Source organism: Abramis brama (genome assembly GCF_963993115.1).
Source record: "Abramis brama genome assembly, chromosome: 3".
Lineage (NCBI taxonomy): Eukaryota > Metazoa > Chordata > Actinopteri > Cypriniformes > Leuciscidae > Abramis > Abramis brama.
Window position 1 is genome coordinate 20,855,963 of NC_139965.1, and position 102,386 is coordinate 20,958,348.

At 37.9% G+C, this 102,386-nt stretch overlaps 6 protein-coding genes and 1 long non-coding RNA gene across 10 annotated transcripts; 3 read left to right on the plus strand and 4 right to left on the minus strand.

Annotated features, from left to right (window-relative positions):
* Positions 1 to 368: 368 nt before the first annotated feature.
* LOC311078808 (cysteine and histidine-rich domain-containing protein 1) lies at positions 369 to 10,658 on the minus strand. Its single transcript, XM_084107810.1, has 11 exons — positions 10,361 to 10,658; positions 9,686 to 9,735; positions 9,448 to 9,504; positions 6,686 to 6,840; positions 6,399 to 6,502; positions 5,272 to 5,324; positions 3,391 to 3,461; positions 3,026 to 3,128; positions 2,769 to 2,888; positions 2,607 to 2,669; positions 369 to 996 (listed from the first exon to the last, which is right to left on the minus strand). The coding sequence occupies exons 1-11, from the start codon at positions 10,422 to 10,424 to the stop codon at positions 649 to 651; spliced, it is 1,188 nt and encodes a 395-aa protein (XP_083963936.1). The 5' UTR covers positions 10,425 to 10,658; the 3' UTR covers positions 369 to 648.
* A 2,776-nt stretch (positions 10,659 to 13,434) lies between these two features.
* On the minus strand, positions 13,435 to 67,926 carry LOC311078807 (phosphatidylinositol-binding clathrin assembly protein). Of its 2 annotated transcripts, XM_084107808.1 has the most exons (19): positions 66,557 to 67,926; positions 50,397 to 50,539; positions 40,718 to 40,793; positions 40,531 to 40,633; positions 40,245 to 40,338; positions 39,291 to 39,402; positions 38,205 to 38,311; positions 35,388 to 35,429; positions 32,223 to 32,308; positions 31,097 to 31,232; positions 28,771 to 28,904; positions 26,630 to 26,727; positions 23,334 to 23,447; positions 21,150 to 21,281; positions 20,828 to 20,858; positions 20,570 to 20,720; positions 17,656 to 17,712; positions 17,459 to 17,575; positions 13,435 to 17,276 (listed from the first exon to the last, which is right to left on the minus strand). In XM_084107808.1, the coding sequence occupies exons 1-19, from the start codon at positions 66,684 to 66,686 to the stop codon at positions 17,262 to 17,264; spliced, it is 1,878 nt and encodes a 625-aa protein (XP_083963934.1). In that variant the 5' UTR covers positions 66,687 to 67,926; the 3' UTR covers positions 13,435 to 17,261. The 2 variants fall into 2 exon arrangements, with proteins under 2 accessions (XP_083963934.1, XP_083963935.1); XM_084107809.1 differs by lacking the exon at positions 23,334 to 23,447.
* A 1,996-nt stretch (positions 67,927 to 69,922) lies between these two features.
* Positions 69,923 to 73,060, plus strand: LOC311079466. Its single transcript, XR_014605409.1, has 3 exons — positions 69,923 to 70,310; positions 70,526 to 70,578; positions 71,286 to 73,060. It is a non-coding gene; the product is annotated as an uncharacterized lncRNA (long non-coding RNA).
* An 837-nt stretch (positions 73,061 to 73,897) lies between these two features.
* Positions 73,898 to 79,017, minus strand: LOC311079465 (ras-related protein Rab-32). The gene is made up of 3 exons (XM_084108914.1): positions 78,312 to 79,017; positions 75,503 to 75,783; positions 73,898 to 75,388 (listed from the first exon to the last, which is right to left on the minus strand). Exons 1-3 carry the CDS (start codon positions 78,502 to 78,504, stop codon positions 75,209 to 75,211), a joined length of 654 nt encoding a protein of 217 aa, XP_083965040.1. The 5' UTR covers positions 78,505 to 79,017; the 3' UTR covers positions 73,898 to 75,208.
* Positions 79,018 to 79,684: 667 nt separating this feature from the next.
* rab39bb (RAB39B, member RAS oncogene family b) lies at positions 79,685 to 86,444 on the plus strand. Of its 3 annotated transcripts, XR_014605501.1 has the most exons (4): positions 79,788 to 79,926; positions 80,950 to 81,176; positions 83,942 to 84,445; positions 84,863 to 84,997. XR_014605501.1 is itself a non-coding variant. In XM_084109791.1 (3 exons), exons 2-3 carry the CDS (start codon positions 80,962 to 80,964, stop codon positions 84,366 to 84,368), a joined length of 642 nt encoding a protein of 213 aa, XP_083965917.1. In that variant the 5' UTR covers positions 79,685 to 79,926; positions 80,950 to 80,961; the 3' UTR covers positions 84,369 to 86,444. The 3 variants fall into 3 exon arrangements, 2 of the variants coding, with proteins under 2 accessions (XP_083965917.1, XP_083965918.1); XM_084109791.1 differs by having other exon boundaries at positions 79,685 to 79,926; positions 83,942 to 86,444; XM_084109792.1 differs by having other exon boundaries at positions 79,690 to 80,102; positions 83,942 to 85,694.
* On the minus strand, positions 85,835 to 92,377 carry vbp1 (von Hippel-Lindau binding protein 1). Its single transcript, XM_084109793.1, has 6 exons — positions 92,235 to 92,377; positions 91,830 to 91,954; positions 91,532 to 91,598; positions 89,277 to 89,375; positions 88,734 to 88,872; positions 85,835 to 86,872 (listed from the first exon to the last, which is right to left on the minus strand). The coding sequence occupies exons 1-6, from the start codon at positions 92,313 to 92,315 to the stop codon at positions 86,796 to 86,798; spliced, it is 588 nt and encodes a 195-aa protein (XP_083965919.1). The 5' UTR covers positions 92,316 to 92,377; the 3' UTR covers positions 85,835 to 86,795.
* Positions 92,378 to 95,411: 3,034 nt separating this feature from the next.
* syt4 (synaptotagmin IV) lies at positions 95,412 to 100,439 on the plus strand. The gene is made up of 4 exons (XM_084110399.1): positions 95,412 to 95,726; positions 96,431 to 97,281; positions 98,370 to 98,490; positions 99,333 to 100,439. The coding sequence occupies exons 1-4, from the start codon at positions 95,693 to 95,695 to the stop codon at positions 99,641 to 99,643; spliced, it is 1,317 nt and encodes a 438-aa protein (XP_083966525.1). The 5' UTR covers positions 95,412 to 95,692; the 3' UTR covers positions 99,644 to 100,439.
* The last annotated feature ends 1,947 nt before the right edge of the window (positions 100,440 to 102,386 follow it).

Consider the following 102,386-nt stretch of genomic DNA (forward strand, 5'->3'; position numbering starts at 1 on the left):
GTGATGAGAATTGGGTTGTAGCTCGTTGTCTAGGTTACTGTGATTGTAAATAGGTGTCGTTTGAGTTTTAACAACGTTTAGCTCAAGAATATTGATCCGGGAAGTTCGAATAGCCTATGTGAATACGGCCAATTTCACTGAACTCCTTGAGTTAAGCACTGACCGCATTTCTTTATATTTGAGTCCAAGTTCAAACACTATGAAACGCTCCTGCCCAATTTAACCTCTGCATGTGACACTGAAGACTGGAGTAATGATGCTACAAATTCAGATTTGACATCACATGAATAAATTACATTTTAAAATCAATTGTATTAAAGTACAAAACAGCTATTTTAAATTCAAATGTTTCACAATATAATTTTTTTGTGTGTGTGTGTATGGATCAAATAAATGCAGCCTTGGGGACTGGGGAGCATAAAATACTTATTTCAAAACAGAAAAATAATCTTACCAACCCCAAACATTTGAACAGTAGTGTGCATTTTCAAACTCTCTATGAAACTGTGCGCACAACTGGAGGATACGAGTATTAAGACTTCTCTTATTTATTTTAGCAGACAAAAACAATGAAAAACTACATTCACTTAAAAAAATGGCTAAATGCACGAAAGAAGCAACATAACCATTGCACCGCAGAATAAATGTTCATTTTACTGGAGGGACATCAGCAGGCTCTTCTAGCTCAGGGGGTCCATCTTCCTGTTGTTCTTCTTTCTCCTCACTCTCTTTCTTGTCCTTCTCCTCACTCTCTTTCTTGTCCTTCTCCTCATCATCATCATCCTCCCAGTCAGACTCACTGATGTCATCATCCGAGATGTACCAGTCGGGTTTGACGTTTTCCTGATCTGTGTTGTTTATGTCATTGGTGACCTCTGGCTCTGGTTTGTGTTTGGGGTCCTCAAGTTTTCCCCAGGCGACAGCATGAGCCTTCCGCATGGTCACCTCCACTTTAGAGGGCACCATGTTCACAAAACTGCTCTTCTCGTCAATCACCTAAGAAACCAGCAGTGGACACACACGTCAGATTGACTGCATTCAGGGATTAAAAAATACATGAAAAATACGTATACCTGTGTTGTTATTGTTAATATTTTGAAATGGAAAATGTTTTTTTTTTTCCATAGTCAAATTTCCAAACCTCTCTTTAGATTTTTCAGACCATATTTAACATGAATGATTCATACAGCATTATATTTATACAGTACAATCATCTGTAAATATTTTCTCAGGGTTTTTTTCCCCACTGATTTACTCAAAGTGATAAGAAGAAACCTTAACGCTTTATAACCTGCATAAAGTCAAACCAAAAATTATTCAGACACCAGATATAATTTTTTATATATTTTTTTACTAGTGGGTGCAGGACACTATAGTTCATTTATGTAAGTGAGGATAGCAAAGTAAACTGTGACATATACCCAAAAATCCTTCATACAGTGGACTACCAGTAAAATGTATAAAAATTTGGGACCAAACATTATTCAGACACTTTGACCTGACCATGTTTTGCTTAAGTGTTTTTTCTTTAATTGCTAACGCAAGCTTTTTTCATCTCAGACTGAACAAAATTAAGCATTGCTTGGTAATTAGTTGACCTAAATTGATAGTATCTAATTGTGTACTTAAATTTAACAGCTGACAGCGATTCAACCTAATTCATTTTGTGAGACAGACTAACAGAAGGATGGCCAAAACCAGTGAAATATCAACTGATTTGATAACTCTGAGTTCTTGTCATATTTTATGACCATTTTCTAAACTAAAAATAGCGAATAAACTGTGATAATGTGAGAAATGTCGAATGAGTCTGAATGAATTTTGGTTTGACTGTATATTCACCTTTGACACGTCAGTTTGATACCAACAGCAAAGTACAGTCTGATTTAGATGATCATTTGCTCCTTTATCTGTTGCTGGTTTGAGTGGCATTTGAGTTCAAATCCTTTATTGACATTTAAAAGAAACTCACTTATGGTAAAAGACAAACAGTTTTGCATATTGAGGATATGCACCTTCAATTTATTCAGTCGTGTCCGACAATCACTAAAGGATCACTAAACTTTTGCCATGAAATCACTCTGCTTGAATTATCACTTTATTTTTTGAAATTCTTAATTTTATATTTTAAAAAACTAAATATGGGAATAGTCTGGAAACAGAAATATTTTTCCATGCTCTGTTTTCTTTTTTCCACACTTTTCCAGACCTGGAAATTAAACTTACATAGGAACCCTGTAAAACTAAAACTAAAACATACAGGCTACATAAAATTATGATGAGAACATTATAATTGTGTGCTTGGGACATTGAGAGACTTTTGTTTTTTGTAAATCAGGCTCTCAAAAATTATATAAAAATTTGGATTTAGATTTATCAAATATAAAGAATTATCAGTTATCGGTATCTGCCAAAAAAGTAAAATTAAAATTTTAAATATAAAAATAAAAGCTAATTCAAAATATAAATATAAACTTTAAAAGTAATTTTAACTACTTTTGTAAAATTGTTTGCATTCATTTATTTTTGCATTTAATATGATTATATTGCTAAATGAAATTGTCATTGCTAAATCATAACAGACTGTGAATGTAGAGCAATCTTACCCCCCATAAGTGGATGTCCTTGTGAAACACTTTGTCACCCTCAAACTGAATGTGGCATGTTAACTGCAGATACACAAAACAAAGAGACATGTATTGATGGACAAAAACACAGATTTGTTCGTGTTTTTTAAGGGATGAGGTGACGGGTTCATTTGAACTCACCACTGTGCGGTTTGCCTCCACATAGGAATGCTCTGGACTGGAGTTCTTGGCGTAGATTGTGACCACGACCTGGTTTCCTGTTTGGTGCCAATCATGCCGGCAAGCCACTTTCTTTTTGTCCTTCATACCAAACACAAACAAAACATACAGATAGTAAATACATGTTTCCAGAGAGGGTTAGTCAGTTGTTTCCTGATTATACAATGTGTGTCCATGTAAACAACTATCAAGTGATCATAAAAAGTCTAAGCTCTTACATGTTTGGGGATCCAGCAGTGTTTTCCTGCTGTGCAGCCCTTCTGATCCAGGAAGGCGTTGAAGTCCGTGGTTTTTATGCAGCAGCAGTTCCAGTATTTGTATCTAGACAATGAACAGCAGATGTGAATTATAATGCATTTCCCCTCTCATCTCATAAGTACTGATAGCAAGAGCACGTTTGTGCGATCGCATCATGATCTCTTGTTGAAATGGACTGCACATGTGGATCTGAATCCAGAATGGTTCCCTGAGAAAAGCTTTACAAAAACAGGCCATACTTGTACTGTAGGATTTTTAACAGATACAGGAACTGTTTGTCTGTACCTGTTTCCAAATAAAGACTCAGATTCTGCAGCTTTCTTACCCTTCATGAAAGACAGGGGCCCCAGGATGATGTAAGCAGATGTCTGCATCAGTCTCTGGACCCTGGTAAATCTGAACACACACACAAGCGTTTGAACAGCTACTCAAAGTAAACACACAGATGATGTACCTCACACCACCACACACTTAAGAAAGACATTTCTCATCGCTCCAGAGAAACACTCATAGTCAGTAACTCAGCATATTTACAAAAGCAAATCTTTAAAGTGCTGATGCTCCTAAACTCAGCACAAGCTCTGTGTCATCCGTTTACTGCCTTCACGCCTGAAAATACACTCATTTTTCTACTCTTCCAAATAGATAAATGAGCAGGAAGCTTTAATAAAGCTATACGTGTCTGTTTCAGTGGATAAAGGAAAAAACACCATTAACTAGTCTGAGAGAACCAGCAATATGTCATTAAAGGTAGGCTACACTAGTATGTAACTTTTTTTTTCTTTTTTTAATTAACTAAATTGAATGAGTCGATACATCATCAATCTTTCTTCCAAAACGTGTTTTTGTCATACGTTGATTCACTATGCGCCTATTCTAAGTGTTTATATTTTAGACAAAGCGGGATGGTTTTCGCGGGAAATTGCGTACATCCGTCATTTGCCCGTGTGCGTCTCGTCATATTCATAAATAGATAAGTAAATTGATTCGGCTACTTTGACAAGTTTATGGTGTGGAAGTGGCTTGGGCTAGTTGTCACAACGAGCGAGAAAGATTGACATGGAGCAGCTAAATCTCCAACCTTCAGGGAATATAGTTTTAAAAAAATACCTGAACAGAGGAGAGTCTGCAGGCGAACAAAGATCGTGAAAAATCAACCTTGGCTTTTCGGAGATGGCGAGAACTGAGGGATTTGAAATGTTGTAAAAGCGATGCATAGATTATGTTTTTATTACTCAACAGGTGAGTAAGGTATTTTATTGAACAGATGTAACTCTCTAACAGAGTTCATTATAAATATGGCTGTTGTAGAGCTGAGCTGGAGTTTATTTTTAAGGAAGTAGCTTTACCATGTCTATACACAACCGCTAGAGGGCCATAGTGTACCTTCAATTCTGAACGGCTCTGCTCGTCAGGTTTAAGAATTGGCTCCTTTTCAATTCAAGAGATGAAATTTCTATTTAATTTGTCATGACCGACAGGGTACTAAAATGGAATGACAGGAAGAGGAATTTATTAAATTTGCAATTTAATGTCTGTGCTTATGTTGTCTGGGATGGATCCATTTCAAAGACTGTTCTTCTACCATGGTGCATAAAATGACATTCAGTGCAATATATGAAATATCCTAAATTGAATTCCTATTGGTGACATTTCAAACAATATATGATAATATGCTTTCTGCTTATTCATAGTAAAATATTAACAATTATTTAAAACTACACACTACCACACTTACATTTAAAAAAAATGAAATGTAGGCTAAATCATTCAATTCTGAATAGCACACGTCCCTGCTGATACAGGTTTAGTTTTCACCTGGACTAAAGAACAGCTCTGCTGAGTAATTAACATGATAAACTTCTGGGATTTCAGCAAACTAATCCATTAAAGATGATCCTTTCCCAGAGAAGGGAAGCTTTAAAAGAAGGCATTAGGGTCAAATCCCAGTAAGGGATATTAAGTCATTAATTCTTTCTCATCTGCTGCTCTGTCTCCATTCAACATTCAAATGCTGATCTAGAAGCTAGTTGTAAGGAGCAAAGTTACACTAAAACACTCGAGATTATTAATGATTTTCTTCAGTCTGTACATGAAGCGCTGCAGTGTCATTCTTTAGTAGAACCACTAGATGGCATTAAACTGTATATATTGTTAAGCAAGCTGATTTGTTTCATTGTGATTTGCATATTACATGAGCACCTACTGTTTTGCATCCTGTGTTTTTGCACTTAACACCAACCACGACGATTTGGCTCTCTGTGGGACAGAAGAGGTGACAGTAGGAAGAGAAGACAACAAAGTCAGATAGTTGAACAATAAGAAAAACTGTAAAAGACGACAAAATCGCAAAATTTGCAATAGTCACACTACGTCTTAAGGTGACAGGACAACACAGCAGACCTGAGAGACAGCAGTGTTTCTGTGCGTGTTTTAACAGGGTCCTATAAAAGTGACAGAGTATGGACAAGACAGGTGGAGCTCATATCTACAGCTATTGCCAAGGACTGAAATGACCTTCTGCATAAACACTTCACTAGAGCAGTGCGGCTGACTGCCAACAAAAAGCAATGATAAAGCAAATAATATGATTAAAATCATATCGTTGTGCATGAGTAGAATCAATAAATATGCTTATTAATGTATAAAAGGTTTGAGAAAATTGCTTCACATATATTTGGACTCGAGACCAGTGTTATTTTAGTATCACTGGTATTCAATTATAATTTTTGTTCATATTTTGAATTAGATTTTATTTGCAACGTCATGATTTATGCCAAAAATAGTATTTTTCGTGTATTTTCGGCTGCAAAGATCAATATAAATGTATTTATATATTTTTTTAATCTTCATTCATAGAAAAGTATGATGTTAATATAAATTCAATAAAGAATTAATTATTTTTTGTTGTTGTTGGACTGCAGCATGGATAAACATTATTTCTGATGACCCCATTGTGAGTTTTTGACTTCAAAGATTAAAGTTATGTTATGACTTTTTTTGTGTGTATCATTAATATTAAATGATTTTATTAATATGAATACATCTTTAAAACTAATGAATTTCATTTGATCATTTTAAGGACATTTTTGTTTACTTTAGTGTTGGGTTTTCAATTAATGCCCAATTTAAAATCTGGGTTCTGGAGCAAAAAACAGTAAAGAACCACTGCATGAGTATCAATCTGCAGTGAAAAACTATTTACTAATTTACTATTTTAACGACCGACCTTGTAAAACACACTCTAATAACCTTTGTTTTGTTTTATGTGGTGTACTTGTGTTGCAGGTGATCCTGAGCATGATGACCAATAGGAATAATGGGATTGCTCACCTAGCTTCTCTCTCTTCTCCCGCTCAGTGATCTCCATTTTCTCCAGGATCTGAGCCAGAGAGGGAGAGACCTTCACCTGCAGCTTTGCCTTGGGCTCTTCTGAGCTGAGGAGGAGGGAATCGAAAAACATGTCACTGTCTGTATTCAACAGTCAGAAGGAGCATGACTTCTCTTTTTAAAAGAGAGACAAAGAAAGGGCTTCAGAGAAGGAAAACAAATGAATTTGTATTCAGAACAATGTGTTGGTGGGTGAGAGCACGATGTGCGTGTGTGAGTTGCAAATTTACCTGGGTCTCTCTTTCTCCAGGGCTTCAGCAGATTTGGGTCCCTGGTAGATAATCTCTTCTCCAGTGCGCTGCTTCACGTCTCCCTTCTCAGACGTCACCTCCGGCCGCAGAGGCTCCTGAGGCTTCTCATTACTGTGACGCCCGCGGGTGCAACCCTGAGAGGACAAGCACAAGACAGGACTCGCCAATCAACATGTGACTGGAAAAAAATAATTAGCAGACCCAGAGCAGATAAATGACATGTTTGAGATTGAATGAATGTGAATGACAAAAGCGTTCAGTAATGTTTGATTTTTAGTACTGTTAATACTTGTTTCTGAGATTTTGTAGCACTAGCTCTTAACATTCAGTAATGCTAATTTTGGCTGCTATATGACAATTTGGTATTTGATAAGTCACTTTTAATAAAAGTATCTGATAAATGAATGTAAAACGTCCAAGGGTGCCTCAAGATGACAAAATTATTTAAATGTACGGTTATTTTTAAAGTGTGATTTCTAGACATGGCAAAAGTCTGGTAAAATACCATAAACATTGTTATGTTTAATATAGGCCTATATTTATACAGTGAGGAAAATAAGTATTTGAACACCCTGCTATTTTGCAAGTTCTCCCACTTGGAAATCATGGAGGGGTCTGAAATTGTCATCGTAGGTGCATGTCCACTGTGAGAGACATAATCTAAAAAAAAAAAAATCCAGAAATCACAATATATGATTTTTTAACTATTTATTTGTATGATACAGCTGCAAATAAGTATTTGAACACCTGTCTATCAGCTAGAATTCTGACCCTCAAAGACCTGTTTGTCTGCCTTTAAAATGTCCACCTCCACTCCATTTATTATCCTAAATTAGATGCACCTGTTTGAGGTCGCTAGCTGCATAAAGACACCTGTCCACCCCATACAATCAGTAAGAATCCAACTACTAACATGGCCAAGACCAAAGAGCTGTCCAAAGACACTAGAGACAAAATTGTACACCTCCACAAGGCTGGAAAGGGCTACGGGGAAATTGCCAAGCAGCTTGGTGAAAAAAGGTCCACTGTTGGAGCAATCATTAGAAAATGGAAGAAGCTAAACATGACTGTCAATCTCCCTCGGACTGGGGCTCCATGCAAGATCTCACCTCGTGGGGTCTCAATGATCCTAAGAAAGGTGAGAAATCAGCCCAGAACTACACGGGAGGAGCTGGTCAATGACCTGGAAAGAGCTGGGACCACCGTTTCCAAGGTTACTGTTGGTAATACACTAAGACGTCATGGTTTGAAATCATGCATGGCACGGAAGGTTCCCCTGCTTAAACCAGCACATGTCAAGGCCCGTCTTAAGTTTGCCAATGACCATTTGGATGATCCAGAGGAGTCATGGGAGAAAGTCATGTGGTCAGATGAGACCAAAATATAACTTTTTGGTCATAATTCCACTAAACGTGTTTGGAGGAAGAAGAATGATGAGTACCATCCCAAGAACACCATCCCTACTGTGAAGCATGGGGGTGGTAGCATCATGCTTTGGGGGTGTTTTTCTGCACATGGGACAGGGCGACTGCACTGTATTAAGGAGAGGATGACCGGGGCCATGTATTGCGAGATTTTGGGGAACAACCTCCTTCCCTCAGTTAGAGCATTGAAGATGGGTCGAGGCTGGGTCTTCCAACATGACAATGACCCGAAGCACACAGCCAGGATAACCAAGGAGTGGCTCTGCAAGAAGCATATCAAGGTTCTGGCGTGGCCTAGCCAGTCTCCAGACCTAAACCCAATAGAGAATCTTTGGAGGGAGCTCAAACTCCGTGTTTCTCAGCGACAGCCCAGAAACCTGACTGATCTAGAGAAGATCTGTGTGGAGGAGTGGGCCAAAATCCCTCCTGCAGTGTGTGCAAACCTGGTGAAAAACTACAGGAAACGTTTGACCTCTGTAATTGCAAACAAAGGCTACTGTACCAAATATTAACATTGATTTTCTCAGGTGTTCAAATACTTATTTGCAGCTGTATCATACAAATAAATAGTTAAAAAATCATACATTGTGATTTCTGGATTTTTTTTTTTTTAGATTATGTCTCTCACAGTGGACATGCACCTACGATGACAATTTCAGACCCCTCCGTGATTTCTAAGTGGGAGAACTTGCAAAATAGCAGGGTGTTCAAATACTTATTTTCCTCACTGTAGTTATGCCAAGCACTACCTTCTATGCCAGGTAGAAATTATTTAAATTAAATAAAAAATCCTTTACTTCCGCATTCAAATTTTTGTTGTGGACAATTGGGCTTTTGAGTCACTGTATTAAATTAGCATATTTGAAGACATTTTTACAATATGATTCAGGTGTCATCATAAAATCAAATTTTACATAATTTATTAATCTACAGTAATGTTACTTTATAAATAAACAATTGTTAATTGATTTCCCTGCTGAAAAAAAAAAAAGAAAGCTAAAACCAGCATAAGCTAGTCGGCTGGTCTTAGCTGGTTTAAGCTGGTCTCCTAGCATGACCAAAACCCCTCATGACTCAACCAGCTTTGTCTTTGTCTCTCTCTTTCTCTCTCTCAATGCCCATATTAATACAATAATGTTCGTTTATACTATATATAAAGTGTATTTAATTGAGCTTTATTGTTAAGTGTTACCAAAGGCTTTTTGTGTGGCTGTCTCAGACATTTCTGTCACTTTGTTCCAGTCTGTAGTTACTGCGAGTGCAGGGCATGGAAAGCAGCGCGAGATGAAACCGTCACGATTATCATTATTAGCATACCTTGATTGACAGGAACTCTGAGAAATCTGTCGTCTTCTTTCTACAGCAGGACCAGCCCTGAGGAGAATAACCCAAACAAAGAACCACATCAGACAGCCAAGAATAAAATAAAACAAAAACGCATGAATATTAGGCTCCCTAAGCAGCAGGCAAACGCGAAAATGTGCTTATCAGGTTATGCCAGCGCTAGAACGAGCAGCCGGCGGTCTGTGCACACAAAGATACAGTCTGAGCTCACCTTTAAGGCATCGTGGAAGATTGGCACTCCGGGGTGAAACTGACAGGCATCTTCAGGTGGCGAGAGAGAAAATGGGTTAGCAGGAGACATTTATCTACAGAAGTCCATCCTCATTACCTTTTTTTTTTAATGAGCTCGACTCAACAGGACTCACGCCTTGCTTACTGGCATATATACATAGACAAACACATGGACAGCTTGGAGATGAGCCATTTATAGAAGTAACATTTAATTAGAACACCTCAAAACGTGCTGGGGACTTTCTATCAATATTATAAATAAAACAAAGAAAACATGTTATAAATGGTAGTTAGCTGGAGGCCTAAATGAAATCAAAGTTAAGTTGTGGCCCCCGAAACCAGCAGCTCTCATTCTCACTGCCATCAGCTGTCGGCTCAGTTCTATTTATATATTTCAATTTCCAAAACAGCTTCACAGCAGGTCTAGCACAGAAAGTTATAAAACACTTCGTCTCTCTCGTCGATCTCCTGCAGTTATGTCACTCTTAAAAGTTGTTGGTATGTAACATCAGGCCTGTAATATCAACCATGAGCTTCACTTAGACAGTTAAATTATTCAGTTTACTTAAAAAAGTAGGCTATATGATTATACTTTTCTTTTTTACAATATAGATTGATAAATAGTTAAAAAAAAAAATTAAATAATAATAATTACCATCTGAGTTTTTGTCAGCATCAAATCGATCCCCGCAGCCTCTGTTGTAACACAGTAGAGCCATGTTGGCCTGTTTGATATTCTGGTTGATTTGACTATATCACTGGACTCTTCCTTGTTGATATGCTCTGTCCTGCGTTCGTCTCGGGTACTTATGAACTTGCCCGGCCCCTGAGAAGCCTGTCCAGAACTTTCAGCTGAGGAGAGATCCAGAAGGAACAACCACGTCCAGGGAGAGATATGGAGAGAGATGTTTGAATGAGTTGACTGAATGAACTCTTAAAATAGCCAGTGTCATGTGCTCTCTCTCTCCTTACAGCTGTTGGGGTCAGTCGGAGAGGGTGTCACATTCCTGAGGGAGAGGGGGTGGGGGGCACAGCAAAACCATCTACAAATGCCACAGAATAAACTGAAACCTGTCTTTTTAAAAGCTAATTTCAAGGTGGGTTAAGGTTTTTTTTTTTTACTTAACTTGATTTTTTTTTTTTTTTTTTTCTCAAATGAATACATGCATGCATATTAAAATGTAATATTTAAACAATTCATAAAATGTTCTATTCTGCAATTTCTCGTGAACAGCTGTGTACTATTCTGGTCTCCTATTAAAATTCAGTGTGGCATATTGTGGCTTCTTTAATTTGATAGTTTTCTAAGTTAAATAAATGTATCTGCAGTATCTGATTACATTATGATCAACCAATGTTGCTGTTTTACGATCAATAATAAAGATTTTGACGTTCAAGTGTTCCCATAACTGATAGATAACTGATTATTATTTTTGTATAATTTATTTTATAACTTAAAAATGGTGCCATTTATTGAACGACTTGAAAATGACATATTATTGATTTTAAAGAAAATAATTTTATTCAGCAAGGATGCATTAAATTGATTTAAAAAAACCCCTCAAATTACGTTCTTTTGAACTTCATCAAAGGATGTTTCTTGAGCAGAAAATCAGCCTATTAGAATGATCTCTGAAGCATCATGTGACTCTGAAGACATGGAGTAATGATGTTGGAAATTCAGCTTTGCATCACAGGAATAAAATATAAAATTGTAAAATATATTAAAATAGAAAATTATTTTAAAATCTAATAATATTTCGCAATATTACTGTTTTACTGTATTTTTGATCAAATAAATGCAGTTGAGGTGGGCAGAAGAGACTTCTTTAAATAAAAAAAAAATCTGAATAACACCAAATTTTTTGAAGTGTATACATAGGACAAACCAATTATCGAAAGCTTTTTTTGCAAATACGGTCAGTTTGAGTCATGAAAGTCGAAAGGTAGCACTCACAGCTTGGATGCTGTTTTAAAAGGTCGTGTTCTGAGCTATAAGGATGGGATTCGGGTTAGAGAAACAGATCCACAGCCACAGTGGAAGCACAAACTTTTCATCGAGCAAAAAATTGATTTCAAACTAGCCTATATCTTAGAAACAGCTGACAGGCACAAACTACAAAAGTAAGGATTCTCGATGTAATTAATAAACAAGCTGCAGAAGAGAAACCTTGAGGAATGGAGTCAGATACAAGTCCTGACTGTGAGATGAATATTAATAGATGTTCAGAATAAGCAGCCGAGGTGAAATCTGTTAAAAATGTCCTTTATTAAGAAACCGGTGAGCGCGAGCGTTAATTCCATTTATTCACCAGGCATTCACTCGTGGTTCAGGTTAGAGGCTTGCAAGTTGCAACCATACATTTTCTTCACAAATACAGACAACAAAACAGTCAGAGACTGAGACAGAAAGTAAGAATAAAAGAACTTACAAAAACTGACTCAAGCAAAAATCGCAAGGAGGAATATAACATACCAGATCAGCACAACCAACCACTGATAAATCATAAAAGTAACAAATATACACAGAACCCGTCCATCACTACGACATCGACTGCTTACTAAAAAACAGCACCATATTTAATAGAACTTCGCAAACGTTACATGGAACTGTGAAACTTTCCCAGGCATGTCAGATACAAAAACATGCAAGAAAACAGGTACAAATTATAAAGCGATCAAAAGAAAATGGAGTAAAAGCCATCACATCTCTTGGTCCTGGGTTGAGCATCGCAATGCAAGCGTACAAAAGACAGTTCAGGAGAGGACTGGCATCATAAGATCATCGGCTTCAACCAGTGCTGTGTGGTTCATGAAGCTCACGGGGAAACCAAAGGCAGTTGCAGATGAAACGTCAATGATGAGGGGGTTTGACTCGGGTTTAGCTACAGATTAAAGGTTTCACTGACAACCGATACAAGCATTCTAGCAGACTTGAGAGAGTTGGTGTACAAGCACAACCAGACATGTCTGATTCTGTTCCCCAACGATACATATTCAAAGAAACATTGACTGCACTAAGGCTGAGCTCAAGTTACTGCTTCAAATCAAGAGCGAAGGGTTAAATAATCTAAACTACATTTAGTTACTTAGTAACTAATGAAACCGAATTGAATGTCTGGCCATATATTACAAGAATCACATTAAATGTCGTGATGTGAATAGCAAATACTAATTTGACCTCTCACAGAACCATTTTATCATGTAGATGGACTGTAAAGTTGGGGAAAAGGACCACAAGATGGGAGGTATTGCTGTACATCCTTTTCCACACATTATATCCAGCTCCAAGTTGGTCTTAAAACAGAAGATTCACAAAGAAACATTGGTTGAATTTGCAGTTTCCGAGTCCACTGTCAAAAAGTGCTACAAAGAAATAAACAGGTGGTTCCTGTTGCAGTGAAACTCGTGCAATAGATTCAACAGAAATCACATTGACAGACGCGAAAACAACACAACACGGCACTATACAAATTCGACCAGGTATTTAAAACGTGCGTTCATTAAAAACCCTGCATTATGGGCCATGAGGCAGGCATGAAGTGCAATTTCAAGAAGAAATTCAAGAAGAGCAAACAAAAAGAACCGGACATCAGGTCATCCAAAAAGAACTCGGGAGCAATGATATAAATCCCTGCTTGGGATTTAACAGGGCTTCAGTCTGATCAGATGAACAAAATGGCAGAGGAAGAAAAAAAAAATGAAACAAAACAAAAAATAAACAACAACTCAGGAATGAAAAGGAACTTTATTTATGTCAATGAAAGACAAACAAAACAAAAAATTAAACACAATCCCACAATTTCTGCTTTTCATTTTCACCATGCTGAATAAACTCCTTATGGTCTGCATCAATAAATTACAAAACATACAGTGAGGAAATCAGCATAAATGGAGGTTCTCCTTTTTTTTTGGCATTTTATGATAAATATAGATTAGAAAATGTTGCTGCATTGCTCCCCTGGGCGGATACACGGGGATGATGGCGCTTCTACTGATTACATATTTCTAAATATATACTGCATATATCTCTGTAACAGAAAAATAAGGATAAAACGATGCTTATATGAATGTAGCAGACATATAGCCCACTAAAAAAGCCATTAAAGCCAGGACAGCTCCATGACAAGACAACGCAAAGGTGAAGAGGATCCTGAACACCAAGCATCCCCACTAGAGGTCTAAGACGTGTGGCACACGCTGACACATCGTTTCTGAAAGGCCGCTGCTGAGCTGAGTTTCCCAGGCCAGATAATGAGACGAGCCAAGGCGTATGAAATCAGGCTAAGTAGTTCAGAAGTACTCTGGATTTGGCTGCTCTTCAGTCTGGCTGAGTGCTCAAGCTAAAAGAGGTGAGTCTAATACACTCAGACATTTGCTTTGTGTGCACAACCGCCCCATAAACACCAAACAAAAGACTCGGGTCAAAGTCTACCAGCTGTTCATATGAAACATGGCACACAGTGACCACACGGGGGAGCTGTGAGAACAAGAACGTAGGAAACGTCTCTCTGCATAGCAGTGGTGGTGCTAAATATACATGAAAGTTTATTTCTTTAACTTGGTTTAACTTAGCTAAACCAAGTATTTTATTTTTTAAAAAGGGCCTTTGGTGTAGGCTAATCCAAAAGCGATACTCTCATAGGTTGCCAAATAAACGTGCATTTTAAGACACATTCTTCACCACAGGCAGGGCTGCTAATGCATGCTGAGCTTTTAATTATAGTTTTAAAAAGACAAAATATGGCTGAAAGAAAAAAAAAATGTGGAAAAGCTGTGCTCAACGGCATGTGCCAAGGACCAGAAACTGAAGATTACCATGGAAACCCCGGCTCGTGATAGAACCCTTGCACATCTTGAGATCTTTCACCCTCCCTGAAGCTCACAATCATATATTCACTCTCTCGCTCACGCACACACACAGCCTCCGGTGACGGGATAATAGAATAGTAATAGACCCTAATTAAACAACATCGCTCCTCAGTGCCCCGTTACCTTGCAAACCCAGCGAGAGTATCATCATTGAGCCTGCATATAAAAAGCATTCGGTCTGAAGCAGCTGGACCCTGACAGCGCTCAAAGGAGAATAAACTCACAAGCTTGTTAAGAGTCACTCAACAAGGAATTAGTAACCCACTCACACAGAAATAAGCAAGCAGAGAAACACGATGCACATTGTTTCTTCAGAAGGGAGCACACAGCACGTATTACAGCAACGGTGTGGAACTTGTGCTGATGATTTTTAGCAACACACACACACAAGCAAGCGATGACCACACTTGACCTGCTGGAAGGTCAAACTCAGACTTAAAGGTATAGTTCACCCAAAAAAGAAAAATCTGTCATCATGTACTCAACCTCATATCATTCCAACCAAACCTTATAACTTTCTATCTCACAAAAGATGATATTTTGAAGAATGTTGGTTACTAAACAGTTTTGACTATCATTGTATAAAAAAATAAGAACAAAAACAATCGAAGTCAATGGGAACCGAAACGGTTTGGTATCAACAATCTTTAAAATATATATTTTTTTTGTGTTCGGCACAAGAAATGAACGCATACAGGTTTGAAACGACATGAGGGCGAGTAAATGATGACAGAATTAACATTTTTGGGTGGACTACCCAAAAATGGGCTGAACCTGGTGCAAATAAATGCGAAAGGATGCATGTCTTAAGCTTACAAATCCCAAAAACCATTCTGATAACAATGTGCACATGACTGACTGTTATAAACATGTCGTAACAGCTCTATAACATGCCCTACAGGTGTAAAGAGGAGGGTTTTTTTTCTTATAAAAAAGGCTTATCACAGGTGGAACTAAGAACTGCATTGCTTGGCAGAAGGATTATTTGATATACCAATAAATTAAATGTCTGAATCGTTTCTATCCTGTTTTATAAAAAACATGTGAATCCATGGTTTACAGTGATTTTAGAACAGCCAAGCGGCGTTGTTAAACACAACCCAGAGTGGAGATTCTAAAATCACTCTAAATTCACTGTAAGATTCTAAAATCACTGTAAACCACGGCTTCACAGGGCTTATTGCTTTAATTTACTATGGCACAACCGCAACCACACTGTATCTCCACTGCCATTCCATCAATCCATGAAGAATAAAAACTAAACATAGCATGAAGAAACAAAGCAGGAATTATGGGATGATGTAAAGGCTGGAGTGGAAACCTGCTCTATAAAGGGTTAAAGGGATTTCAGGATAGAAAATGCTTTGGCTGCAAAAGCAAAAATAAAGATACCCTGTTAACAGTGCCCCGCATTTGAGGAACTGAACGAAAACAGACTAAAAGTAGATTTTATCTATTGATTTTGGTTCCAAAGTTGGCAAACTCCAAACACGAGAAAGAATCGTGATGTCAGGCGCTGGGTACAGGAGCTAGCTTATGGCATTTTTCGAATTACAAATGTACATAATTTGGCAACATAAAACAGACCAAGATTAATGTCACTCTCCGAAATAATCATGAAAAAAATATATCTATATATCTATATATAACATGCTTTCTAGGGAAAAAAAAGATAAAAAACAAAGGATTGAACAAAACCCTTATTAGAAACAGATTTTTCTCCAATGCTTCCGGTCACCTGCTCCCAAGGTGGGCGGTACATGTGGGAGTGGTCTCAAAGTGTGAGATGTAGTCGTAAATACATGCATGTTTGGATAACACACAGAAGAGCAGGAGCAGATATGTTTATCAGTGTCCTGGAAGTGACAAAACAAGGTGGGAGGCCAGTAAGAGGGGGCTCTTCATGAGGCTCATGTAACAACAGTTAATGTGCGTGCGTGCAAGACCACCATCGTGTCTGAAACGACAACCCCTAAACCAGTATAAACAAAGAAGCAGCACAGACGCCATCAGTAACAGTAAGACATGTTAATTGTTAACATTAGACTACTAAAGTTCTAGATATAAGAGACAGTCTCAATGTTGTATATTATGTTACACATAAATGCATGTGTAAAGTGCTTGGGGGTGCAGAGCACCTTAAATAATGGGTCAAATTCTTTCCTTTTCTGTTCTGAAATGAGAAGCCAGGGCATTGTGTTAATGAACCATTTAAACATGTTTATGATCTAGTAACCTGCATTTTCCTGAACTCAGCACAGGCACCTTCATAAGACAGCAAAAGATGAAAGTACCAGAAAGTCCACTGTAATGGGCTTCAGATTTAATTAATATTAATTGTGAAGAAAAAAAGAGTGCTTGGTGCCTGGTAATTTAATACTGGCAATAAAATCCACGATTTCCATGATGTATCACACCTGCCAGTAGACACAGTGCCCCAGGAAAGAAATAAACCTCAAGAGATGAGAAATGAAACGCTGTGTGCACTCTCATTTGGTGTGTGTGTGTGTTGGGTGAGTCGTTTCAGACAGTGAGGTAAGCATTCTTGACACAAACACATTTCTCTCTATATGCACTCTTTCTTTTTGTCTCGCCCTCCTTTTATCCGGTGGTATTCGGATCCTCCTCTCACTTGCTTGGTGTTCCTTTCAGACGTCTTGTTTGGCGCTCTGCTGAAGTGCTGCTTACATGAACTGCATCTGTAAAAAGACACACAAAGAGTTATAAATGAAGAAAACGGCATCAAATCGCTCAGTAATAGTGTGAATGCAGCAGTACTAAATGTCTGTCAATGGAGCATCTGTGTACTTGCCACAGTCATGGAGCTGTGTGTGTGTGTGTGTGTGTGTGTGTGTGTGTGTGTGTGTGTGTGTGTGTGTACCTGGGCTCCGGGGATGGGGGTAAAAGGGTTAGTGGGTCTGAGAACAGGCTGGCTGTACAGCATGGGTTGTTGGGTCATCACTGGAACCCCTCCCATCTGTCCCAGCTGAGGAGGGACCTAAATCCACACAAACATAACATCCAGTGTTCATTTCTTTTCAGCCACTGACCATTTAATTGTAAGGTCGCAGTGCTCACCATTCCATACACAGGCACTTGAGGTGTTGTCATGGGAAACGCCATGGGAGCAGGAGCCTGTGGGTAAAAAAAAGTCACAAATCAACCATCAATGCGATGACAGATCAAACAATGCTGCACTGATTAAGCGAACAACGACATACTGATCAAACACTACTGTATGCTCATTCAACACCATTGTGCTCACTAATCAGGTTCATTTAAAGATCTGCTTTAATTGCACTCTTTTGTACCCGCGACAGGTCAGGGGTATGTCAACTTTCCTGCATCGATTTCCTGGTCCACTCAACACATGCAACACTGGAGCAAAAACATATGACTCAAGGATTTGACACATTCCTATTACTAAAAGTTTCACTGAACAATGACCCTTCAAAAGTTTGGAGTCAGTGTCATTAAAAAAAAAAAAGAGAGAGAAGTAGTTCATACTTTTATTCCGCAAGGATGCATTAAATTGATCAAAAGTGAGAGTGAAGACAATGCTTTCCTTTTGAACTTTCAATTAATCAAATCAATCATGGTTTTCACAAAATGATTAAGCAGCAAAACTCTTTTCAACATTGATAATAATAAGAAATGCTTTTTAAGCAGAAAATCTGCATATCAGAATGATTTCTGAAAGATCATGTGACACTGAAGACTGGAGTAAAGATACTGAAAATTCAGCTTTGCATAAATGGAAACGGTTACATTTTAAAATGTTTATCAAAATAGAAAAGTTATTTTAAATAGTAATTTTTGATTTTTGATCAAATAAATGCAGCCTTTCCAAAACATTAAAAAACAACTTACCAACCCCAAACTTTTGGATGGTAGTGTATGCCTGAAAGAGTTTTCCCTAAAACACTTACTTACCCGAATAACTGTCATGCACTTAAAAGCCTAACACCTCATTTGACACCTTATTCTGAACATGACAAGCATTGATTTTTACTCAATGGCAAATAGCATGTATTCATCAGTTTTGAATTGTAAGCAAGTTACGTAAAATGCAGTCCCTAAACACACATTTGCACAGGTCTGGTTTGCAAGTCAAAAGATGAATGCATCAAATGCTACAGAAAGGGCACGAAAGACCGAACAAACATCTATATGTCACAGGGAAATCAACATATGACATTTTCTGTGTTTATCAGGCATGAAGTGGAAAAAGAGGGTGTTGGAAGTCAGAGTAAAGGCCTATTCACACAGAGTATCCATTTTCAGCCTCTTCACACAAAATGTAAAAAATGCCTTTAGGTCATAAGGTCTGGAACCAGAGACTCAAAGAGACATCAAACTATTGTTTTTTAATTAGTCTCAAGATGAAACAAACAGTCACTGTGGTAAACAAGCTCAAGCTAAAAAAAAGTCACATAAAAAAAACAATGCACCATTTTATTAACAGCTTTGCCATAATTATTACTATTAGTTAAGGATTCGCCAATATTAAAAATCTGTCTAATGCTGTGATGTTTTGTTACGCTTTTGTTTTAATCTATAAACTTTTTTTTTTTACTATTTTGTCTAAATACATTAAAAACGGTAAAAACTAAAATCAATCATTTTAAATTATACAAGTGAACATTATAATTTGACAGGGGTTTGTATGTTGCTTCAAAGTACATGAACATTCATTTTCGTTCATATACGCAAGCTTTTCTAAACAACTAACCATTTTCAACCATGATTCATATCACTTTACTGAAAACCTATTTCATTAGACTGAATAGGTGTAGATAAAAAAAAAAAAAATTGGTGTGGAGAAGGAGAGTGTAAAAGAGAGAGAAAAGTGAGGGAATAAGAGTCGATCCCTCTCAAATGATACTCAAGATAATAGAATTTTCAGTTATAGGAGGTACTTACATAACTAGTATAGAACATTCCAGTCTGCTGGGTTAAGCACAAGAAAGAAGATAGAGAGAAAGACAGAAACATACAGAGTGAGGAAAGATGAAGACGTTAGACGCGGGGAGAAACAGGCCAGAAAGATGCAGACCAAAGAAAAGGTGGAAGGAGACAGAAAGAAAGACATTGAAGGTTAGTCATTCACAGACATCTGCTCTCTCTCAACTCATGCAGTTCAGAGCTCAATCTACACTGAACGCCCTGAGTGAGACAGAAGAGGCGCCAAAAACACATATAAACAGCTAAATCATCTCATCTCCTTCCTGTCTCAGAACACACTAACATCTCACCTGCCCGACTGGATCAATACACACAGCTTGAGAACAGAAAGTTAACACACTCACACTCATATTTCCTGAAAATACACATTATAGTACAATAGCAAATAAGAGTAGAACTTGCCATCACAACACTACTGACATCTAAATGAAATCTGGATATTTGCTGTGAATTGAGCTTCCCAGCAGATGGATTCCTTTATGTTTATAAGTTTAAGAGTAGTTGAAATTATGTGTGTGTGAGAATAAGTCTGTTTACATCTGCAAGAATGTCTGTATATATTAAGTAGTGGTTAAATGTCCAGTCATCCGGTCACAGGGTGATCAGGACAATTTTGTTATGACCCTACTTACATGGCTACAGTACTAATAAATAAATGGACATGAAATATTGAGTGGAAATTATTGTTATGTGAGAAGAAATAGACTGCAGAGTGATATGAGAGACAATAAAAACTGCACAGAGATGTAGGAAATTATTTGCCTCGTAAATTATAGAGTTTAGTGTCCTTTGTCCAAAACTAATATTTTTATATATTTTTATAATTATATAATTATAAAAATATATTAATATAATTAATATTTGACAATGTTACTATGTTTTTCATCAAATAAATGCAACTTCTTTCAAAAATCTTACTGACCTCAAACTTTTGAACAGTAGTGCAAGTATGTTTAGATGGCTGTATATTAGTGTGTGAGTGAGTGTTTGTGTGTTGGTGTATATGCATGCATGTGTGTGTTCTCACCATGTGTGGCATGGGCATGGCGGCAGGTGGCATGGCAGCGGGTGGCAGGGGGGTGGGGCTCCAGGCAGTGGTGCTGCTCATTGTCTTTGACTGCCAGTTAGTACCACCAGTCAACTTCTTCTCTCCAGGCTGAGTCCAATGCATGTCAGATCTGCATGCAAACACACAAAGAGAGTCAGAGAAGCTAGACACTGCCTCGTATAACAGGTTGAAGCACACAACCAGAAATGATTCAGATAATTAAATGTAAATCCTCACTTTTTGACTAGTGTCCCCCCAAACTGCAGGTCTAAAAAGAGAGTGCGAGAAAGAAGAGACCGTTAAAACAGCCTCACATCAGCGTAATGTTGGAAGACTTACAGCAGTGGAGGCATCAGAGACTTATTCATTTCCCATAAGCTGGGTTTAATTCATCTCTGTCCCACAAGCACACACACATAGCATCTAGCACCATATGGCTGCTGACTCTCTGTTCAGTAGAGTAGCACAAATGCAATTTGAAGGTCAGGGACTTATGACCAAGTAAATAAAACAAAGCCACACAAACAGACAAATAATGCTGCGAGGGAAAGGGACTCACTGCCTACGAGGTGAGCCAGAGACGAGTCCAGGTCATTGGCCAGCAGTTTACTGTCTGTGTGATGGGACATGACCGGAACTTGACTGTGAACCGTCACCGTGGGCTTCAACAAGTCTCCTAACGCATCATAACCTGAAAAAAAAAAAGACTGATTATTCCATTGATGAATCCATTAAAAGCAGCATGATAATGACAAACCACTTATTTTTGCTGCAGACTGGCACCTAACCAGAAGCGACACATCAAGCGACCAGCAATAAAAGCTATTAAGGACGTTTCATCATACGTTTGGTTACCAATTCTGCGGTGTTGAGTTTTTTTAATGAATTAGGTATCAGTTAGAATTGACCAAACCAAATTCGCTACTGTGTGTTAGTCGTGATTGTTACGATTAAAGATTGTTAAGGATCAAATTTAATTTGTACAGATGAACAGCAGTATCAGATCAGTGTTCTGTGTTCTACTGGTCTTGGGAAAGAAAAAACAGGATCAGCGCAATCAACTCAATATAACTGTCCATGAAATATCATACACTCTCAATGGAGGTGAAAGTGTCACACTGAGTAGCTGTAACACTTTCAGCATGGACACATAAATTGCTAGTTGCTGGAAACTTAATCGCATTGGGCTGGTTAGATCATAAGTGTTATAGAGCAGACAAACAGGAGTAGGAAGAGAGAAAGCGTGCTGAAGTCCTGCTGATCTTTATAATGATGTGAGCAGCGGGGATGAGCCCCTGTGAGCCCACTCATGGCATGACAAAAGACCCACAGAGATGCAGAGTAGAGCATGAGGTCAGGATGGGAGGAACCACACTGAGATCTAAGAGGAAATAACATGGCAGGGGACCTTAAAGAAACTGGAAATTTATGACATCCCCTTTTTCTTCTTATTGAGGCATTAAATTCAACAGGAAAACAAAATACTGGCCTCATTTACCTTCTTAATACATGTTTCAGGTCTTATTGTGCATGATTAAAAATGTAATAAATCTTAAATGATTTTCCCTTTTTGGCTGACATCACATAGGCAACACAGGATATTGATTAAATGTTAACCAATAGGTATTTAATCTTCGTTTTGGACATCTATGGTAGGTAATGCAGCCTGAACTTTAGCATGCACACATTTTTTTTACCCTTTCTACAATTGACTGCAAGCTATCAGCTCTGTCTACATTTTTTTACTATATAGATTTTTTACTACAATTCAATTCATATCAAAAGTCTTATACGGAATATAAAAATAAAAGCCAATGCAAAATATGAACAAATATTCTACTATATTTGTATATAAACAATACTAAAATAGCACTGTTGTGAATGTCATTTCATGTTGACTCAAACAGTTCCATTAATTGAAGAGGCCTTTGATGGTTTTCGAATGGTAAATAGCACAGGGCCTTTTGCTAATTCTTTTAGTAAATGAGAGAAAGCGAGAGAGGCAGTCTGCTGACACATGCCATATTTATACAGTTCTACTTCCTGCTTCGCCAGCAGGAACAAGGAGGCCAAAAAAAAAAAAAAAAAAGTACACTCACCACATCAGATCAGCCATCACAACCCAGGAAAGAGAGCAAAAAAAAGGAAAAAGGGTTGGTTGGAGACAAACAAAAAGAGCAAAAGGTAAGAAAAAAGAGGCCAAGGAAATTAAAAAGAGGAAGGAAAAGGGGCAGAGAGAGAAAGAGTATATTGGTGAGTGGAAATGTGTGTGCGTCTGTGTTCAGATAAGGAGTGTAACAAGCGATTAACAGATGGAGAAAAATGCCAGTCAGCACCACTAACACACACACACACACACACACACACACACACACACACACACACACACACACACACACATAGTGGATGGATGAAGGGATGATAACAGACTGTCCACAGCCACAGAGCAGCGAAGTGAGCGAGTAAGTGGGGGGAAAAAAAAGCATGAGCGTTTCCCCAAAGAACATTCCCAATCTCTCCAGAACCGAGTCGGGCGGGCAGGTGCTGCAGCCGGCTGCAAAATTCGTTTCAGCTTTCCAGCAGCAAAGCTCCACAAACTCACCATACAGCAAAACCAGCAGAAGAGATTTATTTTGGGTGAAGGTTACTAAGTTTTGCAGATTTTAAGCGCCACAGCAAGGATCAAACTTTTAAAGATTAATAAGCGCAGTTATGAATAGATCACACTTGTGAGATATTTTACCAGCTGATGGCTTCACATCACTATTGGAAGCTTTAGTCCCAAATACAGCATCAAAATCTACATTCATGGTGGGAATGGAAGATGGGATGGGATGAAGAGTGCTGCTCTCTAGACCTGAGAGTAACACACACACAAAACATGGAAAGATGTCACACAACACATTAGGACTGTTGCTCGGCAAAATACCTACGATACGATACTGTTCCCAAATCTTTAGACTACTAAACTCCCATGACTTTTCCAGGCATTTGAGATTATTGGATAAGGATTGAAAAAGTTGCTTAGCAATTCACTATCAAAATTCCTTGATATTCTATTGATTTTCATGGAAAAACATTTTTTCAACCTGGAGGGGAGAATAAATCAATCAATCAATCACAATTGCACCAAAATTAAAATTGGTTAAAATTAAAGTTCAAATTCTCATTTGTGTATACTATCGTTGAAAAGTTTAGGGTCACTGAGAATTGTATTCAGCAACAGTGAATTAATATCAATACAGATATTACAGACATTTATAGTTACAAAAGTAAATGCTTACTTTCTATTCATTAAAGAATCATGAAAATATATATATTTTACGGTTTCTGCCAAAAAATTAAGCAGGACAACAAAAAAGTAAGAGATTTATTACTGTCCCCAAGCTTTTAAACGGTAGTGTACATGACCTCTTTTCTGGCAATATACCACAGATGAGCCACGATTCATCAAAATAAAATCTGAGTAATGATATGGCCTATTAAATCGCTGGCTTGTTAATCTAAAATTGCCTATTATTAATCTTGTTATTTTGTAGTTTTTGCACATGCTATTTTAAACGTGATTTTATGTATTTTTCTAAATAACAGCAATAAAAAAAAAATGTTAAATGTTCATCATATCACAATTTAAATCTCAATGCATGTCTTAGCAAATCGCAATATACATTTTTTGGGGCCAAATTGTGCAGCCCAGTTAAACTTGGACCATTTTACATGCATACTGTATCCTGTATATTAAAGTTTCCAATAACAGTTTCCATCCATCCAAGAATGCCATTAAATGCCGATTTTGTCTGAAAATGTTACTAAATACCATTTTCAGCCCAAGTGCTTCAGACAGCCGAAAATTCTGTGGATTCCTATAGTTATTGCACAATTTCTAACGTAAAATAACAATATACAGCTTAAATCTGTGCCTGTGGCTCTTTCTCACTCCTCTGCTCATTACTCAGCAGTCCTTCCCTTTTTTTAAAACACCTCATTCCTCCATCTGTCTACATTGGTGTGTGTTTGCGCTGTTAGTAGTATATGTGGGTCTCTAGAGGCCTGAATCTCATTGTGCGTCTGGCTAGCCCTCGGCGCACCTGCCCACTAGCTGTAAAGCGTACGTTCCAAGTGCATGCTGTGACCTACAAATCCTGGCATAGTTAAGAGTCTGGCAGTGTGTCTACACTCTGTACCTTGTGTCCTCAATTCACACTATCCCAGCAGATGTGCTGAACTGCTGAAAATGAACTTCTGACACTAAGCAAGGCTCCCAACCACAGAGATACTTGGTACTAATACTAATGGTACGCAAACCGGTCACGCTTCAGAATATCTAGAAAACGTTGTTCTAAACCGACACAATAGGATGGATGGGTACGAGAAATAAAAAAAAAAACACAAAAACATTGGTTAAAAACATTAGCATCTAAACAACACTTCAGGACATCACTGGGCCTACGATGCTCTAAAATGATTCCTTACAGCACTGCCCTAAATGACGCACTTGACGCACAAAATTGTAGGGTGTCTCATTTGTGATCTCGTAACCTGAGAGCCCAACTCAAGCATTGCCCATTCATTTATCAATTCAAATCAAAGTATAAACAAGTCATACTGTCTAAGTATAGGATGGAAGAATGTCCTTAAGTGTGGAAATGGAATTAGTTGCGGAGCAATCTATTTATGTTGTTTTTTTGTGACTGGTAAACTAAAAAGATAATATAAGATAATAAAGATGATATAATTCAACTATTTATAATTATAAATAATTGTGGCCATTAAATGCATTGAATTAATAACAACAAGGAACAAAAGATCAAATTAAAAGATTGGTGATTAGTCTAGTTGTTACTGGCAATGATGGGTTTTTGTACTTATTGAGGAGTCTTCTTTCCTTGTCTTGGAATCAGCAGAATGGTTGTGAGTTAATATTGTTGATTGTATAGTTACTGGAATAGGACAACATAAATGTGTGTCAATTGTCTTCTTGATTATAGTAAATGTATCTACTGCTTAAATGTATAAAAAGGGGTAGGCGTCAATAAGCTTAAGCTTCTGCCTACTCCTTTTGAGCATCATATCCACATTTTTTATTTATTTACTTACTTATTCATTTGCGCATGTATCTTTCTTTAGTTTTGCCTACTGTGCTGAACCTTGTTTCAAAAGAAGAATCTCACTCACCAAGTCTGCACTTATTGGATCAAAAATACAGTAAAAACAAAAATATTGTGAAATATTATTAACATTTAAAGAACTGATTTCAAATGATTTTAAAGTCATTTATTATTGGCACTGATTTTAAAATGTCATTTATTATTTAAAAAATATTGTTCATTGATCTTTCTTCTAAAAGAATCCTGAAAAAAAAAGCATCACGGTTTCCACAAAAATATTAAGCAGCCGAGTCAGAGTTAAGATTGATAATAATAAGAGCCATTATTAAAAACTGAGCGCCAACAATTATTGATAATAACTGAGCAGAAATCAGCATATTAGAATGATATCTGAAGGATCATGTGGCACTGAAAACTGGAGTAAAGGCTGCTGAAAATTCAGCTTTGCCATCACAGAAATAAATTTAAAAAAAAAAGTTATTTAAATGGTAATATTTCACAATATTACTGTTTTACTGTAAATGCAGCCTTGGTGAGTATAAGAGACTTCTTTCAAAAACATTAAAAAAGTATTTATTCCACATTTTAGTGTACAAAGTGTGAACTTGGAGGACACCCAGGGCTCATGGCAGCATTTGGGGAGACAAGTACAATTTGTAAGGATTTGAAACGGGTACATAAATGTACATAGGAATGAACTAGCAAGTGAACAAATAAATAATTAAATGAACATTTACTGCAAGTTAACAAAGGATTGATCTGTTCTAATGAATTTTCTGGGACTATATTAAAGGTCAGCGATCTAAAGTGGTAAAGCAACAGAGGCGGCATTAGTGATGGGGTGTGTGTGTGTGTGTGTGTGTGTGTGTGTGTGTGTGTGTGTGTGTGTGTGTGTGTGTGTGGGTGGGTGGGTGGGTGGAGTGGGCCGCACCTCCCCAGGCACTGCTGCTGTTGGAGATAGGAGCGCTCTGCACAGCAGGAACGAAGGCAGGCTGGAGGTCAAACAAGTCACTGGTGAGGTTTGGCATGCTGTGGGAAAAAAGGACATTAGTTCAAGAGTAATATATTCAAATACTACCACAGAGATTGTGTATATTTTGTAAATATATTGCAGTATTTTATGCTATTTTATAGAAAATGTAGTGTTGTGTGTGAAAATATTTGAAGGTTTTCCATTAACTAGATCAGAGGTTCTCAACTTACAAGACAACTTATAAGCAACATTAAGACACACTGCCTTTAAAAAATAAAATAAAAACTTACTCCCTCCCCAATTTTTTGAAAGAAATTAATACTTTCATTCAGCAAGCATACATTTAACTTTTACATTGTAGATTTGCATTTCAAATAAAAACAATTCGTTTGAAGTTTCTATTCATCAAAGAATCCTGATATAAGGTATTCCGATATCCACAAATATATTAATAAGAACCATTAATATTAAGAACCATTATAAATATTTGATCACCAAATATGCATATTAGAATAATTTATGAAGGATCATGTGACGAGACTGGAAAACTGGCTGATGCAAATTCAGTGCCTTCACGATAAATTAAATTTTAACAAAATATTAAAATAGAGAGATCAGAGAACAGTTATTTTAAATTGTAATAACATTTGACAATTTTTACTGCATTTTTGATCAAATAAATGCAGCCTTGGTGAGTGAGACTTCTTTCCAAAAAAGAAAAAAGAAACTTGCTCCAAACTTTTGAACGATAGTATATGTATACAGCGCTCCCCCAGTTTGAGAAATTATCGATTTACTGAGTTCGAGCGAGTGCCAAAATACGCACGGGGACAGCAAGTATCAGCTTTCCGTGACAAAAACGCATGTCAAACTGAAAAATATCAGGCTTTTTCAAAGCCCTCATCTCTATCGAGCAACAATGCTGACGGCTGTGTCAGCATGAGAGAAAACAATGGAGACGTGTCAATGAATGAATATGCAAGTAATCTGAAAGTGCAGGAAGGCAGCATCTATTTCGAGCGCACAACGTGGATAAACTACAACAGATAAACGTTAGCTGTGTGGACGAGATTGTCCACAATTCTCATTTTTAATTGATACTGATATGAATTCTTGTCCTTTAAGTAATATCTTTTAATCTTTGCTGTTTTCTGTTACGGCCTGAACTTCACATTATTTGTAGCGCAGCCATCCAAAATCGCAGAAAGATTTGTACTTAACTGTTACCTTCAATATGTCACTTTTAATGTTTGTTAAGTTTAGTAAACAAATAAACTTTCAGCTTTCAAATTCTGTCAATTTCATCTCAAAATACAAGCAATAAATGTAGTTTTGGTGCTTTTTAATGTCCTGACAGCTCAGACAATCAGCATTTCGACCTTGCAAAGAGCTTGTATAAAACAACTTGAGAACTTTTTACCTCAAAAAGGCCATGCTCAAACTCGTTAGTCAGCTAGAAAAATAACTATAGAAAGGGGCATTTTGCTAAATATATGCACTATATATCACATAATCCTTATATTTGAAACATGAGAAAGAATGGAATGGGCTAAAAAATTTATTCAATGCCACCAATATAATTGCATGTGAAGAAAAGCCTATTTTTTTTCCCTTCTAGGAGGCAATGGCTCCTTAATAGATTTTTTTTTGTCTGGAGCACTGTACAAGGCTTTTTCATTCTCACCAATGGCACATTTGGATTATATCACTGAGCACCTTTGAGTCCAGAGCCAAAAATCAGCAAACACCTTCAAAAAGCATTAAAAGTCAGACTGGGTGAAAAGATTAGGTTGTGACCACCTGTCCACATCTTACGACAACCAACTTGCATCATCGGCGAGGCTGACTCACACAACAATCACAAGCTTCATGATGCCAACAGGAGTTTAAAACCAGCAATCAACCCAAAAAGAGCCAAATGCAGTGTATAAATTCAACCAGACATCTTTTATATTTTTCAAAATCTCAAACTTTTGGACAATGTGTACATGTCTTTTTTATGCGTTTATGCTGTGTGTCATACATATTGTAAACGTATTGTGTTTTGTATTATCGTCTGGTATAATATCTACTGCAGTCATGTACAGTATGTCAATGACCTGTTTGTTGAGGGTGGGCTTGTGGTGTTGGTGAACAGGTCCATGCCCGCACTGTGGTTGTTGACACCGCCCATAGACTGTGTGCTGGGGGAGGCGGAGGGGGTGTGTATGCCGATCTCCTTCAGACGCTGGTTCTATACAAACACACAAAACACAGGAAAAAACATTCACAGAGAATGTAAAATATGTAAAGAATGGGCTGTTTGGCTGAATACTTTTGCAATGGTCACTGTAGAGCAGGACAGCACAGAGCATTTCCTTATCTGAGCTCTGTGAAATCAGACAGATTACAGCAAGTCAGGCAGATGAAGTGGGTCTGTATTGTGGCTGTATCCACCGTTTTCCTGACGAGCATGTTGCGTTTTGAATTATGGGAGGAACTTCTGGATTGGTGAACTTCCACTCAAAAAGACTGAAACAAATTATGATGTTGCGCCAAAAAATAATCCTTATCAGTCATTTTGACTAAATGAGCTGTCAATTTACCTTCATGTTTTATTATAGACGTCAGAAGAATAACGTAACGCTTGGTATTTTAATGTGATATGGTATCAGAAAAATATCTGTGACGAGCTCTTTACAGTCTGCCGTGTTCTTTTCCTTCTGATTATTTTCTTTTTTTCTTTGTATTCTGCTGTAACAGTATGAAAAAGATAAACTATACTACGCATTTGTGGTCTGCTCTCCCGATTTAATTTAGGATACATCCCATGAATGATTCTTTGGAATGCACTAAGAATCCCCCCAACAAATCCCCCGTTTGTTTTCAACTGATGCTTTAAAATGTAATTGTCTCTTTTGCACTTTTTATCCCTATTAGCAGTATGTTCTGGAACGTTGCTAAAGCAAGTAAATACAATATTTGCTATCTGTCAAAACGATGGGAAGAACTTTGAAAATATTATCACTCTGTGCTAACATTACATAATATACAGTAGATAGACAAATATTACTATAGTTGTTTCACTCGTCTGTAATATTGCTGCAGAAATAATCAAGATTTTAGGGTTATTCATGGTCTGTTTTAGTAATCTGTTAATGCTTTTACACTTTTAAAGTTTCCTTTTAATGTTCGATGGTTGAAGGGCGAGTAGAAAAATGTTACTTCATTGTACCCAGCTATTTAAAAAAAAGGGTTTATTGAGCTGTTAGAGCGATAGAGCGAGCCTTTCACTGATTGTTTACAGTTTAAAGGAAGTTACTCCCATAATTCGCGGAAAGCATCATGGGGCGTGGGAAAAGGTGGAGAAGAGATGGCTGAAATCAAAGATCTCCCAAGTTACTTCCCTTGGCAGAAACTAGAACAGCCAAAACCAACCATATGAAAAGAACAAGAAAAGTCATAAATCAGTAATATGTTGGACCATTTCGAGCCAAGCAAGCAACTAGAGTAAAATGAGTTGCCTTTAGATCAACCAAAACCCAGAGTCATGTCTGGTCTAAAGTCTGTCCATGCTGCCCAGAACAACATTAAACCAGGAGTGGCTTAAAAATGCAACAACAACAATAATAATAGTTATTATTATTAATTATAGTCATATCGACACAAAATATTTGGCCAAATGCAGCCCTACAAACAATCACAGCAAACCTGGAGCTTTTTTATTTATTTAAAATCTCATTTTAAATTGCCAGCTTTAATAAGAAAAACAGAATTTTTTTCCAGCCCTAGATTTTCTAAAGAGAGAGGAAGTAGGTTGCGACATGTTGAGGTTTTATGCCTTTCGATATGCCCTTTACAACACTGAGAAAATGTGGAAAGAAAATAAAACACAGAAAGAGAAAGCGGTAGCTAGAAAACTTGCCCCTCCAGGAGTGTTGAGAAAACAATGAATCAAAAAGAAACACCAGTTCAATTTCACACAAACTTATTCGAACATGGGCTGTGTAAATATTTTGATGTTGGACTTTGAAATTGCTCTGAATGTTTGCACTATTCAGATACGGAGCCACGGTGCATCTGGGGATACATTGTACATTGTGTGAGTCTGTGTGTGTATTTGTCTCCCACAAGGTATGACAGTACCTCCTGATGGGGACAAAGAAGTTTGATTAACCTTGCTCACCACTTACTGCTGGAGGCTAATCATTGAAGGTACAAGGGCGTATTGTATAAACAATCACGTATGTGTAGGACACAATGTTTCCAGAACACCAGCTCCAATCCAGCCAAATCTCGGTTGCAACAGCCTTCTCTAGGAGGAGTTGGGATATGCCTATATTGTATACTCTTTATATTCTTTCTCTCTATATATTTTTATTATATAAATATAATCAAGAAGAGAACGTTCATTCACAGATCATAATGGGAGAGATCATGGCCTACCTTGAGTGCTTGCAGACGGGCTTGCTCCTCCTCCAGGGCTTGTTGCTTCTCCTTCTCGTCCATTCTGCTGGATGAGAAGGAGAAGGACATCCCGGTGTTGGACAGGGTCGACACTGCATTGGACAGAGTGTTGGCTCTGCAGACAAAAACACAGATCCACACAGAAGTGAGATTTCCCTTTCATTTCTTTAAGCCCTGATCAATTTAACACTGTTCACAACCCCAAAAGAAGTCAGTATGTCGCTATATATAAATCTCTTGCTAATGGTTGTTGTTGCAGTATCAAGTGCTGTTAAGAGGTGGCATGAATTTGACTACATAATTTTGTTTTTCGGTTTTAAAATGTTGAGATAATTGAGATGCCATTAGCCTAATTCAAATTTAAAAATTATTGCCTAATAAAAGCTGTTTTATTTTACACAAAATGGGGTGCTTATTGTGCCCCCCATATGTTATTGTATGACCAGCCTGCTACTCAATTAATCTTATTCAATCAAGTGACTTTAATTCGCTATATTTATGATCAATAGCAGTGCAAAGTAATGGCAGTGAAAACCAAACACATGGTACCACCAAGAAAACATTTTTACAGTTTTTAAAAATATATATATATAAATGTCAGTGAATGTTAGATTTGGTAGGTTCTGTAAAAAGGCTTTCTGGGACCTGTTATGGATCAAATCCAATGATCAACGCTTTTCTTGTTATCTCTGTTCATTACCATTAATTCATGGTGATGCAATCCTTTTTTCCCCATCTATTGATAAATATGGTAAACATGGTCAAACAGGTCAACCGTGCTTGCTTCATGCGCAAGAACGAACCTCATTGGTTCTCGCGCATCATGTCAGCGCAGTTAAGTGTCCGTGTTTACCATATTTGATTAGCTCTAAGTGAGTTGTGTGAATCAAAGCCTAAATTAAACCTGTTCAACATGTAAAGCAGTCGTGTTTGTTCAGAAAACATGGATTAACAGCTCAATTCATATGGATTTATTCTACGAAGTCTTTATGAACCTTTCAAATGCATGAAAGTTTTATTTGGTTGACAATTACTTCACAGACAAATGCCCAAATAGGGCTTTACAATGTGATTCTGGATTGTTTGGATCTGTAAAGTTTCAAACCTGTTGTCAGCGGAGAGCTCCTTGGTTTTCTTTCCCTCCAGAGAGGCCAGGTGCTGCTCAAGAGCCTCCAGGAGACTGCTGGGAGCCTGCAGGAGAAAAAAGACGAGTCAAGAACTCAACAAAAACATACAGCAACCGGTTTAAAGAGTACCACAGTCACACAGTCAAACACACTTAACACACACACACACCCACTCGATCAACCCAAGTTTCAGCAAATAATAACAGGAGCATGCTTTAAGCTTTTGTGAAGAGGAGTACAGGCAAAGGATAAACAAGCTCAGAAAACAAGAGAGAGGAAGAGTACAAATATAAAAAGAGAGGAAGTGGCATGCACACTTGAAAATTCAAACCAGACCCATGAGGTCACCAATATAAAAATCCATGACATTAAACTCTTTACACTGGCTTTTGGAACTAGCACTTCAGGATTTCTGCGAGACATTCTTGTGTTTTGAGTCGCAAATCTAACTAAAACCTTCCTCTGAGCCTTTTATACCGATCTAGGATTCGTTTCCTTCGAAAATAATTATCTTAACGACATGAGGAATCATTAAACGATCCAGATCAGCAAACACGGTATGTGTATGTTAGCACCTAAGAGCAGAGCACACACACCTCGTGCTGCTTCATTCAAATGAGAGCAAATGTTAGCACAAGCTCAGAGCTCATGGTTGGTGAAAAGAGCAGGTGCTTTGAGCCAAGTTTCCAGAACAGACAAATCGTGTATAAACTGCTCTTACGAACTAAGGGGAAGGTAAGCTCTTTGACTGGGCCTAGCTGGCAGCGCTGGCCAACATGTCTGGATCTGATCTAGGTTGGCTTTTTCTCCACATCGCTGAGAGGGCAGTTTGGGTTTAATCCATCCCACAGAAAACAGAAGCCAAAAGAGAGGAAAAATACATGTGCAGCAGTCTACAATTCAAATAGAAGTAGAAAACGAACATTTTAACTAAGCGGGAAATGTATTACTTCCACAGAAGTGAGATAAAAAAACAGAGATGAAAGGGTAACAGCTTTTAATTTGCTTCTTTCCTGTCTGATTTCATTTCCTCGGAGAAGAGACGACAAGAACAGGCTTTTGATTAAATGGCTACATTATAGATGTGCGTGCCGGCAACGCAAAGGACAAAGTGAGGTTACATGAATACTTCATAACAATCCTACAAACGAAGGGCCGTTGGGGCAGATTTCTCATGTAAAGGCGAAACCAGGCATCGGGTAAAAAACATACAGTATAGCTCTCGTTCTGTGCTAGAGAGCTCCACCTTCTCCAACTTTGATGGCCAGGGGGTTTACAAGCATGAAGCCGCCATGCAACCCAGCAGGGGATTTGCTTTTATGCTGATCTGAGCCAACGATTTGATCAAACCATAAAGAGACAACTGCACGTCTGGTCTCAGATCAGCAGAAAAAGCGATGTACAGCCATGCCTGCAAAGTGACAGGGCAGAAGATGGCATTTTGAGACACATTTAATCAGTTAGCCTGGTTTTAAAGGGATGAATCTGCTGATGCAGTCAGGAACAAACTAGGGCTGGGAGATATAGCTAAAAAAGTTAACTCAATATTTACCATTTGATGATCTTTGATATCTCAATATATACCGTATGTATTTGCTCTAGTCTTAAATGAGTGACTTTTCATTTAAGAAATAATTATTTCGACCAGACCATTCAGATTTAAGATTCAGACTCAAAATAAATAACATTTTGTTAAGAAATTAATTACAAATAATAATAAAAAAGTATGTATTTTTATTATATATATATATATATAATATATATACAGTATATATTTATATATATATATATATATTTAACAGCCCAACAATACATAGTAATAAACAAAAATAATTACCTAAATATTATCAGTTTTATTTTTTCTATGCCCCTGGTTTCATTCAAAAGATGGTATTATAATATTTTTTGTTCAAATATGAACATATTTATGTACCTATGATGAGTGCAAAACTGCCACAGGTTTCTTATAAATATTATGGCTTGGCATAAACACAAATTTCACAATTCAATTTTAATTCACAAGCTTGCGATTGGTTCCATTTAGATTAGATTCAGAATCGATTAATTGGGGTCTATCAGGTACAGTACATGACAAATTTTCTCCAATGCTGTAAACTATACAGGGAACCCCCATTGGTACATCACTATAATATTAAAGGTTAAAATTAACTGATTTGTAGGCTACATTTAATTCATACATAAGGAAGTTTTTATAGTAATAACGTTATAATAATATTTTTTTTCCATGACATATGTATGTTTCTACAAAAAAATTTATAAACATTTAAATGGTGGTTGTCATAAAAACATGATGTATTTATTCAATATTAAATATTAAAAACAGGTTAAGTAAAAATACAATGAATATGCAACAGTGCATATATTTGGCAAAATGCTCCTTTCAAGACAAGAAACGGATTTCGGTAAGTTGTACTTTATCTTTCAAAATACCTTTTCATGTTCTTTCATTTTTACCTTGTGCTACAAAGTTTTGTTCATTCACCAACTGAAAACAGCACAGACTAAAAGATCGATTCTTGGGATTACCTAGATTAACCTAGCACTAATATATATTAACGATGCTGGTTAACAACATTTTTAATATGTGGTAAATATTTGATTTATCACCCAGCACTAGTATTAGCCCAGATTATGTCAAATACAAGCAGTGCAAATAACCCACCACCTACAAGGTAAGATCCTCTAGTTGTCTGAAAGGAACAATAAACAATGTGTTACCACACAAGGAAATAACCTTTCATTCAGTGTGTTAACCCCACTCTGAAATGTCAACACATTCAAACACAGATATCAAATTTGCAAAGTGTAGATCCTTAAAGCTATACTGAAATAGTGTGATCATCACTAAACACACAATTGAAAGAGAACTAAACAGAAAGGGATTGTTTGATATTTGATCGAACTTTTTAAAACCAAACACAAGAGAGAACATCTAAATAACAGTGAGCATGGGTACAAAAACAGCACATCAGACAACAAGAGATAGGACGAAGACAGGTGGAACACAGAGAGAAAAGAAAAAAGGGAGAGCGGTGGTGTGATGGACGACAGAGCAGCAGCATAGTGAAGAAGAAGAAGAAGAAGAGGGAAAAACAGAAAGTGGAGATGAAATGTACACTGACCTGAGTGAGATCTGGGATGTCACCCTGATCAATCCCAACTTGCTGTGTCATAAACAAAACAACAAAAAAGGTAAACAAACAAATAAACGAGGGGGAGGGGGGAAAATATGAAAAAGAACAAACATAACGGATCAATACCTCATGCAGTGACTTCAAAATGAAAGAAATAAAAGTAACCGTGGTGTGGCATGCCGAGAGCCACGGAGGACCAATGAGAACGGACACAGACATTGATAAGATCTCACACAGCTGAATGTGCCGTGCGGAGTGGTTAACATTCAAAACACAATTTTGACAAATGATGACTTTTAAATGAGACCCAATGGGGGTAAAACAGCAAATTAGACGAGCATCTTACATTGTGACGGACACTGACTCGTTTTCAAATCAAATCCCTGAGATATTTGACGCATCAGAAGAACAGCCAGTCTGAAAATAAACCAGACAGTCTAACGGCTGGCTGAATGGACGGAGCGGGGAATTGTGGGAAAAAAGGCAGCAGCATGGAAATTCATCAGTGTCAGAGAGAGAGAAGAGGGAGTGAGAGTCCTATTAGCACCAAACACAGATCTTCTTCTGGGCCAGAAGGAGAGAGAGACAGGACTCTGAAACTTTAAGGGTCTCAACTTAAGCCACGTGAATCCACAGTACGAATGACATCAATCAACGACCACAGTATGAATGGCAGGAGACAAATGACAAATGTTTCCACACTGTATACAGCAGACTTAGTGGGGTACAATCCATGTGCAGTGTTCCCGCACTTTTGGACCAATAACTTTCAAAGATAGCTTTTACAGTCGTTCATGATTACTGGATTAGGATTGTAGAGATTGCTGGGGGTGAATTTACATGTGCACTACCTTTATAGGGTTGGTAAGATTTTTATTTAATGTTTTTGAAAGTCTTTTATGCTCACCAAATCTGCATTTATTTGATAAAAAAAAATAATTGTGAAATATTACAATATATAATAATCGTTTTCCATTTTAATTTTAATGTTTTAAAAAGTCATTTGGTTCCTGTGATGGTAGTGTTGTCACGGTACCAAAATTTCAGTATTCGGTACCAATACCAGTGAAAATCCACGGTTCTCGGTACCAATTTCGGCACCAAAGCTTAATTTAGATTAAATTTACATAATTATATTAAAGTGTATATCACAGTTACAAAGATGGAAACTGTAGTATTAAAAACACTTTACAATAAGATTCCATTTGTTAGATAACATTAGATAAAATGACCTAACAATAAACAATAGTTATATACTGTCGCAATTATTCTCCTTTAGGGGTTAATTGAAAAATACATTTATAAATCAAAAGTTAACATTATTTCTGTTAACATTATTTAATGCACAATGAATGAAGTGAACAAACATGACCAATCAAGTGTTTGTATTAAATAACATTCACAAACATTAATTAATGTTGTAAAAATATATTGTTCACTCAATGTGTTATGTTAGATAACGCATTAAGTGATGTTAATGAATGGTATCTTATTGTAGTGTTACCAAACTATACAGGAGATAAAACGTGTTTTATTTGACTTGACTGTACTTTTATTTAATCCAAAACTGCATTCATATTTAATTTTAAAAGGGCTTTTTAAACCTGCTAGGAGAATAAGACTAGAACTGCTTTTCTGACGGACTGATATTAATGACGGCTTTTTATTTCTCATCTCCATAAATATATCTATATAGTTCCTCTCCTCTATATATAAATAGGCTATATATAGTAGTAAAGCTAATGCAAGGGCTAGAAATCAATTAATTATTTGCCAATACTTCCTCGTCATCATGGAGAGCGCAGTTCGCACCGCTTTCTCCTTTCTACAAGCGCTTGTTCTCCCGTGGCGTCTGTTGTTGCTATGCATCCATGAACATAGGCGCGCATGGAAAAACAAGCGCGCTGCTTCTATTATGAGCGCGCTTGCCGCGCGCCATTTGAAATAACGTATCTGCACGCGCAAAAACATCAGCACCACATCAGCAGCACCGCCGGTCGCCATGTCTCAGCGCTTTTATGAAGAGGACGCAAATGCACGCGCTTCGGGCATGCACGCGCATCAAGTACCGGGTTTGAGAAAACCTGGTACCGTGACGTTTAAAAAACGAAGTTTAAAAAACCGAAGTACCGGGTCTTTTGACAACACTATGTGATGGCAAGCTGAATTTTACTCTTCAGTGTCACATGATCCTTTAATTAGCTGATTTGGTGCTCAAGAAACATTTTTTATTATTGTCAATGTTGAAAACAGTTGTGGTGCTTAATATTTTAGTGGAAACCAATTTATATGTAGAATGTTGTTTTTTTTTACAATTTATAACTTTGGATATAAATATTTTGCAAATTGAAATCTTTTTTAACATTATAAATCTTTACATTTTTCGTTATATCAAATATATAACAATATCAAATCAAGGTGAATATCAAATGAGACGTCAAATGCAGTGACAAACAAATCACTTTTGGCAGAGAAGGCACATGTATGTGTTTATGGGCACAGGATTGTGCAAGGCAATGTAATGCAGTGCCGCAACACTAAATATGGTCTCTGTGCATGCAACTATCCAGAGAATATGAATGCCAGAGCATTGTGGGATAGAGATATCAGAGAGGGAGAGGGAGGGAGAGAGAATAGTGGGAGCAGAGGGGTCTAGACAGCCTGTCTAATCTCAGAGCTGTCATATCAAAATACCCTTGATTGTGTGTGTGTGTGTGTGTGTGTGTGTGTGTGTGTGTGTGTGTGTGTGTGTGTGTGTGTGTGTGTGTGTGTGTGTGTGTGTGTGTGTGTCTCTCTCATTGGTACCTCAGCCACTTTAAGGAACTCTGACAGCTTGGTCATCCTGTACAGAAACTTTTTATAGATGTCCAAAGCATCTTTACACTGGTTTTTCTTCATATCAAAGTATTTCTCTGAAATGGGAAGAGAGAGAGAGAGAGAACAGAGAGAACGATTAGCAGAGTGACTCAAATAGATAAAGACTGCAATTACCCATCAGAGGACTGTCAAAACACTCTGGGCTGACGGAGCCAGGGGCATATAAAAGCTGCTGTAATGGTTCGCTCAAGGACAGCTAGCACTCTAATGTCTTTTCAAATCATCAACCTAAACGCGTATGTTACGACATAAAACAAAATAATTAAAATCACAGAAAAATGACCGGCTTAACGGCTGAATAATAGAGCTTAAACAAAGAGCTTAAAAAAAATCTGAAAACTAAATCTGACCTCACTTCATTAAAGGGCCATGAAACCCTAAAACACCTTTTTACACATTCAGATATGTACAGGTTGCACATCAATGCAAACAACAACACTCATTATGTTTATTATTGAATATGTTAGCCTTAAAGTTATCTACTGTTCTCCAAAACAATGACAAAATTTGCATTTAGAAGATTTAAGCATTCGAAACTTACAGTCTCTCACTTCCGCCAATACGGATCAACGATTTTGATGACATTGCCCTGCACTTCAGCTTCTCATCAGATTTTTTGTCCAATCAAATGCTCTCTAGAATCTACAGCATCCCGCCCCAAATAGACGCCGAAGCTGTGGCTGAAATCAGTCACTTGTTCACACTATTACTATTTTATATAGAAGATAGAAAACAATTCATAGTGTAAATATGCTTTCCATTGGGGCGAATGTAGTCTAGTTTCGCATTAGTCATGCGAACCGCCGGAGCGTGCCCAGTCTGCTCCGGTCCACAGACACAATAGCTAAAAGTGGTTATTTTTTCTTTTTCTGAGCCATTTCGTTCTTCCGGTTTAAAAAGCAAAGTTGAACCAATGTCACGAAAAGTGAGGTTCAACATCAACTGTACGGTTGTACCGTACAGAGCATGAGAGAAGAACGCTCTCTAGAGTAAGAGGGAGTAGATTACTCTTACCCAACAGGTTGATGACGCCCTCATTATAGGCAGCAAACAGACGGATGGAGTCTTTGAAAAGCAGCATGAAGGCAGCGTTGATCACTCCGTTAGTCAGCTCATTAGGGTTAGCCTACAGACACACACCCACACATCCACACGAGAGAGTACATATCATACCAAATAGATTGGACTGAATCAACATCAATGTTGTTCTGTTAAAGTAGGGTTTTGCAACCTGGGGCTTAAGGGTTGCCAAGCCTACTTGAATTTATCACTTCAATCACAAGAGTAATCAAATAATCTGCAATGTAAACATTGACCCATCTTTCCAGAGTGAAAAATCGCTTTCATTAAAATAATAGAATAAGAAGCTTTTCACACTGTACATACTCATGCATTCTGTCTGCACAGATTTTAATTGTTTACATGCACTAATGTAAAAAATGTGAGGGTCAGTAAAAAAAATTAATACTTCAGCAAGGATGCATTAAACGGATCAAAAAAGACAGTAAAATGTGTCAAAAGATTTCTATTTTAAATAAATGCAAAAATAGGAGGAAAAAAGAACTATTTTCACAATTGATAATAATAATAAAATGTTTCTTGAGCACCAAATCAGCATATTAGAATGATTTCTGAAGGATCATGTGACACTGAAGACTGGAGTAATGGCGGCTGAAAATTCAGCGTTGTCTTCACGATAATAAATTAAACTTTACCATTTATTAAAATAGAAAGTATGTCAATTAAATTGTAATAATATTATTTCACAATATAACAGCTTTTACAGTATTTTTAACAAATAAATGCAGCCTTAATGAGCATAAAAGACTTTAAAAATGCCCAATATTTTGAATGGTACTGCATGCATTTTTTAAATAGTGGTTATGAAGCATATAACTAGTAAAACAAAGACAAGAGAAAAATCATTGTGAAGTTTTAAAGCATTTATGCATGTTCTCCATCACAAACCTGGAAATCCAGCAGCGCGTCCAGCTGGTTTTGAATGATAGGCAACGTTTTGATCAGCTTCTCTGTGTTCATGGTGCGCATGACTCCATCAATACTGCTCCATAAACAGATAAACAAACAATCAGTACTCGCCACTTACTCGCAATCTTAATTAGCACTTAAAAAAAATAAACTTTAAAAACAACTTAATTATCGGAGTAATGAGCTAGCATGATTAGATTGTGTCCTGCGGAGTCAATATGTTTGAACACAATCTTGACTCCAGGCAGAAGTGAGGTTTACCCACCCTCTTTTCATCTTGGTGAAGTCCACAGCCACCAGCCTATAGGAAAGAGCTTTCTCGTTGAGATATCTGCTGTACCGCCTGATGAATGTGGACATGTCATAACCTGAGGGACAGAACGAGGGGTTTATCATCAGTGTGTGTGTATGCATACAATGCTTTAGAGACAGTAAAGGTGTTTCTTACATACCTTGCAATGCACCTTTGTCAAGGAAATTGTTTAGATTGAAGAGCGTGTTTCTTGAGGCCAGATACTGAATGAAACGCTGCGGGTACAGAGAAGAGATGACACAAAAGTGTAAAGTTATATACTAGACTTAATTCTGCAGCTCTTAATCTGTCACTATGCGGGAGCGACTTCATCCCTGACATGCGGAAACTCCCCTCTGCTGAATTTGCCGTACACTGTGTGAAATCTAGACCTGTGTACAAGACCAGACTCCTCTGAGCTTTCTTTGAGCTGCCAAGTATGTCTGCTGCTGCTCCTCTCCTCCGTACAGCCCCATCCCACCAGCTCACACAGCTGTGGGCTGAAGAAGAGAGCAAAGAGAAGCACACAGCATTCTGAGTGCTGTTGTGAACAGACATGATGGGAGTTTTGGGAATGCAGGAGATTTACACTAAGATATGATGCATTCCGACCTCATTCATGCATGTAGTGGACATGACGGGCAAACAGACTCTAGACCTGTGTACAGGCCCGGGGTGGGTAATCGGGAGAATCGGGAGAATCCCCGATGGGCCGCTTCACTTTTGGGCCGGTCGAGGATTTTTTTTTTTTCACATTTCAATGTCACGTTAGTTACATTATAGGCTACACACGTTCCGCATTCTGACACCGCAGCGCGCAGCCTCTGCATGGGTTGTACCATGTGAGGGAGTTCTCCCCTACCCTCCCATAGAGTTGGTTGGGTCCATAGCCCGTCTATTCCAAAACGTGTTCTCAGGTAAGCTACCACGGCACCGCCGGCGCCTACCGATAGCTGGGCCAGCCCTACCGTAACGGTACGCGTCAGGGAGGATGGATGGGAGGAAGAGGCCAGGAGGTATGGAAGCTTGTTTCCGCCACAGAATAAAACATTTTAAAAGATAATTGCGACTTTTTATCTCACAATTTCGAGTTTACATCTCGCAATTCTGACTTTATTTCTCAGAATTGCGAGATATAAAGTCAGAATTGCGTGAAATAAAGTCGCAATTGCGTGTTATAAAGTCAGAATTGCGAGATATAGAGTCAGAATTTGCGTGATATAAAGTTGCAATTGGGTGTTATAAAGTCAAAATTGCGAGATATAAAGTCATAATTATGTGAAATAAGTCGTAATTGCTTCTTATAAAGTCAGAATTGCAAGATATAAAGTCAGAACTGCGTGAAATAAAGTTGCAATTGCTTATAAAGTCAGAACTGCAAGATATAGAGTCAGAATTGCGAAATATAAACTCAGAATTGTGTGAAATAAAGTCGCAATTGCTTCTTATAAAGTCTAAGTGAATTATTATTTAACCTTTATATTATTTGTTAACCCATGGTATTAATATAAACTACACAATAGTACGAGCTGAACTGTTGCTTCATTTATCCAATTTAGAAAAAGTGCTAATTTGGAATTCCACCATGGAAAAAGTGGGCCGGTCTTGGGCCTGAAACTCCCGGGCTGAAAAGTGGCCCCACTCCACTTTTTTTCAGCAGAAACCGAAAACCGATTAACGTTACAATTACTTTAAACGTTAAAACGCTACTTTAAATGTATAAAAAACACACTTTCAATGAATTTTAATTTAAGTTACCTGTATTTTTTTTGTTATTATTACTTAATCAAAACAACCCAGCTGCAGTTTGATTGATATTACTTGGAATGCACAATAAAAAAAAACATGATTTATGAAAATGAGCAAGACCGGAGTTATCTGTTTTTGCAAATTAACTCTTCTGTTGTAAATGTCCCAATTGGGAGAGGGTGTGCAATTTTCAGAGTTTTCAGGCAATGTGCAGAGTTTAATTAAATGTTCATGTTATATATTTTGGTTGCATTTGTGAGTTAATAATTGTAACTGGTTGTGTAAACTTGGCACATAATATCTAAATATCGATAAATCAATCGATATAGCCCTGAATCAAATCATATCATATTGCAGAATTTTTTGAGGTATCGGCAAATATCGTATTGCTGGCTGAGAGAATTGATATCGAATCGTGATGAACTGTCCGATTTACACCTCTACATTGTACCCTTACGCAGACCTCAAAACCATCTGGTATAAATATTGTTTAGTAGTAGTTGAAGTAGTTAGTGATGAATAAAGGAATAATCATGTTCTAAAATATTTTGTGGTCTGATCACGTTTATCATATTGTAATATAGCTAAAAACGCAAGAGATCTTTTACTAAAACAAAGGTTTAAAGTCATGATGTGACGGAAGGAGCAACAGATATTTTCTGCCGTATTGTGACGTACATCCGAGTGAAACAGATTACGAAAAAGATAAAAGTGTAGGGCGAGGACTTAGATGGAGGCATATCTGAAGTTGATTGTAAGAAAGAGTTTAAGCAGAGAATTCCAACACAAGTCATCAGAGAGAAACATGTAGTTTCACAGGAATATTAAGTTATAATATTTGAATGAATAATTACAAGATTAAAAAAAAAAAAATTAAACGTATGCCTGGATAATTATTCACAATAAGAGCAATAATATGCATTCAAAAAATGGATAGGGTGATTTTTAAAAAAGAAAAAAATCTAGAAAAGACTAGAATGCTTTACATAAGCAGATTTAATTTAAGCTCAACCGAACCTGCTTATCACGTGACAACAAACGTCTTGCAGAAGCTCAAACGTGCTGCGTAACACACAAGAAGGAACCTCATTGGTTCTTGTATATCAAGCGAACATGTTTGAGCTTCTGTTTACCATAACTGATGTGTGAGTTGATGAATTTTTATATGTGAATAAAAGCCTAAACTCAATCTGTTCATCATATAAAGCGATTCGATATCTTCAGAAAATGTGGACTAAACCGCTCAATTAATATGGATTAGTTTTACGATCTCTTAAAGAACTTTATGAAGCGTCAAAGTAGTAGTTGCGTAGCTGTCAATCGAGGAAAGGTCTTATTTGTGTTCCGAAGATGAACAAAAGACTTGAACTGTTGGGGAACGACATGAGCGTGAGTAATTACGGTAATGACAAAAAATTATTTCTGGGTGAACTATCCCTTTAATAACAGGTGCAAACAGCCTTCAACTGCCTGAAACACACTATAAGCTGGTACATCAACAAATAATTAGTAAGAAATTCTGAATAAAACTAATTGCGTTTCCTGGAACTGTATTCGTCAATGTGATTTATGGGACACTACAAAGTTATCAGCCACCAGAATGCAGTAGGTGTAACCTTGATCTTATTTTGTAAATCAGTGCACCAGAGAAAGAGTCAGCAGGAAATGTACTAGTTTTTACGTACTGGGATGGAGCCTTAGGCTTGTTTCACCTCAGGGGAGAACCAGCATGAGGACCCGGTGACAGGCCCAGCGGTCAGGCAAAATCTGCTTGGCGCAGAGGAATAAAATAGACCTGGCAGTGGCCATTTCTGCCCGTGGCAAAAGTATTCAAAGGTCTAGAGTCACTGAAATCACAGAAGGTTCCTAAAATGCATCTGAAGGAACGAGAGTTTAAAAAAAAACTGCATTCCTAGAGCTTTGCTTAAGTTGGAGGATCAAGAGTGGCGATCCACAGAACAGTGGGCTGATAGTCTTGCGTGTAAATAGAGGGAAAGAGGCCACCCACCCTTTGAAAAAAACAATCATCTCTGATCTCAAAGGAGCTCCTGGTGCCTAGGGTGGCCCTGGCCATGTGATGGCTTTGAGTGAGTTTCCTCAATCTCTTTTACAATTTGTGCAGCTCCATTTTACCATCATTCTAATATTAAAAAACAGAAAATGGGGGAAATGGTGATGAGCATGAGGGGGTAATGGGGGTACATGGAAAATATCAGCAAAAAAAGGTTAAAAAAAAAAAAAATTATGACTTCATCCACAGTCAGTTATTATTGACATCAGCCATAGCTTTAACAGCAGAAAATGAATAGAAATCTGCAATGAATAGGAATCCATTTAATTTTGCAAATAAAATGTCAAAAATCACACTTGCTATTTTTTTTTACACGGTATAAAAGAAAACATACAGTGTAGCTGTCTTAATATTTTTGGGAGTCCCTCGCAAGGTTATCAAATTTGGGGGGCATTAGCATCAAACATTTTGAAAATCCCTGATCTAGCAGTGTGTTCCCAATCATTCTCAAAGAAAATACTGGCGATACTTCTGCTTTGCACCCGACCCGTGCCTCAAATGCTGGTCTAAAATCTTTCGGAATCAGATGAGAAGCGGAGTGAGGCAGACCGCATTCAGACCATGAAGAAAATCCCCAGGAAAGCAGCTGTGCGGAGAATGAGCAAGCTCTCTCTCTGGCACCGTGGCTTAACCTTGGAGAGAAACCTCTCGGAAAATGCATGGCCGAGCCAGTGAGCACCAAAATGCTGAGAATTTTGCTCCATTCCGGAGCGTAGATCAATATGGATTACTAATTCAGTGGAGTCTGCAAATCCACGCTCGCTCACCTGCTACTCTGCATGAATGCCTCGATCTTACATTGTTTAGGTTATTCAAAATGGATGTCAGAAGTAAGGACGATAAATACAGATTGATAGGCCAGGAAGGGTCCCGCATTCTCTGCTCAGCAAATAATTAATGTGAGAACAAACCTCAAGTAGTGTCAGAGTGAAGCGTCATTTATTATTAAGGCAGGAGGCGCTTCGGCAGGGAGCTTTCTCTCCCATACAGAGGAGCTTCTATTAAAACAGCAGCTCAGGCTGAGGGAAGATATCAGCAATCTGGGAACAGGGATTGCTCATGTTTTAGCCGCTGATTTTGCACGTGCAGTCGGGAACTGATCCAGAAGCAACGCTCGAACTGCGTGTGAAAACTGTATGTGTGCGTGTTTGTGCGCGAGAGCACTAACCCTGCAGGGAACATGTGTAAATATGCTGCATGATGATGCCCTGATAAAGTGCCGGCTTGCTGGTCTTCGCTCTCTCGATCCATACATGTTCTGAGGTTTCTATGGATACGGCCTGAGCAATTACTACGGTTAGAAAAAAAAGAAAAGCTTAAAGAAAAATGGCGAGCACAAAAAGATAATGACAGGATGTGAAAGGAGGCGACTTGTTCGATAGCGATTATTTTCAAACACTAAACCCATTTTGTTTGTAAAGTTAAGAGCTTGAATTGCATCTGATTTAAAATGAATGCCTGAACTAGAAAACAAAGTGAAAATGGGTCACTAAATTGAAAAAAAGTACCAAACTTACACACCATGCAAAGGGTGAAGTAGTTTCACGCTCACAAAATCTCACCAGCATAAAAATTACCCTAAATCACACACCAGTGTGGGCAACAGTTTTTTATAGCAATGAAGAAAAGTGACAAAGCATCATGGATAACTCTGCCTCCATGTCATTGCCACTACGTCGACCACCACAGAAAACAAATGGTCAATGTTTCGATCCAACAAGGTGAGTTCACCAATTCCCACATGTAGTTTGTCCATACTCTCTACTTAAGCATTACTGATTACTGAGAAGCAGGTGTTTGTTTTCTGCCAAGATTTGCCATTCCTGCCTGCAGGGTAGAGAGGGAAAAAGACATCAGGGGAGTGAGAGAATGTTTCATAAAGGTAATAATTACCTTACCTAGCGCACATCACTCACAAACAGCATCCATTATGCAAACAGACCCACACAGGGACCTGAACTCAAGAGTCAGCACATGGCCAGAATGCTAAACAGCCCAATTCACAGCTATGTCAGAAAAGCCTTCGAAGTCATAGTGCATTTGCAGTCCATTCCTTTAGCATGTTACTTCAATAATGTGACGCATTTCCAAATTTGACTGGATAAACCAATAAATGTTTGTATGTATTTGTATGTACGAGTGTGTGCGTGTAATGTATGTATGTGTATATAAAAATCGTTTTTTAGCATGTTACTTGACAGATTTGGTCAGATCTCTCAAACAGACAGAATTAAAAGCCCAGAAAACAGAAGTAATTTCTTACACCCAATTACATGCACTGTTGAATTATGAAGGGAAGCAAGATCTTGCAACTTCCACGACTCCATAGATTATACATTGCATAGCATTAAATACAGCAGCAACAAATTAATCTAGAGACCGTTCTCTGCAGCTCTTCAGAAAAATGCACCAGATGTCAGACGCAGAATCCCAGAGCACGCGCTGAGCACCTGTGTTCACACTCGCAGAGCATATTCAAGCCTGACATTTACACGGACCTAATAAAATTAGATCTTTAAATGCTGAAACTCTGTGGTCTTGTGTTGACATTAATCTTCTGTGCTAACTATCAGCGAGATTTCAGAAAGGCTGCATTAATTACAGCAATAGCTTTAAACAATGCCTACAGCTATTTGGCTATTGATTAACATTATCCAGCAGCCCATGCGACATACGTGACATCAGCTGCGCAAGAAAGACGTTTCAGATGTGGAAGTTAATTAAATTTCGATGAAAGATAAGACAACAATTTTTTTCCTTCTCTGGATTAATATGCACTGCATAATGAGACCAGGAGTAAATAAAGTAAATAGAGTGAATTTTGATTTTCTGTAGACACAGCTGCAAGTCCAGTGATGAGACAACAGTGAATAGACTTTTTTTTTTTTTTGCTGAAGCAAAATTATTAATTGTAAGGGACAAATGTTTGACACAATGTTTATACCACATTCATTAATTCCATTCAATCTTCTGGTCAATATTTGTGTATTTCCAATTATTAACAAGTGTTTGTTTTGTCTATGGGAAAATTTGTCTATTCAACTCAAATAGTAGGGCCTTATGATTTCAGCAATGAGGAAAGCGTGGACAGAATTCAAGGAATCCAATCCATAAAAATGGAATTCACAGTATAATGTGGAATGTCATGAAATTTGGCAAATAAAAAGTGGGAATGCACACTTAAATCGCAATATTAACCAGTGTCTGTGAGTATTCAAACGCAAAAAGGATGCTATGTACTTCTGAAGTCTGCATGTTTTACATGTCTATCTGTGAATGAGTGGCGCGGTTTCGTAAAGCACACACATACTGAAACACGTGTGACGCTCGTGGTGTTTTCAGCATCTGCGGTCTCACTATAGGTAGACACTTCCCAGGGCTGAATCTCCAGAGTAAAAAAATAAATTAATAAAAAAAATTTTTTAAGTTAGTCAGGATTAGTCCATTAAAACGTGATTCAGAATATATATATATATATATATATATATATATATATATATATATATATATATATATATATAAAATAAATAAAAAAGGATTTGGGGGGGGGGGGGGGGGGGCATTTTATCATTTCAGTTAACTAGACATGGATTTTGATCACTAAAATTAAATTTAACCACAAGAATCCAGTTAAATTTAAATGGAAAAAAGGTAACCAGACAAATCAAAACTGAAAAAGAATAAAATAAAACTTTTACAGGGCCCAAAAAAAGTATTGACAGAGAAGTTAATGATGAAACCAAAAGGACAATACTCTCTTTATTAAACCAACCTTTATTTGAGCCTCCAGCTTCTAATAGAACCACTGTACTTCCCTCACACACAACCTCTCTCAATCTTAAGTATTAGCTCACTCGCACACGGTCTTCCTTCGGTACCCGAAACGAACCATTCTAGATGGACAGCATCTTGCTTAACATACAAGGTTAAGCAATTTGTCTACTGTGTGACCCCGCATGAACCAGTTGATTAAAATTCCACCCGCTTCTCTTGCTGTCCTTTGCAATTTCTCTCTTTCTCCTCTTTCTGCAAGTCCCTAAAGTTATCCTACCTAGATGTTTTTTTCAAACCCCCCCTTCTTCTCCTATCTCTACCCTAGACAACATACAATCCCAGTGACGTCGTCACTATAGCAAATTGTACGTTCAGTATCTGGGCCATCGTTGAGTGACATCGCCCTTTTTCTGTCCTATTCGCACAAACGCATGGGCAAACGCCCTTATCAACAATACCTTATCTGTGGCCTTTCCTGTGCCCTCTCACAGGACTACTGCTGACAAGACAAATGTCCTCCAAATGTCTCTGCTCCTCGACAGACAGTGATAACCAAACGTGTGTTTTTGAAACCATAATGGGGTAAAGGATTAAGACCAGTCCTGACCTGGGCCAGACGTTCAGCTCCGATAACAAAATCCACCCTTGGCTGATTAGTGCCCCGTCATGCCATAGAACAGGGTGTGCTGAAGGACAGTCCTCCATGCTCACTATCTCGAGCACAAGACGTATAGTGAAGGACTTTTTATTTTATAGTCCAAGGGAATGAACAAGGACACATGTGAGAGTCACTAGCACTGCCATTGTTTTTGTGTGTGCGTGTGCCATTGTTTCCTGCAGAATCTATAGTGCCAGAAAAAGTAATTATATCCATCCCGAGTTGTGAGCTTGCAGTCTAAATTGAATGTGATGAGATAAAAAGGACAGTTCACTGCGCAATAATGCCAGGACAATACAACAGATGTGTTTTCTTCACTGGCTCCCCTTAAAAAAAAACAAAAAAAACAGTGCGACTAGTGTAGTACTGTACATTTCACAAAGTAATGACTCAACTCTTTTAATGAATCGTGCAAACTTCTGACTCACTGAATCCCACAAGTTATCTAACTGACAAACCGCCTCTTTCAGGACATGCTAAAAAAGTAACGGTCAAAATGAGTCAAAAACGTGTTCTTTTAATTCTAAAAATGCCAACAATTTGCATTTCGAAGTAGTGTAGTGTAGTGGTAGTAAGAAATTGTCATTATTTACTCACCCTCATGTTGTTCCAAACCAGTATGCCTTTCTTTCTTTTGTGGAAAATAAAAGAAGATATTTTAAGAAATGTTTTGCTGTTTTTTGTTGTTTTTTTTCAGTACAATGGAAGTCCATGGTCAACTTCCATTAACATATCTTATTTTGTGTTCCACAAAAGAGAGAAATTCATACACATTTGGAAAGACGTGTGGGAGGGAAAATGATGAAAGAATTTTCATTTTTAGGCTAACTATACCTTTAAGGTCTGTAATAATTACAATTAGCTTTAGATAAAAAGAGAATAAGTATATTAGAGTATATGGTATATTTAGATATTGTAGCTAGGTAAACGTGTGTGCATTTCTAGAAGAGCTTATGTAGTAACAATGCATTAAGCAGACCATGTGCACATCTAGGTCACGTCCTACTGTATATATCATTAATGTGTGTGTGTGTGTGTGTGTGTGTGTGTGTGTGTGTGTGTGTGTGTGTGTGTCATGTTCTCACCTACCTGCTGTTTATCATTAGTGGACTACATGTTTGTACTTGTATATAAGTATCTATTTCTATCTAACTCTTGTTGCTGCGCATAAACTGTACACACTTTTCGGGTCCTGCTACAGGACTGCAGATGTGGCCAGAGCAATAAACTGCAATGTCCGTAATGTAAGACGCCTAAGACCGTGCTACAGGGAGACAGGAAGGACAGCGAATCATCCTTGCAGTGCCAAACCACGTGTAACCAAATGTCCCTCCATTATTCCTTTTCTGTTCATCAGATGTCTCGTTTAGTCTTTCCAAGATGTTGCCTGTCACCATGTCTCACACACTCAGTCACAAACAGAACATTGTGACTGCTGAGCTGTGATTTGTCATGTAGGGTCAATTTGACTGAGCTATGCTGGATCTTCAATGGTAACTGCACAGAAGGTTGTCTGATGTGAACCACAAAAAATAAATAAATAAATAAATAAATAAAAAAGTATGAAGTTCAAGAGCAGAATCTCACCTCATTTCCATACATCATTAGGTGGTGTGTGGTGATGAGCGCTTTGAAGACCACAACCCAGCTGCTGTTGGTTGTTCTCTCAAACAGTGTGTCAGCCAGCTGGGGAACGTTCACATTCATCTCATTGGTGCAGTGGATCAAGTCTGAAAACAAACATGACGTACACGTTAGAGCAACACACATCACTGATTCACATCTCGAATGGTTCTAAGACCTTGCACAAGATGTTCCAATAAACACAGAACATAGCAGGATCCTCACATTGCGTGAAACATATGAATGTATCTGCAGCGGGTGCTAATGGAAGCAGATCTCAGCGGACTCTCATAATATCTCTCAGTATTCTACACAGAGGGTTAGACGGGCTTCTAACCAGTCGTTCTGTTATGCAACTCACAGACAAGCAGAGAAGATCCATAAAGAGAGTCGCATCTTTAAATATGCAGGAGCACCCCAGTTTTGCTTTGCGTACTCGCATACGAAAGCAGCATCTTTTGAACGCCATCAGATGCTCGAAAACTCGTTTCTGTTCTGTCCTGTTTGCATAATGAAGACATTCCTCCTTCAACCCAGTGTTCTTTTTAGTTCTTCAAAGGCAAAACTCTTTTCTCCCTTCCCTTGAGAGAAACATTCTTTTCACACACAGAGCAGGTAATGAGGGAGACGACTCCTCCGTATCTGTCGGATTTTGGCCCTGTGGGCCTGTCTGTTGTTCTAATAGGGAGTTCTAGTAGTAAGTAGTGCAGCTCCCAATTGGAGTCTGATGATGAATCACAAGGATCTGGTATAAGAGACGGCACACTAGTATGTGCTATACATCTACAAAACACACTTACAGGATGCCAGCAAGGCACAAATGTTCTATAAATTGAGGATGTAATGCACTACAGTGTGGAAGCTAGAGTGCGTGTTGATAAGCCTCAGCCATGTTTTGTATACACAGTGGATCATTATAATGAATGCCATAATTGTTATAATTCTGTAAAGAAATGCAATTTAATGTTTACTTTAGTTGGCATCAACAGCAGTTATTTGTCGAGATGATTATTATGTCCGTTAAATAAATAGAAATTAAATAAATAGCAGCACTAAGTTCATGGGTTTGATTCCCAGGGAATGCATGTAAAATGCATACCTTGGTAAATTGGTGTATGTACTAATATAGCAATACATACGAATTTGAGATTGTTTGATTTTGCTCATTTGGTAATATTGTATTTAAAGAAAGGCAATAAACAGATTACTGTGCAGACAATAAAAATATATATAAAGGATAAATGTGTTAAATAATGTTTTAGTCTTTCCTTCCTGTTACAATAGCCCAAAAGCCTTTTGAAGTGGAAAGAGATAGTTCACCCAAAAATGAAAATTTTGTCATCATTTACTCCCCCTCATGTTGTTCCAACCCTATGTTGAACACAATAGATGAAATTTTTCAGAAATGTTGGTAATCAAACATTTCCATAGAAGGAAAAAAAATACTAGTCAATGGTCAATGGCTATGGTCAACTGTCTGGCTACCAACATTCTTCAAACTATCTTCCTTTGTGTTCAACAGAAGAAAGAAACATGAGGGTGAGTAAATGATGACAGAATTTTCATTTTTGGGTGAACTATCCCTTTAATAGTCACATTAGGCAGGATCGTGAAATTAAGACCTCTTAAAATGATAACTAAGACTGTAAATTTATTTTTAATAATATAAGATATAAGATTTAGACATGACTTTCAATGGCCTTAAAATTGTTCAAACTGAGTTTAAGACATTTTAAGACTTTTTGAGGAGCTGCAGGGACCCTGTAACAGTATCTGCCAAATGCATACATGTATTAACAGCACAGTTTGAGGTGTGCGACTTTCTTTTCTTTTGTGGAACAGATAGATAAGATATTTTGAAGAACGTATGGAACAGTTGAAATAACTGTCGAAAAAACTTTGGACCCCATACTGACTTTTACTGAATAATAAAAATAAAATAAAAACACTGAGGCATTTTTCAAAATATCATCTTTTGTGTTTCTCAAAAGACAGGTTTGGAATAAAAGGAGGGCAAGTACATGACAGAATTTTTATTCTTGGGTGAATTATGCCTTTAACTGAGAGAGATTTTCTTTCATACATTCAAAATGACTAATAAATGTAATAGTGAATAATTGAATTGAGAGTTTTGAATAGGAATCAAATCTGGAGATCTGGGTAATTCTAGGTGGGTGTTTACTGGCCCAAATGCAAATGATATTTTGATCTCTAAAGCGCTCAGGGTCCCTCTTTAGTCATGTCTGTGGTATCACCCACCAGTGAGAAAAACCTGATCACTTAGAAAAGTAATAGCACACAGAGGCACGCTTTGAGGTATCATTCATACCCATAGCACAAACGAGTTACGTGCCAACGTTTAGTACTTAGGCTGAGCAACAGTAATTGTATTGCAAGCAGCATTAATAAATCTGTGCGATCCTGAAGATTCAAGTCAACTCCACTGAGCTATTCAGCATCTCTTCCCAAGAGGAATGCATATTCACGTACTATGACTACTATTAAAAACACACTGCAGCCTGTTGGGGGATGAGTTACGAGATTGCTGCCTATTCAACAGTGTTTTTACCCATTTCTCTCTCTCGCTCTCTTTCCAGTACTGAACTGCACCATGGCTTTTGCTTCAGAGCTCGGTCTCCTTCTGTCTTGCTTGTTTTCTATGATGGTCAGAAGGAGAGCCTACGAGCTGATTGGCTCCTTTGGCAGGGAGGGGGAGGGAAAAAGAATGAGAGTGAAAAACTCTGTGCTGATTTAATCAGATAAAACAGGGCACATTTGGTGGCATTGATCAAAAATGTCATTGTCTTAAATGGAGAAAGACTAAGAGAGGCACAAATAACAGTTAATGCGAGCAAGAAACTCCCCACTCTGACCGTCTGAAGCACTGGGAATGTATGTGGTTGTATGGCTGATTACACCCTGGATCAGAGCTTTCAGACATTGCATATCAGGGCTGTTTTCTTGCAATATTGTAATAATACTTTAAATCCATGTATCAAATGTATATTTACTAAACCAAAAAAGCAGGTTGCCTACATAAGCACAAGCTATTAAACAGGCATTTCCCAGTCCAGTTAGAGATAGTTTTTTTGGTCAGGTTACCATCCACATATTTTTGTCTCGGTTCCCTTCAGAGATACATTCACATAATTATTTAATTCTTATAATTTCCCTCAGCATTCGACTGTAAAGGTTGTAGAGGTTGTTAAACGTTTTACTGCCTTGTGCCATGTTTTCACACAAAACAAAACTAATGTTCCCCCTGCGTGAGACTGTTGCTGGTTTTGCTTAATGCGGGACAGTAAATCTCGTAATGAAACAGTAATACAAACCATCAGGGATTTTTATCATGGTTTATCGTCAAACCGGTAACAATTTCATCCCTACTTCAATTCCGATCAAATTAAATTGTGCAAAGCAATGTATTGAATGACATATTGATACGTGTATCGCATCATGAGGTAGTTAGCGATAACACATGATACTAGTCTCCAATTATCTCCTTTACAATGCTTTTGAGTGTCACACTAAGTTCACAAAAATAGATTCCCAGAGTGACAGAGAACAGGCAGCGTTTCACACCGCAGCCTTTAAATAGAGTTTCTGACAGTGTTTCACTAAAACATACAATCACACTTCCATGTTATTTCTAACAAACACACACACACACCTGCATGGTTCCATGCTGAGATGTGTGCACCAGAGCATGAAATGATGTGCAGTGGCGAGAATCGAATCCGAGAAAGGCGGTGAAAGGAAGCTGTGGCCCAATGATGTCACTGCAATGCAGCAAATGAAGAGTCTTTGAGCGATGAGGTCACACACTTTCAGTCTGCCTGTGTCAAAGTCTTATTGTTAGCCTGAAAGACAACGAAACTCTTTGGAAACGTTCCTACCGGGCTGAGCCTGCCACCAGTCAGAGTTGACAGAGGCTCAAAAAATCCTTGAGTTTCAAACGCACGCGTCGCTGCCATAATTGGCCGGTGGAGACTGGTTTGGAATTAAAACCAGCTCTATGCAAGAGTGAAAAATGAACAAAATTACAAATTAAAGCACTTTTGATTCAAAGCATGATTATTCTCGGCTTACAAATTAATCTGGATTGAGCCTTGATGAGGCACAGGAAGTTTGGCAGGAAGCCTCTCGTGTGTGTGTGTGTGTGTGTGTGTATGTACACAAGGAAGTAAATTGACCAGGTGGCCTAACAGTCTGTCCAGCTGTCAGCCAGAAGACCGTGGCTGGTGCTCACCTCTGAACCGCCACAGCTGCCATGCAAATTACTTGATCCAAGTGTACTAATCACTGACTCCAGGTCAGTTCTCCATGGCCCTCTGCTTCTGGAATAATGCACTAGAGGTGGAGTGGGAATTGACATTTCAAAGTATTGCAATATGTTATTGCACAATATTCTCAGACAAAACCAGATCCCCAAACCAGTCTCATTCACTAAGCATGCATGCGCACTAATTTGCGCATGAAATCTGCGTACAAACATTTTCACAAACAAATCATGATTCACTGTAATCAGCAATCAGAGAGCACCTACTTTAGCAACGAAAGCTGTGAAGTAAAGGTTCTGCGGAAAGCCCTTATATGGAGATGGTTTGGGCGTGACTAACCTTGTGCACGTGGCGCTCATTTAGAATATTCCAAATTCACAAACATTAGAACGAGATTAAGAACAAATTCATGTGCGTATTAGGCTTGCTGCAATAGTCTGTGTTACCAGTGTTACACGGTGTTCAGCCGCAACACCAGTTACATCACATACCCACCGCGGGCACCGCCCACCACGAAGTTCTCCTGTGCGTACGAATAGGAAATAATCCATGCAATTATTAGTGAATGAGAGACACAATATTTCTAGTTACATAAGTATTTTTGGGCTGACCACCAGTCAGGACTGCTAAGTCTGCTAAGTTTTCGTGCTACAATAAACATGGTACTATCACGGTACACGTCATTATTGTTTTTTTCTGACGATGGCATGCCAACTATCTATGCTAGTTTTATGGCTCTCCAATGAAATAAAAGTAGAAAGCTCAGTACTTCTTGTGCAAAGCAGTGAAGTCCAATGAAGATGAATGGGAAATTAAATGGTTCAAAGTTAAACGCTCGCAATTTCACAGTTCTAATCATAATATACTAAACACAAAATGAAAATACTACTGTATCATGACACCGACGTTAATATAATATTTGTATCGCCGATAATATCGTCAATATAATATTTGTGTAGTGTGCAGACATGTTTACTGACTATATGGACCTCCAAAGCAAGAGCATGAAACGATTTTTTAAAACAATAATTTCACTAAATAAAAAAATTATATCAAAAAGACTGATTTCCTTTGTGGAAAAGCTAATCACTAAGATTAGAGGAACTCCAGACCTGTGGAGATTTTACTCTATGCTCAAAACAAATGCTAATCTCTCTAACCTGTAGATAAGAACAGCAAACAGTTTTGGATTTAATGAGCGCAGAGAGTCTTTTATCGGCTAACCGCTTCAGCTAGCTTGAAGGAGAACAGCAAGGAGAATTCTTCTCCAAATAAACAACTGTGCTCCCTCTGTCTGGGGAACCTGGGACCTCTATTAAATATAGCTGGGATTCTTTTTGAGAGCTCGTTTGTATCTCTGCCTCCATTTCCTTCAAGATGTGTGTTGATGGCCTTGTTGCTGTGATTGCGAAGTGCTGGAAAAGGAAATTATGCTTATCTGGTAGATGGTCTCAAATGTGGTGAGACGAGGTCGGTATTTGATCAGCGTTCTGGGAACATAAATGTGATGATGGTGACATTTTTGTAAAAGGCCTATATGGGATTCCTGAACAGTGAGTTCAGTGACACAGTTCTGTGGAATACCGCAGCTATTCCTCACATGTCATTCCCATATTTCTCCCTCTCTCCCTCTCTTTTCTTTTTCACCACAGCTTTGCAACTAATCAGTAACCTGGGAGCACAGCTTGTAGAATTCTATAAAGCTCCAGTCTATAATAAAAAGGACAAAGGAAAGCCACACAATCATATATAACATCAGCCGCCCTTTATTTCTCACAAAGCCCAAGAAATGTAATTTAAGGCAAGGAATACCAGAAAGTAGAAAAATCAAACGCAAGTCTTTAAGCATGAATGCTGACGCATTAATGTCTAATGTCCAAAATAGCATGATCAAATTAGGAAAGGTTAGGAAATTAGGAAACTAGAATAAAGATCATTTATATTTGTAGCCTATATATTTTACATATGCTTTAAAAAGGATAAATGAGAGGTTTAAGCTTACTGGAAGTCTATAGTTTTATGTGAATGTGCGCCTCTATATTCGCAAACACCAAAGAAGGGTCATTCCGTGTCAACTCAACCAGACCTCCCAAGCTAAAAATTTGGATTTCTTTTTTCTGCTGAAAGAAATACATAATTGAAGAATAAAGCTGAAATCTTAAATTTAATGAATGTATATTGACCAAGTAATCCACTATTTTGTAGAGGAGGGTCAAAATGACAATTTTAACCTGAGATTTGGAGCCAAATTTAAAATGGGGTAAAAATGACTTTAGAAAGACGGCAGCATCAATCATTTTATTTTTCCACAGAGATTGGGAGGTCTGTTAGTAAAATCTGTTGACTTTAACAATCTCTGTTGCATTATATGCCAACAGTGACAGTTCAAAAATGGGGAAAGCACTTCTTGTGTTTTGTTTTTTTTTACCCCAAGTTTGCATGCCTCCATTTGGCTCCAAATCTCAGGTGAAAATTGTCATTATGACCCCCTCTACAAAATAGTGGATTACCCAGTTAATATAATTTATTACATTTAATATTTTGGCTTTCATCACTATTTTTGTTTGTCTCTCCTCAAAAAATTTACAAAATCAAACAAAATTTGAGCCTGGGAAGTTTCTGAAATTTGGTTGATTTGACATGGAATGACCTAAAACAGTTTTTTTTTTTTTTTTTTTACTGTCTTCAACATTACATTTCAAGGTTTACTCTCAGACTTCAAACTTCCAATTATTATGCTTCTTTAGGACTGTCTGGCTTTTTGTGAGGACAAGGATAGTTTTGTGCAATAAAAGGTTATAGTTTTGTAGTATCCGAAACTGAAAATATGTAGTTTCGCACATATGGGCATGAGTGAGAAAAAAGAGCTTTGAGAATTCTCTCCTCTGAGATGCATCATAAATAAAGTCCCAGGTTTTGCAGAGGAGATGTCAGAAGACGAGCCAAGGGCTCTTATAAGGTACAAAACAAGCTATCAAACAGAGCCAAAGGCCCTCAGCAGCTATAAATAGGCCACATCAGCACTATGAGCGTGAAGGGAACAGAAGCAATGTGTCATGCAGCATGTGGAAGCTCTCTTAAAGTGGTGCAGTTGTGTCCTCACACTGAATGAAGCTCAACAAACATTGATCAACTGCTTCTCTACCTAAAAAAAACACTGAATCTGTGCTTCAAAGACATCCTCTTTGATCAGTCAACGGTAGCTCCTGGTTTTATTTCTGCTTGCTTGCTTCTAATACAACATGCTTCGGTGCTTAATAAATACAAATACAAACATCCATCATCCACAAAATTACAATGAGTTCATAAGTAAAAGCTACTTATCTGTGAAGCAGTTTGCTCTTGCAGAGGACAAACTGTTGACAAAGCATCCTGAAGGGTAATCTGTATTCTGAAAGGCTGGGTGGTATTTCCCAAGACATGTTTGAGAATGGCTGTTTTGTCTTTATTGCACAGCATCATTTCAGCTGTCTAGTTCTAAATCAGAAGCACTTCACCTTTAACCCTGACACACTCCAGATTCAGACTGCTGCTAGTTGGATAGTCTCAGGATTATTGACTATGGGCGTAAAAGTCTGCTTTAGGCATGTGTAGAACCACACACATTCAAAATCAATTAGTCTGGTGGGTTAATTGAATGGCTAGTCAAATGATCAATCTTATGAATGGTATCTGCATCAAATGAAATGCTTTTTAAGACCTGCACAAATAAAATTAATACTATATGGGCACATTGGGCAGGGAAAAGCAATGTCTATGGTAACATCGTAAACCATAAAATGACAGTAAAAAAACAAAACAATTTTCAATTCAAATACAGGTTTGATAAAAGTAATTATTTTCACTATCGACTATTGTTTAAAAATAACCAATGATCAGGGACGATTACATCCTGTCAATCAAAATCCGCAACTCACACTGTGTGAAGAAAATGTCTCGTTTTGAATTTAGGGCTGTCAAAGTTAAAGGCAGGGTAGATGATTTGTTCCAGAAAAATTTTTTTGTTATGCTGGTTAACATCCTGATAGCAATCACTAAGTTAAATGGTCTAAATGTATTTATATCTATATATATATCTATATATATATATATCTATATATATATCTATATATATATATATATCTATATAGATATATATATATATATATATATATATATATATATATATATATATATATATATATATATATATATATATATATATATATATATCTCATCTGTGGAAGGCATAGGGCCATAAAATGTTCGACCAATCATTTTAGTTTTAGTGTCAGTACTACATTAAACTACTAAATATAATGTTGAATATAATGTATTATATTGCAAAGGGGGAATATTTGTGGGTCCTGATAATGCCAAATGTATCATGTTACCAGTAAAAAGTGGCCTACATTATTTTAAATATATCTAGTCAGTGACAGAGTGCAAGCATATTTGTCTAAAATATTTCTGTATTTTCAGTTTCAGAATCATGAATATTTTTTAGATTCTGGTGTCACCATTGTCCTGTGCATTGTGTTACCAGCACCAAGTCCAAGCACCAGGTAACTCCCAACGTAATACCAAATTTAGCATTTTAATCAACAGTACTTTTTTGTTGACCATTTACCATATGTCTTTGAGTATAGCAATAATATTTTATCAAGATTTCAATATCGTGATATATATCGAATCGTGACATGAGAGTATCGTTACACCCCTAATATAGACTGATCGTTATAGTTGCGCCGCCTCTACTGCCGTGACATAATCGTAAACGCGACAAACAAACGTGCAACACAGGAGCAATGGAGCATATCGATGGAATGGTGTTCTTGATAGGGCTGTAGTCAAGACCACCTTTGTCGAGTCCAAGATAAGTCCAAGACCAGGACTAGTCGAGTCCAAGTCAAGACCGAGTCCAAAGAGGTTCGAGTCCAAGTCAAGACCGAGTCCAGGACAGGAAAAAAAAGTCTGCTAAAAAAATATAGGCTAGCCTATAGAAATTAAATCATTATGTAATAATGAAATAATGAATCATTTTAATTTTATTTAAAATAATTGACTAATTCAAAGAACAACAAAAAAATAATAATTATATAGGCCTAAAGGAGCACACACATTCGTTTCGACTGTCTGATCAGCCTTACATTCTGTTCCTGTCAATCATACACGCGATGTCAACCAATTAAACTGCATGAGGGAGGGCCGAGCCAACTCACACTCACACACACACACACACAAGAGATGCGGATAAACCGCAGATCGGGCGGATGACGTGACGAAAAATAATATTTTAGTCTACCACTCGTGGAATAGGCAAAGAAAGAAAGGTAAGAAAAAAAGTCAGAAAACTTTGCCCATTAGATGTGCAAGGCAAGCAGGCTAGTTTTCGGGGTGTTATGGACAATTAAAAATATGAATATTCACGTTGCACTAGCGGTGGACTTTCAGTGAGTTTATTTAAACATTTATTTTTTATAGAGCCGTTTGTGAGTCAAAAGAGACGGCTCTTTTCATTGAGCTGAGTGAAACGAGCCGGCTCACGAAAAAGAGCCGAAATGCCCATAGTTATTAGGTGGCCAGTGTTTCACTTTCCCTCCAATAATATTTTGTTTTAATATCGCAGCGACGTATGTGTGATTACTGGGAACATAATAAAGACACCTGGACTCGGTCGAGACCAAAAGCCATATTTGGCAAGACCAGTGGCCGAGACCGAGACAAGTACGAGTCCGAATACCAGCGAGTCCGAGACAAGTCCGAGACCATAGAAAAGCGGTCTCGAGTCACTACAGCCCTAGTTCTTGATTCTCGGCATGTGGATGTTTTTCACTGCAAAACGAAGAAGTTTGGTGTCTCGTGTCGCAAATCCAATGACGCTGGTAGTGATGAATCTCTCTGACCAATCAGTGATCTGCAGTGTTTACCATAGACGGTGTTTACACGTCACATTTTAGTATCGGTTTGGCTCGCTTGGAACCTTAAAGGACAAATCCAGTGAAAAATGAACCTAGGGGTAATTAACACATGGTTACCGAGTCGATCGTTCCCTGCAATGCGTTTTCATGAAAATCGAATGTATAGAGTTTTATCTTTAAAAACAGATTAGCTCATAACACTAGTATATGGGGCACAGAGTAAGTAAAAGTAAATCGCTAGTTAATACCACTAACAAGGCTCAAAATAGCCTCACACTAACACGGTAGCACAATGAGGGTCCCTACATGCAAACCGAAGCATTGAGAACTTTGTAAGTGTACAGACAGTTTAATAAGAAGATACTTTATAAAGACAGTACATTACGCGTTTACAGACAGGCGTCATCTTGGAAAACAGTCTCGACTAGTCGAGTCACGAACGCCGTGCTACGTTAGATTTCATTATGCAGTCCCTCCAGAAAAACGCGATTATGCGATCGCATGATTCAATGCATAATCAGCCAAAGTCCACATATTTATGCGGGGGACGCATTTTTTCAAATACGCCGCACTTTCGCCGCATAAATTGCAGATTTCCGTGCGCAAAATATGCGGGCTTGCATGATTTCATAATCCCCGCATTTTCGTTGCAAAAAGTCACATATATCTTAGCAGAAAGTTGAAAAATGTTGCGTTTACTTCACACAAGAGCAGCCATTTCCCCTGTTGCCATGGGAACGTTATGAAGTGACGTAATTACGCGACATCGCTGAAAAGCTGCAAACCCTGCGATGCCGATGAAACCAATAATATCTGTCTGCAGAACCGCAGAGCCACAGTTTTACCCCAGCAGTTTCACCCCAGCAGTTTTACCCCACGCATGCGCAGTTTCAGGTTGTAATTCAAGCCCTATAAATAGTAATTTATATGCAAAATTGTCGTTATGCCCGTGTTGTATTCTCCGAGGCAAGAGTAATGCTGCTGCTTCTTCAAAAAACAACGATAAAACAGTCCGTTTCCATTACATTAACCCATACAATTTGTATTATGCATTTCCTGAACATGTACTTGCTAATCAAACACTTTATATGAACAAACTACTAAATCTATAAAACACAATCGGTCTTTCGACCTGTGTCAATTGATGTTAATATGCGTGAGGGAGAGAGAGCAATACAGCATATTGTTTGAAGGCGGTGAGAGTGCGCGCGCGCAGCCGGGGCGCTCTCTCTCTCTCTGCTTGTTCTTTTATGCGCCCTGTGTCTACTGATCTAAATAATTAGTTGTTGTTACGACGACTTATTTGTTCCCTCGTTTTAATAAATCGTGGACACAAACTAATTCCCTCCCTCATTTTGATTTAACGAATTACATGGCCACAATATAGTAAAACGAGGGAACAAATTAGTATAACCTGCTGAGGTATTAATTCGTGGCCACGAAACAATATTGACCTGAATATTCACAAATTCACAAAAATATAGGTCTTTTTTAATATATTTGTTGGGGGAATCACTTTTTTTTCTCTTTCATCAAACTGCAGTTTTTGCAAGTTCCCGCAATTTTTGCAAGTTCCCGCAATTTCATCGCATAAAATTGCATAAATATCCTGCATATTCCATCGCATTTTTTAAGAAAACGTGCCGCATAATCAAGGATTTTTGCCCGCAACAATCACTAAAAAACTCGCGTTTTTCTGGAGGGACTGACTATGCGTAATTCCTATCGACCAGCTCACTTAACGCGGCGTTCGTGGCTCGACTAGTCGAGACTGTTTTCCAAGATGACGCCTGTCTGTAAACGCGTAATGTACTGTCTTTATAAAGTATCTTCTTATTAAACTGTCTGTACACTAACAAAGTTCTCAATGCTTCGGTTTGCATGTAGGGACCCTCATTGTGCTACCGTGTTAGTGTGAGGCTATTTTGAGCTTTGTTAGTGGTATTAACTAGCGATTTACTTTTACTTACTCTGTGCCCCATATACTAGTGTTATGAGCCAATCTGTTTTTAAAGATAAAACTCTATACATTCGATTTTCATGAAAACGCATCGCAGGGAACGATCGACTCGGTAACCATGTGTTAATTACCCCTAGGTTCATTTTTCACTGGATTTGTCCTTTAACCGAGGTAGTACTATTTAAGTGAGCCGTAACGAGTCGTACCATGCAGTGGAAAAGCGGCTTTAGACAGACGTCACTAACCGAGCACTAGGGTTGGGTACCGAACTTGGTACTTTTAGGCCGCGTGTCCACCAAAGCGTTTTTAGCCAGCTGAAAACGCCTAGCTGTGAGCGCTTGAGAGCCCTGAGACAAATAGAAAAACTACAAAATAAAATTCCTTGATACATAAAAACTTTTTCAAATATAAAACTGGTAAATAAAATGAAAAAAATATATACAATAGAAAAAAATATACTAATTAATCAGCTTCGGCTGTGTCTGTCTGCGCAAGCACCACATTGAGTAATTTTTCGTGGCTTATTGTGATTAATAACACTCTAACGTGTCAATAACTTTAAGTAGTACAGCGAGGTTTAAGAAATGTAACAATTTAGAATATCGATTTTTGAAATTTGTGAATCAATGCGAATGGGCAGAAGATTGATTTTTCCCCCACCCCTAATAAATAAATAAATAAATAAATAAATAAATAAAAACAACAAAGCTTCCAAACTTAGCTATTAGTTCTTACTCAGAAACTCTCATTAAAGCTGCTTAGTAATTAGTAAACACATTTTCCCCAGTGGACTAATAAAATCCAGTGCAACCTGTCACCCAAAAATTAGTAAAAGTAGCCTAAATTAGATTGGATATGTTGATTTAAGCCGTCTTTTGTCATTTTTGTGTGCAATATCCATCGAGAGGTCCTGTAAATCTGAAACTGAGACATGTAGCAGTGTTATTTCTGTACCAATTCGAGAACAATTCCCCAGTAAGCTTCCAGGTTTGAATGTAAGACTGAGCACAGATCCCAGTTCAGTAAGCTCAAGTTCTACCAAAAGACAGTGTCCCACTCACTGCTTCCGAAGAGGTCAGAGTGCAAAATCTGTTTGTTGACTCAGTACAAATCTCACTGCTGTTTGCACAGAACAGGAAAGTGAATGCAAACTGGACAAAACTACATAATAAAAGATAGAATCTACAAGAGAGAGAGAGAGAAAAGGTGTCACATTTAACTACTTTGTTAGCTATCTAAATTTCCAATCTCACAGACTGCTTTAGCCAGAATGAAAAAGCAATGAATAAACACTGGGCTTATTCTGGGAGATAGCTATGATCAATTATAGGGATGCAGTAATATTACATTTCTGGCAGATACACAACACATAAACCAATAATTATTTTAAAGTTATGGCTAATAATAATCAATAAATGTTGATACATTAAAATTGTACTATGTTGTCTAAATAAATAAAAACTAAAACTAAAAATTAAACCATTTATAATGTTGTGTTGCTCAAATACGGGTAACAAGTGAATTTGAGCAACACAACATTATAAATATAGGCTACAGATTACAGAATTAAAAATAGATATTCTTTTTAAGATGTGTTAAAGATTTCATGTTATTCCATTTTTTTAAATAGTACCTTTAATTGAGCGTTAGATTACGGCAAAAGTAATCTAAATGTAAAAAGTGGGGAAGTTACACGTCTCAATAAAATTTCCAATTTCAACAAACATCAATAAATTGAAAAGAAAATCTCTAATATCAGCCGATAACCAATACCATCACATCCTAATAAATAATTATGACATATATGGTCTTGACACAACATACGTCAGGTTTCTGAAATTCCCCAATTCTGAGAACCGGTTTGAACAAGTCATGTGGAAATGTTTCTGGATATAATACTTCTCTGCTTTGAGCAAAAAAAGAGGAAGTAAGCAACACTTGACCTTGTGTAATTCTGAAAAAATATTGTGTTATGCAGTGTTTGCAAGATTAAAACAGAAGAAATGAAGCAGGCAGATCGGCACAGACTACCGTACTAGGCCACATAACCCAGTGGCTAACACAGGAAACAAATCCAGACTAAACATGAGGCTGTGTTCTGCAAACACGGATGAATCAAAGACACAAACATAAAACAAACCAATCAGGTTTTTTCGTTTTCTTGGCTGCAAGTCAGTCTGTGGTCTTACAGCACGACAGGTGCCGAAGCAGCCAGCCTCCCTCATTCCATCGGGGAATCACAGATAAAGGTCTAATAAGAAAGAAATCCCTTGATGAAGAGCATTTTGCACCAAGATGCGTTTGGCTGCGTTCACAATGTCAGACACAAGTCGTACAAATACTTCAGCAGCCCTCTGTTCGTAATCTCTTTAGACACTGCCTCTGCGAAAATGAAACTGACGTGCTGCATTCTGCATTAACTCTGCTTTTGTCAAAAGAATCAATGCCTCAATGCTTCAATGCACACACGCCTGTATTGACCTTCATCACTCCCACACCATCTCGACGATGACTGTTAAAGAGGGATCACACAACAAGACGTGAAGACATTACGCATACCACATGACTTCAAACACGATGTATCAGAAACCCTGACAGCTGCATTTACCGATTCAAGCAAAAGTGGTTATTATGAAGCAGATAGGGATGTCCCGATCCAATCCACGGCATCGGTATCGTGCCGATACTGGCCCAGAACGCTAGATCGGATATCGGAGGGGAGAAAAAAAAAAAATCCGATACCTATGATCCGATACCTATCAGGGGTGGAACGGTACGTGTATTCGTATTGAACGTACGTTCGGTACGTGCGTCACGGTTCGGTGCATGGATTTACACGAAGAATACACGGTATAAAAATAAATAAAACTCGCGTGCACATTAATTAATGTAATGCGGAACTACTGTTAGATACACGCATAGACATGCGGGTTCTTTAGGGACACCTAATCTGTAGGCCCGCCTTAGCTCTGAACGCGCGTCTATTTCGCTTCAAACGCTCGCTTTATCATTATATGCGCGAATGGATTCAAACTGTTCAAGCATCAAGCAACCAAAATCACACACACGCTGTTTAAAAGCAAAAATTATCTCATCTTTTGGACATTCATCATATTGCATTGGTTTTCATTTCTTGTCCTAAAACAGAGCACTAATCTGTTTATTTTGAAGTTACACATTCTACATTGATTAAAAAAGAAAATCAAATGTGTTTTTAATGGTAGTATTATTTTATACAGAAACAAATTATTTATAATTCAGATGAGAATAACGGTATTAAAGTTAATTAAAATTTTAAGGAAACAAATATATTGATTTGAAATAGCAAATTAATTTTAAATTCATTCATGTACAATTACCAAACATATCTCAAGGTCTTTTGAATAAAGGGTGGCAGTCTTTCATTATCAACTGTTCTTGTGGACTATATACTGGAGAAGTATTTGTTCTCCATTTGAGTGACGTTTTTATGTGGCTAATTGAGCAAAGTGCTTCAATATATTTTATTATTAGTAGTAGTAGTTCAAGAATAAAATAAAAATATCGGATTGATATCGGTATCGGCAAATAGCCAAAGCTGCGGCATCGGTATCGTATCGGAAGTGAAAAAGTGGTATCGGGACATCCCTAGAAGCAGATATTATTAAATATAAGCTGTCTGTATGAAGACATAACTGGTTCAATGTTGCTGCAATAACGCATATATAATTACAAAAAAATAAAATGGAACACAAAGTCAGTAAATGACCCTATACTGTCGCGCAGCTCCTTGAACTGACAGCGTCTGAAGAGAGATCAGCATTCCCATCACGAGCATGTTCCAATTCATCACTGGTGTCCAGACAGCTGAGGATGTGCAAGCCAAGGCTAGTGGAACTGCATGCCAGGGATGCAGTAACACTTTGAGCTTTTAAAAAGCACCCAAGAATACCTGCGAAGAGACTGTGCAAGTACAAATACAAGGAATCTTTTAGGCATACTCACAATCAAGGTGTTTCTTTTTTGGTCCACTGACTTCATGCGTTGTGGCCTTGCAGAGAGCTTTGCTGATGGCTGATCCAGTCATGCTGTGCTGGGCCGCAGCGATGCGATCCGTGATGGACTGTCCTGACATTTTTATTCAGCTCTGAGATACGAAAAATCAACACTAAACTTGACCTGGTCTCACTGTAGACGTGTGTATTCTCACAACGATCTAGTATAGGAGTTGACAATTTTACAAAAATACACTGACTTGATGCAAACTGTTGAGTTTGATACGTTTGAACCGCCACCAAGTCAACTGGCACTAATTGATACACTTGTAGTAAAAAAAAAAAGGGAAGGAAAAGTTGACTTGACTAGTAAAAATGTCACAACTAGATATGCCGTAACTAAATTGGAGGGGCGATCTGAACTTTTGTTAGCTAATATTACTCATAAACCATTGGCACCAAGAACAGATACTGGTATTATTGAAGTCTGAAGATACAAAACAACTGTTGGAAAATGTCATAGCTATCGGTCAGGCCAGCTCAGGGGATTCAGGCAGAAAATATCACCTGTCAGCCAGCTTGAGCCTCACCAATTAAGACCTTTTAAAAGAAAACAAACTGGATATAAGAAGCACCAGCAGACTAGATTGAGATCAGATAAGCAAAACTATTTTCTTGCCTTTATAAACCTGCTATTACACTGGTACCAAGACTTAACCAGTCAAGAGCTCTAACAGGTTTTCTTGCGAGAAATATGCATAGACATACAAACCAAACCCTGTAAGTGACTTGGCAAAGAGGCGGTAAGAAAGGTGGATTAACTCAAAAATGTAACTATACAGGTAACAAAACAAAAGTATTATGTAACCAATCAATTTAGGCGATTTATCTAATCAACAACCTAAACTATCTGCCCAGCCAGCTGAGTAGATAAATCACATCTGAGCTTGAATTATTGCTCCAGCTTTCTTATATTTAGACAACTAACGTTACTAACAAAACCCAATCCTGCTCGAGCCTAAGCTATTCCTAAATACATAATCTTCAAAAAGAATGGTAAATGTTGTTAAAAAGAAGTCCAGCGTGCATCGCGACGAAGACAGCTGAAAGTGTCCGGCTCAAGTTGGACTCCAGCCCGGTGAGCCAGCGCGTCTAACCGGATGCCTGGTTCTCTGCCCTTCCGTCCCGCTTAAAGTCTCCTTTTAGTCCGCGTATACGACACGGTTCCGCCCGTTGTGAGAACGAGAGACGTCGAGTTGCTCGGGACTGAATTGAGGGGTGGTTTAGCTATAACCCCCCTGTCTGTCGCTGTATCTGTGGTTTGAACTGTCAGCTCTGTGTTATTCCGGTTTGGTGAAGAATGCGCTGGCGGAGCCGTTCAGGACAAAATGGCTTCGCTGTGATCAGGTGAACGAAGAGCTGGAGTTTGATTGGGCGGGAGCAAGTGGCGTTCACTAGTTCGTGGGAAATAGCGTTGCCACTCTCTCTACTTAAACTCTAGTTGTGATTCTGTTCTTGACGTTATTCCATAAATGGAGATTGCTTTTGAGAAAAACATTTGAACAAATATAACGAATAACATATATATATATATATATATATATATATATATATATATATATATATATATATATATATATATATATATATATATATATATAGTAGTTTGTATATATTTTTGTATTCCTCTACACATTTTATTTTTATTTTTTAAAACTATCAAAAATATGTACCGGTAGTTGACATCCAGTTGACATCACAACTTTGCGAACTTCCTGACCTGCAGTTCAATCATTAGCAGTTAGGGGCTCGAAAATCCAGCTTGGGAATCAATAATGTTCATGAATGACATGGCTTTTTATCGAATAAAACATATTTTATGTTTTCATGGGATACATTTTATGTAGGCATTTAAAGTAGGCTAATGTAATTTAAGCAGAATGTTTTGTGCAAGGATCTTGTTTGCATTCCAAGTAGGCCTATTTGGAAATCAGAATCAAACAATCAGAGAAGTCGCTGAGCTACTCGTTGTCCAACAGCGAGACAATCGAGTGTGCCTCTGTCGAAATATTCTTACATTTTTGGAGTAAAAATCTATTCAAAATTAATAATATGTGACCCTGGACCACAAAACCAGTAACATGGGTCAATTTCTTGAAATTGAGATGTATACATCGTCTGAAAGCTTAATAAATAAGCTTTCCATTGATGTATGGTTTGTTAGGATAGGACAATATTTGGCCTAGATACAACTATTTGAAAATCTGGAATCTGGGAGTGCAAAAAAATTGAAACATTGAGAAAATCACCTTTAAAGTTATCCATTTATGTTCGTGATTGTGCTGCATTCACTCACAAAAATAAATGTTTTATATATTTACAGTAGGAAATTTACAAATTATCTTAATGGAACATGATCTTTACTTAATATCCTAAAGATTTTTGGCATAAAAGAAAAATCGATAATTTTGACTCATACAATATATTGTTGGCTATTGCCACAAATATACCTGTGCTACTTATGTGATCCAGGGTTACATATTTAGAAATATGTATTATCATTAGGCCTATTATTATTAACCGCGTAAATATGAATTGTAATTAGTTTTATTGTATTCTATTAGTAATAATATATCAAGGAACTGTAAACATCCTTGAATAATTGAAGTTTATAAGCACATTAGTATGTTCAAAATGTATCATAGAAAAGCTTTTTAGCTATTTTATGTCTGTCTTTCTAAAAATGACATCAGAAGCACAACAAAGCTTAATGTCTCTTTGCCCTTGTCTATTCTAAATGACTGACATAAATGTCTTATGCTTTTCACCATATTATGACAAATGGAGCAAAGCACAATGAAATGAAGATCAGAAAGTGTCCACCAGCAAGAACAGAGTTGTTTTCTTTGTTTGCCTATACTTCAGAGCAGTGAGACCATGTATTTTGGTTTAAAATGCCACAACATTGTCTGTAAAAAAACTTTTTTTTTTCTTTTTTTTTTAAGTACAATCAACTTGGATGTTTAAGTCATTTCAGCTCAAATTAGCCTACATTAAACTAAATTTAAATATATATATATATATATATATATATATATATATATATATATATATATATGAATCTTGTATAACTTGTAAAAAAAAATTGAAAATTGAAAATTGATTAACTTATTTTGATGAGTTAAAGCAATGTAAAAACTTGTTGTCAACTTATTGATCATCTTTGCAGTGAAATAATACTTAATAATGAAACACTAACTAGTCAATTAAATAATTCAAATACATTATAAATACACATATAGATTCCACAAAGGGCATCATATGGCCAGTTACAAAATGCAATAGATAAACAAACATTTCACACATTTTGCTTGAAACTTTTTTTTTTATTAGATTTATAAATACCACAATTATGTAGTAAACAAATGAATAGCAGTTAAATAAAAACAATGACCTGTGACCTCTAAAGCATAAAAAACCCAGTGTCAGAGTTGGTGTGAGAAAAAGGAAATGTTTTTAAGGGGAAGTACAACATTCAACACACCTTTCTGTATGAGGAAGTGGTTTAAAGAGCAAACCCACAATGGTGTCAACCATCGACTTCATTTGGGAGGAGCATGAGAACATTTATTGTTTTGAAATACACTTTTTATGTATAAATAGCTTCATTTGAACTAGTGTCACATATGGCTGTATAGTGTACTTTAAAAACTGATGACACTCTGGCTAGAAATCAGAGCTAGCTGAACAAAGACAAGATGTGTGTAAGTAAACCTGGTTTTTGCTAGCTGTTTTTTACATCACTGACAAAATTACTTTAAAATGACTAAAAGACTATTCACGCTGTGGTATTCTTGTGCACAAGGACAATGCATTTGCAATGAACATTCATGTGTTTACACTGGAACACACACACGCAGCATTTAAGTAATTTACAAAAGTATTTCTATAAGATCTAATCTAGTCAGTTTTTGAATAGGCCTACTCGCAGTTAGGCGATCTGAACAACTGATGTGCCAGCCCCATCTAGAGGTAAGCAGATGCAATTATTTCCATGGCAACTAGATCCAGCAGTAGCCCTTGGCAACTGATCACTTCCCCAGGGAGCATTAATGAAACAAGAGATGTTGATATGTAAATAACATGTTATAGTTCAGATTCTGCAATTAAATGTAATAGAACGATGCATTGCATCACTTTATGGATCACTTTATTCTAAAAAAAATATATATATATATATATATATATATATTCTGGATCACTTTAAAGAAAAAAATACAGAAATTCTGTGGACCAAGAAATTAGAAAATGTGCATTTTTCATATAAATGTTTTCATTTTTGTTAGTCCTAGTTTTTTTAAAAAAGCTCATACCATACTGTCATACCAATGCAAACAGAGGATTTGTGAGAAGGATTTCTCTTGATTGACAGAGCATCCAAAACGTGCTTAAATGGTTTACCCCTCCCTCTCGTTCAGTCAACATTTGCATCATCCATATAGTCACATGTCTGATTCTGTAGAGGCTAAATGAATGCATTCACTGCCAACATACAGTCAGGCTTTTGAACTGTGAATTTAGTGATCATGTAGTACTTTCTTCTAAAGTGGCTTACAAATGAGGGACGTCACAAAAAAAATATTTTGCAAATTCTATCTTACAATAACATTCTAATGTCCTTAAGATGAGCCTTCAACTCTGTTACATGAATGAAAAAAAAGAATGATTTTTTGTTGCAGGCAAGCTAACATAATGCAGACACGCGTGCTACACCATTCCAGACATGCTCTCATCTTCAGGTCCAACAACTACAGGCTGGCAGCAGCCGGTGCAAATGTACTGCAGCACGCAGAGGCACACTGCCGGACAGTCCCACGGCCAGGACCAACAGGATCAGACTCAGGTACGATGACCCAGGCTGGTATGCAATTTCAGTGAGCATGTCACTGTCCATTACAGCGGGTAGTTCAGAGATCTGCACTGGTGGATTGAAAAGAGACAAGCTGAGTTTTATTTATCAATTCATTTATTTGAAAAATCATATCATCATGGTCTATTAGTTATATTTTAACTACTGCTGAAATCTCAGTTTGATATATTTATTAATTATTAAAATATTTTTAAAAAGCCATCTTCTTTTGTAGGCTACATTGTATTGCATAATGCACATGTATTCATTTTATTCCTTTATAAGGCTTGTATATGTGTTAATGAAGACATTAATTTTATGTTTTAATTTTGATGTGTGTTGTTTCAGGTTGTTTTGTGACTTTTTCTATTAATTTTACAGGTCCACCTTGAAATTCACTGAAACACTTTTATATAGGCTAACAGAATAGATACACCAGTTAATAGACACACAGCATACAACTAATAAAGACTGTTACACTTACAAGATTAATAAATGAAGAGGAAGGCTGTCTGATAAGATAAAAAGCAATAATAAAAACACAATGGACCATATAAACAATATTTTATAAGCAAATGATTCAAGGTAGTACAATAGGAAAATAAAAAGAAGCAGCAATTCTGTCCCCATCCACAGCATCACTGGAGGCAGCAAAACAATCTTTTTCATTTTATTTTTGAAAATTATAATTTACTTTTGATGAATCACTTCTGACTGGCCTGTTTTGGATAGGCTGACATAATACCACCGTTCCCCAGTTGTGCTGCAACAAAATATCTGCTCAAACTTGCACTGCTTCTCTTTCCGGTTTTTTCAAAGGTGATTTGGTCCCAACAGTCGCTAACCTTTCGACATCCCCAACGATGAGCAGATAGCCGGTAGCCAAACAGTTTCCTGACCAAAGCACTTTTACGGAATTCCCTTTGCTCAGTCCGTAAAGACAACGCGGCGTGACACTATCGCATTCGCATCATTCGGCTGGAGTGTCGTCGAATGAGCAAACCAGTGCACGTCTTGCTCTATTCACGGTTTTACTCCTACAACACAACTGTAAAGCAATCAATAGCCTATCCTCCGGGAATGCTGTCAGACCTACAATTATCGCCCAAGGCTGGAAATACAACACGCTTACAGTTACAGCACTGTGCGATGCTCTAATGCTCTATCATTAGCGCGTCCAGCTCACCCCTCATTGTTCCAAACGATAACCTGTGCAATTACCTCTAAAAATCATATAGCTATCATCACCCTTCAGATGCACAGTTAATATCGCTGGAAAGAAATCACGACTCACTTGTTCTTAAGCATTTGATTTGTGTAATGATCTTTCCTTTGGGAAATTCTTATGATTAAGTGTCATCGCATGGATCATTCATGGGTTATTTTAAAAAAAAAAAAAGTTTTTAAAAGATTGTAAGCGTTGCATCACACGAAGATGCCCGTGAGTGTTTACAAATATAGTTCATATAATGCTGATATTATATCCAATTTCAATTCATCAGTTCTTTACTAGCTGTACAAAATCATGTTAAGGGCTGAATATTTGACTGTCTCCTGCTGACAAACCTAGCAGGAGTTCTTCTTTTTTTTTAATTTATAGAATTGTACACCATTTTAAAAAGAGGAATAATGATGGTAACGGTTTATTCATAATCTAGGGACACAGCTTCAAGTCTTTTTAATATTATGCTCACTAAATTCGAAAATTATTTAAATAATGACTTTTATTTATTGTGTTATTGTTATTATATCAAAATGTGCATATTTGCTAATACAGCAAGTTCTCAGGATAAACCATTAAAAAGCTGTTGCAAGACATGCAAGTCAGTTTCGTTTTTGAGGAAAGACTTATGTCATATATAAGCACCATAAAATTATTCATCATCATGTCCTCTGAATAAAAAGTATAGGCTTAGTTAAAGGTCACTGTTAGACACGCTCTATGTGGCAGACTCTAATGAGGCAAAGAGGAGTAAAGCAGTCCAACAAGCAGAGAGAAACAAATTGAGACATGATTACTGTACTGTGAGATGATAAACACCTTGTATTGTAGCTACAAGATGCAATTATACAGATAAAGTTACACAGTCCAAAACACTTCCTCAGATAATGTGGGAAAAGTGAAGCCTATTTAGTAGACAGATGGAAAATCAGTGGATTATGGCAAGTCAGGATAAACAAACAGTGAAAAATGACTGCTGTGAGCAGACAGAAAGCATATGGGTAACATGACATAAAAACATTTAAACATCCAGTGACACATTTACACTAGGCACGCGCCTCCTCAGTGTCAGCCGAGACAATTCAGTGCAATTACTTGTCTGAAGCAATTCCTTTCCTTTTTTCTTTTTTGCATATGGGCGCACACAGACATAACACTTGACTGTGTGAATTCCATGCTATTCACAGTAATGGAATATATTTTGAATGCTGGCACATGACTGCTTTTCTTTGAATTTTATTCATATAAAATCATATAATTTCAAGATTTTACATCATCCTTGATCCCACAAACCAATGCATATAAAATATATAAAGTACCTTATACACATCAAATAATAACTTTCTTTTTTGTATAAGCTATTACAAGTCAAATACTGACATGTGTGCAGGCATATCTCTAAAGAAAGCACTACAGACAGTATTTGGTCTAGCTGTTGTTGTTGGTTCAGATGGGCTTTCCATCTGTGGTCTGCATTTGTCCTAAAATTCCAAAAATATCTCAGGTTGATAAGCAGCAATGGGCTTGTCACTTAAAGTCGGCATGAAATGGAAGTTGCATTAGTCTATTCTTCCCTATTGTGACGTATATATCCAAATTAAACGGCTTGTAGGGCGGGACTTGGTTCTGTCACATTTCCAGGGTTCTCAGAATCGGAAGTTGTTACACTTGGGTAAAAATTATATAGCGGTGAACGGCAGATGCCAGCAAATATCATTTTTGTATTCCAATTTGATCCAATAGCAAAAGAAAAAAATGTTGGTCAGAGAGAAAGATGTCAAATCGCAGTAGCGTTATTTCGTTTCTTGACATTTACTGACAAGGTAATATAACATGGCGTTATAAATGTGTATTTTTATATGAAAATATGAAATTTTTTATTAGATTTGCGATGTTGATAACTGTGGAAACGCAGTCTGTGAAAAGGGTCTATCTGGAATTGATTGGATGGTTGTGGTAAACATGTCATGAAAGAGATGTCGGGAGGGGAAGTTATTTTGATTAACGGATAAATTATTTATAATAAATATCCCATTAAAAAAAATATAAGAATTGTCAATTTTGATTTCATGGTGACATTAACTGTGTTTTTGAGGCTCAAGTATCTGTTGAGTGTACATGGGCTTATTGTAGACTGGATTTAAAACAGCACTCCCCCACACTATGTAAATGCATGCACACATTTTTAGGATGCAGCATTTAAGTCTGAGGCTTTAACAGATGCAGACGTGCACACTGCTTTTTTGCTGCAAGAGCTTTATTTAGTTGTGAGTCTAACATTAAGTATTTATCAGAGAAAACTCTGTGTAAACGCTGCATGTTTTATTGATGACATTGTTGTTTTTGGCATGTCTAAATGTAAGTGCATATAAGTGTTAAGGCTTTATGGTCTTGTCTTTCCCACAAAGGCTTACTTCAGCACAATTTGAAGGCCCAACAAAGGGTGTGACCTCTCTCTCTCTTTCTCTCTGTATTTTTCTTCCCCACTCTGTTCTTTTCACCATCTCACTCTATAATTCACTGTAGGGTTTTCAGCTGGACTGGAATTTTGTGCAGGCAGAACATCTAGAGTCACTGCGCTCTTTTAGGTTATAATCAAAAGCAGGCAGGATCAGTACACTGTTGTCTGATTCCACAGGAACATTCTCCTCGTCGATGGCCATTATATTTTGCACAAGACACATGATGGCTGCATCAATGTTTGTGTTGTCCTGTTAAAAAAAAAAAGAGGAAGGAAGAATATGAGTAGAAATGTCTTTTAACATGTGCAGCTAGTACTAGCAAGGTTAATATAATAGTAAAAAAACAAAGCCTATAATTTGTACCTTCGCAGACGTCTCATACCAACCCACAAAATTATGGTCCCTAGAGAAATTGTCGAGTTTGGGCATTTTGGAGCATAAACCATATCTCTGTTGGTCACACTTGTTGGCCAGCAGGACAGCTGGCAGAGGACGCCCACTGCCAAGGGCAACTTTAGAATCAAGATCTTTTTTCCATTTCAACACAGCTTGGAAAGTGGAGGCACGGGTCATGTCAAAAACCACAAGTGCCCCTACAGCCTCTCTGTAATACACACGTGTCATGTTGCCATACCTCTCTTGTCCTGTGAATAAAGAAAAAAAAAGTGAAAGATAGTTTATGTGTGTTATTTAAGTCATATTTTTTCTTGTTTTATGATCTTGAAGTGCTATTTCACAATATTTTTTTCTTTTCTTAGACTGGCAAAACTTTAAAATTGTGGATGGTTTCCTTGACTGCAGACAACATAGACATCTTCCCATATCACAAATGACATGAGCTTGACCACACGGGGAAAGCTTAGTTCACCCAAAAATGAAAATTCTGTCAGTAATTACTCACCCTCATGTTGTTCCAACCCCATAAGACTTTCGTTCATATTTGGGACACAAATTAAGATATTTTTGATGAAATCTGAGAGCTGGCTCACTCCTTCATAGGCTTCATTGTACGTCAGAGCGTAGGCTCACTATTGGCCGACACTGGTCATGTGTGTGATGCTGGCCAATAGTGAGCCTACGCTCTGACGTACAATCCAGAAAGTGCTGCGCTGTTACACTACGTGAACTCACTCAGAGGCCCACACAGAAGAAAATGAATAGTTGAATAGTCGTTATTTTAGTTGTTTTTTTTGCGCACAAAAAGTATTCTCATCGCTTGATAAACTTAAGGTTGAGCCAGTGTAGTCACTTGGACTATTTTAACAATGTCTTTACTAACTTTTCTGGGATGGCAGATATCGATTACATAGAAGCCTATGAAGGAGTGAGCCAGCTCTCAGATTTCATCAAAAATATCTTCATTTGTGTTCCGAAGATGAACGAAAGCCTTACGGGACTGAAACAACATGAGGGTGAGTAATTACTGACAGAATTTTCATTTTTGGGTGAACTAACCCTTTAAAGGTTCTTCACGGAACCAAAGATGCCAATAAACAACCTTTATTTTTAAGTATTTTTCTACACTCATTTTCATCAGCGAGGCACATCACGCTATAAGCTAACTCATTAATATATTACTCATATAATATTATGTCAATAAATGTCCTTTGTGGTTAGTCTGGGAACTTTTACCTTTCTAATTACCATTCTAATCCTGATTTCACAGCACCACATGGAAAAAAAGATGGTGACGTAAACATGTCTGGATCAGCACGGTTTCACAATGAGAACCATTCTCATGGTGGAAAAAAAAGGAATTTTGTGGATGATCTTATAAGGACCTAATATGTAGCTATTAATGCATTATCATGCTGAAAATCAAGGCAGACTGAGGCTAGTTAGACTGTCACAGCTAATACACAGGGTTCGCAGTGCAGTATCTTGAAATTCAATCTTATAAGGTCCTCTGTGAGGTCATAAACTACTGCATTCAATTGGGGATGAGACTGTCGTGCAATCTATTTTTCTCAGTTAAGTCCATGCTCAAGGGTGCAGTCATCCATATTACATGCTTTCACAGTCAATAAACTATGCTGATAGAAATCTTTATTTAAATCTTATCAGTGTTTGTGAATTTAACATCTTATTACAAACATGACAAACAAAAACCTACTGTAACTGTAATTTTCAGAGTTTTGTAAACACATCTCTGAGTATTCCATTCTGTCAGCCATGTTGAATTTAATGCATTGTTTTCTGGTGCGATTTTGTGCATGTGAGAGCGATTGGAAAAGTTTTTGAGTGTTCTCACATGAGACCAATATAAGCACGAGACCAGACCAGTGAATATAAACACGGGACACACATTCCTGTCCCTGTGCTTTAGTTTAATCTGAGCATAAATACAAAGAGGGATTCATAGCACTGTGAGGTCACTCACAACAGCTGAGAGAAGAAAAAATATCCCAAACAAGGCATGCTTTGGAATGCATGAATGGTGTCCAAGCCAAATGTTTAAGGCATTACTCCAGTAATATTATTCATCTCTTTCTTTTTGTGTGTGATTATTTTTCTTAAGATCAAGTATTACGTTGTAATGGTGCAAGATTCACTGTGGATGGTCAATAAAACATTAGTGCTAGGAAACTGGTTGTTAGAAATAATTTTTCTGACATGTTTTTTTCTAAACACGGTTAAAAATGTTTGAATCTTTTTATCTAATTTAATTTCCATTTCATTTGTTAGTTTATTTAATTATTGTTAGTTAATTTGTGAGTTTCCAGGCTTTTGCTCAATTTTCAGTAATTCAATTTAAAGTGGTATAAAAAGTACAATGAATTTATCGCTGAACATTGTTTTAGCACTTGATTTTATATTTAAGACAACATAAATATATAGCCTAATGGAATACTATCTGACAGACATCTCAACAACGACGTTTTCTTATAGGCCTAAGAGTTTAGGTTATGTCCTAAAAACTGCATGGATAATGCAAGGAAAAGTATACACGATTTAAATGTTTTGTTGAATGGTTTTAGAATGGTAGGCTATAGCATGTCAAATTGTAGGACACTGCTGTCACTGCTTGAAATCTCCCCTCAATTACCCATATGTTCATTTCTTTACATAGGCTTATTGGTTATTTGATAAGGTAGCCTGTGACTTAACTTACTGACAATCATTAACATTGCAGGCAAAGGCAAGGAATGTATTGGCTACATCAGTAACTGACCTGCAATGTCCCACAGCTGCAGTCGAATGACTGTCCGGTGATCCCAATTCAGGACTTTCAGAGCAAAATCCACACCGATAGTTGCGCGGTAATGTTGAGAAAAAATCTGATGCACATAACGCTTTATGATGGAAGTCTTCCCCACACCTAAATCTCCAATGACAAGTACTTTGAGTAACCGCTCCTGCTGCATTTCAGCAATCTAAACTACATGACAAATATGTGCAGAAGAAAGAAAGCTTTTATTTTTATTTCTGTAAAATTAAAGTCGTGTTAGGCGGAGTTGGCTATTCTCTGCGTCTAGGTTCACGTGGATCGTAAAACTACAAAACACAAGAAAACGAACTGCGTTTCGTTGGAGCCTTGGACACGCCTGACAGTTCTTGTCAAACTGTCGTTTTAAAAATGCGTTTCTTCGGAGGTGAGAAGTTTCACACTTAATTTGCCAGTCGACAACTTTTCATCGCGCAGTGGATCCGCTGTCAAGCCTTTCCAATCAAGTGTATAGCCTAAGCCTTCTGACCGATCTATTCAAGAAGCTCGTCTTCACAGTATGCCTAACTGAACTTTAAGACTAGGAGGAGATTTTGGTCCAGCGTTTGGTATCAAGAATCGTCTAAACTACAGTTCCCGTCATACTGATAAGCTGGCGTGTTTGCTCATAAAACTTCAAATAGATGGCGCACATGAAAATACATTTACACTTTATCAATTAATTAAACCTAAAGGAAGTCTCAAGACGAAGTAGCCTACTACTTTTTGTGATGTTTCAACCATCCTAAATGCAAATGTAGGCTATTAAAACAATATTTAGGCTATAATTTCCATGATAGATTTGTGATATACAACATTCTTCAAAATATCTTCTTTTGTGTTCAACAAAAGAAATAAACTCATACAGGTTTGGAACAAGAGGGTGAGTAGCCAAAATTAAGACAAGTAAAAAAATTTAGACAACTTTTGCTGCCTAAAAAAAAGTGTTATTTTTAATTAAAAGCAAGGATGTAGTCAAACCACTGATCTTTTTAGCCTATTCAGTGGGCCAAACATTAAAAACTGGGAAGTTTAAGGTAAAACTTTGGGTGTAGGCTACAGTAGGCTACATATAACGCTATATAAATGCCTCATTCATTCATTCATTCAAACCCCATAGTGATCATCAACATAGGCTATAAAAAACTATGTGTAGCCTATTATTTAGTAGTCTATAGGATTAATTTTTAAAGAACAACATTTTAGTTTGATGGTGAATTTCCAAGATGAAAATCGTGTACGGCTACGAAACAATATAAATAGGCCTATGTGAAAAGAAGGAGGGAATAATGTATGGGGTGTATGAAACGCGTTTGTCTTTCGCTGCTATTAGGAGGCTTATGGTACTGGTGCTGATGCGGAATGAGTCAGGCTATATGATGCTTCTGCTGTCGCTTCCATTTCATCAGCACAAAACATCCAAACATTTCTCCATCTTCCAATCGTGGATCAAAACATGACAGGCTTAAATCATCTTTGACTTCCACGCGACTTTGATCCCGGCAGGGACCATATTAACAACACGTCGACTCATATTTAGCAACATCCAAGCAAAATAGACCGCCTACGCGGAGCAGTTAAGGTTTGCACCTGTTTTTTTCTGTAGAGACGAATGTTTTGTTTATTATTCGGTATATTATAGTTTATGTCCGTCATTTCATCCAGCGGTTTCTAAAGAGGCTTCAATCCTTTAAAGATAATGGAATCTACCATTTGGTAGCTTTGAAACGACCAAACAAAACAAAACAAAAAAACAACGTAAGTAAAGAGCACCGAATAAGGGGTCTTTTACACAAATGCTTCTACACAAAGACAACGCTTGTTAAACAGTTGTCTGTTTTGTAGATTTAGAATAAGAAACATTCGTTATTATGACAAGGCAACGATAGCCAGCTACTAGATTAGCCCAGCCACCAGGCGAGCCTCAGTAGTCTTCAGGCTTCATATTTTGGTCATGGTAACTGTTAGAGTTTGTATTGAGTTTCCTGCATATGACTAAGGACCTATAAACTGAAATTACTAAAAATTACTTCGTAATTAGGTTAAATGTGACACTTAAGATGAATAATTTGTATTATTATGTGTAGCCTATATTCTTCCATTACTGAACAAGTGCATTACGTTCATCCAAACATAGTATTGACATGGAATTGGCTTTGCCAGTTATCCCACTTTACTTGTATTCATCCTATATTTTACAAAAATGTCACATGTTAAGATGAACTTTAGGGATAGGTCAAGTTTAAACCACCAGAAGCTTATTTCTGTACGCCTTAAAATCAAAGACTAAAAGGATGATTTTTTGCTTCAGCTACCTTTCTGTGTAGAGCAAGGATAGAGTTGACTGAGATGATTGTCATGCCACAATCATGTAATTGCTGTAATATTTATAACTACAACATAATGAGGTTATGAATGAATTACAAAAGCGAACTTTAAAGCGAACTTTACTATATTTCCTCCTTTTATGTCAAGCTGATTTGGGTGAATAAAATAAGGAATGTTTCTCTTTCTTTTCTATTTTGTCTTTGGAAACCATGAATATATGTTTTGGCAGTATCTAATTCACAGTATAATTTCTCTTCTCCACTTTTTGCTTTGACAGACCTGAATAGACATGGAAGCAATTTGGCTTTACCAATTTCGACTGATTGTCATCGGGGACTCCACTGTTGGAAAATCATGTTTAATCAGGCGATTCACAGAAGGCCGGTTTGCGCAGGTGTCGGACCCGACGGTCGGGGTGGATTTTTTCTCCCGCCTGGTGGAGATCGAACCTGGGAAACGCATTAAACTGCAGATTTGGGACACGGCAGGCCAGGAACGCTTCAGGTATTGTAAATCTTTATCTTGGATTATGTTACATGAGACCTTTCTCATGATTCTGCATCTCTGTAAATAATTGCCCAATGTGTATTTATGGTTCATAGGGATGGTTTACCTCAAAAAAATTAAATCCTATATACCCCCAGTTGCATACAGTATGTCTATATAATATCACTGATTATTAGTTCAGAAAGATTTTTATGCTAATGGGAAAAAAATATTTTATATATTTAACTTTGTACAGTGTGAAATAGTTGTTTACACAAAAGAAACCTCAACCGTATTAAGTTTCAATTAGATAAATCATCTTATCTGATCAGGAGTCCTTATCCATCCACATGATTGGTGTTTCCATGGTATCCGTGCTGATGTATTTCTCCCAGATGACTTGATGACAGACTGATTCACACATCACTAAAAAATATTTTCCGCCTTAGGTGATTCAGAGACACTGTCTATATTTATTTATTAATAAATGCAGCTCAAAGGCCTCTTTACCAACACAGGGTTTTGTAGATCTCCTATAGGAAATAGAAATAATTGATGAATCACTGCCATCTACAATGTCACAAATGTCTTAAAACTTAAAGTGATGTCAGTAACTCCAGAGGTCCCTCAGCATTCTTCACAGCTCAGTGTGTTCCCGGTGGTACTCCTACACAATCTCAGACCTCTTTTACAGTCTCGCTCTGATGCCTTTTTACTTCTCTGCATTCTGTTGCAGTTTTACATTTCCTGTTCTCTCCATTCCTGTCATACACATAAATACCTTTCTCGGATCTATCTATCTATCTATTAGGCCAATAAACCTCAATCTTAAAGTCTTTTAAAGCTTTTTTCTAAACTATAAAACAAGGCTTTTTGAAGCCACCATTTGAAGTCTATTGTTGTGAAATGTGCTTTTCTAGTTAAAATTACAGTTTATTTGAAAATAACATAAAGCAAATAACGGCAGATCTTTTCTTCCATATTGTGATGTACAACCAAGCGAAAGAGATTATCAAAAAGAAAAAAAAAGTAGGACAGGGTCTAGGTTCAATCCATTGGTTGTTGATTGGATAGAGCCAGATCTGAATGCAAGTCATTTGCAGTCATTTGTAAGAAAGACGTGGAGTTTAAGTGAACTCAATGTATGATCCACTAGAAGATCCTACTATTCAACCTGTGCTTAAGGTCTGTGTGGAGGACGTGAGCCAAGTTTTCAAAAAAACAGAAGACCAGGAAAGCTTCATGCCCAGATGGTGTTGCACCTGCCTCTTCACTGGAGCAGTGTAAAGTTCCCTGCTGCTTCAAACGCTCCACTATCATTCTGGTCCCAAAAAAACCCAAAATCACTGGACTTAATGACTACAGACCTGACACTCTCACATCTGTGGTCATGAAGTCATATGAGAGACTGGTGTTTGCCTACCTGAAGAACATCACTGGACCCCTGCTTGATCCTTTGTTTACCTACAAAGCAAACAAGTCTGTGGATGATGCAGTCAACATGGGACTGCATTATGTCCTGCAACATCTTGACAGACCTGGGACTTATGCAAGGATCTTATTTGTGGACTACAGTTCGGTCTTCAATACCATCATCCCTGATCTTCTCACAGCCAAACTGACCTAGCTGTCTGTGCCCACCCCAATCTGTCAGTGGATCACAAGTTTACTGACAGACAGGCAGCAGCAGCTAGTAACTCACATCCAGGACTCTAATCAGCGCTGGTGCTCCTCAGGGTTGCGTCCTCTCTCCACTGCTCTTCTCACTGTACAAAAATGACTGCACCTCTAAAGACCCCTCAGACGACACCACCGTCATCGGCCTTATCCAGGATGGTGACGAGTGTGCATACAGACAAGAGGTCGAACAACTGGCTGCCTGGTGCAGTCATAATAACCTTGATCTGAACATGCTCAAAACAGTGGAGATTATAGTGGACTTCAGGAGGAACACCCAAGCACTCCCACCACTCACCATCACGAGCAGCACTGTGGCAGCAGGGGAGTCATTCAGGTTCCTGGGCACCAGAAGTGGGACAATCACATTGACTACCAGCAGAGGTTGCTGCCACTGGAGCTGCTGACAGCTATTCATAATTGGTGCCCCCCCCTGCCCACCCTCCAGGACCTGTACACTTCCAGAGTGAGAAAAAGAGCAAAGTAAAATCATCACAGACTCCACTCAACCTGGCCACAACCTGGACGGCGCCTCAAAACACTAGGCACTAGAACATCTAGGCACAGGAACAGTTTCTTCCCACAGGCTATTTCCCTCTTGAACAGTTAAATGCCTTCCAAGTGCAATACCCCACTTTTTTGTGCAATATCCTTGTAAATTAATTTAGTCCTATTTATATTTACAATACTGTAAATATGTTCTTCATAATCTATAAATGCTTATTCTGACTAAACCTATCTGTGCCTTTATACTTTTTGATATTTTTTATTGTTAAATGTTATGCGTTTTGCTATAGTTATATGTGTGTACTGGAAGCTTCAATACCAAAGTAAATTCCTTGTGTGTGCAATCACTCTTGGTAATAAGGCTCTTTTTTTGATTTCTGAACATCCATTTGACATTTTGATAAAAATAATGAGGTCAAACAAAAGATAAACATATGCATGGATAAACTGTTCATCGATCAGACCGAAAACGTGCATTTAGAAAATAGATGGGGTGAATTTACAATTCATACCAAATGTAATACTACCTTACATTTAAATTGTATATTACCTCAATTCCAATTCAATAACTTAATTTCATTCTGTTATGCTTTCTTCAGGTCTATTACCAGAGCGTACTACCGTAACTCTGTGGGAGGTCTGCTGCTCTTTGACATAACCAACCGTCGCTCCTTCCAGAACGTTCACGAGTGGCTAGAGGAAGCACGCAGCCACGTGCAGCCCCACAGCATTGTCTTCCTGCTGGTCGGCCACAAATGTGATCTGGAACCACAGCGTCAGGTGAGCCGGCAAGAGGCTGAGAAGCTAGCGGCTGCGTACGGCATGCGCTATGTGGAAACTTCAGCACGTGACGCCATAAACGTGGAGAGGGCATTTACGGAGCTAACGCGGGATATATTCGAGCTGGTAAAGAGTGGGGAGATTACCATCCAGGAAGGCTGGGAGGGAGTGAAGAGCGGGTTCGTACCAAACGTGGTGCATTCGTCAGAAGAAGTGACAAAGGGTGATCGTCGATGTTTCTGTTGAGTCAGCAATCACCACCCTGGTACCTACCAAACCTTTGGGCCCTGATGGACAAAAGAAACGCTTCCTCCAATCACAGGGTCAGTCTTCAGTTCCCTGATTATGACATCATCACCCCCTTCCTGCCTGCTGAATGCCTAATCGAGTCCCACCATGCCCTACTGCTTCACTTTTCTATACTACTTTGCTCATTTCCCTAATCACACAATCTTGTATATGGCCAAAATGAACTCTGTTGACTGCTGAGAATGTAAGGTTAGGAAATAACCTATCGCAGAACCCATACCGAAAAGGCCAGTCAGAACTATATCTGCACTTTAACTGTATCTGCACATCTGCCATTATTCTATTGAGCCACGAAAGTTAAACTTCCCAAATAAAGATGTTTTAGCTTTGGATATCTCCCGTATCCGGGACTAAGCTCCAGGTATCTTCTACTGGTTTTTATCATGGGAGAGATAAAAGACTAACAGAAGTTTAACTTGCTTACTTCACAGATGAATGCTGGGATACCCATTTCTGGTGACTCAAAGATCTCAGACTTGAAAAAAAGTGATTGCTGGAGGTGTGATGTGTCTGATTATTGACTTTTAGCAACAGGAAAGACAAAAGGAAGGAGATAAAATGCAATATACTACATGAAGAATTCCAAGACTGAAAAAAACATGACCTGTAATGTTTCTGAATAATTCCCATATCAACCAAAACTAGATTTTCAATTTGAATTGTGGTGTGAGACAAGTATGTCACTCAGATGGTATGATAGTCCATAATATCACCCAAGAGGTTCGTTTTAATGATCTAATGTGAAGATTCATAAGGGACTACTGAAAGTACATCCATGAGCCCCAGATGGATTATTCAATTTGTGCATTATTTTACAATTAATAACACTTCACTTATCACACATTACCACAAGAGGCCTCTGGTGCAAACCAGAATTACAAATAAACCTTAATCTGTTGTTAGGTACATCTTTTACACCTTTTATCCCAAAGAGTGTTTCTGATGTTACAGCTTGTGATTGTACTATCTAATGTGAAAAAAGCAAGCTCTTCCTTTAGGTTTCCACACTGCCCAGTGAGGGCCTTTGTACACGTTCATATATTCTGTATCCATAGAGCTTGCATTGCCATGTATTTAACCATTACTTTATTCATCTATAGCATCTTTACTTTTTGAAATGACTTGCTCTTCACTTTCACTCTCATCCCTAACAAAATAAACCCATAGCCGCTTTCTCAAATCTGATTGGAGATGATGTGTCAATACTGTAAATAACTGTGCACAATTGGCTGAGTAGTTGATCTGTCACATTATTGGATAAAATGAAGCCATTTCTAAACATGGCTGAAACAGGGTCTCAGGGAAGGACCAAAAGATTTTTGAATTTTGTTGACCACTCGCTCGCTCTTTAAAATTTTTTGATGCTGATGTGGATTTGCAAGGACTGGCTGTACAAACATTACTGACTCTGTACCTCTTTATCAAGGGAACTTGAAATGTACTACAGATTAAAGTAACATGTTAAATATGTTCTTGTTGTATATTATACAATATATCTACATTCCACCCACTCTTTAGGGGTCATTTACAGTTTAATGAGGATATTATCAGTTTAATAGTTGTGCTGCTCCAAAAGAATGTAATGGAAAGGCAATGGAAGTTTAACACAAAATTAGTAGTTTCAGTAATGCTTGCCAAAGATTGAAAGAAAGGGACAGAATTGCAGGCACATATTTAATTAGTTGCACTCAAAGCTTATTCATCTCGCTCACTGCCAGAACCTCAATCAGACGAGGAATTATAAAAAGCTACGCAGATTAAAAACACAGACCAGCTCATCGATTTTGTGCCTTCTCAAAACGCTTCATTATTAGTTCCTTGTTCAGTGTTTAATGGCTACAATGTGACAAATGAGCACAGATGAAGGACAAGAGATGAAAAATAGACATCGTCGGAGGAAAAGGGAAGGAGAGAAGGAAGGAGGCTATTGAATGAAACAAGATGTCCCCCTGATATTCTGCATGCTGCATTTTGACAATGATCTCACCAAGACATGGCAAGAAAAATTCCAGAGAAACAAATAGGACCATAGGAGTTCAGCTTTAAAGTTTAGCTTTAACAGAACTGAAATTGCAAATGTTTACCAAACATCAAATGAAAGGAAAAAGGGCACAGAGGAAGACAAATGTGTAGACCCTATGGAGAGAACCCCCATCTGAAAAAGCTAATTCATCATAAAAAACAAAACAAAACAAAAAAACTACCATTATTATTTTGTTTGATGTTTTTCACCTTTTTACTTGAAAAAATACTTTAAAAAGTAATAAACCAATAGATAACAGTTGGTGCAAACAGACAGATGTTGGTGAATTTTCTGATGGGGAAGGAATTCGAGTGCGGTGGGACCAAACTAGGCCTCCTTTTCTAGGACTGCTCAGCAGATTTGAGGAGGTTGTCTTTGCTCCTTCTCTTGACATCCCAATTGTAAACACGTGCCATATCTGTGAGTAGTGGTTAAGGTGTATCTGAAAACTTTGGAAAGTTATTTCTGCTTTTTTCCTTACTCCACAACCAGGAGGAACATGTTCCACTATTTTTCCATCCAAAGTTGCGAATTTAACTTGTGCGCAAAATTGAAATATTGCATAAAACATTTGTGAATAATGGACCATTTCCATCATGTGTTCAAGAGAACAAAATCATCACTTCAGGGGAAATTGGAGCAAAATATCTGTAATAAAAATGGATGTTGCATCTAAGAGTGAGCAGACGAAACGCAATAAACGTTGTCTTGTGTTATCTTGCGTTCGGATGCCTGGTGTTTGGGAATACAATCATGTGAGATGCTTCTGGGAGGGAATTAAACCAAATAATTTTGATGACAGAGTTTAGCTCAGGCATTTCAGAATGATCAAACCAACGTTTGAGATTCTGTGCAATGAAACTGGTCCACTGGTTAGTCCAGGTATCCAATCACATCCTCTGTTGAGGCAAAGTAATTTGAGTTTTTTGCTACGCATCGAGGGATTTATTCAGTAAATTTGTTTTCGTCGTAGTTTATGCGCATGTCTTCTTATCAGATAAAAAAACTATTTATCAGCCTCAATTAAGTGCACAAGTTTTGTATGCACATTTTTAGAATTTTTAGATCTTGCCAAAAAAATAGGTGGCTGGAAACATCGTTCATCTCTCTCACAAATGGCCTGCATTTCCACTGATTTGAGAGCCCGATAATGTAATTGACATGGCTGTCAAGTCATACTCATCATAGCTTTGAGAACATTTTACCAACTAAAGTCATTAATTCAGAATCTTTATGCAATCACAAGCTGGCTTTTGAGGTAACAGTCAGAATGTATAAAAAAAAAATTAATTCAACCATGTCACACACGATATTTACACATATATATACATATATATATATATATATATATATATATACCGGCAAAGTGTGTAATCCGGCATTCTATAGAATGCCTAGGTAATGTATAGAATTAGGTAATGTATTTTTTGCAAAAAACATCAGGAATTCTATACATTGCCTAGGCATTCTATACAATACCGGGATTTCACACTTTGCCGGTAACATACATATATACACATATATACATATATACATATATATATATATGTATGTATGTAAATATCGTGTGTGACATGGTTGAATGAATTTTTTTTTTATACATTCTGACTGTTACCTCAAAAGCCAGCTTGTGATATATATATATATATATATATATATATATATATATATATATATATATATACACACACACATATGTGTGTATGTATGCATGTATGTATGTATGTTTTTGGTGGAAATGTGTAAAATGGACGAGGGGGGGGGACGCAAACCAGCACTAGCAGCATCAACGGTCTAAAAAAAAGTGCATATGTGGACTATGAGAACACAGCTATATCTCATGGATTTTAAGATTCACCATTACATAATCAATAACAAGAAACAAAAGGGAAATGTCTCAATGCTCTCCATATTAAATACTGATAATCTAAATACTGAACAGATTAATCTCTTTCGGATACATGCATATGCTACAGTTCAAAAGTTTTTAACATTTTTAATCAGCAGGGAATGCATTATTTGATCAAAAGTGAAAGTAAAGACATAATGTTAGAAAAATATCTAGGCTATTTCACCTAAATGCAGTTCTTTTGAAATTTCTGTTCATCAAAGAATCCTGAATCATGGTTTCCACAAAACAATATTAAGCAGTGACTGTTTTCACTGTGATAATAATAGAAATAAATACTTTGAGTAAAGGACTAATCAAACACAATGAGCATTATGGAAAATTATTAAATCAAACCTGATTCTCTATATTTGCCATAGTTTAAGGATACTGACTTCAGTGGTTGTGAACTGGTCTCTGAGGAAGTCCAGGTCCTCTTCCAGAGAGTCCAAATTACGGGAAGCTGTACCCAGGTTTTTTTCCAACAGCGCCTGAGCCTCATCAATATCATACTCCAACATGACATTAGCCTAATGAACCAAAACAATACCCATAAGCAAGTTTTCATAATAACAATTAAAGACATGTTTCTGGACATTATCAACATGAAAGTTTTTCCAAGCCCAAAAAGTTACTTGAGTGTTTGTCCTTTAGCAGAAATATTTTATTGAAGCAATTGGGTATACATTTCACATGTTCAAATATAGGCAGTAATCATCAATGTCGTCAAAACAGGAATATTAAAGTCAATGTGATATGGTGCTCACAACTCATTTTACTTCTATTGTAATATAAGCCAATGACACAAATTAAAACAGTGCTTGATTTTATCAGTCAGGAAATGATTGGACATGAAAAGTAATCTCTATATGACAGATGGTTAATAAAAAAAAAGTAAATTGGATCAATTTTTGATATAGCAATCAACACTTACCCCAAGCCACAAACACACTTTATCTGTGGGTGGGACAGAGGCCTTGCAATAGACGTTATCAGCCAACAGAAAATGTGTCTCCATGGGATCTGTAGTGTCCTGTGATTGGACATACATAATTCAGAACAGAAAAACAAACAAAAAGAAGAGAGACAGTGCAAGAGTGATTGAAAATGACAATGAACAAAACACTTGCAGCATCCCATTAAGCATATTATCCATCCTAAATAGTAATTAGAATTAGTGTCCGTAATTATAGTATTTGGAAATGAGTGTCCAAAAAGTACACGGATAGTCTACTATATCCAGTGAGTGCAGATTTGAATTTCAGATCCATGAACACTCTAATATTAGGCTAATATTAACCACAACCTATTGCACTTTGGAGGAGCATTAAAAACCTACAAACGTGGAAGACATGCAAGACTGATGGTTAAAGTGTAAGTTGCAGGTTAACCACCACAGCCAATTAATGTGTAAATTAAAGTGCTCTATATGTATATATTTAATTATTTCTGTCTGTGTTAAAATAACATTTATTGGGGTTTCTTCAAAGGTAGCGTGTTTTTTCAGTAACTGGTGATGACGTCATAAGAGGAGCTCGCAACCCATACTCTGCTAGATTCTTACTGTATTATGGCTATTTGGAGAACGACTGAGGATGTGGGAAACCATCAAATTCTTTATGGACCACAGCCCTACAATTTTTAACCGGTCAGGCGTGAGAGAGGGGAGGAAATTGCCAGGACCCATGGCACTCAAAAAGTTATTAATGCTTGGTGTGAGGAGAATGAGTGGAGGGTTGGCCAGGTGTCCTGGTGAGTAGCTACATTACAGCTAGTCTAGGCTAGCCTGGTGCAAACTTAACCCGGATAATATAAGGGAACAAGCCAGTCTTTTCAAAAGTTTGCCGTCATGTAGAATAGCAAGGAGGGACAACGACTGAAGACATTATTTACTTACATGGTGTCAGTCCAAATAGGAGCTGTAGAGATGCACACACTGCACAGGCACAATCGCTAGTCTCATCGACGCCTCAAACGTCATGTAATACCCTTCCTCAATCCACGCTATTTCTCACGATTTAATTAGCGATGTTTATTGTCAGAAAAGAAAAAGAGAGATCGATGTCCCCATCACTGTGTTTGTGTGGTCTATGCCACCCAATTGAATCAGCAGTGGAGAGTTTGTGCTGCTGTGAGGTGAACGCGTTTTGAACAGCTCGACCTGCGACCGGCTGATCTGACGTGCCTGAAGCCGGTGCCTGAACCTGTTTGTTTTGCGTATAGCTTATTCTCATTTCAGGCAGGATCACGGTCCCCTTGAAGTCAGCACACACAAGTATGTTTACAGTTGAGTTATTTTATCCATAATTTTTTTTATCAAATAAAACATACAACCAACTTTTCTGTAGTTATGTAAGGCATCTATAGCTATGACTATGCCGGTAACTCTACTAGTGAGTTCCTCTTATGACGTCACGCCCCATCTAGTGGAAGGGAGCGGGAGCGGTTAAAACCACTGTTAAAAGTGCCAACTTTTCATATTATATTCAGCATTTTGGTATAAAAAACAAGTTCTTATCTTTATGTTTAATAAACACATTGCATTATCTTCGTGAAAAATTTAACCTGCAATTTACACTTTAAGTAAAGAGGTTTAGATAAAAGGGCTTGAGTCATTCATTTCTAACCTGCAACAACATTGTTGAATTTGCATGCAAGACCCACGACTGGCAGATCAATGTGCTACTTCTTTTCTCTCCAATACGGTAAGAAGAATTGTTGAGTAGCATAAATTAAATGAACTGAAAAGTGGAATGTGCGTACGAGGATGTTAAAATCACAATACAACAAAAGTAGCGACAGATCACAATAAGATCTATAACATGCACTCAGCAAAAAAGAAAGGGTGAATTTCCATTTTAAGCAGACCTTAACTTAAATAAGATAATTGACAGGCCAGTTTACAGTGACAGGGTGCACTATGTAACAGCGCAGCCCATTAAAAACGCAATTATGACGTAGTAGTATGTTCCTAAACTTGCCTACTCTTCTGCTACACACTCTTTTCTAAACAATAAGAGTACACACTTTTAGGGCATAGTACAAGTAAAAGAATTGGGATGGGGCAACTCATTTAGAAGCAATATTTTTAGGAAATAGAAAGCGGATCTTTGATTTGCGTCCCTCCATCTATTCACATGTATGGAGATATAGGAGTTAAAACTGATCTTAAAGGAGTGATGGGCTTACCTTCTTTTTCTGCATGTGCCGTAGAATTTCTAACGTCTGTTTGATTTGTGGAATCTGGCTTTTCAACCTAAGAAAGATCAAAAACAGGTCAGCTTCTAGTAAATTCAGCAGCAATATTTTATCCTTACTCTGTGTGATAAGTTAGATTTATTAAACGCAGTAGTAACCCTAACCCTTTAAAGGACAATAGTAGTCTACAACAATGCAAAGAAACCAATACAGACGCAGAGCATCCTTTAGAATTGACACAGAAACTAATCATTACTGTACAACGTACTAAAACGAATCATAGTCAAACCTGAGTTTCTTCTGAGACAGATTGAGCTCCATATATTTATATTTTTGATATTGTTCATCCAGCTTCCTCAGCACGGCGTCTGCTGTGTCATTGCCTGGCTGCTTCATGAAGGCATCCACATCTTCCTACAGAACCACAGTAATAGTTAGCATCTTAAGGGCTTCATTAATACATTTATCCTATCAAGTATTTAAATACTGGTTAATCATGTTTTATGTGTCACTCAAAGCTCACTACTCCTTCAAGACATAAGCAAGCAATGCCTGCAGCCTTATAAGGAGAAGAGCAGGGCGCTTTCTACCTAAGAAAGCCGTTTAAAAAACCAACACAACAACACAGAGATTTCACGGGAAACTATCGACAATACGGACATGAAAATGAACTATATGTCATATTCCCACTGACCACAAATATTGCTTCGGGGATTCCGAGGTGTTTTTTCTTATTTGCAGCTCCTGCATTGCCACTCTCTATGGTCGTCGCCATTTTGGAGAGACTTGCGGCTCTTCCTCTTGACGCACGCGCCCGTTGCTCTTACGCACGCACGAGCGCTGCCTGCATAATAAAAGTAAAGGAATCTGCCTGTAAACCGTGATGTATTTTAAGGCTATGTTTTTTGTTGTTGTTTTTTTGGTCATATTCTCATTAATCATGCTTCGAAATGTCCCTGATGTTCAAATTCAGTACTTTATTCAAATTTAGTGAGCGTTTTGTACGCTTCGTCACTTAACAAATCAGCCTGCAGATGTCAGTGTTGCCCAAACGACCCCGGTCCCCGAGAAAGAGCACGAGGCGGTGGCCGTGACGTATGCAGTGGGTGATGGTGGTAGGTCAGAAGTTTGATCTAATACATTTGGTCTGACTTTTTTTTTTAAAAAATCGATAAATACAATAACCATTTATCTTAAATTTGATTTTAAATGATATTGAGTCAGGTCTCTGTTCTGCATATTAAAACAATAGGCTACTATACAAGAGGTGCAGACAGACACGTGTTTTGTTACTGCCACCTTCAGTAGCCTACAGGCAAATGAAAGTGAGTAAGTGAGTCTGCGCACGAGCCAGTGTGTGTGTGTGTACTAGAATAGGGCTGAACTCGGAACCGCATACTAACAGCATACTCTTACTATTTCTGCCATAGGAAGACGTGAAAAAAGTTGCACGAGTAGGAGTATGCAGTTGGGAAATTAGTTTAGTGTAAAACATAACATTATACATGCACTTTCGATCAAATGCAAATAGTATGATACAATTATGCATATAAATTATCAACTAAATATTTTATAAAGCTCACAGACATTTAAATTATTTTCTTCACGTCCTCGTAGAGCTCGTAAAATTGGGAATTTTCTGAGAGCTCATACTTGTACCACTAACCACTGTTCCACCCAGGGGCGTAATTTGTGGGGGGGTTGGGGGGGAGATAACCCCCCCAATATTTAAATCTATGCATTACAACCCCCCCAATATTTATACCATGATCACATGAAAAATATGCAGACCCAAACTTCAACCCCCCCAATGTTCAAACCAAATCTACGCCCTTGGTTCCACCTGAACGCTGCAGATTAATTTCATTCCCAGTCCGAGGACATGTGAACAGCTAGCCTTCAGGCCGTGCAGAATTATTAGGCACGTTGATTTTCTGATCATATTTTATTCCCAGGAACATTTTGCCAATTCCAAACCATATTAATCTTAATAACTACTATTAATTTTGTATTTAATCATTTATAAGTGATATATAATTGTTCATGAAGGCTGGAAATGAAAAATGCCTTATTTTCAGGTGTGCAGAATTATTAGGCAAGTTTTCTTTTTCAGATAAAATAAGCCAAAAAAGAGATTTAACTCAGACTGAAAAGTCAAAAATTATTAAATCCCCATGAGAAGAATGCAATACTAATGCAATACTAGAGATTGCAGTTAAGGCATGACCATTGGACAGTGAAATGCTCATTGGGTCAGCAGGGTCAGACAAAAACAGGTGGAGAAGAAAAGACACATGTTAACTGCAAAAGAATTAAGAATTAAGGTGAAGAATTAAGTGTGAAACCATCAGGAACCCTTTAGTCTCCAGCGCCACCATTTTCCAGAACTGCAACCTACCTGGAGTCAGAAGAGCAAGGTGTCAGGGTCTCAGAGACTTGGGTTAGGCAAAGAATCCTAAAAAATGACCCCCACTTAATAAGAATCACAAGCTGAAGTGTAATAAAATACATGAAGCCTTTTTTTATAGGCTTTATAGACAGACAGATTGAGAGTGACTCTTGAAGGACCAGCACCACATCCTCTTCTACCACTATTTGAAGAATTCATCTTCCAGAATACGTTTTAATAAGTTTTGTGAGTTAATTTTTAGTCCATCTCTGCAAAACGGACTTCAGGGTAGGAGATGGACTAAAAATAAACTCAAAATTCACAGTCGTTGTATTAGAAACAGCTTCGCATCGTTAATTCGTGTTTTTATTGACTGACAACAAGTAATATAACACAATATATAGCGTTATAAATGTGTATTAAATGTTTTTAAAAAAATGAAGTATGAAAAACTTTAGTAGATTTGCAATCTGTGGAAACGTGTCATCACAGTCTGTGAAAAGGGAGGTTCTGTTGGCGAGTGAATGTTTACTGTTACAGCTGTGTTTTCACAGAGAAAATCACATTATTCCAGTGTGTCTGTTGCTGAAATCAGTGTCCATCTACAATCAAGAGCCCATTTACAAGATGGAGTTTATATGGCTTCATTTAAACCAGTGGCTCTCAAACTTTTTGACTCCAATATTGTCAATTCAGAGACCCCTTCATATCTAGGCAAGAAAGAATATTTCCTTGGATCTGCTGTAATGATGAAAAAGATTGTTCTTTTTTATTCCTTTATTTGGTGAATATAAACTAGGAATGTCAGTAGATGAAAATAATTAACCATGCACTAAACCACAAATAATTGTATGATTCCAGATGTTTTAAGAATATATGATCTTCAATAAAAGCTGAGGAGACAAGATACACAAAATAAGAAATATGATGTCAGTTTACATTTTGAATCATTTTAACTTAGGTAGATTATTTAATATAGCCTGCTATTTATTTGGAGTCACCACCACAAATGCTATTTTAGATGATTACTGCAGTATTGATTATGGACTACTGATTATATTAAATACAACTTCAAACTGATTAAGAAAGATGTGAAGGTGACACCATCAAGCAGATTTTAATTGATGAGCGTCTTAATTGATTAAACAGATATTAAATGAGGACTGAAAGATGTAGATGACAGGGACTTTACCAATTCCAAACTAAGAGCTAAATTAGGGCCTTAAAGACATAAGACCATACATTGCTGTTAAAAGAACAAAATCAAAACAGGTCCACTCCCAGTTTTTTATGTGTGTATTTACGTTAATAGACCCACTGCAAAGACCATTTCACCTGGAACTTCTTCAGACACGTTTGATAGCACACAAGCCGTAAACTCTTGGCAATCAAAATGATTAACAGGCCTGATCAGTGCGCAGGGCAGTGATTTCAGATGCTGTGTTCGTCAGAACTGCGTCAGAAGCGATGAACTCACTAGAGGGGAGAAGGATTGGGGAGGCGACGCTTTTCAGGCACACTCATAGCGCAGCGAGTATCAGCACTGGGCGGGTGTGAAGAAACCTCTGGGAAAGGAGGAAAATCTTGCTAGTTCTGTTTTGTATAACAACAATAAACAGGCGTAAATTTTTAATCTGCTACAACCAATAAATTATTCAGTCTTGTGTCTCTCCCCGCCTAAAGCGAAAGACGGGCGAGTGTAACGTGCGGTGAAGAATCGTGGAAGCATCTTTTCAGGACCTTGGACAGAGCGCGCGCACACAATGGCTCCAGTGACGACAGAAGAAGAACATTTCGGTAAGTAAATGGTTGTTATTTATCATAGTCGGTGAACAAATCTTATTTGTGCATGGTTAAAGATCTGTTATTATATTTTTTGAAAACGTAATGTGGCTCAGTAATGATTTCTCTGATGCGCGGGCAGAGACATAAATAGGCGCGTGCTCTATTAGTAGCCTATGACATCACTGGTGTATGAAAATGTTTGAAACGCGTTGAGATCCTTGTCAGCAGCTTTTAAAAATGACTTAATAATCACAGAAGAGTACATGATTTGTTTCCTGAGAGAAAGACAAAATAAGGCTGACAGAGCACCTTAGCTAATTCAACACAGAGGTGCTGCACCCACCTTGAAAACGGAAATTTCCATATTCCCAGACACTACTGCACAACCACATGATTGTGGGTCCTCAGGCTTTCATAGCCAAATCGATATTTACAGTCCTTTATAAATATGATTTTATATTTTAGAAGTGGCATTATTTTTCTTTTGCATTGTTTTGCTGTTAACATCAGCACAACTGTTAACATCAACACATGTCAGTGTCTGTGTTGCCTATGATGCAAATAAATTTATATAATCTCTGTATTCCTTTCCTGGTTGAAGGTGTTTTAATATTTCATGGCAACAATAAGACTACATACAGTATATCTATAAAAAATCTAAATATATATTATTGTCCCCCCCCCCCCCCCCCCTCAATTTCCTGTTTTATACATAGCGGAGGTTCCTGTGAGCGTGGCAGTGGTGAGTGTGTTTGGCCTGGTCTTCAGCGTCTCCATCTTTGCATGGATTTGCTGTCAGCGCAAAACCAACAAGACCAATAACAAGACCCCACCCTATAAGTTTGTCCACATGCTGAAGGGGGTTGACATCTATCCTGAGAGCCTGAATGGAAAGAAGAAGTTTGGAGGAGAAAAGACACCAGAAGCCCATGGAAAACAGACCCTCAGTCCCAATGGTGGGCGGCCAGAGCTCCATCTGGACCTGGAGAATCGAGATCTTAATGGAAACTTTACCTCCAAGCCACCAACCCTCCAACTGAAAGTGCGCAGTTCCCCAGACCTGGACATCCCGCCTCTTGGGCTGTGTGGTAATCAGGATGCTGGTACTCCAGAAAGCATCCTATCCAGTCAGACACCAACACCGGCCGTGGAAAAATCTCAGGACAAAGATGGTGGCCTGGGGACTCTCTTCTTTTCAGTTGAGTACAACTTTGAGAAGAAGGCTTTCATGGTTCACATCAAGGAAGCACATGGATTGTCCCCCACGGATGAACAGTCGTTGACCTCTGACCCATATATTAAGCTGACCTTGCTGCCTGAGAAGAAGCACAAGGTGAAGACACGTGTACTCAGGAAGACTCTGGACCCGGCCTTCGACGAGACCTTCAGCTTTTACGGAATCCCATATGCACGAGTTTCCCAGCTGGCTTTGCACTTCATGGTGCTGAGTTTCGACCGCTTTTCACGTGATGAGGTGATCGGAGAGACCCTCGTTCCTCTGGCTGACATCGACTTGTCCGAAGGGCGGGTCCTCATGAGCCGGGACATTATTAAAAGGAACGTCAGGGTAAGAACAGCTTTGATTATAGTTTCCTGTTACAACCCATATGTATATATATATATATATTTAAATAGAATTGTATACTGTTATTATTTGATATATTCATTTTTAATGATTGTATGTTAAGTTAATATCTATTTATATTTTTTAAATTTATATATTTTTACATGCTCTTATAAATTGCACAGCTAAGTTTAATATGAAAGCACATACATGTACTGTACCTTTGGAAGAGGACAGAGATTTTGGTTATTTTTTAAGGTCTTAACATACCAGTCCCAGCTCATGTGACAACTGAGACAATAGTTTGGTCTTATTTAATGTGGGCAGTCAATGACACACCCAAGCCTGGAAAGAGAAAACAACTAATGGTGTCTGGTTTTCCATTGGGGTCAGTAATTAGTCTTTGCCATCCATCTTAAGGCCCACAGGTTGTTAATTTTTAATTGACCCTCTAATGGACCACTCACAGCAAATTTTTTTCTGCCTTTATAGACTTACTTAGTATTCAGGCTTATAATAACTGTACTAACATGTTCACAAAGAGTCTTCATCAATTTTCTTGTCACATTTAATGCACTCCTTCATGCACAAAAGACTTTAAAAGTATGTGGAAGGCTACTCATTTAAAAAATTGTGAACAGGGCAGAAGTCATCATCTTTGACAATCTTGTTTTGGCAACACAATTGTACTGTTATGCACATAAGAATTCGCCCCATTTGAGATGAAAGGAAGACTATTATGTTTCACTGGTGACTTTGACTGCATATAGTTAAACACACATAATGATGCTTCATCGGTTGAGAGACATTGGAAGTCATCGCCGTGGCAGCAGCAGAACCCTGCTGAAGTGTTGCCAGGGCAACATGCTGCCATGTTCACACATAATTGGAGTCATACATTGGTGTTGTGCCAAGGGAATGATTCGCAGTCAGTTTCTTGTAACAATAAGGCACTGTTTAGAAGTTGCCCGCTCTAACCTGCCTAGGGTTAGTTGCCCAGATGTGACATTATAAAAGAAACCATTTTGGGGTTTGTGATGCTGATTGTGTCCAAACCAGAGAAAAACTGTAGACTTTTTCTTTATCTGTAGAGGAGTGCTGGTCGAGGAGAGCTTCTTCTGTCCCTGTGTTATCAGTCTACCACCAGTACTCTGACTGTGGTGGTCCTGAAAGCCCGTCACCTGCCCAAGGCTGACTCCAGCGGACCCTCAGGTAAGGTCAGAGTGTGTGGGGCAGATAGTGGTAGTCATTAGCAGAAGCATCATGCTTAATATAGTGCATTTTAGGTCTATTATATGGTCTATTTTATATATGGGATGGATGGATGGATGGATGGATGGATGGACGGACAGATGACAGATAGATAGATAGATAGATAGATATATAGATAGATAGATAGATAGACTGACAGACAGATGGAGAGATGATGGATGGATGGATGGATGGGTGGACGGATGGACGGACAGATGACGGATGGATGGATATAGATAGATAGATAGATAGATAGACAGACAGATGGACAGATGATGGATGGATGGGTGGACGGATGGACGGACAGATGACGGATGGATGGATATAGATAGATAGATAGATAGATAGATAGATAGATAGATAGATAGATAGATAGATAGATAGATAGGCAGACGGACAGACGGATTGACAGACGGATTGACAGATGGATGGACAGATGATGGATAGATAGATAGATAGATAGATAGATAGATAGATAGATAGATAGATAGATAGATAGATAGATAGATGGATGGACAGATGATGGATGGATGGATAGATAGATAGATAGACAGACAGACAGACAGACAAATGGACAGATGGATGGACAGGTGACGGATGGATGGATGGGTGGATGGATGGATGGATTTCAGTTTAATTGGAGTTATAATAACCCTGATTAGTACATCAATGTGTCGGACACTAATGAAACCATACAGCAGAGATGTGATCTCCCAGTGCACAATGTATAATTTCCTGCACATCGACTAAAGTATTGATTTCTGTCTCACTCTGTTTATTTCTCTTTCTCCCATCTTTTTTAGACCCTTACGTGAAGGTGAACTTGTTCCAGGGGAAGAAGCGAGTGTGTAAGAAGAAGACGCACGTGAAAAAGTGTGCCCCCAACCCCGTCTTCAACGAGCTCTTCGTTTTCGACCTGCCCTCGGAAGACGGCCTGCGAGACACCAGCGTGGAGCTCCTCCTGCTGGACTCCGACAGAACGTCCCGTACACCTGTCATCGGCCGGCTCCTCCTCGGCACTTCGTCCCCCGGCACCGCCGGCGAGCACTGGCGCGAGATCTGCGACCACCCGCGCCGACAGATCGCTAAGTGGCACGCGCTGTCCGAAGACTAGCTCTGCTGGTCGCCATGCTGACAGATGCCCAGGAACTGTCATTGGAATTCATGGTTGAGTGGGCAGGATTTGAACTGTGGACTTGTCGCGAGTAATATCTGTCAATCAACTGATCTCAGTCATACAAGTCATATCATTGGGGTGGGGCTTCTTCTAAAGGGGGAGGCGCCAGCTGAACCCGGCCAATTATTGATTCCAAAGACTGTCTCAGATGACCAATGGCGCTTTTTCTTCATGCTTCATTCGAAACCTGATCGATCACCACCTTGTGCAGTACGAAATGTCATGTTGCTATTGCTGTTCTTCTCTACTCACTGTTAATAATACTCCATCATGCGATACAATTAAGATAATCCTGGTAATGTGATGATGTAAATTAACTGAATGACCTGTTTATTTTTTAAAAGATGCTTCTATCTTTTGTTTATTCTGATGTTGAAACTCATTTAATCTCTTCCTTTTATACTTGATTTCTCGACTTTGGTTTGTTTTTGCATTTTTTGCAAGTTAACACGGTGTGGAAGCAGCCTAAATTAGGCACAAACAAGCAGAGACTGATGTGTTAAAGCAGGACGACTGCACGAACTGAACAGGACCGCATGCAGTGTGCGTGTACATGTGTGAATGTGAGCGTGTGTGCGTGCATCTGTGTGTGTTCTGTATATAAATGTGTATGTGTGTGTTAGTTCAGTTCCAGTGGAGTGTGCGACAGAGTATTGTTCTCTTCACTGTGAGCACAATGGTGGAAGTGATGTATATGTGTATTACTATAAAACATCAAGTTCTGAGAAAGAAATATTGTATGTCTCCTGTGTCATTTAGTTAATCTAAATTTATTCCATCTGATCATTTTAATGTTATTTACTGTGATGACTAAGTCTGAGTCAGTGGTTTTGCGTCACAGTCAAATCAATAATAGTAATTAACATTAGAGAGATGATGCAATGTGAAAAAATGAATCATTTTATTTAGCAAGGATGGATTAAATTGACAGTGAAGACAATTATAATGTTACAAAACATATATATCAAATTATATATAAAAACAATGTTGTTCTTTTGAACTCTCTATTCATCAAAGAATCCTGAATTTTGCTATATTTTTTCAATATTGATAATATGTCTTGCGCACCAAATCAGCATATTAGAATGATTTATGAAGGATCATGTGACATTGCCATCACAGGAATTAAATACATTTTAAAATATATTCCATTAGAAAACAAAGTCTTTTAAATATTACTGTTTTACTGCATTTTTTATCAAATAAATGCAGCCTTGGTGAGATTACAAGAGAATTATTTTGAATGATAGTGTATGTTTCCTCCCTCCTCCTTTCTTATTTGAGGGCAGTCAGCAGGAGTTAAAGTCTATCCTCACAAAACCTGCGGGTGGGATGCCAAGGCTTAGAATATCAAGGCCCTGAATGTTCTGTTCTCCTTGGATCTAGCTAAAGCTCTATTACTTGCCATCTACGTCAGTCCATTGAGTACAGTGTGTCAGTGCTCCACGTTTCTAAAAAACATGTGTTATTTAGCACACGCGTGAGCACCCACGCTTACCATAAATAGTGAATTACCTCATAAGGTTCACACACATTTGTGAGACTATAGAGCAACAAGAAAAAGAGAAGCTGAGAGACACTTAAAATGACACTCTTGCACTCAAATAAACACACACACAGGCTGTCATGTTTATTGATTTCAGTCAAATTTATTTACATGACATTGCATGTACAGAGGATTGATAAAGGAAAATAGTGTGATAAAAGGGAGATCACATATACAGAGGTTTGTGTGCATGACAACTAAAGGAAAGATCATTCCATGTCAAATTTGTAGATCTCACAGTGAGAATCATGCTGAGGTGAGAAGAGAAATATCAAAAGAGTGAGAGAAAAGGTAGAGAGAGGGAAATTGTCAAGTGACAGGAATAGTGAAAAAGGTGTGTGTGTGTGTGTGCGTGTGTGTGTGTGTGTGTGTCTTGTGCAGGCAAGTAAATGGATGAGATGACTGAAGTTCTGACGTCAGGCAATACAACGATGCTTCAGTTGGCTGTTGTACATCAGAGTGTAGGTCAGCATTAAGAGCACTGGGCAATGGTCAAACCACACACACATACTAAACCATCAGACAGATCTGCCACCACACCTGTCTGGCCAAAAAAAAAAAAAAAAAATGAAGAGAATAATGTCAAAAGAGATTTCAGATTCTATCATAAGTTTCTGCACACCTGAGAAACTGATCCTCTCAGTCACTAGAACTGCTGGGAGGGAGGGATGGATGGACGGACGGACGGACGGACGGACGGACGGACGGACGGACGGACGGACGGACGGACGGACGGACGGACAGACAGATAGATAGATAGATAGATAGATAGATAGATATTTCTACTGACTCTGACACCAGAAGAAAGATGCCCAGGGTCCCTGATCACCTGTGTGAACATGCCATAGTCCTGCTGCAGGAAAGCATGAGGACTGCAGACGTGGCCAATAAACTGCCATGTCCATATAAGACGCCTAAGACAGTGCAACTCACTAGGTTTTGGAACAAAGCTAATATCTGAAAAGACCAGCAATGTCCACATTAGAGACCACCCCCTGCAGTCTGACACAAACCCCCACCCTGTTCAGTCCAGCTCTGCGGGAGCTGCAATATCAAGCTGTGAATCAGCTCAGTCGTTTGCGTGTGTGTGTGTGTGTGTGTGTGTGTGTGTGTGTGTGTGTGTGTGTGTGTGTG

Bases quoted from the DNA above. Each gene is read 5' to 3' on its own strand.
- syt4 (XM_084110399.1), top strand. From the start codon at position 95,693: ATGGCTCCAGTGACGACAGAAGAAGAACATTTCG. The intron at 95,727-96,430 runs GTAAGTAAATGG...TTTTATACATAG, and splicing joins GACAGAAGAAGAACATTTCG to CGGAGGTTCCTGTGAGCGTG. The intron at 97,282-98,369 runs GTAAGAACAGCT...CTTTATCTGTAG, and splicing joins TTATTAAAAGGAACGTCAGG to AGGAGTGCTGGTCGAGGAGA.
- LOC311078808 (XM_084107810.1), bottom strand. From the start codon at position 10,424: ATGGCTCTACTGTGTTACAACAGAGGCTGCGGGGATCGATTTGATGCT. The intron at 9,505-9,685 runs GTGAGCTCAGAC...TATTCTCCTCAG, and splicing joins TCTTCCACGATGCCTTAAAG to GGCTGGTCCTGCTGTAGAAA. The intron at 3,462-5,271 runs GTAGGTGCTCAT...GTGTGTGTTCAG, and splicing joins AAAACACAGGATGCAAAACA to ATTTACCAGGGTCCAGAGAC.
- vbp1 (XM_084109793.1), bottom strand. From the start codon at position 92,315: ATGGCGACGACCATAGAGAGTGGCAATGCAGGAGCTGCAAATAAGAAA. The intron at 91,955-92,234 runs GTCAGTGGGAAT...GTGGTTCTGTAG, and splicing joins TCCCCGAAGCAATATTTGTG to GAAGATGTGGATGCCTTCAT. The intron at 89,376-91,531 runs GTAAGCCCATCA...GTCCAATCACAG, and splicing joins GGCACATGCAGAAAAAGAAG to GACACTACAGATCCCATGGA.
- rab39bb (XM_084109791.1), top strand. From the start codon at position 80,962: ATGGAAGCAATTTGGCTTTACCAATTTCGACTGATTGTCATCGGGGAC. The intron at 81,177-83,941 runs GTATTGTAAATC...TGCTTTCTTCAG, and splicing joins GCAGGCCAGGAACGCTTCAG to GTCTATTACCAGAGCGTACT.
- LOC311079465 (XM_084108914.1), bottom strand. From the start codon at position 78,504: ATGCAGCAGGAGCGGTTACTCAAAGTACTTGTCATTGGAGATTTAGGT. The intron at 75,784-78,311 runs GTCAGTTACTGA...CTTTATTCACAG, and splicing joins GCAGCTGTGGGACATTGCAG to GACAAGAGAGGTATGGCAAC. The intron at 75,389-75,502 runs GTACAAATTATA...TTTTTTTAACAG, and splicing joins GGTATGAGACGTCTGCGAAG to GACAACACAAACATTGATGC.
- LOC311078807 (XM_084107808.1), bottom strand. From the start codon at position 66,686: ATGTCAGGACAGTCCATCACGGATCGCATCGCTGCGGCCCAGCACAGC. The intron at 40,634-40,717 runs GTATGTAAGAAA...TCTGTCCCTCAG, and splicing joins TGACAAAGGTGCATTGCAAG to GTTATGACATGTCCACATTC. The intron at 20,859-21,149 runs GTGAGTCCCTTT...CTCTCTTTTTAG, and splicing joins TCTGGCTCACCTCGTAGGCA to ACCTGCAGTTTGGGGGGACA.